Source organism: Bufo gargarizans, chromosome 1, assembly GCF_014858855.1.
Source record: "Bufo gargarizans isolate SCDJY-AF-19 chromosome 1, ASM1485885v1, whole genome shotgun sequence".
NCBI lineage: Eukaryota > Metazoa > Chordata > Amphibia > Anura > Bufonidae > Bufo > Bufo gargarizans.
Genome location: NC_058080.1, coordinates 481,781,736 through 481,921,366, shown reverse-complemented (window position 1 = coordinate 481,921,366; position 139,631 = coordinate 481,781,736). Strand labels below are relative to the sequence as shown.

General features: G+C 45.0%; 4 protein-coding genes across 6 annotated transcripts; 2 read left to right on the top strand and 2 right to left on the bottom strand.

Moving 5' to 3' along the window:
• Window positions 1-18,733: 18,733 nt before the first annotated feature.
• KIF27 (kinesin family member 27) lies at window positions 18,734-78,793 on the bottom strand. The gene is made up of 18 exons (XM_044287703.1): window positions 78,660-78,793; window positions 74,438-74,798; window positions 73,052-73,252; window positions 69,364-70,313; window positions 63,857-64,000; window positions 62,678-62,878; window positions 61,327-61,517; window positions 57,672-57,772; window positions 57,426-57,581; window positions 53,271-53,476; window positions 52,845-53,042; window positions 45,844-45,957; window positions 42,641-42,817; window positions 41,511-41,726; window positions 38,544-38,750; window positions 33,430-33,628; window positions 22,952-23,107; window positions 18,734-19,851 (listed from the first exon to the last, which is right to left on the bottom strand). The coding sequence occupies exons 2-18, from the start codon at window positions 74,733-74,735 to the stop codon at window positions 19,409-19,411; spliced, it is 4,158 nt and encodes a 1,385-aa protein (XP_044143638.1). The 5' UTR covers window positions 74,736-74,798; window positions 78,660-78,793; the 3' UTR covers window positions 18,734-19,408.
• A 21,256-nt stretch (window positions 78,794-100,049) lies between these two features.
• Window positions 100,050-111,045, bottom strand: HNRNPK (heterogeneous nuclear ribonucleoprotein K). 2 transcript variants are annotated; one of them, XM_044273720.1, is made up of 15 exons: window positions 110,907-111,045; window positions 107,013-107,097; window positions 106,808-106,905; window positions 106,655-106,711; window positions 105,742-105,785; window positions 104,888-104,960; window positions 104,699-104,812; window positions 104,377-104,505; window positions 103,991-104,298; window positions 103,811-103,847; window positions 103,445-103,460; window positions 103,270-103,334; window positions 102,988-103,157; window positions 102,202-102,280; window positions 100,050-100,898 (listed from the first exon to the last, which is right to left on the bottom strand). In XM_044273720.1, the coding sequence occupies exons 2-14, from the start codon at window positions 107,065-107,067 to the stop codon at window positions 102,241-102,243; spliced, it is 1,206 nt and encodes a 401-aa protein (XP_044129655.1). In that variant the 5' UTR covers window positions 107,068-107,097; window positions 110,907-111,045; the 3' UTR covers window positions 100,050-100,898; window positions 102,202-102,240. The 2 variants fall into 2 exon arrangements, with proteins under 2 accessions (XP_044129655.1, XP_044129663.1); XM_044273728.1 differs by lacking the exons at window positions 100,050-100,898; window positions 102,202-102,280 and adding an exon at window positions 102,047-102,179.
• On the top strand, window positions 110,914-123,855 carry LOC122922958. Its single transcript, XM_044273740.1, has 3 exons — window positions 110,914-111,048; window positions 121,770-122,087; window positions 122,886-123,855. The coding sequence occupies exons 2-3, from the start codon at window positions 121,771-121,773 to the stop codon at window positions 123,766-123,768; spliced, it is 1,200 nt and encodes a 399-aa protein (XP_044129675.1). The 5' UTR covers window positions 110,914-111,048; window position 121,770; the 3' UTR covers window positions 123,769-123,855.
• RMI1 (RecQ mediated genome instability 1) lies at window positions 111,318-139,124 on the top strand. Of its 2 annotated transcripts, none has more exons than XM_044273699.1 (2): window positions 111,318-111,494; window positions 136,630-139,124. In XM_044273699.1, exon 2 carries the CDS (start codon window positions 136,638-136,640, stop codon window positions 138,177-138,179), a length of 1,542 nt encoding a protein of 513 aa, XP_044129634.1. In that variant the 5' UTR covers window positions 111,318-111,494; window positions 136,630-136,637; the 3' UTR covers window positions 138,180-139,124. The 2 variants fall into 2 exon arrangements, with proteins under 2 accessions (XP_044129634.1, XP_044129642.1); XM_044273707.1 differs by having other exon boundaries at window positions 111,318-111,515.
• The last annotated feature ends 507 nt before the right edge of the window (window positions 139,125-139,631 follow it).

The window sequence follows — 139,631 nt, the reverse complement described above, 5'->3', positions numbered from 1 at the left end:
CCTCAGGAATGGTCATCAATAGCAGGTCAGTGGGGGTCCCCCACCAATCAGCTGTTAGAAGAGGTTGGGGCTCTGTGACATCAGCGTTCGTCGGTCACATGGGCTACTTGCAGCTCAGCCCCATTGAAGTGAATAGGGATGAGATGCAATACCAAGCACTGCGACTGTACTATGTATGGCGCTGTGCTTGGGGAGCTGGCGGCTCTTTGGAAGAGCTGATCGGCGGGGGTGCCGTGACGTAATAATGATGAGCTAACCTGAGGATAGGTCCTCATTATTATTTACCGGATGACCCCTTTAAGACTACATCCACACGTGCTTGAAAATTCAGCTGAAAAGTTCGCTGCGGTGCCACAGAAATCCCAGTGGCTTTCACCCTCTCCACTGGAATCTGTGGTGAACAGCCACAGCGTAAATGGACATGCCGTAGATTTCAGATTTCTGCTGCGGTTTTTGTACAAAGCGTGCGGACAACATTTCTAAAAATACTGTACCATGCATTTCAGTCACGTGTGGACATAGCCTAGGGCAGTGATGGCGAACCTTTTAGAGACCGAGTGCCCAAACCGCAACCCCAAAACCCCCTTATTTATCGCAAAGTGCCAACGTGGCAAGTTAACCTGAATCCCACAGTCCAATATAGTATATCTTCCATGTACTTTATCATGTAGTAGCTATAATAGCCTGCCTACATTCAGTGCGCTGCCTGTGCTGTTCATAGTGCGTCCTGCGCTGATGAATGGCAGGAAAGGTCTAAGGCATATTGGTACACTCAGACTTTTTCCAGGGTGTGGGTGCCCACAGAGAGGGCTCCGAGTGTCGCCTCTGGCACCCGTGCCATAGGTTCGCCACCACTGGCCTAGGGCAGTGGACGGCAAAACAGTAAACATAACAGGAGATACAGCACATGACTGACAGGACGGGGTGAACATACTCCATGGATTACAATACAGTCTGTTCAGTTTCCACTCAGATTCAGGTTATTTTTGTGGCAGGGACATAGCTAAAGGCTCATGGGCCCTGGTGCAGGGGTTCAACTTGAGACCCCCCACTCCTAGTGTTGAGCGAACGTGTGGTTTCAAGTCCGGTGTACAAGGTTCAGGGTTATCTAAGAACTCCGTTATGGATTTCGCTACCGTGGACCATAACTTATAGTCCGTGGTAGTGCAATCCATAACGGAATTCTTAACCCTGTACGCCGAACCTAAAACCACAAGTTCGCCCAACACAACCCCCCTCTCTCAGTGCTTTGTGGCAAGGGGCAGGGGTGCACCTAGCCCTTCTACTGCTTGCTGCACTAAGTGGGCTTCTGAATAAGTGGAGTTTAAAGAACCGGAGTTTAAGACAAGGAGCAAGAAACTAAGGTTGTATAGATTTTCCTTGTGTGTTGTTGGCTTGATTCTAGCTAGTCCTCCAACTACAGCAGACAGGGTCTAATTCTAGCTCATATTTACTGTTTTCTTTCTTTACTGTTCATCCCCATTAAACATGTGCTCCCATGTGCAGGGATTTTTGCCAACACAAGCGAAGCCACATTTTGGTGCCCCCCCCCCCCCCCTCGCAATCTCACCTGGTTCTGGTCCCGTCTGCAGCAGCTGGCTTCTCCTCTCTGTGGTCCTGGTATCTTTTCTCTGCTTCAGACAATCGCTGGTTTAAGGACCATATTTTTCGCCCTCTAAGACGCACCTAGGTTTTAGAGGAGGATAATAAGAAAAAAATATTTTCCATTACACCTCAGGTCAGACCAGCAATCAGACCCCCAATGTTAATCAGACCTCAGCTCACAGCCCCAATCAGATCCCCAATGTTATCAGACCTCAGATCAGAGCCCCATGTCAGACATCAGCCCCCATGTCAGCCATCATGCCGCCATGTCAGCCATTAGCCCCCCATGTCAGCCATCAGCCCCCATCCATCATGTTCCCATGTAAGCCATCAGCCCCCCATGTCACATTTCTCCCCCTCCATGTCAAATCACCCCCCTATGTCACATCAGCCCTCCATGTCACATTTCTCCTCCTCCATGTCACATTTTTCCGCCCTCCCCCAGGGTGCGCCCTAAGGCAGCCGCTTGGTCTGCCTTATGGTAGCACCGGCCCTGGCTCCATGGGCAATACCACTAAGTGTGTGTTCTGTGCAACGTATGCTTGCCTTGACGAGCCATTCGAGGGCCAATACATTTGCACTAGATGCAATCATGTTGCATATTTGGAAGCCCAGATCTTAGATCTAAATAAGGGCTCTTTCACACTTGCATTGTCCGGATCCGGCGTGTACTCCACTTGCCGGAATTACACGCCGGATCCGGAAAAACGCAAGTGAACTGAAAGCATTTGAAGACGGATCAGTCTTCAAAATGCGTTCAGTGTTACCATGGCAGCCAGGACGCTATTAAAGTCCTGTTTGCAATAGTAGTAGTGGGGAGCGGGGGAGCGGTATACTTACAGTCCGTGCGGCTCCCGGGGCGCTCCAGAGTGACGTCAGAGCGCCCCATGTGCATGGATGACGTGCCATGCGATCACGTCATCCATGCGCGTGGGGCGACCTGACGTCACTCTGAAGCGCCCCGGGAGCCGCACGGATGGTAAGTATACTGCTCCCTCGCTCCCCACTACATTTTACCATGGCAAACAGGACTTTAGCGTCCTGGCAGCCATGGTAACCATTCAGAAAAAGCTAAACGTCGGATCCGGTAATGCGCCGAAACGACGTTTAGCTTAAGGCTGGATCCAGATTAATGCCTTTCAATGGGCATTAATTCCAGGTCTGGCCTTGCGGCAAGTGTTCAGAATTTTTGGCCGGAGCAAAAAGCACAGCATGCTGCGGTATTTTCTCCGGGCAAAAAAATTTTCCGGTCCGGAACTGAAGACATCCTGATGCATCCTGAACGGATTTCTCTCCATTCAGAATGCATTAGGATAATCCTGATCAGGATTCTTCCGGCATAGAGCCCCGACGACGGAACTCTATGCCGGAAGAAAAGAACAACGCAAGTGTGAAAGAGCCCTAAGCAGCTTGAAATACTTAGGGGCATTGCAGACCTGGAGAGAGGCTTATACCTCACTGTGCAGGCGCTGACTGGGGTCAGTGAAATGGAGGTGGAAGGAGGAGAGCAAGATCAGGAATATCAGGTGAGCAGTTGGGTTAATGTATGAAGAAGGTGTAGAGGGAAAAGTGCCAGGGAGGCTAGTCCTGAGCTGGAACGCCCTGGAATGTCTGTTTGGCTGATATTAGGGATGAAAGCCCAGGGCCAGCAACACTGCAGCAGGGTGTTTCCCCTAGCAACCAGGAGGATGACCACTGCAGGAAGGATGGGAAAAGGAGTGCAGCAAAGGTCAGACAGATGCTGGTGGTAGGGGACTTGTTAGGAGGACAGACAGGGTCATCTGTCGCCGAGACCGTGGATGCCGAACAGTTTGTTGTCTTCCTGGTGCTCAGGTTTGGCATATTTCGGATCGGATTGACAGATTGCTGGGTGGGGCTAGGGAAGACCCGGCGGTCATGGTACATATTGGCACCAATGACAAATTCAGGGGGAGATGGAAGGTCCTTAAAAACGGTTTTAGGTAACTAGGAGAGAAGCTCAAGTCCAGGACCTCCAAGGTAGTGTTTTCAGAAATACTACTAGTGCCACGAGCGTCACCAGAGTGACAACGGGAGCTTAGGGAGTTAAATAAATGGCTCAGAAGCTGGTGCAGGAAGGAGGGGTTTGGGTTCATGGAGAACTGGGCCGACTTCTCTGTCGGTTACAGACTCTACAGTAGGGACGAGCTGTACCTTAATGGGAAGGGTGCAACTGCTCTGGGGGAAAAAATGGTTAGACTACTGGAGGAGCTTTTAAAGTGGGATCTGGGGGGTCATACTAATAAGGGGTAGATAGTGTAGATAAAGAGTGGGCTATAGGAGGGGGCAGTGGGGATTTAGTGGGGGCTGGGGTTAGTGAGGAAAGTAGGGAGAAGACTGGGCAGAACTATTGCAGTACGCAGACCTGCAGGGTATTGCGATGTGAGGTCACGGTTAATGGGCAAGCAAGGGTTACTCACAGTTTGTAGGAAAACCCTGGGCAGCCGTACAGCAGTGATGGAGAGGCTGGCATAGGGGTCCTCTGGGGCACTCTCTGTATTTAGGGACCAGGCCTGATGGTGGATAAGGTGCCCTGGATGTTGCAGGTGTTTAATGTGCCTAGGGCAAGGTCCCTTTAAGGTTTGTGACACCAGTGCCTGTAATGGTGGCACACCGATTTAGGGTCCATTCACACGTCCTGTTTTTTTTCATCCTGAAAAACGGTCCTTTTTTTTGCGGATCCGTTGTTCCTGAAAATGTTTCCGTATGTCATCCGTTTTTTGCGGATCCGCAAAAAAACGGAAACATGTATACATTTCAATAATCAAATAAAGTTGTTTGGATTTCTTTGAAAAAAAATTGAAAAAAATAAAATAAAATAAATTTGTTATGTGTTTCCAGGAACGGAATCCGCAAAAAACGGATGACATACGGAATGACATCCGAATGTCATCCGTTTTTTGCGGATCCATTGACTTTGTATTGTACCAGGATCCGATTTTTCAGGACAAGAATAGGACATGTTTTATATTTAAACGGACATGCGGAACGGAACAACGGAAACGGACAGCACACATTGTGCTGTCCGATTTTTTCCAGGACCCATTGAAAATGAATGGGTCCAGATCTGGTCCTGATCTGTTCCTGAAAAAACGGAACAGATCAGGAAAGAAAAAACGGACGTGTGAATGGACCCTTATAGTTGTAATAAGTGAGGAACACGGTGGTATGGTGAACCAAACTTTTCTTTACTGGAAAACAGTCCAACTTTATACAGTTTTGCATTCAATTCACCTTGCAGCAGTAATCAACAGCAGGCTTTACATCAATGGCAGGTAATGTTCTTTGCAAGATACTCAGAGGGTAAAATCAACACTCACAGACCAGGCTGCACTATTCCTCAGATATCCTGGCTGTCTGTATGCCCAAGGCCCGTATGCCCTAATGCTGGCTTTTATCCTTGGTAACAATCTTCCTCAGGTATATATCCCTTGCTTCAGGTTAATGATCCTTCTGCCCTTCAGCTTATTTGTCTAGCTGGAAACGATGGCTCTGCTCTGGTTAGGGAACTGGAGGTTCTCCCAGGAGGTAAACTCTTCTCTTGGGGTGAATCTTCTGAGCTAACTGAGGCTCAGGACCCCCCATTAGACCCCCCATTAGACCCCCATATCAGACCAGACCCCCAATAGACCTCTTAGACTCCCATTAGTCCTCTCAGACCCCCATATCAGACCCCATTAGACCTCTCAGATGCCCCATATCAGACTTTAAAATAAAGTATATATAATAAATAATTAACTTATCTCTCCTACTCCGCTGCCAAGCAGAAAGGAGGGGTAAGTACAGCTCTCGCTGCGCTTCACTCCTCCGCCTCCTGCATACTAGCGAGTGCTTCCACAATGAAAGCGCTCACTAGTATTCCCTATATAGGATGCACTGCATCTTATAAAGGAAAATATACAGATCCACTGGCAAGGGGGGCCCTGTGGGCTCCCCTTGCTTAGGGACCCGGTCGCAACTGCAGCTACACCACTGTTTTGTGGTAATTCTTATTATTTCACAGTTTCCATTGAACCCCTTCACAACATCCATTTCATACAGCAGACACCCGCAGCTAATGTCCGCTATCGGCAGTTAAAGGAATTTTCTGGTTTGCATCAACAATCTTTTTAAATAATCACATATGTATCCTGTGATGTCACATCCATGCAGGGGCAGACTGGCTATAAAACCTACAGGAAGCTTCTCTGTGGGCCGATGCCCATGGGGCTGCCTGAGCCCTCTTCAGGGCCGTCAGCTAGAGAATTACTGCTCTAAAGCTCCTACAGTTAATTAACCCTGGGGACTCAAGCACTTATGTATTTGGCTGGCAGCCACAGGTGCCTGTAATGGGGTGCCAAAGGCGCACTTGGTCTCCCATCAGCCGCAGACCTGCTGCTTAGCTTTAGGAGCGAGGATCTGTGTTTGGCCTCTTTCTCAGGGCAGCTTTGCTAGCTGGGAGGCTCCCTGCTCCTAGGTCTGCCTTGAGCACCAAGCTGATCACTCAGTGCTCGACTTGCCTGTCTGTAGGTCATGTGACGCTGGCCACGTCACATGACCCTCACTCCCCACTATAAATACAGGCAGCCTGCTGGCCACAGGTTGCCTGTGATTTTGGTCCCTTAGACTGTGTAGTAGTAGTATTATAATTATTATTATTATTATTATTATTAGCTTACCTTTGGATTTGACCCTTGATCTGCTTCCTGACACCTCTTCTGCCTGCTCCCTGAACCTTGATGCTACCTCTCGGATTTTGATGTCGGCTTGCTTTTGGATTTTGGTTTTGTCTCTTCCCTCGTACTGATGTGACCTCCTGGACTGACCCCGGCTAGTTGACTCTCCTCGCCCCTTCCGTTTTTGGTGGTACCTTGCTTTTTCCATGTCTCTGTCTGCTCGAGTGCTACCTCTCATTGGCTGTCCGCTTCCCTTCTGTCTCTATCTCTCTGCTTGCACTTACTCAGGTCAGGGACTGTCACCCAGTTGTGCCCCGTCACCAAGGGCGGGTGGTGCAAGTAGGCAGGGACAGGGGACTGGGTGGCAGCTCAGGGGGTGCACCTCCGCTCTATTTTTATACCTGTGACGCTATCCCGTGACAGGTGCCCTCTTAATTCCTGAATTAAACTGTACTATTATTTTGAGGCAACTGGAGGATGAGGATGGAATGTGACAGCTGGCGCTGGGCACCACAGATGGGCAGCTTCTGAAGAGGTATTTCGTGCTGCACTGTCGTATTTTTCCATGCTGGGGTGGTACTTTGTGCTGCAATGTGGTATCGCTGGCCCCACTTGCTTGTGTTAGCCCTGCCTAACTTACTTGGACCCACCTACATCATGGGGCCACTTTTATTTTTTTATTTTTTTACAGGGCCACTTTAAGTTGATGTGCTTACATGGTAGAAAAGAAGCTGGGGAGTCCAAACTGAAACAAAGCATGGAGAAGATGTACATGAGGTAAGGTACAACATGAGCAGTAATGTCAGAAAACCTCTTTAAAGAGTTTTACAAGGATATGATTATCATACAGCCCGCACCCGGCCGCACTGACAGGGAGCAGCGATCGCGCCACCCCTGTCATTTGGCCCCTCAGGTGCCGCGATCAATGCTGATCACGGCACCTGTGAGTGAAGGCGAAGGGGTGCGGCTCCCTCTGCCTTCCGATCAGAGCCCCGCAGTTAAACCGTGGGTCTCCGATCGGTTGCCACGGCAACAAGGACGCTGCTGAAGCGACCCAGGCCTGCCATGGCATTTTCCATACTGAGCTATGCACGGGGCACAGCTCAAAATAGAGATCTATTAGGGTGAATAGGATTTCTATAGTCTCCATTAGGGTGACAAGGAGAGGGGATCAAAAGATCCCAGGTTCTAGCCCTTTAAGGGGGCTAAATTGTTAAAAAAATAAAGTTTAAAAATAACATTAAAATATTAAGTCTAAATCACCCCCTTTCCCAATTTTACATATAAAAACATATATGCAATAAAAAATAAACATATTAGGTATCGCCATGTCCGAAAATGTCTGAACTATTAAACATTTTATTTTTATTTTTTATTCCTGTCTGGTAAACACTGTAACAGAAAAAATATGAAAAACACACAATTCACCATTTTTTTGTCACCCCCCCCCCCCCCCAAAACAAATTATTTGAATAACGGTGATCAAAAAGTCGTATATACTGCAAAAATGGTACCAATAAAAAAATTGTAGTTCGTTTTGCCAAAAACAAGCCCTCACACAGCTCTGTAAACCAAAATATAAAAAAGTTTTGGTGATGTCACAAGCTGGGACTGTGGCGGATGGAGAGCATCTTCAGGACATTTTGTGGGGGGAGGGCATGAGGTTATGGGGGTTTCTGTATTGTCGAACGTGTAAAATATTAATAAAAAAGACTCAATTTTATGGCTGTCAGAAAACAAAACAAAAACCTGCACAAGTTTGGCATCACTGGATTCGTACTGAGCTGCAGAATAAGAACGTTGTGTCATTTTTAGCGTACTGTGAACGCTGTGATGGTAAAACCCGAAAAACCTTGGTGGAATTGTGTTTGTTTTTTTTTCAATTTAACCCCACAATTTTTATTTTTTTCTGTTTTCCAATAACAAAAATGGCAAATTAAATAGTGCCGTTAAAAATGCATCTTGTCTCGCAAAAAATAAGCTCTCATATGGCGATGTGAATGAAAAAATAAAAAGTTAGCGCTATTGGAACGTGGGGAGGAAAAACAAAAATGCAAAACCAAAAATGGTATTCAACTGGATTGACACAGCCTTGTATAATCACAAGGGTGTACCTCCTTAATCTATAAATCAACAAAAGAGAACTGGTACCATGGAATACCCAATAAAATGTATTTTTATTTAACATAAAAAAGATAAATATATCTTTTTATAGACAAAAATACATATACATAGAGACCATACAGGGTGCCAACAGAGAATGGTCCACAATAGCTGTTATATTATTATAAACTAGTCATGTAGTATTATATATTTGAAGTGTGAGATATCGCTGGTAATTCGTATCAAGATCAGCATACCATATCTAAGCTGTCTCTAAACATCAATGCCGCTGTCTCTCACTTTGGAGAGATTAGATTGTAACTCGTCTTTATGCTTAGTGCAGTTGTCTGTATTATGTATGTGCACCCCTTATCATATGTACAGCGCTATGGAATGAATGGCGCTTTAATAAGAAATAATAATAATCCCAACCCTAATACTGTGACCTCCATTCAGGCTCGGACTGGCCCAGCACGGAGCCGGTGAAATCCTCGGTGGGCTCCTTGCCTGTCTGCTTATACTAGTCAGCGGCAACCCCAGCTGCCTGCTGACAAGCGCTTTTGTAATAAACAGCGCAGCATTTACCATAGGCACAGTGTGTATGTAGCAAGCAGCCAGATGATCTGGACTGTCATCCAGCTGCTTGTCCTCCTGTATAGCTGCGGAGCCGATCTTACTCAACTGTGGGCCCCGTCTCCTGACCTCTGCATCCGCCACCCAGCTGTCACTGCATGTAGAGAAGGGCGCTCTCCTGGCGCCCACCCGTGTTCCAGAGCTGAGCAGAGTGCAGAAGTTCTGTGTGGGAGAATGTGATGACAGGGCAGGAGAAGAGAAGCAGGAGGCTCTTTTTCAAATAAAGCTATAAAAGTGTGCTCAGCCAGGCCAGTCCCCAAAATAATGAAAGAAAAGGTATTTACTGATAATAAAAAAATGCTCATATTTTTACTGTTCCCCTCCCTGAAAATTACAACTCCCAGCATGCCCTGTCAGATGCAGACCTTCGGGACCTGCTGAGAGTTGTAGTTTTCCTCACTGCAAAATGCCATACTCCTAGTCCTATTCACACCATGTATACCATGATAGAAGCTGCTGGCTGTGGCTTCTGCTGCTATATACACTGCATTGAATGGAGCTAAGCCATGAAAGGACAATGCATCAAAGTGCACGTCTCTTCTTGGGACAGTTGCGGGTTTAACCCCTTCAGGACAGGGCCATTTTCCATTTTTTTTTCATTAGTTTTTTTACTCCCAGCCCTCCCAGAGCCCAAACTTTTTTAGTTTCCATTCACATAGCTATATGAAGGCTTGTTTTTTGCGGGACAAGTTGTACTTTTTAATGGCACCATTTACGGTTGCATACAATGTAGTGGGGAAACGGGCAAAAAAAATTAAATGGCGTAGAATTATAAAAAAAAGTTTTGTTTTTACATAATTTTCCCCCCTCGCCTATGACAGCACCCATGGATAGCATCCGCCCCCTTCCTCAGGACAGGAAACAGGAAGCACAGCCTCTTCAAAAGGGAGGTACAACCCCCATCATCAGGGGCGTAGCTAGAAATTACTGGGCCCCATAGCAAAAGAATTTATGGGCCCCCATCCCAGATCTCCCACCCCCACATACCTCTCAGAGCTCCCACCCCTTCCAGAGCTCCCACCCAAACACCCCTCCAGTACCTCCCACCCCAGGATCCCCACACTCCTCCAAGACCTCCCACCCCCACACCCATCCTAAATCTCCCACTGCCAGTCCCCAGATATAATGGTCCAGACATCAAGTGTCCTGCTCCCCCCCACAATTTAATGGTTTAGACCTTGGAGATCCTGCGGCTCCTCCCTCAATAAATTGGTCTAGACCTCCAGGGTCTTGCTTCCCCCTAAATATAATCGTCCAGACCTCCAGGGTCCCCTCCTCCCAAGATATAATGGTCCAGTGTCGTGTTCCCCCCCTATATAATGGCCCAGACCATACCTCCAGGTCCTGCTCCCCCCTTCTCCTTAAATGTACTGGTCCAGACCTCCAGGGTCCTGCTCCCCCCTCCTCCCTAGATATAATGGTCCAGGACTCCAGAGTAAATTTTACCAGTCCCAGAGTCAGCCAGCCCTCACCTCACAGCCACTTGAATATCTGCGCGCCCACACTCCAGCAGTGCTGCCAGGCCCAGCAGCACGCAGCTTCGCTGTACGCTCCGCCTCTTTCACTTCCCGCCAGTGGGACTGCCGCCCAGACTGGGAGCGGGACCACTCCCTCTCCTCACTGCAGGTACACCTCTCTGCCTTCAGCCAACACCTATCGCACCGCCCACAGCCTACAGGCCCTGCAGATAGCGCTTTCTCTGTCTGTCCTGGAGGGGCCTGCGACCCCTGTAGCTATACCACATGAATTTAAAAAAATTATAATAATCCTCAGCAGGCAGCCTGGGCCCCCAGTGGCGTAGGGCCCCATAGCCATTGCTATGGCTGCTATGGTGATCCCTACGCCCATGCCCATCATGCCAGTTCTGTTTCCTGTCCTAAGGGACAGGGTGGAGTGCACAGCATCAAGAGACGGAGCTGCGGGAGCCCCTTGGTTTTTTCCCCGTGGGAGGAGGGCCTACCCGTGCGGCGTAAGCCTTCCTTGGAAGCCGCTGCTAAAGCCTGGACCTCTGGACTCCCCCTCGTTCCGGTCACTCCCCCGTCGGGGCTGCCCTGGTATCCCCAGCACGGCGAACCTCTGCGGCCGTGCCGTATGTTCGGCTGCTGTCTGGCGTTCGCGCGGGCACGCAACGCCGTCACTTCCAGGTAGGTCAGGCTGGCGCTGACGTCATTAGTCGGCGCCGGAACCTGGCCTCCGGATTCAGCAGTGGGAGGGGGCGTGGCTTTGGGCCGGAAGAGGAGGGTGCCGGTGGGTGCCCGGCAAGTTTAAATCCAGCCAGTTCTCACTGCAGGCCGGTGTTTTGGCCTGCAGTGTCCTCCATAGACGAAAGCCAGTGGCAGGAAATGGAGCCCACACTGGGTGCAGAACCCACTGAAACCACCAACGAATCCTTGGTACCGGTGGGGGTAAGAGGGGTGAATGCCCTGCCTTTTCCATTTATTACAGTATCCTGATGGGAGTCTTTGTTTATTTTGTGTGTTTAGACTTCCAAAGAGAGAAGGGGGTCAAGGTCCAAGGAGCGGGGCTGTGCTATTTGCAAAAGAAAGCTACCGTCCGGTTGGGGTAAACCTGCCTGCCAGACCTGCGTGGGCAAATTATTGGAGGATGAGGCCCCTTCTCTCTTATCAAGCCTAAAAAAGATTATCAAGGATGAGGTCAAAGAATCAGTGAAGGCGTCCTTGAGTAATCTGCTTGAAGATCACCCTTGCACTTCCGCTGCTGTCTCTATTCCCGCTTCAAGTGATCAGGAGTTGTTATCGGGATTACAGGAGGAGGGAGAACTTCCATCCTCGGATCACTCCCAGGATGAGCAACTGGCAGGGAGACCTCTGTTCCTTCCAGAGAACATTAATTCCCTAGTCGGGATCGTCAGGGCAACTATGGGGCTTGATGATCAGGCAGAACCCCAGTCCATGAGGGATTCCATGTTTGAGGGCTTAGGTCCTAGAGGGCTGAAGTGTTTTGATGTACATGAAAACATAACTTCGGTAATTAAGAATGAATGGAGTAGGCCGGATAGAAATTGTTTTGTGCCTTCTGCCCTAAAAAGGAAGTATCCCTTCGAAGACAAAGCCTCAGCTGATTGGGATAGAGCCCCGAAACTAGATGCTCCGGTAGCGAAAATCTCTAAGAGAGCAGCCCTCCCGTTTGAAGACTCTGGATCTCTTAAAGATCCAATGGACAGAAGAGCCGAGGTCTATTTAAAAAAGAACTGGGAGGCGACGGCTGGCTCATTCAGGCCCGCTATAGCCGCCACTTCTGTTGCCAGGTCTTTAAAGGTCTGGATGAAAGAGATGGAAGAGCAAATAAAGAAGGGAGCGCCCGTGGAACAATTGCTCTCGTCATTTCCAACTCTGTATAGTGCCATTGATTTTTTTAGCAGATGCCTCAGTGGACTCCCTGAGGATGTCAGCGAGAGCCGCAGCTCTTTCAAATTCCGCCCGCAGAGCGATTTGGCTAAAGGATTGGAAAGGAGATGCAGGTTCAAAGGCGAAATTGTGTGCTATTCCCTGTCAGGGGGAATTTCTCTTTGGGCCCACGTTAGACGATCTGCTGGAAAAGGCTTCTGTCAGAAAAAAGGGTTTCCCTTCTATACATCAGCAGCCTCGTAAGAAGCCCTTTCGCTCTCAGACATCCAGATTTAACTTCAAGAGAAGAGAAACTCCCAGACAGTCCGGTAATGCGGCCAGAAGGAACAAAGGATTTCTTTTTTCAGGTGGAGAGGCCTCTAAAAAGCCTCCGCAATGACGCCAGATCCCCGGTTGGAGGTCGTCTCTCCCTCTTCGCAGAGCAATGGCGGAAGATCTCGAACAGCCCCTGGATTCTTTCAATAATTTCAGAGGGCTATTGCCTGAACTTCCTAAGAACTCCTCCAGAAAGGTTCGTTTTGACGGACTATCGCTCCAGCCCAGAGAAGCTAGAAGCATTACGTCTGGAGATTTCGGATTTGCTGAAGAAAAGGGTCCTGCAGGAGGTTCCAGCTCAAGAGAGGGAGACGGGCTATTATTCAACGCTTTTTCTTGTAAAGAAGCCGAATGGCACCATCCGTACTATAATAAATCTGAAGCTGCTCAACAAATACCTGGTGTACGAGAGATTTCGTATGGAGACTATCAGTTCCATAATCCCAAATTTATTCCCGGGCTGCTACATGGCGACCCTGGATCTCAGGGACGCTTATTACCACGTTCCAATCCATCCCAGTCACCAGATGTACCTAAGAGTAGCAGTTCAATTCCCGGACAGACTCCTACATGTACAGTTCCGGGCCCTGCCGTTTGGGTTGTCTCAGGTACCCAGGCTTTTCACAAAGATTGTAGCGGAGATGATGGCTCATCTGAGGGAGAGGGATCTGATTGTCATTCCCTATCTAGACGATTTCCTCCTTCTCTCGTGGGAACCGGGCCAGTTAATCGATCGGATTTCCTGGTTCAGGGAGGTGCTGGTGAAGTTGGGTTGGGAGTTAAATCTCCAAAAATCCAATCTTGTGCCAAGCCAGATATGCACCTTTCTGGGGCTACTCCTGGACTCCCAGAAACAAATGTGTTTTCTTCCAACAGAAAAAATATCTCTGCCAGTCTCCAGGGTTCAAGACATTGTAGCTCGCCACTCCATCTCTATAAGAGAAGCTATGTCAGTTCTAGGCCTAATGACGGCCACAATCCCGGGGGTGGAATGAGCCCACTTCCACTCAAGGTCCCTTCAGTTGCAGATTCTGGGGGTTTGGGACAAAGATCCCCAATCCTTGGATTCTCTCTTTTCCCTTTCAACTCAAACGTTAAAAGATCTAGAATGGTGGACGGTACCTTCCAACCTTCAAAAAGGAGTCCCTTGGTCAAGGAAGGATCCCCTTACTCTGACTACAGACGCAAGCCCTTGGGGTTGGGGAGCTCACACAGATTCTACTTCTGCAGGGACAGTGGAATCAGGAGATAGTTCCCAAATCTCACAACTTCAAGGAACTTCTAGCGATCCTCATGGCCTTGAAGAGGAGCATCCACCTCTTAAAAGGCAGAAATATTTTGATCTACTCAGACAACATGACAACATGACTGCAGTAGCTCATATCAATATCGAGCTAGCAGAAGGTTTCCTTCCATCGATCAGGGCAGTACACTTAAAGGGAAAGGAGAATGTGACGGCAGATTTTCTGAGCAGACATTGTGTTCGGCAGGGGGAATGGTCCCTGGATCAACAGATCTTCAACGACATTGTGGCTCTTTGGGGTCTCCCGGTGGTAGATCTCTTTGCCACAAGGGAAAACAGAAAAATGAAAAAATTCTTCTACCTATCCCCATTAGAGCAGCCCACGGCGGTGGACGCATTGGCCCAATCATGGAGAGTAGGCCTCCTGTACGCCTTCCCTCCTATAAAGCTACTCCCGAGAGTCCTGAAGAAGATTCGGGAGGAGAAGGCCCTAGTAATTACTATAGCCCCCTTTTGGCCCAGGAGGGTCTGGTTTTCCTGGCTAAGGAGGATTTCAGTAGCAGATCCCTGGGTACTTCCTGTCTTCCCAGGGCTACTAGTGCAGGGGCCAATACTTCATCCACAGTTACAGAGCCTGCACTTGACAGCTTGGCTGTTGAGAGGCAGATCCTAGAAATGAAGGGTCTTTCTGGGGAAGTGATAAACACCCTTTCTTCCAGTAGGAAGGCTGTTACTTCTAAGATCTATTTGAGGGTTTGGAGGGCCTTCCTTAGATTTGCAAATAAGCCAGTTAATGTCTTGGAACCCCTGGAGTTGCCTCTAGTCCTTAGCTTCCTCCAGGAGGGCTGGAATAAGAAACTGAGGCCTAGTACTTTAAAGGTCCATATTTCTGCCTTAAGTGCTCTCTTTGAGTATAAGTTAGCCGACCACCCCTGGATTAAAAGATTTGTCGTTGCAATTTCTAAACTTGCTCCCGTCCAGAAGTCCAGAGTTCCCCCCTGGGATTTAAATCTAATCCTGTCTGCTTTAACCGGAGGTCCCTTTGAGCCCATTGAGGATATCCCAATAAAAATCTTAACCTACAAATTAGTTTTTTTGCTAGCCATTACTTCAGCTAGAAGAGTGAGCGAGATATCGGCCTTCTCAATCGAGAGACCGTATCTTAATATTTTAGAAGATGGGGTTATTTTATCTCCTGACCCTGCCTTCCTTCTAAAGGTTTCATCATCCTTTCACCGGTCTCAGGATGTAGTTTTACCTTCCTTCTGTCCCTCACCCAAGAATCAGAAGGAAAGGGAATTCCATTGCCTCGATGTTAGAAGGTGTCTAATTCAATACCTTTCTGCCACTCAGGACTGGAGGTCGTCCTCTAAGCTTGTGGTTTCCTTTCAGGGACAGAAGAAGGGCTCCCCTGCTTCCTCTCAGTCCATTGCCAGATATATTAAACAAGCCATTTATCTTGCATATTCCTCTAAAGGGGTTCCTCCTCCTGCCGGGTTTGGAGCACACTCAACGAGAGCGGTGTCTACATCCTGGGCAGAAAGAGCTTCCGCTTCTATTGACCAGATTTGCAGAGCTGCTTCGTGGAGTTCTTCTCATACCTTCTTTAAGCACTATAGACTGCAGCTTCCTTCACAGGAGGGTTTAGGGTTCGGGCGTAAAGTCCTCCAAGCAGTTGTCCCACCCTAGATAATCTCGCCTAGATATCCATGGGTGCTGTCATAGGCGAGGGGGGAAATATGGGATTACACTTACCGGTAATCGGTTTTCCTTGAGCCTATGACAGCACCCGCCTTATACCCTCCCCCCCAAAAAAAAAAAAAAATTATATTATAGATATATATATAGAGATATACGTGTGTGTTTGTATGTACTTCTATATACACACGGATATAAGCGTTTGTTCCGTTGTAGATTTGTTGTGGTGTAGTCTGGTTTTTGTCTCCTTAGTTCTTGGAATAGGACTGGCATGATGGAGGTTGTACCTCCCTTTTTGAAGAGGCTGTGCTTCCTGTTTCCTGTCCTGAGGAAGGGGGCGGATGCTATCCATGGGTGCTGTCATAGGCTCAAGGAAAAACGATTACCGGTAAGTGTAATCCCATATTTCTTTGCAGTAAAACTGACTTGTTTTTATGTCTATGGAGCTTTGTTAGGGCACATTTTTTACTGGACAATCTAGTTTTTATTGATACCATATTGATATGTTGGAGTGTGTACGGTTGTTTGCTCAATTTTTATAAAAACGTTTTTGGTTTATTTTTTACACTTTTTAATAATTCCCCGAGGGAACTTGAACAAGAAATTATTAGATTGCTTCTGATATAGACTCCAATTCATTAGCATTGGAGTCTATCAGAGTTTCAGGCAGGGTCTTCATAGGAACATAGCTGCTGCATCCTCGGATCATTCAGAAGGACCGAGCATTATCTGGGTACCCCGATCCCCACTAGGTTTTTGAGCTCCCTGATGTTGTAGTCACATTTGACCATGGCATCTGAGGAGTTAAATGTGTGTGACTGACGTTATTGTCAATTGCATACATTAGCCCTCGGTGTCTGCTGTTTAAAACAGCAATCACTTAGCAGCTATAGCGCCGGCTGCGCTTGCGAGTGGGCACCATCTTTAAATATCCGACTCGCAACGTATATTTAAAGGGGTTTTCTGAGACATTATAACTGATGACCTATCCTGTGGATAGATCATCAGTATCTGATCGGTGGGGGTCTGACACCCAGGACCTCTGCCGATCAGCTGTTTGAGAAGGCACCGGCGCTCCTGTGAGCCCTTCCCTGTGATTTTTCTAAGCCAGTGACAACACATTGATTGATCAAGTGGCCTAGGTGCAGCTCGGCCCCATAGAAGTCAATGGGGCTGAGCTGCGATACCAAGCACAGCCGCTATACAATGTACGGCGCTGTGCTTGGTGAGCTGGGAGGAGGCCGTGGCGCTACTGGGATCACTGCTACTGCTGATTAGCGGGGGTCCCGGGTGTCATATGCCCACCAATCAGATACTGATGACCTATCAACAGGATAAGTCATCAGTAGTAAAATGTTGGAAAAACCTTAAGTTTATTGGAGTGATAAAGACCCTATAGCAGTGATGGTGAACCTTTTAGAGACCAAGTGCCCAAACTGCACCCCAAAATCCACTTATTTATCGCAAAGTGCCAACACAGCAATTTACCTTGAATACTACAGTCGAATATAGTATATCTTCCATGTACTTTATGATTTAGCTATAATAGCCTGTGTACATTCCATGTGCTGCCTGTGCAGTTCATAGCGCTCCTTGCGCTGCATTTTCCGGAGTTCCGGTCACATACCAGGCTCTCCATGGGGCTGCCAGGAACCCTGTGACGTCACTGGCACTGATAGGCAGAGTTTAGCGCTGCCCTAACCTGTAAATCGGCTAGGGCAGCACTAAAGCTTGCCCATCAGAGCCGGTGACGTCACTGAACACACTGCCGGGCGGTAGCTTCCGCCTGGCAGTGTGTTATGGTAAACAAAAGAGCCCTTGCCCTGAGCGATCTAGCACAGGGCAAGGGAGCGCATTGGAGCATGAGATGCTCCAATGCTAACATCAGGGGTGCTGCCTGGGGGAAATTATGGGTATGTCCGGGTTCAGCTTTGAACTCAGACAACCCCTTTAACTGAGTGACAGGCTAGTATTATTCCCATTTACGACATTTATAGCATATTGATAGGGCATGCCATAAATGTTTGATAGATACAGGTTGCACCCCTGGGGCCCCTGGCACCTGCCTCTATCTCCAGAATGGGGCCTCGAAGTGAACGGAGAGCAAGCAACGCATGCATGGCCATCCTCCATTTACCGCTTTGGGACTTCCAAAAATAGCCGAGCGCTGGTTTGCTTGAAGGCTTTTAAAGGTGTGGATGTATGGGTGAATATAGGATTTGACAGTTATGGAGCTTTAAAAAAGCATCTTCATTAAAGAGGACATTCAACCTTCTGTCTTATGATTTGGTTAACAGAGGTTTGTAATGAACATACGTATAAAGAGACAGTCACAGCCAGATGTTATTATGTAATGGTGTAGAAGAGTTACCACTATTACAATTTAAATAGCATACAGTAATGGTACACATTGTGACATCACATCTGTCGATACCAATTGTATTTTGTTAGAAGTGTCATGTAATCTAAAGGAAGTCAATGTTCTGTAAAACTTTTGGGCCCTTTCTTGTTAAAGATCCAAGATTTAAAAACAGAAGTGAACCACATGGAAGTGGGAGTGAAGTGATATTGATACCTCCTACCCGGACCATCTACTATAAAAGTCTTATTACAGTTTTCAGATAAGTGTATCAGTGAAATTATAATAAAACAGTGTAAAATGTTTGCGATTGTTGGGGAATCATTTCCTTATATATTTATATAAATTGCTGAGTAACATGTTTTTTCTGTTTCCAAATGTACTCTATAGTGCAGGGGTAGGCAACCTCCGTCACTGCAGCTGTTGTGAAACCACAACTCCCAAATTACAAATCGTAGGGTTCAGCAGCTCATACATCTTTAAGAAAAAGGATAATATTGCAACAGTCATCACATTAGCTTTAGATATCCCTCCAGTTTTACCATATTCATCAATATCTGTAAAGAATAAATCAAGGCAACTGGACTTACTGTAGATTTCTTGAAAACGTTTCACTCGTTCTTCCAATGAGCTTTCTCAATTCTGAGTGAATGTTTCTCAGAATTGAGAAAGCTCGTTGGAAGAACGAGTGAAACGTTTTCAAGAAATCTACAGTACGTCCAGTTACCTTGATTTATTCTTTACAGATATACCATGACCTGGATAAATGAGAACCTTCACAGACATATTCATCAATGTCCACCATGTCCCGGTTCTGATACCTTTCCACATACAGATGTAGCAGACTTAACTGGCATACTACACTGTTAACAGAGTGTTAGTGCATTATGCACTTAGTATTAGCATGCCACAGTGCTCCACACTATTTGTGTAGTGCACATTCTATGTTAATAAAGTAATGCCCTGGCTTAGATGATAGCTGCTCCATCTGTATCTCTTTCACATCTTCACCTATTGACGGGAGGGGTTCGATAAGGATGGGGTCAACAGTGTCTCCACTGTTGTAACAAGGCTGAGCCGCCAGATATTGTTGGAACAGCACTCACTCTCCTTGCAGTCTGGGCTTTCCGCTAACCCCTTTTTTAAGTTACAGTACCACACGCCTAAAAGTGGACGGCACCATGGATAATAAATACAGCCACTCTGGAAAGTTTTTTTTAAAATTTACAAGTAATAAATATCCAGTTATGGCATTAAGATGTATCATTTGTACTATACAGTGTGATGGTAGTCTCATCTAGAGTGCTGGGGTTTCGTGAATAAGGTCTGTGCTACAGCTCAGAAATGTCTGGTCTGTACATATTCACAGCGAGACAAGTGCCACATTTTCTAACTACCCCAAACACTTTATCTAGAATTTAAAGTCTGATGATTTCCGCGTTATTTCAATGGAATCAGCAAGAATGGAACCAACACTGGATCGTCGTGTTGAAAGCTCTGACACAGAGATCTGCCGCACCTCTCGGCGGGACAGTTTCACTGGATTTACCACAATTGCTGCTTTATTAGTCTCTTGGCTTTGAGGTTTGAAAGTATGCAATTCATCTGTATCTTCTGTGTCATCTCCACTAGAAAAGTGCCTTCTGATTTGTTTGCCGGGCTGCGGCATGTGACCTCCAGCTCCTGAATTATCCCCAATAAGTCTATAAGTATTCTGCTTCAATCTGGAGTTTGAAGGGTCTTTGGACTTTCTGATTGATTTTCCATTTTCAACCTTTGACACCCATTTCTGCTCTTTGGAGGTCACTGCTCTTAATTCATCCTGGTTCGGTGGTGCATCTCCAAAGCCACCATCTAAGAAAAACAAAATAAAAACAATGCTATTAAAGGGGTTGTCCATGTGTTTAATACTGATGGCCTATATAATCAGTGGGGGTCTGACTCCCAGCACCTCCCAAGATCAGCTTTCAAAGCATGGCACGGTCCATTGAACAGCGGTTGTGCTTGGTATTAAAGCTCAGCCCCATTCACTGGCCATATGACCGATCAATGTGACGTCACAGGACGATGAAGAGGCCAGGGCGCTAAACAGAGGTACTGTATGGATCAACAGTGGTAGGAGTAATAATATGTACTAAAGCTAATTAATACAAAATAAAATAGTCGTTTCCAAATCCCCAATGTTAATGGCGTTGTCCGAGTGTTTAATAATGATGACCTATCTTCAGGATAAGTCATTATTATTAAACACTCGGACAACGCCATTAACATTGGGGATTTGAAAACCAAAACGTATTTGGTATTGATTCGCTTTAGTACATATTATTACTACTACTGCTTCATTTTTGCGCGTGTTCATCCTTACAGTACCTCTGTTTATTGCAACTCTGCATAAGTCATTATAAAGTGTGTGTATACGTGTACGCATGGTTACAGCTTACAAATTTCACGTCATTTACCCCCTCCTTTTTTCTAATGTCTATTCTGAACATTAGCAACTAGGGCACAGATGGAAAAAGTAGAGGGTTTGTTAGTAGTCCTGTTACCATAGGGACACTTAGGCCTGCATAGCAGCTGTAGGCACAAAACAGTCAGACACTTTTAATCAAGACTATTTTCATAGTTGCATCAATTTTTTTCGGATCAGTTTGATAAGAATTTAGCTTCACTGAGTCTTGATGAGCCGTCAGGAGTTCAGAAATGTCTATAGCCTTTAAAATGAAACTACCTGTCTTAAAGTGTTCTTCCATATATGATTATCATTTCATGTTTTTAGTTTCAAAATGATATGCCTATTAACTTTACATTACATTTGTGTTTAAAGCTCCGCATTACGTTACTTTACAGGTACGTTACTATCCCCTTAAGGACCAGGCTCATTTTCACCTTAAAGACCAGGCCATTTTTTGCAAATCTGACCAGTGTCACTTTATGTGTGAATAACTTTAAAACGCTTTTACTTATCCAGGCTATTCTGAGATTGTTTTTTCGTCAGATATTGTACTTCACGACACTGGTAAAATGGAGTCAAATTTTTTAAAAAATACTAAATTTACAATTTTTTTTAAAAATTTGCACATTTCCAAGTTTCAATTTCTCTACTTCTATAATACATAGTAATACCTAATAGTTATTAATTTACATTCCCCATATGTCTAATTCATGTTTGGATCATTTTGTGAATGCCATTTTATTTTTTGGGGACGTTACAAGGCTTAGAAGTTTAGAAGCAAATCTTGAAATTTTTCCGAAAATTTCTAAAAACCACTTTATCAGGACCTGTTCAGGTCTGAAGTCACTTTGTGAGGCTTACATAATAGAAACCACCCAAAAATGACCCCATTCTAGAAACTACACCCCTCAAGGTATTCAAAACTGATTTTACTAACTATGTTAACCCTTTAGGTGTTCCACAAGAATTAATGGAAAATAGAGATACAATTAAAAATTTCACTTTTTTGGCAGATTTTCCATTTTAATAATTTTTTTCCAGTTACAAAGCAAGGGTTAACAGCTAAACAAAACTCAATATTTATGGCTCTAATTCTGAAGTTTACAGAAACACCCCATATGCTGGTCGTAAACTGCTGTACGGGCACACGGCAGGGCGCAGAAGGAAAGGAACTCCATATGAGTTTTTGGAAGGCAGATTTTGTTGGACTGGTTTTTTGACACCATGTCCCATTTTAATTCCCCCTGATGCACCCCTAGAGTTGAAACTCCAAAGAAGTGACCCCATTTTAGAAACTACGGGATAGGGTGGCAGTTTTGTTGGTACTATTTTAGGGTACATATGATTTTTGGTTGCTCTATATTACACTTTTTGTGAGGCAAGGAAACAAGAAATAGCTGTTTTGGCACCGTTTTTATTTTTTGTTATTTACAACATTTATCTGGTTAGATCATGTGGTATTTTTATAGAGCAGGTTGTCACGGACGCGACAATACCAAATATGACTACCTTTTTGTTGTGGTTTGTTTCAGTTTTACATAACAAAGCATTTAAAAAAAATAAAAAATGATTCTTTAGTGTCTCCACATTCTGAAAGCCATAGTTTTATTTATTTATTTTTTGGGCGACTGTCCTATGTAGGGGCTCATTTTTTGCGGGATGAGATGACGGTTAGATTGGTACTATTTTGGGGGGCATATGCCTTTTTGATCTCTTGGTGTTGCACTTTTAGTGATACAAGTTGACAAAAATGCCTTTTTTTATTTATACACAGTTTTTTTTTATGGTGTCTATCGGACGGGGTGGATCATGTGATATATTTATAGAGCCGTTCGTTACGGACGCAGCGATACCTAATATGTGTGGTTTTTCTTTTTTTTATAATAAAAAAAAAATCAGGGGAAAGGGGCGTGTTTTTTTTTAAATTTTTTTACTTGAAACGTTATTTATTTTTAGTCAAAACATTTTTTTTGACTTTTTTTTTTTTTTAAACTTTATTTCTGTACCACTCTGGGACTTCAACTTTTGGGGGTCTGATCCCCCTTGCAATGCATTACAATGCATTTGTATTGTAATGCATTGCCTGTTCGTGTACTACAGTGAGTAGTACACAAACAGGTTGCCTAGGAGACCCAGCCTGAAACCCGTAGAAGTGGCTGCCTTGTCACGCATCAGGTCCCCGCCACAGCAGCGCGGGGACTCGATGCGCTGCTTCACCTGCCGCAAACCACTTCTATGTCGCGGTCAGCGCGGACCGTGGCATAGAAGGGGTCAATTCGCTGAAGGATACAGCAGGGGCCCGGCTACCTGGGACTGCCAGACCCCTGCAGTGATTGGGCGCATACCGCTCCGGTGCCCGCCCGATCATCCCGCCGTGCATGTACGGCGGAATGCATTCTGGCAATGCATCCCCCGCCGTACATGTACGGAGTTCTGCATTAAGGGGCTATACTAGTCTGTGTGTATGTTTATGCATTGGAAGCATTTGTAACCAACACTTACAATTAGGAAATGTCACATTTACTTCTCCAACCAGATCCCTTAGCTTCTTCCTTAATTCTCGGCTAGTTGTTTTGTAGAAATAAAGCTCCTTTTCAAGTTCCTCTATTTTTGTTTCATATGCATTAATGTTTTCTGCAGGAATACCTCTGTCATTATCTAGATTGGAAAAAGACAGGTTAAAAGGACATAACGAATATCCAAAGACAGACACCCCGAAGCCTCTTCTAATTGCTGTCCAGACTATGGACATGTTATTCATCTCTCCCCATCTATATTTCCTTTCCCTCTTAATCGAGAGCTCTTGGGGCTCTGTCTGAAAACACCTCTGATAACCATCCTCAGTGGCATACAGGTTGGACCCATGATATCACATGATAACGTATGAGAAATTACAACTCTAACACTGGATGCTGCTGGGAATAATTACCAGCACTATATTCAGTCAGAGCCCTGGGATCTTGTGATCACTGTCTGCCCCCTTTTCCCATTTATCATATAGAAAAATAAAAAGAACAACAAAGAAACAACAACTGGTATTGCCACGTTTGGAAATGTCCAAACTAGTAAAATAATATAAAAACTAAATAAATTTACTGTGATTTTTTTTACCTCCCCAAAAAGGGAATATAAAACTATAGCTTGTTCGACAAAAAAACCAAGCCCTTACACAGTAACGTTGAAGGAAAAATAAAAAAAGTTATGGAGAAAACTAATTTTTTTATTTATTTTTTAAAGTAGTAAAACAATATAAATCTGGTATCTCCATAATCATATAATGTAACTACCCATAAACTGCGCCAATTTGGTGCCTCAAATTTTTTTTAAAATCTATTGCACCTAGCTCAGCATTGGGTTATGGCTTAACAGAAAGGGTGTGTGGCTTAGTATAAATTGGATTTTTGTACTTGCCGTAAAATCTGTTTCTCGTTCAATGCATTGGGGGACACAGCACCATGGGTATATGCCCAGCTACCACTAGGAGGCACTAGATATCAAAAAAGGTTAGCTCCCCCCAGGTTGGCTATACCCTCTCCACAGCACTAAGCTATTCAGTTTGTACCAATAGCAGTAGGAGAGAGAAACAAAAGCGAAGAACCAACATGTCCTGGACCGGGAAAGGAAAAGAGAACAGCAGCCCGGTGACAGGGAGAGTAAGTAAAAACAGAGGGTGGGATCTGTGTCCCCCAATGCATTAAATCAGAAACAAATTTTACGGTAAGTACAAAAATCCAATTTTCTTGTTAATGGCATTGGGGGGACACAGCACCATGGGACATCCTAAAGCAGTCCTCGAGGGTGGGATTGAAATCTCATGCAAAAAAGAAGGGTGCAGAGGAACCATGTGACCCCACGGGACCAGGAGAGACCCTAGCATGAAATGGTTCCAAAGAAAAAAAATGGGAGACCGTCAGGATCCCAAGGCCAGGTGCCTGGGAAACAAGGCCTGCAAGAAGGAACAAAGGGAAACACCCAGCTCCACCCAAGGTGGGAAAAAAATAAAGCGCTAGAGGATAAGGGACAGGACCAGATGTCCTGTGTGAGAATCAAGAGTTGACCAAGAGTGCACTAGAGAGCCCGAGGAAGGATCTAGAAGAACCAGGGCTCCCCCTGAGGAAACAAGAGAGTAGCACAGCAGCGTCTGTTGTTAACGACCTAGCGCTCTGCATATGGAAGGACTTAAAGGGACACTGACAGCCCCAATTAGCATATTTAGGTATATATATATACACACGTGAGTACAGGTCTTATAAAGTCTATTAAAATGATCTAAGTATCCCCCCTGTCCACCTAATAAGTACCAAAATATAAAGTTATATAACCTGCTTGTCCGGTCACCAATCTGCCCAAGGGGCGGCGTTTCATCACAAAATGCGCCCAGCCAGCCGCTCCTAACTGCCGTTCTGAAGCCCCGCCCAGCTCATCAATATTCACTTAGCTGGGCGGCGGCTACAACTCTCCCGACTCGTGCTGCAGCCTCTGCTTTATGCGCCGGCCACTTGAGTCAGGAGAGTTGTAGCCGCCGCCCAGCTAAGTGAATATTGATGAGCTGGGCGGGGCTTCAGAACGGCAGTTAGGAGCGGCTGGCTGGGCGCATTTTGTGATGAAACGCCGCCCCTTGGGCAGATTGGTGACCGGACAAGCAGGTTATATAACTTTATATTTTGGTACTTATAAGGTGGACAGGGGGGATACTTAGATCATTTTAATAGACTTTATAAGACCTGTACTCACGTATATATACCTAAATATGCTAATTGGGGCTGTCAGTGTCCCTTTAAGTTGGAAACAACCTAGCGCTCTTCATAGATAAGGAAGCTCCAGGAGGAGAAGCCCTAAGAGGACAGACCCAACAAGACAAAATAGACTATGAGGGTGCCTGGCAGGAGATAAAATGCCTGGAAAAAGGACGGAAGCAGTCCTCAACCAAAGACTAAAACTTTAAGTTGTCTCAGACCTCTCCGTGGCCAACCACATGTAAAGGCCAGGGTAGAGAGGAAACAACGAAGCACTGGAGGCTAAATGCTTGAGAGAAATCATAACAAAGACTCACAAGGGAAGGGAGCGAGCCTCCTTTCACAGCAAGGAAGGGGGGAAAGAGAAACACCCTATGAAAAGGTGCAAACCTCTTCCTGTCAGAGAAAACAGCCGACCCCTGGGGGAGGGGAGTCTAGGTAATGGTCAGGAGAGAAGGGAACTTAAAGACCTGCTTCCAATACAGAGGAGGCGAGGAACAAGCCTCTGAAAGACATAATATCGCTGTGAAATGTAAGACCAGAGAAATCCCTGGCCACATAAAGTCACAAGGAAAAAAGGAACCAGTCGCAGGCCCTTGTAATACAAGCGGAGACCAACTGGTCTGAGAGATATTGGAGTAGAAGGAGAGGACTCCAAACAGCCTAAAGAGGAACAGTTCTCCAAACGAGGGAAAGCTCCTTTCCCAAAAGTGACCAATACGATGTAAACTGCAAACCATAGCACTAAACAACTAGGTACCAGGTACTTGACCTGGGGGGATGGGAAGAGAGGTTAGAATCTCAAGAAGGCAACAACCTGAGGACCCATGAGGGAAAAAGGACCAAACTGGGCCCAAAGAAGCAGCTGTCATACAGAGCGGCCAGCTAGATGGTCTAAGAAAGGGATTCTGGACAGGGGCTCAAGAAGGGTCCAAAGAACCGGACCACCTAAGGACAACAATAGCCAGAAAACCAAGGAAATAACATCGGCCATGAGTGACCAACCATCCCAAGTGTAGTGACCAGCCAACTGTATAACACTGTCCCAGAAGGGGCAAATACAGCAGCCTGGATTTGGTAAAAGAATCGCCAAACATCCATATGTCAGAAAGGATGCAGGATGCAGAAGTCAGCAGGGGAAGCTGGGAGAGACTACACTGACATGTAGAAACCAGCTACCAGCAGAGCACAATGAAACCCCCAGGGAAGGAACTGACAGGTGCAGACAACGGCAAGGCCCAAGGGAACGGCCCTTCCGTCATGCAGCACAACTAAACAAAGAACATAAGGGAGTACCAAGAACACCCGGACCATAGAAGAGGTACGGGACCATGTCCGATACGAGAGCAAGCCGCGGAAAAGTCCACCCACCGGCAGGAGTGTGGCACTCACTAGTCCTGTCACAGCCATATCAGAGAGGACATCCAGCGAAGACGCATGTCATTAACCACCCAGAAGGATTCTGTATGGTGGAGGACATCAGCGATGACCCAAAACTGCAGTAGCGTCTGGTTCTCACAACGCTGCGTACTCTTGCAGGAAAGAACATCCAGTGGTGATCCCTGTACTCTGCCAGGACTGTGCCATATAACTGTGTAAAGCAGAGGAGCAGTAATAGTACTTCATCATGAAATGTGGTAACGCGGCTGTGCAGCATGCAGTAGTACTTTACAGGGTTGACAAAGAACAATCCTAGCATGCCAGCCAACAACCTGCCCACGGGGGGGAGAGCAGTTGTCTGGTCTGGGAAGTCTGGTTAAATAGTGCATCAGGCAATGAAGTAAAAATTATTCCTAGTACAGAGGCAAAGAGAAGACTAGAGGGCCTGGTTGAGGAGGAACTGCACCTGGAGTCAGATCTGAAGAGGCCAGCCATCTACTGAAACTAACAAGGCAACGCTACTCCGTCCAGGAAGGGGGGAGACATATGGATACCAGGTATGCTAGAAGCAGAAAAGAGTGATGAATACAGCATCAGGAGATGGAAACATCACTCCACGTGAATGAGGGGGGGAGGGGGGGGGGGGGGGGGGGCACATGATTGCCTATAACAGATCAGAGCCAGGGAAGGGAGGGAAACGCCCAGTAATGCAGGAGCCGTAGAGGCCACAGATTGTACCAATAGGGCATAGCTCTTGCAGATACTGCAAATACTCCGCCAATAATAGGAGTAATGTGGCTGCATTAAGCTCATTATAAATGAGAGTGGAACATAGCTACAGCATTTGGAAATGCTACAGTATATGGAGGCTGTACAGGTACTCTACTTAATAAGGGAGACATACGGCTGTGTAGTGCAGACTTAAAACCACACAGGTGTAATGGGTACAGCATCTAGAGATGGCACAGGAACTCCACGTCAGAGGGGAGCAATGCCTGCGTGGTACGCACTAGAACCAAAGATGGTGTAACGGCTACAGCAAATCTGGAGATGGTACAGGAACTCTACCTCTAAAGGGAGAAATGTGGCTGCTTGGTACACAGTAGAACCAGGCATAAGAAATGGCTATAGCCTCTGCAGATGGAGCACAAGAGAGCCAAACAGGTGTAATGGCTACAGTGTTTGAAGATGGTACAAGTACTCTACCTATGAAGGGAGCAACGTGGCTGCTTGGTGCACATTAGAACAAGTGTAATGGCTACAGCCCCTGGAGATGGAGCACCATAGAACTAGACAGGTGTAATGACTACAGCATCTGGAGATGGTACAGGTACTCTACCTATGACGGGAGTAATGTAGCTGCTCGGATATGGCGGCATAGGGTACTGTAATGGCTACAGGCACTCACTCTGGTGAACCAGGGCTCCCTCTGTATATATGGTTGTGTGTCGCACGCTAGCACCAGAATGGCTGTTTTGGCTACAGCGCCTGGCAGGAACACTCTCCGATTAGGAGGGTGTGTAGAATACAGCCCCTGGTACAGAGAAATAGCTGCAGTGCTGGGTACAGCATTTGGCAGTGGTACAAGTACCCCCCCCTGTTAAGGGGAAGGCGTACGTACCTGGGACACCACGTAGGTGTACCGGCATGCTAACCATGTGGCGGGGTAACTTACCCTCTGCAGCCAGGGGAGCACCATCTGAAAGTCCACTAGAGGGGATACCAACCCTGGAGAGGAGAGATTCCTCAGGGAATCTGTCTGGTGGAAGACCGCCTGATGCTACTGAGAGAGAATCGGAGCAGAGGTGTCCCCCAAGGCAGCGGATGGAATGGCAGGGAAGGGTTTGGCACCAGCCTCAGACTTGTCCTGAGAGTGACCTGAGGATGCCGAGGAGGAGCGGGACATGGTTGTGACAACCAGAGGTAGTCTGTGAGACGTAGCAGAGTTTGCCCCATCCACGGAAGGGTCCCTGGGAGGGCAGAGGTGGCTGCAATTTTTGGACAGGCAGTTGGTGCAGCGACTCTGCCATAGACTAGGAAAGTTGGACAGGATTCCCTATGGCTTGGGACAGGGAAGAGGCCCAGTCAAGAGAGACCAACGGAGAAGTAGGTCAGGGCGCCATGAGAGGGCCCGGGAGCTACTGCGCACAAACAGGGACAGGCTGACCGTGTGGCAACCCTTTATTGCCCCGGGTGCACCCAAATACATGAGACCCCCGAGGGGGGCTGGGAATGGGAGTCCTCAGAAAGAGGACATGAGGCCTGAGAGGGAGCCTGAAAAAGAAAGCAGCCAGCCAAAGGCTGTCTACTGGATCCCAGGGGCCGAGTCCCCAAAGAGGTGCTGCAGCAGATGCAGAATCTCAGAGAGAAAGGACCCCCCTGCTGGATGCTATTTCTTCTAGAAAACAGCATCCACAGGGTTAAAGCCCGCGCTTGGCTGGTATAGGAGGAGGAACCCCTCCAGAACCTGACAGAAGCGGGGAGGGGCCAGCAAAAGCCCGGGAAACAAGGGAAGGGGGCGGGAGAGAATGCGGTCTAGGTGTGGAGGAAGCCGGGGCCTCGATTAATGGAGGTAGCCGGAAAAGGTGCGCCGTTGGCGGGACGGAACCGCGGGAGGCTGGGGGCCCACCGGAATGAAAAAAAAATGTTGAGGGGGGCTCCTGAGGGGGAGCGACACTCAGGCAGAGGGAAAAGCATGCCAAAAGGAGCACCAGGGGCCCGGGGGCGGGCCGGACAAATCGCGGCCTAGTCCCGGCAGAAGCCGGGGACTAAAGTAGATGGGAGGCCGGGGAGTGGACTAAGGGGGGGAAAATACCTCCCCGCCTGGGGGAGAGGGGGTTAAATAAGGGGGAGTAGAACCCCAGACTCCCGACAAAGTGGATGCCATCCGCAGCCACAACAGGGGACCTAACCCGGGACCCTCACTAACTCTGGGACAGGGACGCAGGGGAAATACTCACCATCCAATGTCTTCGGGCGCCGCAGAGTCACCCCATCGGCAGACTCAACACGGGGACCGGGGGAAAGCTGGCATGCCACTGCGGATGCAGTAAAGGGGGACTGGGTGACTGGCGAGGCACCTGAGTACGTGCCCGCAGGGGGTGCAACTAAAGTGGCAGCCCACGATGGAGCACCCGTCTGCAGCAAGTGAAAACCTGCAGAAGAGAGAAAATAAATATATATATATATATATATATATATATATATTAAAATAGCAGCAAGACCTGCAGGAAAAAAGCAGGTCAGGTCTGCCTCCTACGGACACTAGACTAAAACTGAATAGCCTAGTGCTGTGGAGAGGGTATAGCCCACCTGGGCGGAGCCAACCTTTTTTGATATCTAGTGATTCCAAGTGGTAGCTGGGCATATACCCATGGTGCTGTCCCCCCCAATGCATTAACGAGAAAAAGGAGATGCAACATTTTGCACCAAAATTGTGACACAATTCTGGCGTAAAATTCTGTCACAAGCTAACCTACAGTTAGTAAGAAGCTAGACAAAAAGACATTCCAAACCAGTCCCAAGTATGGGCAAGAAAACTAAAGAACTGCCACATTTAGAAACTTGCACCCAAGTGAGGCATCTGTGGATGCAAAGGTGTGCACTCTATAAAGTTGTGCGCAGGTGTGTAAGAATGCCCAGGTTGCGGCCTTAAACACTTGGAATGCTCATGACCAAAAAGGGCCTACTGACCGAGTCGAATGGGCAGTGATCAGGAATGGTGGTTCATGGTCTTTAGCATGATGTGCCTCCACAAAAGCCAAAAGAATCCATTGAGGGTAGGTGGCATTTAATGCTGCCAGTCCCTTTTTAGGACTGTGTGGGACAAGAAAAAGAGAGAGTCCAACCTGAGAGAAACAAGTACGAATTGCCCAAACTAAATAAGGAGTGTGCAGATATAATTTCTTGGGGCGAGATAGAGAGGGGCAAAAGGAAGGCAAAACTATATCGTCATTGAGATCAAAGGAAGTCACCACTTTTGGTAAAAAAGAAAGCATTGAGCGGTGTACTCCCTTATCATGATGGAACACCAAAGGGGAGATTGACAGGAAAAAGCCATTGGTTCCAAAACCCTACTAATAGAAGTGATTGGCACCAAAAAGGCTACTTTGTAGGAGAGTTAAATGAAGACTTGTTGCAATGGTTCAAAGACGAGGACTGGAGTGCTTCGAGCACCAAATGCCAGAGGCTGACCATAAGGTGGAATAGAATTGGCAACCCCCTGCAGGAAAGTGCGAACCGTGAAAATGGACACCAGGTTATGCTGAAATAAACCAGAAAGTTCCGAAACTCAGACCAAGGCCCATTTCCAGACCCGGCTAAAGGAAAGACAATAGTTTGGGAAGCAAAAAGACAGATGTCTGTCCTCACACCAACGAAAAAAGGATTTCCACATCCTCTGATAAATCCTGGAAAAGGATGGATTTCCTGTTGTGGATCATTGTTTTTTTTGGACTCTGTTATCCAAACAGAGTTCTTGGAATGGCAGGTTCAATAGCCATGCCATTAAATGCAGTGAAGGTAAACTCAGGCGAAAGAGAGGGTCTTAGGATAAAAGATCTTTCCGAAGCGGCAGACGCCAGCTTTCACTGGCGAGAAGGGTGACTACAGAGGACTACCACATTTGACGTGGCCAATCCGGAGCCACTAGCTCCACTGGCAGACACTCTGCTTTGATGTTCAGAAGGACCCGAGGGAGAAGTGGTGACCCATGAAAAGTAGTCCGCCTCCAGCGATAGTATGACAAGATGAACGAGCAAGTGGATTGCTTTTTTTTTTACTCACAAAAGATGCTGAAAGTGGTCCCCATTCACGTCTATGCATTATTGGGCACGTCGGATTAGGGTGGGTTCACATCTCGCCTTTTCCCATCCGTTTATCGTATACAAAAAAGTATATGTTAAACGGATGCCATACAGTAGCATCCGTTCACCATAGAGTTCCATTGTAAAAAAAATAAAAACATTTTTTTACAGGACAGATAGAACTTGGCGTGCTGCATTTTTGTATCCTTTTTTTTTTTTATAACGCATACGTCAAATGGAGGCATAAAATGTGATGAGAACCCAGCCTTCCCCAAAGTGGGGGAAAAAATGTCCCTGCGTCTTATCGGGTGAATACTAATGAGCGTTTCCATTAATACCGGAGGACCGGGAAGCTGTCGGCTGTGTTGTGGCTGTGGACATCCTGAGGGCGCTCTGTGACCTCATGCTGTGTGCGTCAGGTCACAGCACGGCCGACGGCAGGAGGAAGAAGATTGCGCTGGCTGTGAGGAGCGGCGGTGTCCGGAGCAGGAGAGGTAAGTGTTTTTTTTTAAAATGTAATCTGAGACTGGGGCCTGGTGAGAGACATAGGGGCTAAAATGTGGGCTAATGAGGCATATGGGTGCTGATAGGAGGCATGGGGCTCTTATCTGAGGTCTGATTGGGGGGGGTCATTCACATTGGGGTCTGAGCTGAGGTCTAATCTGAGGTCTTATTGGGGTCTTATTAACATTGGGGCTATCAGCTGAGGTCTGATTAACATTGGGGGTCTGATTGGGGGTCTGACCAGAGGTCTAAAAATATTTTTTTCTTATTGTTCTCCTCTAAAACCTAGATGTGTCTTATGGGCCGATGCGTCTTATAGGGCGAAAAATACACTATATAGGGCATACACAACCTGTAACCCACCTCATGCAGTAACAGTGACAACTCTATGACGGCAGCCAGGACCCACTCAGCTGACAGGGTCATGCACTGCAAGTAGTCGCCAGCCCTAAGCAAGACACTCTTTAAGTCAGCAGGCTGGTGAGAGCTGCTCTCACAGGAGTTGTACATAAGAGAAACGCTGGGATTGGCCGGGTGCAGCTGCTTGAGGAATTGTCTATGTAGTTTACATACTGGTGTGGAGAGTGCCGGGCTCCCGCGGTGATCTGGAGCGGTGCATCAGTTCCTGCTGCCTGCACCTGGATTAATGCTGCGGGTGGCAGGGGCTGAACAAACATGCTGCGATGATACAGCATTCCAGTAAAAAAGTCTAATGTGTAGAGATACGCATGAAACCTTTTTTCATTAACATTGTCTGTACAGGCGCCTATGACTCTTGTACAGGCGTTACTGCGACCTCTCCTTGCGGGTAATGGCAGATTTGTGATTTACTATCCTTCTTTGCTTTCCAGAAGTAGGGAACGAGCAACAGACTTAGTGACACGTTGGTTTCCCTCTTCGTGTGTGGGGTGACAAGTGTTTGAGACCACCTGTAGGCCCAGAAAGTAACAGAAAAAATATTAGGTAAAAACAGGTTTAGCTTAGTCCCTGTAGGAAGGGTATAGCTGGTGGGAGGAGTTCACTCTTTTTACTTAGTGTCTCCATCCTAGTGGCAGCAGCTATACCCATGGTCTTGCCTGTGGTCCCCAACGACAAATGACAAAAGCAATCTCAGAAGACTGCTTGAAAATATACTACTCTTGTATCCCAGACTTTAAAGGGCTTCTGTCACCCCTATTGTGCAATTTTCATGTCCTACCTTTGTCTGTGGCTTATTTCTTGTAAAAATACTACTTTTATCATATGCAAAATTTCTTGACTACCAGCAAGTTGGGCGTGTACTTGCTGGTAGCCGCCGCATCTGCCGCTTCTAGACACGCCCCATCTCCTCTTGATAGACAGGGCCAGCGTGTGCTCTCCTCCTCCCGTTGGCCTCGTCTGCTGCTGAATTCCCGCGCCTGCGCCGTAACGTTCCTCGATTGGCACAGGCGTACTGAGTGAAGGATGCGCGCTTGCCAGCTCCTTCCTCAGTGCGCCTGTGCTGATTACGTCACACTACACCCGGAAGAGAAGACTGCCGATTATCGCTATCACTCTCCATCAGCAACCGCCTTACCTTTAACCTGCTGTAACAGAAGCTGCGTCTTTTGTTCATGTTCCCTTTGTTGTTGCATTAAGCGTCTGTCATTTTGCAAGGTAAGATGCTCTAAGGCCGACTCCAGCTCTCTCACCAAGTTCTCCTGCTCTGACACCTTCATGGCCAATTCTTCTGCATGTATCTGCAATTTCCGTTCTGTTTCTCGTAGGTTTACCACCTAAAACAAATACACACAGCAAATTACTGTAAATTTACAGAATATGCTGACAGTCATAATTCTTCTTTTGGGGTTTTCCAAGTTATTTTGCCATTTGTGGAGGGATTGGCTACAGTGATGTACAGGATATCACTGCTGCAGCCAAAATGAGGTCACTAGCAGTCTGGGGAAGAGAACAGTGCTGGAACGAAAGGGGTTGGAAAGATGAGATTGTTCCTTATTTTATCAGGCTCCCAGAAGTTTAAAGAAATACAAAAACACCTTGGACAACCCCTTTAAAATGGCCACAGAGAAGAGTTCTCCTGTGAGATGACACTACCATTAACAGGCGTGTTTGACCTGGGAAAACAGACAAGATATTTACCAGGGACAGACAGACCTCGGCTTATCTCCAGGAGAAGCAAAGCAATAAAAAAAAAAAAAATTCTGGACTTAAATATTGACGACTTATCCTCAGGACATGTCATCAATATCAGCTTGGTGGAGGTCCAAGACACCTCAAAACCAGCGTTTCAGGCAGCCGTTGGAAATGTACGAGTTCCTCCCCGGGGATAAGGATTGTTATTGGGTCCTTTCATCAGACCCCACTAATGAATTTACAAGAGAATTAAAAGACCTGTTGTCTCAAACTTTGTCACAGACTCATCTAAGTGGAGGAATTTGATTTCTTATACCCTCAACATCCAGCAGTGGCCACTTTCTACAGTCTACTCGAAGGGGTAGATATATAGTATCAGGAGATGGCAGCATAAGTCAGAATCTCAGTATCTACACTGCATGTATCCAGGCCCCCTTTGTTGCTGCATTACCCCCAAGGACAGTATGGATTTATTGGGTATTAGTGGGGAGGAATCATGGCTAGCCAGCACTGATGTCAAGGCTTTATAGTCATTTGTTTGGGGAGAATTTGTTGGAGGGCATAGAATTTGCCACAATGGGGGACAGATATATAGATGACATTTTCGTCATTTGGAATTCGTAAAAGCACTTAACAACAATCTCATAGGTCTCAGGTTTACATATGAGAGCAATCACCATGCCCTCTATTTCCTAGACATATAAATCTAAAGGATATCATCTCTCTCTTACGTTAGCAAAGCAGTTACCCATTGCTTTTTAGCAGGGGTATACAGCATATTGGACATCGCTAGCCAGTGACCGTACACAGTTACTGACCAAAAACCAGGCACGTGCAAGAATGTCAAATTTGTATAATCACTGCCTACGATGGGGTAGCAGATAGAGCCAGACTGATAGTTGCTAAACAAATGGATAAGGACATCAGCACTGTCATAGGGGACCAACCACAGATCACATACAGGCGAAGCAGCTTGGTTCATAGCCACTACGCACCTACACCACCAAGTACATGGCTGGATAGACAAAAAGGGTTGCTTCAGTCTTCATCGCCTGTAAACCATGGGGTGGTCTATAAGACTATCTGCACCTTCAAGATGGAATACGTTGGAAAAAACTATTTGTGAGTTTTGACGCACTAGCGAACATTTGGGTGACAATGATACCAAAGTGATACCCGCATAACATAGTGTTCATGGGAGTGACCATTATTGTCTTAAATTTGTGGGCATGGAATTAGTCAAACCTCCGGCGTGTGGCCGGTAATTGGGACCACACCATTTTACAGAGGGAGGCTTGTTGGATTTTTAGGTTAAGGATGCTATCAACAGGTAGCTTAAATAAACTGTTTTATACAATATCCATTGCTGTGGCAGGATAAACGCGAGGTTGACAGCCATGACTCTCGCACGTCTTATTTCATTATATCTAATATATATAATGCACACATAGATTCTTACCAGCTACTCTCTGTTATCAGCCTGCCAGAGAAAATATCTGCCGTCTTTAACCCTCCTTGACGCCTTGTAGATGGGCCCGACACAAATTTGATCAAATATGTGCACAAAGAGCTTCTATTCTTTTAATGTATAGTAGGTATAATACCACTTTAATTCAGAATAATCCCTATTCCCCAGTTTTCTTGTTTGTATGTGCGATGTTGTGCTGCCATACCTTTTTTTGTTTGCTTCCTGCATGCTAGCTTTATGGATGTGCACCTGCGACTATGAATGTGCTTGTCTAAATTTTCTTGTAGTTTAACCCTCCTTGGGCACTAGGGTGTAACACTTCTCAAATAATTAATCACGTCTGAATTGCAGCTGTTGCCCAATTTAGGTGAATTAAGCATGAATCCAACCAGGATGCTATCCATTGTGTCCACTCTGAACTGTCTGTAAAGGGTAACTGTCATATATTTTTTTATTTGCTAGTTTATTGCAGCTAGGCATGTATACCTGAGTTAGTCTGTCAATGATTGTCAAAAGATCTGTAATTACCTTATAATAAGAGCTTTCATTAATGTCCCCTGTCCCTTTCCACTGCTCCCTTAAAAGACAGTTGCTATGGCATGTCTGTCTCCGGCTAGGAAGACAGAGGGGCGGTACTTCACACTGCATGCCTGCATTAGGCTTCAGAGTGAGGAGGCGTGTCTCAGTAATCCAATCTGATTGGCTGGCAGGGAGCTGCTGGCTACAGAAAGTGTCTATGGGAAGTGAGGGAAAGCAGTTTTGGCCTCAGAGAACTGGCAGAGGAGCCATCTTGAGAAGATGTTTAAACAGCGGTAACTAAGGGAAAAACTCAAGGAAAACAGTGGTAAGTGAAGAAACTAAAGACTGCTTTATGCATAATGCTGCCGCAGCAGTAACATATGCTAAAATTGATTTTTTTGATGAACACGACAGTTATCCTTTAATTAAAAAGTAACTAAACCTTTACACTAACTTTTAATATGTTGCCCCTAGAAAATCTTTTAGTAATATACTTTATTTATTCATTTTGTATTTTACTGTACTTTTTCATCCCTAAAGCACACCATTCACTGGTGCGCTAAAACTCAGTTCTCCCTACACTGCTGAGCCGTCAGCGGTGTACGGAGTACTCATATTATGAATGGGGCCGCAGCAGCGCAGGGAGTACGGGCAGGAGTGCATATTGCTGCTCCTGCCCATGCTCCCTGGACTATTACTAACTGCTGGCATAGCACATGGGTATGCTGTACCCATCTACTATGCCAGGATTAGCAGCGCGGGCTCCTGCTTCTGCTTGCTCCGCTCAGCTAAGAGAACGCATGTCAGCTTACAACCTCTCCTCCCACTGTCTCACAAGACCTGGTGTTATGATGTCACTGCAGCTTGCCATGCGGGAAGCTGACACAATGGGGAGTGCTGCCAGCACACAAAAAGTGCCTGCTGCCACTTATGTCATGTCACTAGTGTAACTTGTAGCTCTGCTGTTAGATAAGTTATCACCATCAGCAGAAAGTGACTACAAGGTGCATCATGGTAGTTTGCATCTATCCACCCCATTATTTTCAGTATTGCCCTCTAAGGCTAGTTTCACACTAGCGCTTGAGACTTCGGGCAAACTGTTCCCTGCCGGAGGTCTCTGAATCCAGCATTGCTAGAAGCTGCCTGAATGCCCACCAGCCCCATTAATTATAATGGGGACTGGTGGAGATGCGCTCAGCGGTATTTTTCAGCCAATTATTGGCATATTTGCCAGGTTGTGGCTGTATCTCTGCCTGTCCCCATTACAGTTAATGGGGCCGGCGGGCATTCAGGCAGCTTCCGGCAATGCCAGATCCCTAGAGCTCTGGCAGGCTGTTCCCTGCCATGCTAGTGTGAAACTAGCCTAAGCTATTCTATACACCCTAAGGAGCAAGTGTGAAACATGCATTTAGGGATGATAGGCTAGAGCAACATAGGGCAATCCTTAACTACGGTCAAGCTCCATACAGGGTTGCCCATTTCAGGGTGGGTGCTCTGTGGTTAGGTAAAACAGAGCCAGCATAGTACCCCCTGATAGGGCTTAATATGGGCTGTTATTATCCCGTTATTAGCTTGTATTGTTCTATTTACAGCAGCTCCCATCTGGCTCTGATAGACATCCCATCAAAACAGTGGACACAGTAGGACTTTAGGGTTATTTTCCTACTTTGCAAGCTGGGTGGGAATCGCCTATTTTGTATAATTTTGGATGACTATGGAATGGTATAGCTCGCATTTGAAGATATTCAGCAAAAACTTTTGGATTTTAGTTATAGTTGATTAAAAGTTAAATAGTTCACCTCCTTTTGTTGCTTCTGGGACTACCATTGGGAGAGTGTCAGGGATCAGTCTGTTCACTTGAACGGAAGCTGAGCTATAGTACCCTGGCAGAGTTGCTACAAAGAAGACAGAACCTTGTGCTTCCGATTCCATCCACTGTATAGTCTCTGTTGGCGGTGGCTCCCCGAAACAGTTTATCAGTGGGGATACTGGGTGTAGGACCTCCACCAATCTGATATTGATGACCTATCCTGAGAATAGGCCATCACTATCTTAGTATCGGAAACCATTTTAAGGCCTCATGCACACGGCCGTTCTGTGCATTGGGGACCGCAATTTGTGGTGCCCAATGCACAGGCACCATCCGTGCGGCAGCCGCGATGGATCCAGATCCATTCAACTTGAATGGGTCCGTGATCCGTCCCACTGTAAAAAAATAGAACAAGTTCTATTTTTTTGGGGTGCAGAGGCACGGACATAAATACCACGGAAGCACTCCGTAGTTCTTCCGTGCCTCCGTTCCGCAGCTCTGGATTGTGGACCTATTCAAGTGAATGGGTCCGCATTCGTGATGCAAAGAGCACACGGCCGATGCCCACATATTGCGGACCCGCTGTTTACGGGGCGCAATACAGGCCATGGCCGGCAACGGCCGTGTCCATGAGGCATAGGAAATAACTGTATATGTGTTTATTACCATGTACAGATCTATATAGATTCTATATTATATTGGGACCCTAAGACCAACTCTCTTAGTAACATAATAGGAACTGTGCCACAGAATTACACACCTTATTAAAGTATTTGATGAGGACAGATCTGGTCTCTGAAGCAGAGAGTGAACTGAACTTCTCAACGACGTTTGCTTCACTTTGTGAGAGAATCTGAGAGGAGTCCTTTAAGGCTTGTTGTCGACTCTGAATGCACTCGTTCTTGTACTCAATAGCGGCTTCCAAAGCTTCGATTCCCTCCTCTAGCTGGAACAAGAAGTGCTCTTCCTGAGGAATCAAGTATCTGAAAATCTCAGAACACATGTCTCAAGCATTTGTCCTAAGTGCTGATATACGGTTAACAGTGGGAGACACAAACATGTATATTCCCGAAGCCTCAATTATATGAGGAGGCAGAAAAATATCCTCATTAATTAATAGGAATCTGCTCAATATATCTTTGATGTATAACAAAAAATACTTCACATGTACATTAGACTAGCCAGTGGTAGAACCCAGCCAGCTATACATCCTAATTCTGCTTAGTGGCCATGAGAACCCTAAAGACAACCTGTCATCTGGTACTTGTAGTCCCAATGAAATAACAAAAAACTATTTCCCTATACCTCTTTGTTGTGTTGTTCCGCCTATAAAGGTATAAATACATTGACAACTGTAGGTTACTATTCTCCTTGTCTAAGGGGTGTTTCCTTACAGTCTGGCACTATAAACAGTGACAGGACAAGGGACGCACCTCCAGTTGGCGAAACCCAGTTGTTAATGTATTAATACATTTCTAGATGGAATGGTACAACACAGAATGAATAGCAAGAGAAAATGTCCCCATGAAAATGCAATGTAATTGGCATGCAGCATGTTATAGAGCAGCAGGAGCTGCGCAGATTTATATGGATGAAAAGACTCAGTATAGATTTGATATCATTCAATTCCTGCTCATTCTGGGCTTTGAAGTCCAGGAAACGGTCCTATCAGTGACTGACAGCCATCTCTGTATACACAGTCATAGAGGGCAGCCTGTCAGTCACTGATAGGACCGTCTCCTTGTCTTCAGTCAGTGACTGACAGCTATCTCTGTATACAGTCATAGAGGGCAGCCTGTCAGTCACTGATAGGACCGTCTCCTTGTCTTCAGTCAGTGACTGACAGCTATCTCTGTATACAGTCATAGAGGGAAGGCTGTCAGTCACTGATAGGACCATCTCCTTGTCTTCAGTCAGTGACTGACAGCTATCTCTGTATACACAGTCATAGAGGGCAGGCTGTCATCACTGATAGGACCGTCTCCTTGTCTTCAGTCAGTGACTGATAGCCATCTCTGTATACACAGTCATAGAGGGCAGCCTGTCAGTCACTGATAGGACCGTCTCCTTGTCTTCAGTCAGTGACTGACAGCTATCTCTGTATACACAGTCATAGAGGGCAGCCTGTCAGTCACTGATAGGACCGTCTCCTTGTCTTCAGTCAGTGACTGACAGCCATCTCTGTATACACAGTCATAGAGGGCAGGCTGTCAGTCACTGATAGGACCGTCTCCTTGTCTTCAGTCAGTGACTGACAGCTATCTCTGTATACACAGTCATAGAGGACAGCCTGTCAGTCACTGATAGGACCGTCTCCTTGTCTTCAGTCAGTGACTGACAGCTATCTCTGTATACACAGTCATAGAGGACAGCCTGTCAGTCACTGATAGGACCGTCTCCTTGTCTTCAGTCAGTGACTGACAGCTATCTCTGTATACACAGTCATAGAGGGCAGGCTGTCGATCACTGATAGGACCGTCTCCTTGTCTTCAGTCAGTGACTGACAGCTATCTCTGTATACACAGTCATAGAGGGAAGGCTGTCAGTCACTGATAGGACCATCTCCTTGTCTTCAGTCAGTGACTGACAGCTATCTCTGTATACACAGTCATAGAGGGCAGCCTGTCAATCACTGATAGGACCGTCTCCTTGTCTTCAGTCAGTGACTGACAGCTATCTCTGTATACACAGTCATATAGGGAAGGCTGTCATCACTGATAGGACCGTCTCCTTGTCTTCAGTCAGTGACTGACAGCTATCTCTGTATACACAGTCATAGAGGGAAGGCTGTCAGTCACTGATAGGACCGTCTCCTTGTCTTCAGTCAGTGACTGACAGCTATCTCTGTATACACAGTCATAGAGGACAGCCTGCCATCACTGATAGGACCGCCTCCTTGTCTTCAGTCAGTGACTGACAGCTATCTCTGTATGTACAGTCATAGAGGGCAGCCTGCCATCACTGATAGGACCGTCTCCTTGTCTTCAGTCAGTGACTGACAGCTATCTCTGTATACACAGTCATAGAGGGAAGGCTGTCAGTCACTGATAGGACCATCTCCTTGTCTTCAGTCAGTGACTGACAGCTATCTCTGTATACACAGTCATAGAGGGCAGGCTGTCAGTCACTGATAGGACCGTCTCCTTGTCTTCAGTCAGTGACTGACAGCTATCTCTGTATACACAGTCATAGAGGGAAGGCTGTCATCACTGATAGGACCGTCTCCTTGTCTTCAGTCAGTGACTGACAGCTATCTCTGTATACACAGTCATAGAGGGAAGGCTGTCATCACTGATAGGACCGTCTCCTTGTCTTCAGTCAGTGACTGACAGCTATCTCTGTATACACAGTCATAGAGGACAGGCTGTCAATCACTGATAGGACCGTCTCCTTGTCTTCAGTCAGTGACTGACAGCTATCTCTGTATACACAGTCATAGAGGACAGGCTGTCAGTCACTGATAGGACCGTCTCCTGGACTTCAAAGCCCAGAATACGCAGCAATATAAATGAATACATTATAAGTTATACTGAATCATTTACTATAAAACTATTTATCAATCTGCTCAGCTTCTCCTGCTCTATAACATGCTGCCTTCAGACCACACTGCGTCTTCTTTTGACAGGTTCTCTAGAAGTATTTACTAAAACCGACAAGTTAGGAGAGCTGACAGGTTCTCTCCCCAAACGCAAGCTGGTTTACTAGAGAAGACACAGTACAAGCCTACCTCTGGAGACAGCACAGTGCCATTTTTTAGTTTTTCATCTAGACTGTCTCTTTTCTGTAGGAGGTGGTCCCGCTCCTTCTGCAGAACTTTAACCTCCTCAGACACTTTCTTCTGCTCCTCGCTGTTACCGCTATGAAGTTTCTCACTTTTGTCTGTAAGCTCATTCTCTAATGCATGAAGCCGAGTTGACAATTTCAATATGTCACTGTTCAAAGCCTAAGAAAACAGCAGAAAATTCATTTGTCAGCGGATATAATCCACAACGTGTTATATAATATTTGGGTAATCGTAAAATATGGCTGAAAGTGATCTTGATTACATCACAAAGTACATTGGTGGATTAGGGGTGGTGGATACCACATTTGTCTATCTGAGCAGGTCCAAATAAGGCTGGGTTGTGAAACCCTAGGGCAAGTGGTCATCGACTTGTGGCTCTCAAGGTTCTGCAAAACTACCACTCCTAAGCAAGCACTGCCAATCACAAGCGGTCATGTTATGCTGGAAGTTGTGGTTGGAGATCACTTCTCTAGGTCTAGGTTTCACTTTAGAATGAATTATATGTTTCTGTGAAAACCAGAACAATCCAACAGTCTTCTTGTGTGTGCTCTATATTTTCTGAATCAGAAGTCAAAGCAATGCTACCTGCAATATGCATGGAGCGCAGTGCATGCAAGAAGACCTGTGATCATATATTATCCATTACAGACAAATATACACCACTATAAACTATCTCTCAGTGGCAGGGAAGTACATTGGGACAGATTTACTAAGTCGGTAGATGGTGTCTAGACCTGCACCAGACTTATCAAATGGGCTCAGACTGGATGATAAATGTGGTGCAGGGATAGACACTTCTCTCTAACTCTATGTCAAGTACTGGTTGGCTTATTTTGTGGCACAATTTTGGTGCAAAATGTTGCATCTAAGGCCATGTCTCTTTCCCATTAAGCTACGCTCTGTTTTTGACTAGAAGATGACATTTTCTCTAATCCTAGATACACAGAATTGCACCTTTTTTGGGGCGCAATATATACACTCACATTAGTAAATGTGGGCCGTTGCTTACAAGCTCCCTAGTGGATGCACAGCAAGACTGAATTACATTGATGAAGGTAATCAATAAACCATACCTGACTTGATCGCAATTTTTTGATCTCCAGGTGGCCCTTTTCTTTAAGCATGCCTTCTAACTTAGCAACGCTCTCTTCTCTTTTCTTTAAATCCTCTTCCAGCTCACTCAGTGCTTGACGCTCCTTCAAGACCTTCTCCACCTCTTCATCAAGCCACTTCTTCTGTTCTTCTAATTTCTGAATGAAAGATGTTACAAAATATATTCGATGCAAAAAGGTTTGATTATGAGGGAACATATTGTTTCAGAAATCTATGTATACAGCGCAAACATAGCATACAGAGAACATTGCAGGATGCATTACGCAGCATCTAAATAAATCTATGGGTGTCTTTCTAATGTATTGGTGCCAAAGGTCTGCTTGGCTAACAGAGGGCAGTCCTAATCAGTGATAACCCTTGGCCTTTATTTAAAGGGGTTGTCCAACCCCATAGCAATTTTATTACGGCCATGTAAGTGCTCAGCCTAAGGATAAAACATCACTTAACTATTCACCGATGCGCTGTTCATCGGTCACCTGTGGACCAGCAAGACACGTCACCGCTGAAGCCAGTGAATCAATGGGACATCACACTTCTGTTCCACAGGGAACCGTGAGCAGCAGAAACAGGACCCACAGTGCTGGAACCTAGCACTAGTGAATAGGTGTTTACCAACCTTTCAACAAACTGCATAAATCAACAGTATATGGTGCCTCTGAGTGAGTGTAAGAGAGTTAGGAATCAGAATCTCCTGTTTTCTCCATGTTCTGTGTATGGGAGACATAAGTGCAACTAGTCTCCACACACTAGCTCAGTGAAAACTCAGAATTAGTGATTGGGTTTGCAGGGGAAAAACTGCTTATAAATGCCAGATAAATCTTATATAATGGCCAGATATAGTGTTATTCCTCATGTGCACACACAAAAGCTTATCATGTCAAGTCACCTGCAATTGTAGGTACACTTGAACGACTATGAATACCTTTGAATATATTTTTTATTATTGATTTTCATGTATTTTTGGCATAAGAAAGCATTTTTTGTAAATCGGTTTTAATTAGAAATGTTGCTTCATTTAGCTTCTGGAGCTACTAAGTTTCAGAGTACATAGCCAGATGTAGAAAACTGTTCTCTGCTAAATCTGTCAGACTGCCTGTCTGACAGCTTCGTCTCTAGCCCCTCTCTCTCCTAAGCTTTAAAGATAGTTGAGGGTTGGAAAGCGAGGTTGGAAAGCGAGAGGCTGTAGAAAGAGAGGTCAGTATAATGGATTTATCACAGAACATCATTCTGCAGCTCGCTGTGTACTTGCAACAATCTCTGCTCCAGAAGGCAGGCAAAGAGACAGGAGCATATGTCTATGAAAATGAGAGTCAGGAAAGGGCTTGGCTTGAGAGCCAATCAGTGAGATCTCTGCTGTATTTAATTATATATTATATTATATTCTGCTGCCGAGATTGCTCAATGCCAATTACTGTACTTTCAACCTGGTTCCTGTGTGTGCTAGATTACTCTGTGCATTTTGTGAATATTCTTGTTCTTGACTTGGCTTGTTTTCCTGATTACTCCCTTCTCCTTGCTTGCTACTGTGTTTAACCTTGGACTGTTAAATGACTGTTCTTCTGCCTGTGCATCTCTATACCCTTTTCTCTCTTGGTTCTGACTTGGCTTATTTCAGTTTTTGCTATTAGATATGGTTTTGGCTTTGATGTTTGACTGCTCTGTTTTTGACCCCGGCTAGTACAACTACTTGACATGTCCGCTCCACCTGCTGACAGCTATCCAGTGAACCAAGGTAAGATTCCTTACCACCAGCAGGGACAGCTTAAGGTTAACTAGTTAGGTCTCTGAGTGGGATCACCCCTTTTGGGATAGCTAATCTGCTGTAGCCTGAGCCCCTGTAGTGATAGAGGTGTTGCAGGGCAAGTTTGCCAGTTCTTGTTGAACTGGGCTGCTGTGAGCCTGGCAATAGGTATGCAATTTGCTGGACAGGTTACCAGTATTTCATCACTACTTTGAAGCATGGCAGTTGCAGAAGCCAAAGGAGGCAAAATTTTAACTGAAAACCTTTTACAAAAATGTTTTTGTTAAGTCCAAAATACATGTAAATCAATAATCAAAAAAGGCTGGCCATAGCCTTAAATGGGTTAAAGGAGTTATCCGAGACTGAGAACCTCTTTTTCTTTGTTTAGGCTGGATACAAGGCTCGGATTCCAATTCCAGTGCCAAGCTCCATTCTCCTCTTACGGTCCCCGCTAGACCAGAAATACAACAGCCAATTAGTGGCCTCAGCAGTGGCAGCAGTTACTGTATGTTCTGTATCTGGTATCTGCACACGTCACCACTGAGGACACGGATTGGCTGTCAGACTTCCGGTATAGCAAGGAACTGAAGCAGAGGATAGGTGAGCCCAGTGCTGGAATCAGACCGCCAGTGACAGGCGAGTCTTTATTTTTTTTATATTAACCTGTAAGGCTACTTTTACACTTGCGTTCGGGGTTCTGCTTGTGAGTTCCGTTTGAAGGCTCTCACAAGCGGCCCCGAACGGATCTGTGCATCCCCAATGCATTCTAAGTGGATAAGGATCCGCTCAGAATGCATCAGTATGGCTCCGTTTCGCCTCCGTTCCGCTCAGGAGGAGGACACCCTAAAGCTGCTTGCAGCGTTTTAGTGTCCGCCTGGCCGTGCGGAGCCAAACGGATCCGTCCAGACTTACAATGTAAGGCTACTTTCACACTAGCGTTCGATCGGATCCGTTCTGAACGGATCCGCTCATATTAATGCAGACGGTGGCTCCGTTCAGAACGGATCCGTCTGCATTAGAACTTAGAAAAATTTTCTAAGTGTGAAAGTAGCCTGAGCGGATCCGTTCAGACTTTACATTGAAAGTCAATGGGGGACGGATCCGCTTGAAGATTGAGCCATATGGTGTCATCTTCAAGCGGATCCGTCCCCATTGACTTACATTGTAAGTCGGAACGGATCCGCCCGCCTCCGCACGGCCAGGCGGACACCCGAACGCTGCTTGCACGCACTGTTGTGCAGGCTCCATGCCTGTGTACACGGCCCTAAGTTGAATTTTTTCAGCAATATATTACTTTCATCCAACATCTACCGTTTTCCAAGTTCAACACTTTTAGCAAGCACATACAGTTGGTCTTGAATTTGCTCCCATCCCTGTCCATTAAATATAAAGCATTATACAGTATGTTATAGAAGCCCTCACTAGCTGAAGCTGGTCTGGAATACTTGGGGTACTCTTCCGCCGTCTAATGGCTGCAATCTCTTCGTTTTTTAGTTTCAGCATCTTCTGTTGTTGCTCATTCTTCAACTGAAGCTCCTGAACATAGAAAAAAAGCAATATTATTATTTTTTTGTAACAGGTACAAATGTAGCTTGACTGTAAAACTGAAATGTACCTAGAATTAACCACTTCAACCCCGCTAGCTAAAACCCCCTTAATGACCAGGCCACTTTTTACACTTCTGCACTACACTATTTTCACCGTTTATCGCTCGGTCATGCAACTTACCACCCAAATGAATTTTACCTCCTTTTCTTCTCACTAATAGAGCTTTCATTTGGTGGTATTTCATTGCTGCTGACATTTTAACTTTTTTTGTTATTAATCAAAATTTAACGATTTTTTTAACGACATCCATATATAATTTTTTCGCTAAATTTATTGTTCTACATGTCTTTGATAAAAAAATGTTTGGGTAAAAAACAAATGGTTTGGGTAAAAGTTATAGCATTTACAAACTATGGTACAAAAATGTGAATTTCCGCTTTTTGAAGCAGCTCTGACTTTCTGAGCACCTGTCATGTTTCCTGAGGTTCTACAATGCCCAGACAGTAGAAAACCCCCACAAATGACCCCATTTCGGAAAGTAGACACCCTAAGGTATTCACTGATGGGCATAGTGAGTTCATAGAACTTTTTATTTTTTGTCACAAGTTAGCGGAAAATGATGATTTTTTTTTTTTTTTTTTTTTCCTTACAAAATCTCATATTCCACTAACTTGTGACAAAAAATAAAAACTTCCATGAACTCACTATGCCCATCACAAAATACCTTGGGGTGTCTTCTTTCCAAAATGGGGTCACTTGTGGGGTACTTATTCTGCCCTGGCATTCTAGGGGCCCAGATGTGTGAGAAGAAGTTTGCAATCAAAATCTGTAAAAAATGACCGGTGAAATCCGAAAGGTGCACTTTGGAATGTGTGCCCCTTTGCCCACCTAGGCTGCAAAAAAATGTCACACATCTGGTATCGCCGTACTCAGGAGAAGTTGGGGAATGTGTTTTGGGGTGTCATTTTACATATACCCATGCTGGGTGAGATAAATATCTTGGTCAAATGCCAACTTTGTATAAAAAAAATGGGAAAAGTTGTCTTTTGCCGAGATATTTCTCTCACCCAGCATGGGTATATGTAAAATGACACCCCAAAACACATTCCCCAACTTCTCCTGAGTACGGCGATACCAGATGTGTGACACTTTTTTGCAGCCAAGGTGGGCAAAGGGGCACATATTCCAAAGTGCACCTTTCGGATTTCGCAGGCCATTTTTTACACATTTTGATTGCAAGGTACTTCTCACGCATTTGGGCCCCTAGAATGCCAGGGCAGTATAACTACGCCACAAGTGACCCCATTTTGGAAAGAAGACACCCCAAGGTATTCCGTGAGGGGCATGGCGAATTCCTAGAATTTTTTATTTTTTGTCACAAGTTAGCGGAAAATGATGATTTTTATTTTTTTTATTTTTTCTTACAAAGTCTCATATTCCACTAACTTGTGACAAAAAATAAAAACTTCCATGAACTCACTATGCCCATCACAAAATACCTTGGGGTGTCTTCTTTCCAAAATGGGGTCACTTGTGGGGTAGTTATACTGCCCTGGCAATTTAGGGGCCCTAATGCGTGCGAAGTAGTTTGCAATCAAAATCTGTAAAAAATGGCCTGTGAAATCCTAAAGGTGCACTTTGAAATGTGGGTCCCTTTGCCCACCTAGGCTGCAAAAAAGTGTCACACATCTGGTATCGCCGTACTCAGGAGAAGTTGGGGAATGTGTTTTGGGGTGTCATTTTACATATACCCATGCTGGGTGAGAGAAATATCTTGGCAAAAGATTTTTTTATACAAAGTTGGCATTTGACCAAGATATTTATCTCACCCAGCATGGGTATATGTAAAATGACACCCCAAAACACATTCCCCAACTTCTCCTGAGTACGGCGATACCAGATGTGTGACACTTTTTTGCAGACTAGATGCGCAAAGCGGCCCAAATTCCTTTTAGGAGGGCATTTTTAGACATTTGGATCCCAGACTTCTTCTCACGCTTTAGGGCCCCTAAAAAGCCAGGGCAGTATAAATACCCCACATGTGACCCCATTTTGGAAAGAAGACACCCCAAGGTATTCAATGAGGGGCATGGCGAGTTCATAGAAATTTTTTTTTTTTTGCCTAAGTTAGCGGAAATTGATTTTTTTTTTTTTTTTTTTCTCAAAGTCTCACTTTCCGCTAACTTGGGACAAAAATTTCAATCTTTCATGAACTCAATATGCCCCTCACGGAATACCTTGGGGTGTCCTTTCCGAAATGGGGTCACATGTGGGGTATTTATACTGCCCTGGCTTTTTAGGGGCCCTAAAGCGTGAGAAGTCTGGAATATAAATGTCTAAAAATTTTACGCATTTGGATTCCGTGAGGGGTATGGTGAGTTCATGTGAGATTTTATTTTTTGACACAAGTTAGTGGAATATGAGACTTTGTAAGAAAAAACAAACAAAAAATATATATATATTTCCGCTAACTTGGGCCAAAAAAATGTCTGAATAGAGCCTTACAGGGGGGGTGATCAATGACAGGGGGGTGATCACCCATATAGACTCCCTGATCACCCCCCTGTCATTGATCACCCCCCTGGTAAGGCTCCATTCAGACGTCCGTATGATTTTTACGGATCCACGGATACATGGATCGGATCCGCAAAACACATGCGGACGTCTGAATGGAGCCTTACAGGGGGGTGATCAATGACAGGGGGGTGATCAGGGAGTGTATATGGGTGATGACCCCTCTGTCATTGATCACCCCCCTGTAAGGCTCCATTCAGACGTCCGCATGTGTTTTGCGGATCCGATCCATGTATCCATGGATCCGTAAAAATCATACGGACGTCTGAATGGAGCCTTACAGGGGGGTGATCAATGACAGGGGGTGATCAGGGAGTGTATATGGGTGATCACCCCCCTGTCATTGAACACCCCCCTGTAAGGCTCCATTCAGACGTCCGCATGTGTTTTGCGGATCCGATCCATGGATCCGTAAAAATCATACGGACGTCTGAATGGAGCCTTACAGGGGGGTGATCAATGACAAGGGGTGATCAGGGAGTGTATATGGGTGATCACCCCCCTGTCATTGATCACCCCCCTGTAAGGCTCCATTCAGACGTCCGTATGATTTTTACGGATCCATGGATACATGGATCGGATCCGCAAAACACATGCGGACGTCTGAATGGAGCCTTACAGGGGGGTGATCAATGACAGGGGGGTGATCAATGACAGGGGGTGATCAGGGAGTGTATATGGGTGATCACCCCCCTGTCATTGATCACCCCCCTGTAAGGCTCCATTCAGACGTCCGTATGATTTTTACGGATCCATGGATACATGGATCGGATCCGCAAAACACATGCGGACGTCTGAATGGAGCCTTACAGGGGGGTGATCAATGACAGGGGGGTGATCAGGGAGTGTATATGGGTGATCACCCCCCTGTAAGGCTCCATTCAGAAGTCCGTATGATTTTTACTGATCCATGGATACATGGATCGGATCCGCAAAACACATGCGGACGTCTGAATGGAGCCTTACAGGGGGGTGATCAATGACAGGGGGTGATCAGGGAGTGTATATGGGTGATCACCCCCCTGTCATTGATCACCCCCCTGTAAGGCTCCATTCAGACGTCCGTATGATTTTTACGGATCCATGGATCGGATCCGCAAAACACATGCGGACGTCTGAATGGAGCCTTACAGGGGGGTGATCAATGACAGGGGGGTGATCAGGGAGTGTATATGGGTGATCACCCCCCTGTAAGGCTCCATTCAGAAGTCCGTATGATTTTTACTGATCCATGGATACATGGATCGGATCCGCAAAACACATGCGGACGTCTGAATGGAGCCTTACAGGGGGGTGATCAATGACAGGGGGTGATCAGGGAGTGTATATGGGTGATCACCCCCCTGTCATTGATCACCCCCCTGTAAGGCTCCATTCAGACGTCCGTATGATTTTTACGGATCCATGGATACATGGATCGGATCCGCAAAACACATGCGGACGTCTGAATGGAGCCTTACAGGGGGGTGATCAATGACAGGGGGTGATCAGGGAGTGTATATGGGTGATCACCCCCCTGTCATTGATCACCCCCCTGTAAGGCTCCATTCAGACGTCCGTATGATTTTTACGGATCCATGGATACATGGATCGGATCCGCAAAACACATGCGGACGTCTGAATGGAGCCTTACAGGGGGGTGATCAATGACAGGGGGTGATCAGGGAGTGTATATGGGTGATCACCCCCCTGTCATTGATCACCCCCCTGTAAGGCTCCATTCAGACGTCCGTATGATTTTTACGGATCCATGGATACATGGATCGGATCCGCAAAACACATGCGGACGTCTGAATGGAGCCTTACAGGGGGGTGATCAATGACAGGGGGTGATCAGGGAGTGTATATGGGTGATCACCCCCCTGTCATTGATCACCCCCCTGTAAGGCTCCATTCAGACGTCCGTATGATTTTTACGGATCCATGGATCGGATCCGCAAAACACATGCGGACGTCTGAATGGAGCCTTACAGGGGGGTGATCAATGACAGGGGGTGATCAGGGAGTGTATATGGGTGATCACCCCCCTGTCATTGATCACCCCCCTGTAAGGCTCCATTCAGACGTCCGTATGATTTTTACGGATCCATGGATACATGGATCGGATCCGCAAAACACATACGGACGTCTGAATGGAGCCTTACAGGGGGGTAATCAATGACAGGGGGGGTGATCAATGACAGGGAAGTGATCAGGAAGTCTATATGCGTGATCACCCCCCTGTCATTGTTCACCCCCCTGTAAGGCTCCATTCAGACGTCCGCATGTGTTTTGCGGATCCGATCCATGTATCCGTGGATCCGTAAAAATCATACGGACGTCTGAATGGAGCCTTACAGGGGGGTGATCAATGACAGGGGGGTGATCAGGGAGTCTGTATGGGGTGATCAGTGGTTCATAAAGGGTTAATAAGTGACAGGGGGGAGGTGTAGTGTAGTGGTGTTTGGTGCTACTTTACTGAGCTGCCTGAGTCCTCTGGTGGTCGATCCAAACAAAAGGGACCACCAGAGGACCAGGTAGCAGGTATATTAGACGCTGTTATCAAAACAGCGTCTAATATACCTGTTAGGGGTTAAAAAAAATCACATCTCCAGCCTGCCAGCGAGCGATCGCCGCTGGCAGGCTGGAGATCCACTCGCTTACCTTCCGTTCCTGTGAGCGCGCGCGCCTGTGTGCGCGCGTTCACAGGAAATCTCGGCTCTCGCGGGAGGACGCGTATATGCGTCCACCCAGAAGAGCAGGGCCGCCGCCAGGACGCAATCCTGCGTACGGCGGTCCTGAGGTGGTTAAAGGGGACCTGTCACCAGGAAATTCTCTGTTAAACCAGGCACAGTGCCTTGTAGGGCTAGCTCAGCTAAATGTAATGATATCTTTCGCTTAGTGAGAAGTTCCTTCATTCTGAAAAAAAAGTACTTTTAATGCATATGCAAATGAGCAGTTAAGTGCACCAAGGATGGGCCCAAGTTGCTCTGTGCACCCTTGCTCCTCCAGCTTCTTCTGCCAGTCTCTCCCTCTACTTCTTGATTGACAGGTCTAAGAAGAAGGGGGGTGGCAGAAGAAGCAGAAAGAGCAAGGGTGCACAGAGTGGCTTGGGCCCACCATTGAGGCACTTAAAGAGGACCTTTCACCTCTCCCGACATGCCTGCTTAATAGCTTCATGCATGTAATAACAATCCTGGAGCAGCTATTCTTATGGCTCTGTGTTGTGCGATTCCTTTATTATTTCTACTAGAAGTTATGAATCAATTGCTATTAGCCTTCAGTAAGGGTACAGAGGGGAGGTAACCAGTTGAGGGGGGGTGTACCTGCACAGATGACTCTATCCAATCAGTGCTGCCGTTGTCAGACTGTGCAGGTACACCCCCCCCCCCCCCCCCAACTGGTTACCTCCCCTCTGTACCCTTACTGCAGACTGCTAGCAATTCAGTTATAACTTCTAGTAGACATAATAAAGGAATGGCACAACACAGAGCCATAAGAATAGCTGCTCCAGGATTGTTATTACATGGGGAATGCATGAAGCTAATAAAATAGGTAGGTCAGGAGGGGTGACAGGTCCTCTTTAACTGCTCATCTGCATATTGATTAAAAGTACTTTTACCCCAGAATGAAGCAGGCCAATTACAGTATGTCATCAGAAGCCACCTCAAACTGCATACCGCACATGCGCACTGGCCTCAGCTTTATCTGTACACTGCATATGTGCCAGATGCCGCTAGAGGTGACTTGTGACAATGTCCCCAGCCTTCAAGACGTCAAACAAGCCATGAGGGGTACCAGCCAGCGTGACTCTTAAGGAGAGTGACTCCACCCACATTACTTCTTACACGCACTGGAATACAGCATTTCGACTGTTTTTCTGCATTATGCCAAATTGCTAAGAAAATATCATCAAATCATCTTCGAGAAGCTGCCATTGTCCTGGGTAACAGGTTAGTGGCAGATTGGGGACCTAAATCCTGATTTCCTGTTAAAAATATAAAGAAATCAGGGTAATTTTACAAAACCTTGACAATTTATTTAAAGGCCACATACTAAATTTCTTTTGTTATGCTCCTTTTTAGTAGCAGAACAGTAAAAATAACAGAAACATCGGACCTGTCACATGACGGACACATGCCAGTCAGATCCCAGTGACAATAATGGAATAGTTTGCAGTCATTTTACTGCACAAAACAGGGACACACAATGTGGCTTTCTGTCCATCCATTTTGATGGAATCTGCAGTGAAGGCCCTTAATGCAAATTTCGACAATGATGTAATTTACAGACAAATATGGAAAATAGGAGTTTTTACTTACCTTGATTTGTTGCTGGTCCTTTTGCACGGCCAACTCCAGCTTCTTCTTTATATCACTTTCCTCTTTTAGCTTTTTCTGAAGCTGCGCCTGTTGTTGTCGCATGTTTTGTATGTTTTGCTCCAGATCAGATGCGCACTTCTCATTCTGAGCCGATATGTTTACAAGCCTCTTTGTATCTTGCTGCTTTTTCTGTAATGCCTGGTGAGAAATGTATCAAAAACACACAGGGGAATTTACTAAGCAAGATGCACAGGAATTCTGTTCAAATCTGCACCAAAGTATAAAAACATGGAACTTGCTAAAGGGTTTTTGGGATTCCATTTATTCTATGTAAATGTACTCTATAGAGAGGCACACATGAATATATTGATATGATGCCTTTTCTATAATAAGACATTTTTCTGAATTATTCCAACAACATCATACCTGCATTTTAAGTTTTGCAGCCTCCATTTTCTTACGGAAATCTTTCTGTAATTTGGCTTTCTGTGCCTGGTCCCGCAGTTCTTTGTTTTCCAGCTCTTGCAACTGTTTCTGAGCTTCAGCCAATTCAGTTTTAGCCTGCTCGGATTCCTGTTCTAGCTGTGTGATCTTTAGTGAATACTGTTTGTTCACACATTGAGCATCACTGCCTAAAATTCAAGATGAGATGATAAGAGAACAGTGACAGTATCCCACTATCTTATTAGTTATATGTATGGTTTATTATTTAAGTATCCAGTTTTCTGACTCTTAAAGTGTACCTACAATTATAAACAATTTTCCAATTCCAATTTTCCACAAATAGTAGAAGCAAAGATCCAAAAGTTTGTAGCATACATCTAATTAGACAAAAATGCCTCTTTGTCCACTTATCAGGTTCCTTTGCTTATCCCCCGCCTCCTTAAAATGTTCACTCACTTCACTGATCAAATCTGTCTCCAGATAGGCAGAGTTTCACTTTCACTGAAATATCAGGTTACAGTTGCCAATAAAAGTCTATGGAGATAGTAGGAGGTGGCAGGAGCAGGATACTAGCTGCTAGGATACCTCCTCTACAAGGCACACAGACAAAAGAGATGATCTTTCTCCCCTACCTCTCCTTAGAACAATGTCAGCAGCAGGAGCAGTATGGAGAACACAGCACAGAAGTACTTAGCAGTGTAGCTGTGAATCCAGCACTGGGGTGAGAAAGAAAACCTTCAGCAGTGTCTTTTCAGCACATAACCTGATTTGTTAGTGAAGATGAAGAGCAGCCTCCTCTGTGGGAGTTGATTGGTGAATTCAGAGTAAGTGAACATCTAAAGGAGTTTTTCAGCAGAAGAAAATTATAACCAAATCCACCCAGTATGATGTAACATAGGGAGTACCAAAAACTAAAGAGAAAAAAAAAAATAACTCCCTACCCAATAAAACAATATCTTTATTTAAAAAAAAAGAAAAAGAAAAAAGAAAACACCTACAGAAATCACACTACAAAAATTAATCAAATAAATGGGTAACAAATACAGGGTACTTTTGGACGGGACTAACAGCAGTCCTTCTTACTCACGGTTAGATGATGGAATGATTCGGATGCTGGTAGTGTTGTATTGATAAATCAAGAACACCCAGTTCTTTCCTTGTGATGCCCCTATGACTACCCTGCCTACAGGCAGAGCACCCGCCCCAAAAGGCGAGACCCCCACCTCTCAGTGGCTAAGCTCTTTCTGAGTCCTGTATTCACTCTAATAAACAATGGATGTCCAAAACAATGGGGGTCCCGATGCTGCATTTCCCCAACACTCGGTTGGTTCGTCAGGGGACAAAATCATCAAACAATATGAGCAATAAAGAAGATGTAATCACCCATATTCACCCTATAGATGAAAGGTGCAAGGAAGCTAGGCCCAGGTATAAGCTAATAAGACGCCTTACATCTTATAAGCTCATTGTTTTGGACATCCATCGTTTATTAGGGTGAATACAGGACTCAGAAAGGGCTTAGCCACGAGAGGTGGGGTCGGGTACTCTGCCTGTAGGCAGAGTAGTCATAGGGGCATCACTGGGAAAGAACTGGATGTTCCTGATTTATCAATACAACACCAGCATCCGAATAATTCCATCATCTAACCATGAGTAAGAAGGACTGCTGTTAGTCCCGTCCGAAGGTACCCTGTATTTGTTACCCATATATTTGATTAATTTTTGTATAGTGATTTCTGTAGGGGTTTTATTGGGTACAGAAGAAAATTATACTTAAAAATGCTAATAGTGTTGTTTAAAAATAAGGCAGTATTATTTTATATGATGATCCACTGCTCCGTTGTAGCGCTGTGCTCCCGCCCACTCTGTTTTGGCGCCCTGTATGCTAATCAATAGCATCGGTACAGGGAGGAGAAGACGGCAGCTTTTCTCAGGGGGCGCCTCCTTCTGCCCAGCTGTGAGCTGTCAAATCGCAGCGAACCTCGGCACAGCCAGGGAGAAATAAAAAGCTCATCTATTCCCAGGCTGTGACATGGTCCGCTGTGATTGGACAGCTCACAGCTCGGGAGAAGGAGGCGCTCCCAGAGAAAAGCTGCCGTCTTCTCCTCCCTGTACAAATGCTATTGATTAGCATACAGGGCGCCAAAACAGAGCGTGGGAAGGCACAGCGTTGCAACGGAGGAGTGGATCATCATATAAAATACTAAGGTGACATCTGCTAATCATAAGCTACAGACTGAGGTATTGATTTCATAAAGTATAAAGTAGTGAAAGGTCCTTTTTAAGAACAGCTCAGGCAAGATGGCGACCCACATAATAATGTGCAGGAGACAGAATAAAAAAAATAAAAAAATCTACAATCAGAAAATAAAAACAGATTAGTAAAAAAGGAGATGTGTTACCATTTGGTTTTAAATGGCAGATAAAAATCTCGGTGACACATTTAAAGCACAGTTCCTGACAAGTTTTAGTATTCTTTCCCTTCTAGAAGTCCTAAGAAGAACTAAAGTGGTTGGTAAGACATGTGCAGTCATTTTATGCTCTCATCTGAACGGAAATCAAGTGCATGACACTTTAAATGATCGGTGTTCTAATCATTGTGGAAAACGGAGAAGTGATGAAGCTACGGTATCTTCAATGCCTTTGATGTAAGTATTTAGGTGACCATCTGGATGGAAGAGTGACGTCTTCATTTATCTACAAGCACCTACAATTACATTATTATAAATGTGAGAGCTCAAGGGTTCTTATGAGGAATGGCATCACTGAAGGACTTCCACTCGAATGTGTGCAGAGGTTAAACTAGTTATGTTTAAGGAAAAGCTTTAGAGGCCTCCAGTTAGCGAGAATATTCATTGCACACCTGGCACAGAGCCAGACACGTAGCAGCAAATATAGTAGTGGTTTATGCCAGTGGATGTTCCTCATCAAAATATACTAACCCTTAGATGACCGCCGCGGTACATGTACAGCAGAAGTAGTCTGTTTAAATAAGGAGCCAGCTAATAAGAGGTCACCGTAGCCGCTGGGTTTCTGCAGTTTTGAACAGCAGAGGCCTGGGGCCAATGTCTACACTTCTGGGCCTTGACTGACTCTCCCTAGCGGTGATCGGTGACAACGTTCATTTCCTGTGACAGCCCCGGTCCTCCTGAATGATCCAAAGCTGCCAGAGCTATGTTCCTGTGGAGATGGTGCCTAAGCTCTTTTGGAGGCGGGTACTATGCAAAGTAGCAAAGTAAATGCCTCCAAAAGAGCCTATGGCATCGCTATACACCGCCCATCTGTGCAGATGACGTCACTGGCTCACTGCTAGGCAGAAGCCTCCGCCTAGCATAGTGTTGTGAAGCCCGGTACGCCACTGACTCACAAAAAATCCCAGTTCGTGCTGCGATGCAGTCATGCAAAGGGGAGCAAAGAAATACTCTGATGGTCCTCTCATACATACTAAGTGAATACAGAAGAGGTGATTTTCTTGCAACTGCTGCAGTGATCCCATTCATTTCTATGGGATTACTGCTGCTCAGCGATCCTGGGAGCGAGCAGTGTTGCCTTGTAGCCCTAGGCCAAAGCTAAAGACATATCAGACATTTTGATCAGAAGGCGTATGAGACCAAATACCCCCACTAATCGGCAGAATGAGGAGAGAGAAGAAGAGGAAGCAAGATGGACTCAATTAAAAGCCTATGGGTGCTGCTGGTCTCAGCACTCAGACTGATCAAAACCCAACCCCACCGATCAAAACCTTTGATATGTCCCTACAACATATCAAAGATTTTTAGAAAACTCAGTGAAGCTTTAATGATACCATGCAGTAAATACCTCCTATGAGCTGCTATTGGCTTGTATTACGCTACTTTCTCTACTCGCAGCTAGAAAAACGGTGTAAAATAGGGAGTCAGAAAGGAGACACAGAATCCGTCCAACAGCATCCTTGTGCATGGATATCAGCACAGATCTTCAAATGTTGCCTTCATATGCTCCTCTTCCTTTCTATTAAAGCTTCTGCACCCAATATCCCCCTATCTAAAGGAGGATGTTAATTTTGGGGTTATATAATTTTATATGATTTAATTCAGTATTTTTATGTAAAAAGCTGTTTAATTATAAGCATGCTTGAATGAGGACCATGGCCCTTACTTGTCTTGGCTAGTTCCTTTATGAGCTCTTTTTTCATATTAATGTTTAAGGTCAGCTCCCTCAACTTCTGTCTTGCCTCGGCTAGCCGAAGTTCTGTGGTCTTTAGCTTCTTTAGATTAAGACTTTGACTTTCTTGAACAGCTTCCATGGCAGTTTCTGGAACATAAGCAGCAATATGAGGTTGTGTACATGTTCCTCAGAAATACTTTGGATTGTACTTATGATTTAAAATCAATTGGACGTTACCAGACACATCCTCCCTGTTGGTAGATGATTGTTTTGCGCCATTATTCAAAGCTCCAGCGTCCGGTACATGCCTACGTGTCCATGTCCGATTGATGGAACATCTACGGGAAAATTACTCAACTTAATTTATGTAAACACAAACATTTCATTGGTGAGACATTTTGCGACAGAATTCTCTGGAGAGTGATTAACGTTAAAATATTCCAGGCAAACCGGATACACTGTGTCATGTCTAGTGCATGGCATTGGACACCACCCCTTCAGGGTTACAGCACAGTTTATCACAATTGCTTGCAAAGTTCCTATAAGACTTGATGATGGGTAGGGCCAACGTCCGGCAGAGCAACTGGAAAAATGATTTTAGCTCAAAATTAGTAGAATGCAATAATACAAGAAATGCCACCAACAGTGTCCATCTCCTTTAAGGCTAGGTTTGCACATTGCAGTAGTGTGCTGCGTGGCCAAAAACTGTGCAACAAAACTGCACGTATTTTATGGTGGTTTTGCAATTCTATTGGCTATGTCATTTTTACATGTGAACCGTTATAAAATGCGCTTCACAAACAAAAACTGCTGGCCAATAACCACACAAACTATTTGCAATGAACTATGTACGGTATTACTTTACAGTTTTTGACCAAGACCAATATCACAATGTATAAATCCAGCCTAAAATAAGAAGCTTCATGCCATCACCTTCTCAGAAAAAGATTACATGCAGCTTTTTCTCCAGTAAAGTAGGTAACCAGGGGCGGACTGGGAACTTGAAGTGGCCCTGGAAAAAAAAAAAATACTAAAAGTGGCCCTGTTTTGTAGTCGCATCCAAATTGATCGAAGGCAGGGCCAGCAATACCATATTTCGGCACATTATACCACCAATACCACAGTCCATCATAAAAAACATCCCCAAAATCTTCCACTGGCGGCCATGAGGAGGGCCCAGGCGGCCCCCATACTACAATGGGGAATCTAGGGGGTCCATCAGGTTCCTCAGCCCCCTGCAATCCCTTGGAGAGTCAAACTTCAGAGGAGGCTTTTGGCAGACATCTGGGTTGGCCACCTGTGCTCGACCCTTGCCGAGCCTTCTGGTTTGGAATTGGGTTATGAGGGTCCTTTTCTTACTGAGAAGGCTTGCGACAGAACGGAACCTTGTACAATTTTTTGTGCGGCATGCTACACTTTTCTTTTACTTGGGTGAAGAAAGTCACAATCTCAGGCTTTTAAATTAAAAAAAAAAAAAAAAAAAAAAAAAAAAGGGGAATAGCATTTATTCTATATTGGAAGTGCCTGACTCTGAAAGCTTCTAACAGCACTTGCTTTTCAATTGGAACATAAAAATGATCATTGCTCACTAAAAGCCCAGTGCTCTGTTCTGTTAAGCGATACCCTCCGTATGCTTTTGGACAACTGGGTAAATTAAAGGGAATAAGAAAATGACCCAGTGCTTTAATCAACTTTCATATTAAACATTTTTTTTTTTTTTTACTTTTTTTCTTTTTTTACACATCACTATATTTTAAGAAACTGCAAAATACTGCAGTTTTTTCACTGGGCACTAACCCTAATAATAGACGCCATTTCCTGGACTGTACAGATTATTTTCAGCAGTCATCTCTTTATCATCACAGGCAGGGTTAAATGACAAATAGATATCACCTCTGTAGAGCTAAAAGTATTCCTCATTCACAATAAGCGCTGATCACAGCTTATCTAAACCCCTCCCTGCACAATGACCTCTGCAGAGGTCACAAAGCATGTCTAGAAAACTGTCCTGTGTCTATGGCCCATGGTGGCTGCTAGAGATGAGCGAATCGAAGTTGACGAAGTGGAATTCGATCCGAATTTCATGAAAAATTCGATTCGCACCGAATCCAAATTTCCTTGCACTTTGTGGTAACGAATCAAATTTTTCCCTAAAATGGCTGCTGCACGTGTGAGGACATGGAGCAAGGAACTCTGGGAAGGCGGGATCACCCATAATGCCATGTATGCAGCCAATCAGCAGCCAGCGAGCCCTGTGATGTCACAGCCCTATAAATAGCGTCAGCCATCTTAGATTCTGCCATTTACCAGTGCACTTAGTGCAGAAAAAAACGATTTACAAGTGCAGGGGAAGATTATTAAAGGTGTAGGGATAGGATAGGGAAGAAGCATTCCACAGCATTTATGTAGAACAGGGTTCAGTAGGGGAGTTTACAGCCTGGGTAATGGGAACAATCCTATTACACCTTGCTGCACTGACTGGGGATCCAAATTGCCAGTTATACAGCTCTGTAATTCCAGCAAACCGTTCTTGTTATTGGGGTACAAGGCATTAACAGGGTTTATTACAAGGAAATATTTATATGTCTTATTAGTCCCTTGTGAGGTTCAGTTATATGTTCTAAAGCATTTTTTGGCTTGTATTAGTGGGAAATAAAAGGGCTTATTAGCCGTTGTGTGGTGAAGGGCAAAAATTACAGCCCTTTTTGTCGTGTATTAGTGGCAAAAGTAAAATATATTTGCCGTTCAGCGATGCAGTTCTATGTTCTAAAGCCCTTTTTGGCGTGTATAAGTGGCAAAATAAAAATATACACAAACTTACTGCTGACACCCTCTCCACTCTGTCGGGGGCTCTACTTGTATAAGCGTTTAATAGAACAGGTTCTGTAGACATCTATGAAGAAATCAGCTGGCGACGGTGTAAAAGGAGTGCGCTTCATCTTGAATCTAACATTGACCTTTTAAGGCTACTTGAGTTATTTGGTCAGTTTTAGCCCTGTAACTGCCCTAATAAGTGAAGTGTGCAGTGATTCTAAGAGCGACGCCTGTCATCTGCGTGTCATACTGACTCACAGTATTATTTCACTACCACAGCAGACTCCCTATGCGTGTTACTGCAAGGCACAGTGTTCTACACCCCTATAAAGGCTCTCTGCAGCCAGGAAATAGCTGTTTTTTAACGCGATTCGCTGCAAATAAATTCGGATCGAAACCAAATTTTTTAGAAAAATTTGCTCATCTCTAGTGGCTGCTGCAAAGCATATATCTAAATGAGGTTAACAACTGATCAGGCAAGATGGTTGCCTCTATAATCATGTACAGAAAAAATTTACATTCAGAAGATAAAAACAGATTAGTATAAAAGCATAAAATAAATTAAAATAAAATAAAATAATGGAATAAAAACTATTGTTAAAATCTCATCTACTGTGCTGATTTCCTATGCGCAAATCTGCACAGGAAGATCTGGAATCTTTCCTGACATGACGGTTTTAGTAGCTACCTGCATTTCCAGTGACTTAACAATTGTAGATCATCATTCCTCTTAATGACTTAACAATGTTGTGTCATTCCTCTTTTATTCCACCTAGAAGTTTCTGAATGTATTGCCAACAGTCTTCAATAGCTGAGTGTGTGTCCCTGCAGTCTGACACTGGCAGTGATGATTGGATGGTGTCAGACCGCAGGGACACACTGCTAGCACCCAGTACACCCTTTATTCAGACGGTTAGCAATTCAGTCAACAAGGAGGACTGGCACAACATAGAGTTAGAAGAGTGTAGATAATGAAACAGACATGTCAGGAGAGCTTAAAGGTCCTCTTTACAGAATGTTACATTTCATTACTGTCATTCAAATGTGATAAAATTAGAATTTCGAGTCAGTTCCTCACCTAAATGAAGATTTTGGAGAATTATTCTTAATGTTTCTATCTTGCTTCTCTAACTCCTCATCACTGCAGTCCGAAAACTTTTCATGTAAAACTTCGTCTTGTTCTTCAATTAAATCTAAAAGCATCTGGCTACGCGTCCTAAAGCCAGCTACCACTCGTTCCAGGGAGTATGAAGGAGGACTGGTGCGCACCTAGGATGGAAAAAAAGGTATTGGTTCAGCTTGGTGTTCTCCAGGAATTATTTAAAATGGCCACCAGCAACCTGTCCTAGAATGTGAGAAGGACTGGTTGCTTCCACTTGCCTAGGGTAAAGTGACAGGGACTCAGTGCACAGTACGCTGCTCTACAATAGATGGTTATAATGTGACCCTGCCTACGATATGCCATCATGGCTGAGCAGCCTGACAGGAAAACTCAGCAATATGTAGCATATACAAGTGCCAGAGTGTAGTCAGGCCCTGTCCCCTTACCATCTCCCAAGGCAGCTCTGCAAGTGGTGCCAACCAGTTCTGCTCACCTTCTAGGACAGGTTACTGGCGGCCAATTCAAATCATTCCTGGAGACCCCCTTTAATTGCTAGCATACTGTGCTTTTATAGCATGACATTACTGTAGGCATCCAACACAAAAATCTGCCATTGTCTCCAAATGTTACAGTCAACACATCAGGGAAATTCTACTGTTTGTAATAAAGCTCTCAAGAATATTCAACGTTTCGCATCGACAACCGCGTTGGAGGTTCCATCACGTTTGACGCATGTAGAGCTTTATTTATTGGCAAAATAATGGACACCTTTGGTGGGACTCACATGACCCAGTTATAAGTCAATGTGGTTAGTTGGGTGTCTGTTGTGTGATGGATCTGGCACTACAATATGGTTTCTATTATAAATGGAAACCATGCGAGATGTGAACAGAGTCTTACTGGTGCTTATCTATAGGTGTTGACAAATATACAACACAGCTTAGGACCCTGACATGCTGACCAACCAAATACTGAGCCCAAAGGCTAGAAGGATGCGTCTACAAGCCCTTTCAGATCACACAGATCTCCCAATACCCAACGACCCCCCCCCCCCCCCTCCCCAGCTTGCTTCCTTGATCAGTAGATGAGAAAACATTCTATCTTGTATTAATGACTATACATAACATTCCTGGAAAATCTGTTTTCATCTGTATGACTGAATAAGAACCGGGGGTTACATTCCCCTTGTCAAGGATGCTTATCTCTACACAGTCTGGTACCGTCAGCACTAATTTACATTTCTAGCAGGAGTATGTTGGGAGATCCTCTTTAACACCATAACCACCCAGGAATATGACTGAACGTATGTGTATGTGGTTTTCCTCACCTTCCTTGGTTCTGACTGGTTACTAGACTGCCTAAAGCTTGAAGACAGCCTCTGCAGTTGGTGGCTCAATGGAACGCTGTGAGGTCTCTTAGAAACTAATTCTTGCTCCTTTACCAGACCCCGCGGCGACTGCTCATTTAATTCTTCAACCTTGTACTTCAGCTCATCAATAAGGATCTGTTGTTCCACAACCTTCTCCGTCTAAAAAGAAATGGAAAGGATATAAAATGTCTGCATGCGACAACTTAAAGATGAATCAAGAAAAGGAGCCAACATACATAGAGGGGCACATTTATTAAGACCGGCGTTTTAGACAAAGAGGGACAAAGTCGCAGATAACGGAGCAACTAACTGTTGCGCCGTTATCTGCACCTGAAATACACCTAATTTACATGTATTTCAGTATAGTAAATGACCCTCAGAGTGACTGGAAATGACTGTATATTAGAAGCACTCATGGTGTTATGTTACCCACATCCATTTTCCTTCCTTCATAACCAGCGGCTTCAAAAGAAAAAACACCTTTTAGTTTGGTTATTTAAATCTTTTTTGCATCTTTCTTCGGTGATATATGGGGCTTTATTTTTATGTCAAAATGTATCATAGTATTTTTTGTTTGTGTTTTACATACCCAGGAAAATGTACTTTATTTTCCAAATTTTTCTTCAATGGCACAAAGTGACATTGTAATACTATTTTTTAAATCGGGCTAGTGGCAGCATTTTTTTTTAGTTTTTATTTTATACATTGTGCCCTGAATAAAGTCATACAAGACAGTTGGGAGGTATTTTAACAATCTGGGTCTGCTAAGACCAGCAGCTCCTACAGTTACCTGACAACTAGCAATCACGTGATCGCTGGGATGTGAGCAGGAAGAATCATGGCTGCTTCCTGATCTGTATACACAGCACTAATTGAGCATTGTGTATACAGTGATGGGGAAGGCAGGGACAGTAATAAACAGGTTCTGCCCTCTCCATGGGGAGATACTGATAATTGGCAATCTCTGGATACAGGAGCAGAGGTTAGTTCTCGGTAGCAGCTGGTCTCTTCATAGAGAACTTCCTTGCAGAGGTAAATGCAGACCCACCAGACGTTTACATCATACAGCAGTCTAGAAGTGGTTAACTGCAGCAGTTTTACTGAAAGATCATGTTCAAGAAGGTGCAAGTGCTGTACCTGTAGACTCTTGCTGTGCTCAGCCTCTTCTAAAGACTTCTGATAATGCTGATTTTCTTGTAGCAAAGACTGAATGTTCTCTTGTAACTCCTTTAGCTCCATCTCCTTCTGGACAAATACCTCTTCATCCGCTGCAAGAGCATCCTTGAATAAATTGTGCTTAAACAGTAAGCCAGCCATGCTTGTCCCATTAGTCAAACATCATTGCAAGAAAGTTACACGCAGTTTATGCATAAGTCAATATTCTATGTTCATGGTACTACTTAAAGGGGTTGTCTGGATTCAGAGTTGAACCCGGACATATACCTGTTTTCACCCAGGCAGCCTCTCTGATATGAGCATCGGAGGATTTGCAAAGGAGAGCATTTAAGCATAAGATGCTCTAGTGCTCATCTCAGAGGGGCTGCCTGGATGAAAAAGGGTATATGTCCGGGTTCAGCTCTGAACCTGGACAAGCCCTTTAAAGGCTATGTACACCTTTGGGGAGTTGACAGGCTCCTTATCTCTGCTCACAGACATTATAAACACCCATTATAGCTCAGTTCTTATCTCACTGATAAGAATGTAGCCTAAATAAGTGTTTAAGGCTTCTTGGTGATTTAGAGATAAGGGTTATTAGATGACCGGCAGAAAGTGAAAGTACCAGTCACACAGTTAGAAAAACAGTTAAACCTTTGAGAGAGAAGAGCTCAATATTTTAAATAAAGGCCAACTGAAAATATGATTTTAAAGGGAACCTGTCATCTGGATTTTGTGTATAGAGCTGAGGACATGGGTTGCTAGATGGCCGCTAGCACATCCGCAATACCCAGTCCCCATAGCTCTGTGTGCTTTTATTGTGTAAAAAATAAACAATTAACCCGAGAAGAGTCCTGTCCCTGACTCATTTCACATACAGGACTCATCTTAGGTTAATTTGCATATGTATCAAATAGTTTTTTTTTTTTACACAATAAAAGCACACAGAGCTATAGGGACTGGGTATTGCGGATGTGCTAGCGCCCATCTAGCAACCCATGTCCTCAGCTCTATACACAAAATCCTGGTGACAGGTTCCCTTTAAGTAAAAAAAAAAATAGTAAAATGCACTTATAAACAAAAATTGTACATAGCCTTTAAAGGAACCTGTCAGCAGGGCTGTGGAGTCGGTAAGCCAAAGCCCCGACTCCTCAGTTTCCTCTAACTCCGACTGCCACTCCCTCATACAAGGCACATGTTTAAGCGATAATTATAGGTAAAGCCATGCTTCTCAGTCCTCACCTTTTGCAGGTAATCTTGCTAAACCTTATAAGTTCCCTCAGAGCTCAGTCCCATCATTCCGTGGGGGTGAGGGCACTCCTGCTCTAGGCTAATCAGGTCTGCAGGTTACCATAGAAAACTGTGTGCAGTGAGAGACCTGCTGAACTGACCAGACTCTATAGTTAGAAAATGTCTTCTTTTAACTGTCGCTTTATGTTGAAAGCTAATCTCTTTAATCCTGTTTTCTCTAGATTAAATAAACTGTCAGATGACATGCAGAATGTAAAAATAAATTCCCCATTAAAAGTGTCTTGTCTGACCCAGGAAGAAGTACAGCGGCATCTAAAAAAGATTAAAATAGACAAATCGCCAGAACCAGATGGCATACACCCCCGTATCCTAAGGGAATTAAGTAATGTCATAGTCAGACCCTCATTTCTGATATTTGCGGACTCTATACTGACAGGGAATGTCCCACAGGATTGGCGCATAGCCAATGTGGTGCTAATATTCAAAAAGGGTCCAAAAACAGAGCCTGGAAACTATAGGCCGGTAAGTTTAATATTTGTTGTGGGTAAACCGTTTGAAGGTTTTCTGAGAGATGCTATGTTAGAGCATCTCAACGGAAATAAGGCCATATCAGCATGGCTTCGTGAGGGATCGGTCATGCCAAACTAATTTAATCAGTTTCTATGAGGAGGCAAGTTCTAGACTTGACAGCGGCGAATCAATGGATGTTGTATATCTGGACTTCTCCAAACCATTTGACACTGTACCACATAAAAGGTTAGTATATAAAATGAGAATGCTTGGACTGGGAGAAAATGTCTGTAAGTGGGTAAGTAACTGGCTCAATGATAGACAACAGAGGGTGGCTATTAACGGTACACACTCAGATTGGGTCACTATCACTAGTGGGGTACCTCAGGGGTCAGTATTGGGCCCTATTCTCTTCAATATATTTATTAATGATCTTGTAGAAGGCTTGCATAGTAAAATATCAATTTTCGCAGACGACACTAAACTGTGTAAAGTAATTACCACTGAAGAGGACAGTATACTACTACAGAGCGATCTGGATAGATTGGAGGCTTGGGCAGATGAGTGGCAGATGAGGTTTAACATTGACAAATGTAAAGTTATGCACATGGGAAGGAATAATGCAAGTCACCCGTACATACTAAATGGTAAAACACTTGGTAACACTGACATGGAAAAGGATCTAGGAATTTTAATAAACAGCAAACTAAGCTGCAAAAACCAGTGTCAGGCAGCTGCTGCCAAGGCCAATAAGATAATGGGTTGCATTAAAAGAAAAGAGGTATAGATGCCCGTGATGAGAACATAGTCCTACCACTTTACAAATCATTAGTCAGACCACACATGGAGTACTGTGTACAGTTCTGGGCTCCTGTGAACAAGGCAGACATAGAGCTGGAGAGGGTCCAGAGGAGGGCAACTAAAGTAATAACTGGAATGGGGCAACTACAGTACCCTGAAAGATGATCAACATTAGGGTTATTCACTTTAGAAAAAAGACGACTGAGGTGAGATCTAATTACTATGTATAAATATATCAGGGGTCAGTACAGAGATCTCTTCCATCATCTATTTATCCCCAGGACGGTGACTGTGATGAGGGGACATCCTCTGCGTCTGGAGGAAAGAAGGTTTGTACACAAACATAGAAGAGGATTCTTTACGGTGAGAGCAGTGAGACTATGGAACTCTCTGCCTGAGGAGGTGGTGATGGTGAGTACAATAAAGGAATTCAAGAGGGGCCTGGATGTATTTCTGGAGCGTAATAATATTACAGGCTATAGCTACTAGAGAGGGGTCGTTGTTCCAGGGTGTTATCCGATTGCGTCATTGGAGTCGGGAGGGAATTTTTTATTCCCCTAAAGTGGGGAAAATTGGCTTCTACCTCAGTTTTTTTTTTTTTTTTTTGCCTTCCTCTGGATCAACTTGCAGGATAACAGGCCGGACTGGATGGACAGATGTCTTTTTCGGCCTTATCTTACTATGTTACTAGATCTAAGATGAGTGCAGCCATTCCTTCCCAGTGCCTTTTCCTCTGATCTGACGCGGAGGAGCTGCACTACTGAGCATCTACATAAAGGGCAGCACACAAATCATCTCAACTAAAAGCCTAGATCCTTAGGTCAGGAATAGAACAGACATTTATAGGACATTTCATCATTTTCCCAAATTCTTATGAAAATATATTCAGCACATACTGCATTGAACTAACTGTACCAATTTATTATATATTTTTGGAGTTGGAGTCGGTCCATTTTATAACGACTCCACTAAAATGGACACCGACTCCGAGTACACAGCCCTGCCTGTCAGCATAGTGTAGTGACAGACCTGCTGTCCCAGTCCTCCCTGTCTCCGGATGATGAGTATGCATCCTCAGGACACAGGAAGGGCGGCGAGTCTCATCGGACTCATGTCCCTCTCAGCGCTGGAGCGTGCTGTGGGGTTTGGCATGTCAGTGGTATAAGAACTGCCAGCTCAGACGTGACAGACTGCTGAAATGATGGGGTCTGCAACTACACTATGCTGCCCTCAGTGAGACCAGCGCAGTATAGCCGGCAGGCTCCCTTTACATTATATAATAGTGAAGTGGAACACCGGCCAGCCACGCCGCCTGGATCTCCCTGCTCCCGGCAGGCATGAGCATCAGAAAGCTCAAATGTCTCCCCACTCTGCCTTTACACCCGTTTTGATAAATTCCCCTAAATTATTTACATTTATGGCCAACTGTAGTATTTTTATCACAATTTTTGAAGTGTTTGTCAAATCATAAGGGAAATAGAGATGAAGTAGAAAATATGAAGCAACTATAATGCAGTTACTTCACCAGTGCTCACCAAGTTCACAACTAGTGAAGGGGTTGCCCAGAATATTGATGGCCTATCCTCAGGACAGGTCATCAATATCTGATTGGTGGGGGTTCAACTCCAAGGACCTCCACCAATCAGCTGTTTGAAGAGGCTGCGGCGCTCCGGTGAGCTCTGTGACCTCTTCCTAGGCCAGTGGTCAGTTAATCAGTCACATGGGCCTAGGTGCAGCCCAGTAGCATTCAAATGAATGGGCCTGAGCTGTAATACCAAGCACAGCCGCTACAAAATGTACAGCACGTGCTTGGCATGCTGTGAGGAGGTGGTAATGCTCACCTCTGTTCGATGACTTAGGGCTCATGCACACGGCTGTTGGTCGGCCGTTCCGTTCACTGGAGACCGCAATTTGCTCACTTAGGACTAAGATTGGCATACTAAACACTGGCCTTAGTAAATTCTCTCCTACCCCACAGGTTAACGGCTATGTACACCTTTGGGAGCAATTTTTATTATTATTTTATTTATTTTGAGTTAAAAATCTTTTTTTCAATTGGTCTTTATTAAAAATATGGAATCTTTTTTTCTGTACATAGCTGAGATGCTCTAGTAGCGGCCTCTGGATTTTCTTTCTTTTCCGTCATATGGGTAGCAGACGTGCTCCTTAACTCTGCTCTCTGACATTATAAAAACTCATTATAGCTCAATTCTTAGGCTACTTTCACACTCGCTTTTGGTGCGGATCCATCATGGATCTGCACAGATGGATCCGTTCAAATACAAAAGTCTGCATCCATTCAGAACGGATCCGTTAGCATTATCTTTAACATAGCCAAGACGGATCCGTCTTGAACACCATTGAAAGTCAATGGAGGACGGATCCGTCCTTGGTCCCATGCAAGCAGTGTTTTGGTCTCCGCCTCCAAAGCGGAATGGAGACGGAACGGAGGCAAACTGATGCATTCTGAGCGGATCCTTACGTGTAACTTACTGAATGTGGCTTAAATAAGTGTTTATGACCTCTCAGTAATTTAGAGATAAGGTTTATTAGATGACCTGCACAAAGTGAAAGTAGCAGTCACACAGCTAGAAAAAAAGTTAACCCATTGTGACAGAATGGCTCAATATTTTTTAATAAAGGCCAATTGGAAATTCTATTTTTAGCCAAAAATGAGTAAAATGCAATCATAAACTAAAATTGCCTCCGAAGGTGTACATAGCCTTTAAGCTGCTGGTCCATGTTAATGGAATAGTACGGGAAGTAGACCTTTTGCCCAAGCCCAGAGACCTGAAGCTCAGGTAAGGTAAGAAGGATAGTTCCCATAAGGGAGAGTCCATCTATAATTCACTCATTGTATTAGTTATCTTCTGGTGACTTATCATGACATGAAATTAAGGCATGATCATAGGAAGTTGTATCCATACCTGGCATTTCTTTAGCTCCCTTTTCAGCTGTAGTATGGTGATGTGATGTGGCTCCTCTCCCACGGAAACTGCACTGTCAGTTCCAGACACAGCCTTCACATCACTTCTTAGTTCCTCAGCCACAGCCAGCCAACTCTGAAGCCTATTCTTTATAGATTTTGTAAGGCCAGTCATATCTTTAAGTTCATACAACAGCTCCAAAGCTTCTTCTGTACAATGTCGATGGTTAAAGCATTCCAGCTGATACTGTGCAAGCTGCTCTTCCAGAGCCCGCATTTTGTTCCTTTCTTGGCTCCAGTCTTGAGACACCTGGCTTGTCCGACTCACCCTACTGCTTTGCTGGTTGTGCAAAGCCTCGCGGAGTGCCTTTATTTCCAGCTCCATTTCATCAATTCTGTCCCAGTCAGGGTTATAATTTACAATTGGCTTGTTTTTGATATTCCTGGCTCGGTTGGAGTATTTAAGAGAATTCAAAGATTCATCAAAGTCTGAAGTAGAAGGACTTATGCATGAAATCATGACTGTTTTGGCATTTCCACCTAAGGAATCTTTAAGAATACGAGTAATCTTAGAATCTCTGTAAGGAACATGTGCGCTTTTTCTCTTTGGATCAGCAAGTGCGCTTATTACATTCCCCAGAGCAAGCAAACCGCTGTTAATTTGGATGGACTCTTTAAATCTCTCTCCGGTGTTCCCAGTTTTGGTCACTCTTTCTGACCCCGCCAAGTCTACAAAGTGAAATTTTGAAGAGATCATCTGGACAGACTTAATGGGTCCATTTTCTGTAACGTCCCTTTGTTGCGATATACTTATGGTGAAGACTGCATGAGAGCGGCTGGAGCGCTCATTCATTTGAGTTGTGCTAGTGTGGCGGACTGCACTGCCAGCTTCTAGAAGACTCATAACCTCATCTGCACTTTCAACTTGGCATTCCTTGGCACCAACAATCACTGGAGAGACCAGGGCAAAACAATTGCATCACTTATAAAGAAATCATACACACGAATGAACAATTGCAAAGCAAAATATTTCATTTATATCAGGGAAACTTTACACCTATCAGAAATGTATGCCAAAAAATTCTTAAAAACCTCAACTGAAAGCTGTAGTCTAGATTAAAGGGGTTTCCAGGACATAGGATAGGTCATCAATATGAGATCAGTTGGGATCCAACGTTCCGGATACTGATCAGCTGTTCAGGTTCCGGAAGTAAACAGCTAAAACACCACAGCTCCATACACTGTGTAGTGGCCGTTCTGAGTACTGCAGCTCAGCTCCTGTTCACTTGAATAGGATCATAAGTCCTGGTCATGTGATGATCACACTGGTGGATAGCTCCACAGTTAGGACACTTTCAGTCCATGGTATATGTTTTACAGTAGGCACATTATTTCATAGAGAGCAAAAAATATACTAACTTGTACTGGCGAAGAAGGCCAAAAGTATTCAAATCCTGTCAATCCCTATGCATATTTTCCTAACATGGTAACACGCCTTCAATTGGCCACAGATCACTGGCTAAATTTGGTGTGAACTGCTGACAAATCTGGTGTCTATGGTGATCACACAAAATGAACATCAGATGCTACTAAAAGAATCTAGATCTGCCAATGATCTGCAGCTACATGACTCATGTCTATAAGCAGCCTGTGCCATGTCAAGCTGCTCCTTTAGGCTCTAAGGGTGGGTGGCCTCATTGTAGTAACTTACCCGATCCTGAAGAAGATCCTTTTCTCAACATAGAAAGGGGTCTATAGCTTCCAGCAGACATATCTAACAAATATATGTAGAAGCTTGCTGCTTATAATTTTTTGCTGGTTATTTTTTGGAGTTAAAGAAGCACTCTCATCATTTTTTATTCTCTGGTACATGATATAAACTGTAGTGAAGGTAATCTTACCAGAGTCTGTATTTGTGAGTTATTCCCTCCCTTCTGATCCTCAGCTGTGTCATGTGCCCAACACTGTTGACTTTTCAACTGACATAGCGTCTTATGTGTGGGCAGGAAGTCAGTTTCTCTATGTATATATCAAGGGGAAAAAATCCGAACTGGATCGCACACCCACAATGCTATGCTTAGATCTAATTGACCTCGCTTCTCAGCGCCATATTGGAGCTCCTCCATACTTCATGCTGTACAAGAGGCATTAGTGTACATTTTGATCGAAAGGCATAAGCCCACTCACCACGCCAAGGTCGTCTCTTTGAGTGGGACCTACTCTGGCAAAAAGGCGCAGCACAATGCGGTGACAAAGCGACACTGCCCTAGTAGGCGGCAGGACCCAGGAGTCAAACAGCAACCCTGCTGTCCGACAATGCCACCCATGGCACTGGGCCCCACCAACCCACCAGCACAGCGCCACAAAAACAAAGGCCACCATGCAGTACTGCACCATGTGAACAGTTCAAATCTGCTGACAGACGCCCTATAAAGTGGTTCTCCGGGTCTTTAATTTTGAAGACCTATCCTCAGGATAGGTCATCAATATCAGATCAGGGGGTCCGACACCCGGCACCCCCGTCAATCAGCTGTATGAAGGGAAGGCGCACACTGTGCACGTGTGCCCGTCTCCCTTCTGTCTTCCTGCCCACTGCTGCTATGTCCGTGGCAAAGCAGGAAGAGAGAAGGGAGATGGCACGCGCACACCTTCCCTCCATACAACTCATGGAGGTTGGCGGACCCCCGCCGATCTGATTTTGAGGACCTATCCTGAGGATAGGTCATCGGTATTAAAAGCCTGAAGAACCGCTTTTACAACTACACTATGGTCCGCAGCTGTGTCATGTGACCGACAATGACTATCCCAGTGACACAGCATCTGATGTGTGAACAGGAAGTCCGTTTCTCTTTTCATTCTTATGCGATTGACATTGAGGCTCTTCTAGGAATACATAGACGGCACCCCCGTCGATGAGCTGCATGGGGGGGGGGGGGGAAGGTGCACGCAGTGCGCGCGTGCCGTCTCCCTTCTCTCTTCCTGCTTGGCCACGGACATAGCAGCAGTGAGCAGGAAGACAGAAGGGAGACTGGCACACGTGCACAGTGTGCGCCTTCCCTTCATACAGCTGATTGACGGGGGTGTCGGACCCCCTGATCTGATATTGATGACCTATCCTGAGGATAGGTCATCAATATCAAAGACCCAGAGAACCACTTTAAAGGGCGTCCGTCAGCAGATTTGAACGTATGAAACTGGCTGTTACATGTGCCCTTGGTCCCATGTTCATATGTGCCCGCATTGCCGTTACACCTAGAGGCTCAGCTCTCGGCAACTGCCGCATCCTCTCTAGACCTGTCAACCGAAGTGCAGAGGGCAGGGCAGTTGCAGAGAAAGTAGAACCTCCAGGTGTAAAGGCAACACCCTCAATGCTCCTGGAGGCTCATTGGCATATATTAAAACTTCCTTTTTCTCAGTAATGTGCGCTCATATGAACACGTGACCAAAAAGTCAGCCAGTTTCATATGTACTAATAAGACTTTAATTCACAAATACAGTCATCGGTAAAAAAATAAAATACCTTCAATACAATTTACATCTTTGTAAGGGGCCAGATAATAAAATAAATTTGTGGGAGTGCTACTTTAACATTTTGGGGGCTTCTGAACTGATTACTACAAGGAAATATTATTGTACGTATAATTGCTAACATCATGTACTGCATTTATAGTTGGTAACAGTGTCGGCACCTGTGTTCCCCTTCTCATCCTCCCGGATGTGTATATCTTTTACGTTTGTTTCCAGTTCCAGGAGGTCCCTCAGATCTTCCTTGTACACTTCTATGTAGGACACTTTGACAGTGAAGTCAATGTTGTGATTTTCAGAGATTGTCTGGAAAAGTTCCTGTATGGCACGTGGTATAATCCCCTTTTCTTCTTCAGCACATGAGGCTAGAAATACAATACAACCCGTGTTACTTTCTAAAGGGCCGTCACACATAAAACATGATATAAAGCTTTTATACGTTTCATCTACCAAGGCTAGGTGACAATACATCAGCAATGTCACTTATAACAAAACCCAACGTGACAAAGTAATTACAAAAATGACATACACGGCCTATCACTGCTGTGAAAGGCGTAGGGAGAAGTGTTGAGCGAACTTGTGTTTTAAGTTCGGCGTCTAAAGTTCGGGTTCTCGAAGAATCGCGTTATGGATTCCGCTACTACGGACCATAACGGAGTTTAGAATCCATAACGCAATTCTTCGATAACCCGAACTTTAGACGCCGAGCTTAAAACACAAGTTCGCTCAACACTAGTAGGGAGGACTACCCTCATGAATACAGTGGGCTCATAATGCTATATTCACACTGTGTACGGCTGAGTTGCTTCATAAGGTGAAGTAATAATATAATTGCATTGTCTAAACATTTACTAAAAATATATATATGAAAAAAAAAAGAGAAAAAGAACAAAAGCATCATAAAAATGATACTTTTATCAGCTATATTTGTCACTTTCAGGTCATTTTTAAACTTGCCTCATGATGGGGCCCCTGTGCTCCGAAAGCTAGCAAATATAATTTTCCTGATTAGCCGATAAAAGGTATCACTTTTGACACAAAAAAAGACCAACTCTGTGACAGATGGCCCTAATATCACGTATCTTCACTCAGTACCAGAGAAGAGAAACAATACGGGCTGACACAAAAAGCCAAGGCCTCACTGACACCACAGGGCACACATGAAGGCCTAGGGCGACACCGTGAAACACGAAGCCTGGCATCACTTTTCAGTGTGGATGTAAAGCATTCGGCTCCAGCACTTTCAGCATCGAGCAGGTAATAAGAATGAAGGAGACTTACCACACTGTACAAAACCTGTGGCCATGTCTAAACATAAGCATGTGCCTTGCCTCTAAACGTGCACCAAACATGGACACAAAAGATCGGGCGCTTATACCTTGTGCCTGCAACGGCAGTATAAGCCAGGGTGCCCACCCAAACATTTTGAAACATTGAGAAACACCAGAGGAAATATAACCTGGACCGCACACAAGCTCTGAACACTTTTTGGTTTCTGGCGTAGACAAGTCAACCCTAACTGACCCAGACAACAATTCTTTTTAACATACCAACATGGCCTCCACCAATGGTATATGTCTTGCCAGACCCGGTCTGTCCATAGGCAAAAACAGTGGCATTGTATCCTTCAATTAAAGACACCAAAAGTGGTTCAATGCAGGAGCTGTAGACGTCATCTTGGGTGGAACTTTTCCCAAAGACATGGTCGAAGGTGAAGACTCTGTCCTTCCCAATGATGATCTGTTGGGTGTTCGGTACAAGTCTCACACATACTTGATGATTATGAAGAATCTCTTTGGATGAGAGAGGACGGATTCTCACAGCCACCTTCACCGGGATTTCCTCCATGGTGTTTACTGCAGAACTGTTTTCAGCGGGGCCAAATTCGTTCCTTACAATTTATGACATTGTCTGAAATAACAAGGAGAACAAACTGTGATAACCTTGGATGGGTTTTATACTTTGTAACAAAGAAATGTACTAAGACCTTCACAAGTAACTGTCTATGAAGTCTTTACTTACAAATTTTCTTTAATCCCTTTTATCAGGGGTGTCATTTAACCCCTTCCCAATATTGGACGTAACTGTGTGAAATTATGGTTTATGGAGTGGCCCTACGGGCTGCACTCCTTCAGTACACTGCTTGCGTTATGTGTTGACCTATGTGATACAGTGAGCAGGGTCAAAGATAACTCCAATCCTGGATATTTAACCGCTCAGATGGCACGCTCAATAGCACCTGCGGCATCTGGGCAGTTAGTGGGAGGGAGGGGGTTCACCTGCCCTGCGATCAGCACCCCCACAAAGCAAATTGCGGGGAGCCGAATGGTCATCAAGTGAAGGCTCCTAATCCTGCCACCGTAATCTTCTACTAAGCTGTGCCTATGGCAGAGTTTAATAGAAAGATGTCACAATTACCAGAGACTGCAATGGTAAACAATTATAGTCTATGGTATAAGCTATGAAATGACTATGTTCTTGTCCACTAGGGCAGCTCCTCTTAAACTATGAGGAGTGACTTACTGGTGAGGAGTAGCTCCAGTCAGCCTCCTGAATTAAATTGCTAAGCTATGCCCCCATTGCCTTACAGGTGCGTGTCCCACCGCTGGGACCTGCACCTATATCAAGAATGGAGCAGGGAAGGTGGTGGCTGGAGGACTTCGGTCCGGCCACCATCCAATCACTCTCCCCATAGAAGCAAATGGGAGCGCACCGTGCATGACCGGCCACCGCTCCCATTCACTTCTATGGGCCCGACAGAAATAGCTATTTTTAGCTGCCCCATAGAAATGAATGGAGGGCGTATGCGCAAGCGCGGTACACCCTCCACCACTTTTGGGGCTTTGTTCTCGATATAGGTGCGGGTTCCAGCGGTGGGACCTGCACCTATCAGACAATGGGATCATATCCTAGCAATATGCCCCCATTGTCTGAGATAAGACAACCCCTTTAATTGTATCGCCATCCTTAGGACATCCACCGGCCACTGGGCCTGAAGCCTATGAAAGAATGTATTAACAACATCATGATTGCACCGTGACACGGGCACCTCAGGCCACAGGCTGGTGGCCTGCACCACATGGGAAATAGCAGCATTGAACAGGAGTCAAGTGAATATTTTTCTTTCCTATCATTGTCTCTACTTGGGCCACTTTGCGGGAGCATTACCTAGGGGGCATTATTATTGCTACTGGAGGCACTATAAGGGGCATTATTACTGGGGCCACTATTACTACTGAAGTCACTCTGGTAGAGCATATTGCCATGGGGTGTTTTTCTTTGTTACTACTGGAGGTGCTATAGGGGCACTGTGACTTTAGGGGGACATTCAAGGGGAAATTTGTGTTACTACCTGGGACATTTTTTTTGACTGGGGACACTCTTGGGGGGCTAATTATTTTGTTTTTACCACTGGGGGCTTTATTACTTATAGAGCCACTCTGGGGGAGCATATTATTACTGGGCCCACTGAATGGAAGTATTATTACTAGGGGCACTATAAGGAAGCCCAAAAACTGTTGAGGACGGCTTAGTACAATTATTTTGGTGATGCTGGGTGAGAATTACTACTGTCACAGGCACAATCAGCTTGACACAATTATATTTGGAAGACAATGTTTGTGGCACTATGACTGAGGAGTTGGGCACAGTTATTTTTTAGGGCACTGTGTGGCAATATATATTGTGGCCGCTGGGGCTATCTCTGACAGCACCATAGACTTTGAATGAAGCGGCAGTGCACACGCTCATCTTCCATTCCATTCAAACTGAGGACTTGAGACCCTTGTACTTATGATTACTGGGGGGCACCAACAGTTGGACCCTGTGGATAGGTGATTCTCAGGTAGTGTGAGATTCTAGATTGCAGCCATAGAATGAGACCATTCTGATGGCGGTGATATGGCTCTGCATAGAAGCCATATATTTAGAGACAATAATGGGATCTCAAAGCAGAGAAACCTTTCTCATAGGATGCAGTGCTGGTCTTGGCACTGAAAGCTAATACATTCAGAATCCTAGTAGACAATATATTGTCACTGATCATAGCTGCGTCCCAATGGACCAAACCTAAAAAGCAACAAATGATGAAAAACACATAACCGGTAAGAATTCCCCATAGGTACAGACTTACAAATAATTTTTTTAAAGGTTGTGCGTATTCCAGACCAGAGCCTGAGATCCCTGTACTGCATTAGAACAATGATTATATATTCTTATATGACATCTGGTGAAAGGCGAGCCAGACGGTCAGAACTGATGGCAGATGAGAAGGCCGAGGGTCATTATATATCAGCTGCCCCTGCTTCGGAGTGTCCTCTGTGGCACTGCAAGTCCCAGCTTAGCCAGATGGAGCACAGGCACTAATAGCAGTGCTCTGTGAGAGCCTCACACATGGCACATATGTAGAAAGTTGTGGCTGTCACAAAATAAGTGCCAAGGGGCACATTTATTAGGACCTGCATTTTAGCCGCCAGTATTAATAAAGCTCCATAGCTGGCAGTGGATCACCGACGTTATGAAGACCCAAAACAGCCATAGAAAATGATGAATAAGACGGATCCGTTCAGATAATACAACCTCCTGTATCCGTTCAGAACGGATCCGTTTGTATTATCTTTAACATAGCCCAGACGGATCTGTCTTGAACACCATTGAAAGTCGATGGGGAACGGATCAGTTTTCTATTGTGCCAGATTGTGTCAGTGAAAACGGATCCTTCCCCATTGACTTACATTGTGTGCCAGGACGGCTCCGTTTGGCTCAGTTTCATCAGACGGACACCAAAACGCTGCAGGCAGTATTTTGGTGTCCGCCTCCAGAGCGGAATGGAGACTGAACTGATGCATTCTGAGCGGATCCTTTTCCATTCAGAATGCATTAGGGCAAAACGGATCCGTTTTGGACTGCTTGTGAGAACCCTGGATGGATCTCTCAAACGGAAAGCCAAAACGCCAGTGTGAAAGTAGCCTAAGACTGACATGCCGCCTTGTCTCCTTCCCGACAGTTGCGCTGCCATCTGCGTCTGAAATAATGCCCAATTTACGTATTTCAGAATAATAAATGAATCTTTAAGTCTTTCTTTCTTGCAAGCTAGTGATGACGGAGTGCAGACAATCTCCAGCCTACAGCTGCTGCCTGTGAGATCACAGTCTATCAAGCCCTTATCGATAAAGGAACATATACACCTAACACCCGTGTGCTGCCTTTTTTTTTTTTTTTTTTTTTTGCAAACCCATAGAAATAAATAGGTCTGAGTGCAATCTAAAATAAAAAATAAAAATCAGACAGATACAAAATATGGTGGTGTGCATGAGGCCCAATACACATGGGTCACCGGAGAGCCCACATGTGGGGGGCTGTGCGTGCTCATCTCTGAGGTGCTGCGCTTTCCAATAGTTCTTCTTTACAAATGTGTCATGCATTTGGGGGCTAATTCAGTGCGAGGCCTGCAAAAGAGCCACGGGTGCCACGATTTAGAGGTATCCAAAAGAAATGGGTTTCTCCTGACACCCTACTACTATGTACTGACGTATCTTGTGGCTCCCTGATCCTGTGAAATATATACTGTATACACATCCTGCCATGTCATCTGATTACAGGGATATGGGGGGTGGGGTGCTCCAGTCCTCACAATGCTGTGCCCGACGTCATATACCATGATATAATACAGGCTGCAGCTGAGCGGACCTAATGGGCATGACAATACCACTAACACGCAGATCATAATCCGGTCATATTGGTTCACACTGCAGATACAAGCCGCACACTTACCGCACCCGCTGTCATACATTCGCCGCTCAGTGCTGGCTATCAGGGCTGTTTTCCGTCTCTGCTGCTCTGTTTTCACTCGTTGTCTTGGAAACGAAGAAGAACGTTACGAACCGCCCGCTCCGCCGCCTGCCTACGGGTGCCTCAACTAATCAAAAGTAGAAGGGGGAATTCCTGCTCACAGCGCCCCTAGCGGCCAGGTTTGGGTGATGCAACCAGAGGGACCTTCTAACACGTGCTGCTGAGGCCGGGAATCAACAGGGTGAACTAAGCTTTTCTGGAGTCTGAAGGAGGTGTTTATGGCATTTGAACCTTATATATGGCATAAATGCACGGATTCTGTTCAAATGCAGTGTGAACACACCCTCAGGCCTCTTTTAAACATCCTGCAGGTCCAGTTCCAGTCGCAGCAGTCACATATTATTCACTGTTCTTGTGACCGCTGCAGCCAATCACTGGCCGTAACAGTCACGTGTACGATGCATGACCACCGCAGGCCCAGCAGAACATTTAAAAGATAAGTCTTTTTAAATCTTGGAAAACCTTTCCTGAATGTCCTCTGGCAGCACAGCATGGGCTAAGGGCTTGTCCTAGATTTTGATATTGATGGCCTATCCTCAGAATTAGTGTTGAGCGAACTGGTGGTGGTCCTACTCCCTAGCCCTGCCAATCAGCTGTTTGAAGCCTCCTCCAAGACCAGCGACCTCATGGTTATCGCTCACATGGCCTAGGCGCAGATCAGTCCCATTCAAGTGAAAGGGCCTGGGCTGCAATATCAAGCGTAGCCGTTCTACTACGTATGACGCTATACTTGGTAAGTTGTGAAGATGACGCAGCCCTTTCAAACAGCTGATTGGCAGGGTTCCTGGAGTCGGACCCATCTTCAGGATAGGCCATCAATATCAAAATCTTCCTCTAGATAGAGCAGAAGAGGTATGAAAGGTGCTGCCACATCTGGAACATTTATGGACAGGATATGCCATAGATGTCCAATAAATACAGGTACCATCTCTGCGACCTGCCCCTATCTCAAGAACTAGGTCAGCTGTAAATGGAGACCACCCTCTCTGTTCACTGCTATGGGACTAATGAAATTAGATGAGCGAGCACTCTTTGCTATATTTGGAAGTCCCAACACAGTGAATGGGGAGCAAGCCATGCATGCACAGCTACCCCTCAGTTCATTGCTATACGACTTCCAAAAATAGCCAGACCGCACATGCCCACCTTGCTCTCCATTCTTTTTGGGGCCCCATTCTTGAGATGGGGGCAGGTTCCAGAGTTGGGACTGCATCAAGATCCTGAGGAGCTGGAGCGGAGGATGGTTGTGGTAATGGCTCTGGCTGCATAAAGTCTAGCACAATAGGTAGCTGTAAGGTAGCTGTAATACGCTACTGCGGTGTACAGATTCAGGGAAACGAACGACCAGGTCGTGTCTAAGGCTACTTTCACACTTGCGTTCAGAGCGGATCCGTCTGAGACGGATCCGCTCATATAATGCAGACGATGGATCCGTTCAGAACGGATCCGTCTGCATTATATTGTAAAAAAAATTCTAAGTGTGAAAGTAGCCTCAGACGGATCTGTCCAGACTTTACATTGAAAGTCAATGGGAGACGGATCCGTTTGCCTCTGCACGGCCAGGCGGACACCCGAACGCTGCAAGCAGCATTCTGGTGTCCGCCTCCAGAGCGGAGGACAAACGGTGCCAGACTGATGCATTCTGAGCGGATCCGCATCCACTCAGAATGCATTAGGGCTGGACGGATCCGTTCAGGGCCGCTTGTGAGAGCCTACAAACTGAACTCACAAGCGGAGCCCCGAACGCTAGTGTGAAAGTAGCCTAAAGTGTGGATGGTGTCTTAGCAGTATTCTACTCAGAACTAGGGTGGCCACTTGGTTCACCCCTGATCCTTTTGGTCCTCATTCTCACTCGAATCAACCTGCCCAACTCAGAATGCATACTTCTTCAGTAAGAAATATACTTTTTGGACACACTTCATTTGACTGCCTGTAGAACTAAAAAATATGCCAAAAAAAAGCTTGTTGGAAGAAGTACTTTAGACCTTGTTTGCAACTAGGAGGGCTAGTACTAGAAGAACCTACTCATGAATTTAGAGAATTGTTCATTCTAGAATGTTTTCCTTTCCCAGTCTGTACTCTGTGGAGGAGATTTATCATCTTCCTTGCCCAGAAAAGGGTTTTTAAAAAGTCGCAAAAGGGATGTGGCCAACAGGTGAGGCCAGTTTTCTGGTGCAAATGAAGCCAGAAATCTACGGCAGCTCAGAGCTTTTGTAGATCTCGGTTTAGATGCACAGACTGCTGGAGGATGTGCCGAATTTAGAAGGCCTCATCAATAAATTGGGAGCATCCTCTAGCAGCGCAGGAGATATCAAGGCCTACACAGAAAGTTCTCAAAATATCCACCAGCCGGTGCCTTCTTGGACTTACTAATACACCCTCTCTGAAGAAGATTTGAAATTCCTCTCCTGGAAAACCATGTGGTTTGAGGCCTGTTCCTTGCTGGCACTTCCCTTGTCTGCCTATAGGGCATGCACACACGCTTCCTCTGGTTCTTAAGGGGCCAGTATGCACATATCTTGATTTTCCCCAGTGAATGGCTGGTCACCCGAGGGTACTTAAAGGGACACTGACAGGCCCAAAAAGCATATTATGGGTTATATATGACAGTATAGGTCTTATCAAGGGTATTAGAATCATCTAAGTATCCCCCCTGTCCACCTCATAAATACAATAATATGAAGTTTTAAACCTGCTTTCCTCTTGTTCAATCTGCCCAAGGGGCGGTGCTTCATATCAACTTGCGCCCAGCCAGCCTCGCCACAACTGCCGTTTGAAGCGCTTCAGAGTAGCCGCCCAGCTCAGTGAATATTGATGAGCTGGGCGGCGCTTTAAACGGCAGTTGTGGCGAGGCTGGCTGGGCGCAAGTTGATATGAAGCACCGCCCCTTGGGCAGATTGAACAAGAGGAAAGCAGGTTATAAAACTTCATATTATTGTATTTATGAGGTGGACAGGGGGGATACTTAGATGATTCTAATACCCTTTATAAGACCTATACTGTCATATATAACCCATAATATGCTTTTTGGGCCTGTCAGTGTCCCTTTAACCACTTCAGCCCCGCTAGCTGAAACCCCCTTCATGACCAGGCCACTTTTTACACTTCGGCACTACACTCCTTTCACCGTTTATCGCTCGGTCATGCAACTTACCACCCAAATGAATTTTACCTCCTTTTCTTCTCACTAATGGAGCTTTCATTTGGTGGTATTTTATTGCTGCTGACATTTTTACTTTTTTTGTTATTAATCAAAATGTAACGATTTTTTTGCAAAAAAATGACATTTTTCACTTTCAGCTGTAAAATTTTGCAAAAAAAACGACATCCATATATAAATTTTTCGCCAAATTTATTGTTCTACATGTCTTTGATAAAAAAAAAATGTTTGGGCAAAAAAAAAAATGGTTTGGGTAAAAGTTATAGCGTTTACAACTATGGTACAAAAATGTGAATTTCCGCTTTTTGAAACAGCTCTGATTTTCTGAGCACCTGTCGTGTTTCCTGAGGTTCTACAATGCCCAAACAGTAGAAAAACCCCACAAATGACCCCATTTCGGAAAGTAGACACCCTAAGGTATTCGCTGATGGGCATAGTGAGTTCATAGAACTTTTTATTTTTTGTCACAAGTTAGCGGAAAATGATGATGATTTTTTTTTTTTTTTTTTTCTTACAAAGTCTCATATTCCACTAACTTGCGACAAAAAATAAAAAATTCTAGGAACTCACCATGCCCCTCACAGAATACCTTGGGGTGTCTTCTTTCCAAAATGGGGTCACTTGTGGGGTAGTTATACTGCCCTGGCAATTTAGGGGCCCAAATGTGTGAGAAGAACTTTGCAATCAAAATGTGTAAAAAATGACCGGTGAAATCCGAAAGGTGCACTTTGGAATATGTGCCCCTTTGCCCACCTTGGCAGCAAAAAAGTGTGACACATCTGGTATCGCCGTACTCAGGAGAAGTTGGGGAATGTGTTTTGGGGTGCCATTTTACATATACCCATGCTGGGTGAGAGAAATATCTTGGCAAAAGACAACTTTTCCCATTTTTTTTATACAAAGTTGGCATTTGACCAAGATATTTTTCTCACCCAGCATGGGTATATGTAAAATGACACCCCAAAACACATTCCCCAACTTCTCCTGAGTACGGCGATACCAGATGTGTGACACTTTATTGCAGCCTAGGTGGGCAAAGGGGCACATATTCCAAAGTGCACCTTTCGGGTTTCGCCGGTCATTTTTTACACATTTTGATTGCAAAGTACTTCTCACACATTTGGGCCCCTAAATTGCCAGGGCAGTATAACTACGCCACAAGTGACCCCATTTTGGAAAGAAGACACCCCAAGGTATTCCGTGAGGGGCACTGCGAGTTCCTAGAATTTTTATTTTTTTGTCACAAGTTAGCGGAAAATGATGATTTATTTATTTTTCTCTTTTTTCCTTACAAAGTCTCATATTCCACTAACTTGCGACAAAAAATAAAAAATTCTAGGAACTCGCCATGACCCTCACGGAATACCTTGGGGTGTCTTCTTTCCAAAATGGGGTCACTTGTGGCATAGTTATACTGCCCTGGCAATTTAGGGGCCCATATGTGTGAGAAGTACTTTGCAATCAAAATGTGTAAAAAATGGCCTGCAAAATCCGAAAGGTGCACTTTGGAATATGTGCCCCTTTGCCCACCTTGGCATCAAAAAAGTGTCACACATCTGGTATCACCGTACTCAGGAGAAGTTGGGGAATGTGTTTTGGGGTGTCATTTTACATATACCCATGCTGGGTGAGAGAAATATCTTGGCAAAAGACAACTTTTCCCATTTTTTTATACAAAGTTGGCATTTGACCAAGATATTTATCTCACCCAGCATGGGTATATGTAAAATGACACCCCAAAACACATTCCCCAACTTCTCCTGAGTACGGCGATACCAGATGTGTGACACTTTTTTGCAGCCTAGATGCGCAAAGGTGCCCAAATTCCTTTTAGGAGGGCATTTTTAGACATTTGGATCCCAGACTTCTTCTCACGCTTTAGGGCCCCTAAAAAGCCAGGGCAGTATAAATACCCCACATGTGACCCCACTTTGGAAAGAAGACACCCCAAGGTATCCAATGAGGGGCCTGGCAAGTTCATATCATTTTTTTTTTTTCGCATAAGTTAGCGGAAATTGATTTTTTTTTGTTTTTTCTCACAAAGTCTCACTTTCCGCTAACTTAGGACAAAAATTTCAATCTTTCATGGACTCAATATGCCCCTCAGCAAATACCTTGGGGTGTCTTCTTTCCAAAATGGGGTCAGTTGTGGGGTGTTCGTACTGCCCTGGCATTTGAGGGTCTCCGCAATCATTACATGTATGGCCAGCATTAGGAGTTTCTGCTATTCTCCTTATATTGAGCATACAGGTAATGAGATTTTTTTTTCCGTTCAGCCTCTGGGCTGAAAGAAAAAAATGAACGGCACAGATTTCTTCATTCGCATCGATCAATGTGGATGAAAAAATCTCTGCCAAAAAAAAAAAATGGAGGGGAAAGGCGTCTGCCAGGACATAGGAGCTCCGCCCAACATCCATACCCACTTAGCTCGTATGCCCTGGCAAACCAGATTTCTCCATTCGCATCAATCGATGTGGATGAATAAATCATTGCCGGGATTTATTTATTTATTTTTTATATATATATACAAAGTGTTTGCCAAAGCATAGGAACGCCGCCTCCTCCTCAGCTCGTATGCCTCGGCAAACGTATCTGTCACTGCAGAGGAGAAAATCCCGTCTTGCAGCGCCGCATACACCGACTTGCGTGTAATCTGACAGCAGCGCAATGCTTCTGTCAGAATGCACATCGGTGCTGCAGCTAGTAGATCGGTTGGTCCACCTGGAAGGTAAAAAAAACAAAAAAAAAACAGGCCACAACGCAATAATTTTATTAACTTTGGAACAGAACATGTAAACTTTAACTTTTTGAACTAAACATTAACGTGTTTGCTTACTGGTGTTTTTTTTTTTTTTTTTTTTTTTACCTTTATAGAACAAACCTCCCCTTCCCCATGGGTCAATGTGCAAAGCGCAAAGCGCCCAAAGATGTGGCGAAGTGCGTTATGCACTTTGTCCCATGTGAAAGGAGACATTTGCAGCAGCTGTGAGTGAATGGGCCCTAATAGCCCTGTGTGCCTATCCTGGTGAGATGATCCCTATGCTAGGTGTACCTGTGTGTGGTACTTTCGGAAACACTCCCCTAAGCATAGGGCAGGGTGGTCAGGACAGTCAGGACAGAAATAGCGGGTGTCACGCCTTATTCCACTCCTGCTACAGACACGACATCTTTTTCGGGGTGACGGGTGGGTTGAGGTACCAGCAACGACATTGGGGAAATGTCGCTCGTGTAGACGGCTAACTACACTGGTGGATGGGGCCACGGAACCTCCTGGATACAGGAGGTTCTCGATGATCTCTTCCTGAAATTTGAGGAAGGATCCAGTTCTCCCAGCCTTACTGTAGAGAACAAAACTATTGTACAGAGCCAATTGAATTAAATATACAGACACCTTCTTATACCAGCGTCTGGTTCTGCGGGAAACTAAATACGGAGACAACATCTGGTCATTGAAGTCCACCCCTCCCATGTGAAGGTTATAGTCGTGGACTGAGAGGGGCTTTTCAATGACACGGGTTGCTCGCTCAATTAGTATTGTCGTGTCTGCGTGAATGGAGGAGAGCATGTAAACGTCACGCTTGTCTCTCCATTTCACCGCGAGCAGTTCTTCGTTACACAGTGCGGCCCTCTGCCCCCTTGCAAGACGGGTGCTAACGAGCCGTTGGGGGAAGCCCGCGCGACTAGTTCGCGCGGTACCACAGGCGCCAATCCGTTCTAGAAACAAATGCCTAAAGAGGGCCACACTTGTGTAGGAATTGTCCACATAAAGATGGTACCCCTTGCCGAATAAGGGTGACACCAAGTCCCAGACTATCTTCCCACTGCTCGCCAGGTAGTCAGGGCAACCGACCGGCTCCAGGGTCTGATCTTTTCCCTCATAGACACGAAATTTGTGGGTATAGCCTGTGGCCCTTTCACAGAGCTTATACAATTTGACCCCATACCGGGCGCGCTTGCTTGGGATGTATTGTTTGAAGCCAAGGCGCCCGGTAAAATGTATAAGGGACTCGTCTACGCAGATGTTTTGCTCTGGGGTATACATATCTGCAAATTTCAGGTTGAAATGGTCTATGAGGGGCCGAATTTTGTGGAGCCGGTCAAAAGCAGGGTGGCCTCTGGGACGGGAGGTGCTGTTATCACTAAAGTGCAGGAAACGCAGGATGGTCTCAAATCGTGTCCTGGACATAGCAGCAGAGAACATGGGCATGTGATGAATCGGGTTCGTGGACCAATATGACCGCAATTCATGCTTTTTTGTCAGGCCCATGTTGAGGAGGAGGCTCAGAAAAGTTTTAATTTTGGAAACTTGGACTGGTTTCCACCGGAAAGGCTGGGCATAAAAGCTTCCCGGGTTAGCGGTCATAAATTGTGTGGCATACCGGTTTGTCTCTGCCACAACTAAGTCTAAGAGCTCCGCAGTCAAGAACAGCTCAAAAAATCCCAGGGCCGAACCGATCTGAGCTGTCTCAACCCGAACTCCAGACTGGGCAGTGAAAGGGAAAACTACAGGTGCGGCTGAAGTTGGGGACTGCCAATCAGGGTTTGCCAGCACCTCTGGGATTCTAGGGGCTCTACGGGCACGTCTTTGCGGTGGCTGCGACGGGGTCACTACTGCACGTGCCACCGTACCAGCTTCAACTGCCCTTCTGGTGCTCGCTACTTCACCATGTTCTACGGCAGTGCTGGTACTAGGTCCAGGAAGGGCTGGGCTGCTGGTGTATGCCTCACCACGTAATCCGACAGCACCAGCCCCACTCTGCTGCTCTTGAAGCGGATCCTGTGCAACCTGCGGTCTAGCGACACGGGGCCGGGTACGCCTGCTGCTATCAGGGACCTCAGCCTCCTCGTCCGAACTTTGGGTCAGAGAGCCACTGCTTTCTACAGGTTCGTATTCTGACCCGCTGGATTCATCAGATGAGGGTTCCCACTCCTCATCCGACTGGGTCAGAAGCCTGTAGGCCTCTTCAGAGGAATACCCCCTGTTAGACATGTGGGCAACTAAATTTAGGGGTATTCCCTGAGACTACCCAAGAAAAAAAAAGCAAGCCTGTCTTACAAAGGGGAGGCTAGCGAAGTACCGTAGGCTGCTGCGGTTGATAAAAAATATCAAAACTGATTTTTTTTTATCGCCGCAGTGCGTGTAAAGTGAATGTGCAGCGATCAAAAAAAAATATTTTTTTTGTCACTGCGGTGGGGCGGGCGTGGGCGAACGCACGTGTGGGCGACCGATCAGGCCTGATCAGGCAAACACTGCGTTTTGGGTGGAGGGAGAACTAAAGTGACACTAGTACTATTATAGATCTGACCGTGATCAGTTTTGATCACTTCCAGATACTATAAAAGTACAAATGCTGATTAGCGATACGCTAATCAGCGAATAACGGACTGTGGTGCGGTGGGCTGGGCGCTAACCGATCCCTAAACTACCTAACCAAGGGGCCTAAACTATACTGAAACCTAACGGTCAATACCAGTGAAAAAAAAAAGTGACAGTTTGCACTGATCACTTTTTTCCTTTCACTAGTGATTGACAGGGGCGATCAAAGGGGTGATCAAAGGGTTAATTGGGGTGATCTGGGGGCTAAGTGTGGTGTAGTGGGTACTCACAGTGATGTGTGCTCCTCTGCTGGAACCAACCGACCAAAAGAAGGAGCAGAGGAGCACAGCAGCCATATAACCCCATCATATTTACTAATATGTGGGGTTAAATGGCTGCTAATTGGATTTTTTAAAAATCAGCAACCTGCCAGCCAATGATCGTGGCCGGCAGGCTGCTGACGAAATACTGTGCTGCGAAAAGCCGGTCTCGCGAGAAGACGCGCCGATGCGTCCAGGAGGAACAAATCAACCACCTCCCGGACGCATCGGTGCGTCAGGCGGTCGGGAGGTGGTTAAGGCACCTTCTCCTATGGGAAGAAGACTGAGCAATAGGTTCCAGTACACAAGTTCCTGCAAAGGTATTCTTTTTACTCTTGTTTGCTCATATACAGACTCCTGCCTGTTTCCTGGATTTTGACCCTTTGCTGCCTGCCTTACTTCTGCCTAAGCTCCATACTGATCCTAAGCTGCCTGCTCTGACTACAGTTTTGTCTGATTCCTTTGTGTTCCCTTGACCTTTGTGCAGGGCCGGATTAACATAGGGAAGGATGGATCTGCAGCTCCATGCCCCTGCGTGAAAATAGGCCCAGCAGGCAGCAGCCTGCAATTGCCCCCCTCCCTGAGCTGGCGGCGCGGCCCTGGACCCGGTCCCTGCTGAAAACTTAGGGGGCAGCGTGCCGGCACAAGGAGATGAGAGCGATACAGATGGCTGTGCTGCGGCAGGGCAGGGGAGAAGCGTGTCCCTCCCCTGTGTCTCTGATAGGCTGCCGGCCTAGTGCCTGCAGCCTATCAGAGGCCAGCGCAGGCAGCACGATGACATCACAGGCCGGAAGAGGCCCGCATCGCTGACATGAAGGTAAGTATAAGTGTTTTTTTTTAATAGAAGTATTACAATACTTTTAGGAAAAGTCTTTTACTGGCACATTATGGGGGGGCACCTCTTTTTACTGGCACATGATGGGGCATGGGGGGGGGCCCTCTTTTTACTCTTTCTCATTAGGATAAAACACATCAGCTCCACCGAGACCCCCAGCCAAAGTGTTTTCATGTGAAATATGTTTGTTATACACATATAGCAGGCATCCTCAAACTGCGGCCCTCCAGCTGTTGCAAAATTACAACTCGAACAGCCTACAGCAGGGGCATTGTGGGAGTTGTAGTTTTACAACAGCTGGAGAGCCGCAGTTTGAGGATGCCTGACATATTGCCTACACTGTGCCACACAATATACAGTATACCTCTACACTGTGTAGTTCTATAAGCACCATTGTTTTGTGGCGGCAGACAGAAAATAATGTGGAAGTGCCCCTCCCGAGACCAGGCTCTGGATCTGCCTCGGCCTCGCTGGAGTCACCGGGCGGCCCCCCTGCTACCCAGTTAGAAGGACCGGGCCGACTGGCAGATGATGACTGGGCTGGCGCCGCAAGGAGTAATCTCCCAGGCCAGCCCTTTACAGAATGAACCAGGACAGTGACAGGTCAGACTTATCCCCTGGGTCCTGCCGTAAAGTGGAAGACCGTGGAGTGCGTTTTTATTTTCTATAAAAAAGGTCCATTAAAATCTTCAGCACCAGGCCCCTCATGCTCTTAATCCGGCCCTGCCTCTGTGGGTCAGCAGTCACTTAAACAGAGACCACTGAAAGGTAACAGCCTGGTGGTTCCCCTGCAGCAAAGTCTCTGTATAGGGGTTAAAGGATGAATACCAGGAGGGCACTTAGATAATGGCCTTGAGAGTAGCCCCAAGCTAAATCTGTTCAAGTGCCACACTGGGTCCTCACCCACTGCATAGCACCATTTCAAGTGTTATTCCCATAGTGGCCTCCTCAGTTAATCAGAACCAGGAGATTTTCTTACTCTTCATCTGCTTGATGTTAGATGGGATGTGCTGATTTATGTAGGTTGTTGCAAGTCTGTATGCATTTTAGAACAGTTGTTCCTTCATTTATTTGGGAAAAATAAATGGGTCCATGCAAGTAAGCCCTTTCTCTTGTGATGGCATGAATGGGGTTATTCAACTTTTTTTCTTGAGTAACTAATCACGTTTCTACATTTGGCAGTCTGATGGACTAGTCTGTGTTTAGTAAATTCCAGAAGAATGTCACTTGCCTGATTGCATTGTGCAAACGGTAAAGTTTGGTGGAGGAGGAATAATATTTTTAGGCTTTGACCGAGAGCCCTTACTTCCAGTGAAGGAAAATTTTAATGCTTGAGCATACCAACATATTTAGGACAATTGTATTCCAGCTTTGTGAGAATAGTTTGGGGAAGACCTATTTCTGTTCCAGTATGACTGTGCAAAGCACGGTCCATAAAGACATGGATGGGTAAGCTTGGTGTGGAAAAACTTGACTGGCTCATACAGAGCTCTGATCTCAACCATAACAAACACCCTAGGGTGAGCTAGAACAGAGATCGCAAGCCAGGCCCTCTCAATCAACATCAGTGCTTGACCTCACAAATGCTCGTCTTGAAAAATGGGAAAAAAATCCCACAGACACAGTCCAAAATCTTGTAGAAAGGCTGCTGAGAAGAATAGAAGCTGTTTTAGCTGCAAAGGGAGGGATAACTACATACAGGTCCTTCTAGAAAAATTAGCATATTGTGATAAAGTTCATTATTTTCTGTAATGTACTGATAAACATTAGACTTTCATATATTTTAGATTCATTACACACCAACTGAAGTAGTTCAAGCCTTTTATTGTTTTAATATTGATGATTTTGGCATACAGCTCATGAAAACCCCAAATTCCTATCTAAAAAAATTAGCATATTTCATCCGACCAATAAAAGAAAAGTGTTTTTAATACGAAAAAAGGCAACCTTCAAATAATTATGTTCAGTTATGCACTCAATACTTGGTCGGGAATCCTTTTGCAGAAATGACTGCTTCAATGCGGCGTGGCATGGAGGCAATCAGCCTGTGGCACTGCTGAGGTGTTATGGAGGCCCAGGATGCTTCGATAGCAGCCTTAAGCTCATCCAGAGTGTTGGGTCTTGCGTCTCTCAACTTTCTCTTCCCAATATCCCACAGATTCTCTATGGGGTTCAGGTCAGGAGAGTTGGCAGGCCAATTGAGCACAGTAATACCATGGTCAGTAAACCATTTACCAGTGGTTTGGGCACTGTGAGCAGGTGCCAGGTCATGCTGAAAAATGAAATCTTCATCTCCATAAAGCTTTTCAGCAGATGGAAGAATGAAGTGCTCCAAAATCTCCTGATAGCTAGCTGCATTGACCCTGCCCTTGATAAAACACAGTAGACCAACACCAGCAGCTGACATGGCACCCCAGACCATCACTGACTGTGGGTACTTGACACTGGACTTCAGGCATTTTGGCATTTTTCAGGCATTTTCCCCAGTCTTCCTCCAGACTCTGGCACCTTGATTTCCGACTTTGGACCACTGAGCAACAGTCCAGTGCTGCTTCTCTGTAGCCCAGGTCAGGCGCTTCTGCCGCTGTTTCTGGTTGAAAAGTGGCTTGACCTGGGGAATGCGGCACCTGTAGCCCATTTCCTGCACACGCCTGTACACGGTGGCTCTGGATGTTTCTACTCCAGACTCAGTCCACTGCTTCCGCAGGTCCCCCAAGGTCTGGAATCGGTCCTTCTCCACAATCTTCCTCAGGGTCCGGTCACCTCTTCTCGTTGTGCAGCGTTTTCTGCCACACTTTTTCCTTCCCACAGACTTCCCACTGAGGTGCCTTGATACAGCACTCTGGGAACAGCCTATTCGTTCAGAAATTTCTTTCTGTGTCTTACCCTCTTGCTTGAGGGCGTCAATGATGGCCTTCTGGACAGCAGTCAGGTTGGCAGTCTTACCCATGATTGCGGTTTTGAGTAATGAACCAGGCTGGGAGTTTTTAAAAGCCTCAGGAATCTTTTGCAGGTGTTTAGAGTTAATTAGTTGATTCAGATGATTAGGTTAATAGCTCGTTCAGAGAACCTTTTCATGATATGCAAATTTTTTTAGATAGGAATTTTGGGTTTTCATGAGTTGTATGCCAAAATCATCAATATTAAAACAATAAAAGGCTTGAACTACTTCAGTTGTGTGTAATGAATCTAAAATATATGAAAGTCTAATGTTTATCAGTACATTACAGAAAATAATGAACTTTATCACAATATGCAAATTTTTTTAGAAGGACCTGTATTAATGCCTATTGATGTACAAAGGAATGTCATAGAAGCTCCCGCAGGTGTTCTAATACATTTATCCATATGTACAGTATATTTTTTTTACCATCAAGAAAATGCCAGGATAATTTAGGCAGTTTTTGACCACCTGCACTATTTGTGTTTTGTTTTTTAAACATTGGGGCCGGGTTTCATTTACAAATGGCATTAAGCCAGTTTTTGGCTTAAAATAATTTTAAAATTTCAAAGTTGTATTGCCTTTTTGCTCAGTATTGCTAAGCTTATTTTTTGAGTTCTTTACCATGTTTGACATGTGTATATATATACCACTCACAAAAAGTTAGGGATATTTGGCTTGTGGGTGAAATTTCAGGATGAACCTAAAATGCACTCTAAGGCTACTTTCACACTAGCGTTCAGAACGGATCCGTCTGCATTATATTGTAAAAATATTTCTAAGTGTGAAAATAGCCTCAGACGGATCCGTCCAGACTTTCAATGTAAAGTCAATGGGGGACGGATCCGTTTGAAGATTGAGCCATAGTGTGTCATCTTCAAACGGATCCGTCCCCATTGACTTACATTGTAAGTCTGGACGGATCCGCACGGCCAGGCGGACACCCGAACGCTGCAAGCAGCGTTCAAGTGTCCGCCTGCTGAGCAGAGCGGAGGCTGAACGCTGCCAGACTGATGCATTCTGAGCGGATCCGCGTCCACTCAGAATGCATTAGTGCTGGACGGAAGCGTTCGGGTCCGCTTGTGAGCCCCTTCAAACGGAGCTCACAAGCGGACAGCCGAACGCTAGTGTGAAAGTAGCCTAACCTTTACAAGTAAACTTAATGTGACCTTTTCTTAACTTTTGAATGTACATGTCCAACTGTTCAGTGTTTAAGTACTTTTTGCACAACTTGCTGTTCTCTAACAGGGAGCTTAACGGCAAAATTCACAACAGATGTTTGATCCATGAATTGCCCAATAAATTTCCGGGTTTAATTACGATTGGTAAACAGTCCTCCTAATCATGCTGTTCACATTTTGACATCATGAGACCAAGACGACATCTAACAATTGATCAACAGTACTTCGCCATTGTGAGGTTTCAAGCAGGATGTTCTCAGACGGAAGTGGCCACTGAGCTTAGAGTGTCATCAGCAGTTTGCAACAGAGATACTGGAAGAGTCACAGAAAGGCATAGAAGTGGACGTCCTTTGGCTACATCCTATACTGATGACCACTTAATTGTAAACAATGTCCTGTGGAACCAGATGATGAACACCACACAACCCCATGCACATTTAAGGGAGGTGAGAGGAAGTGAAGTGTCGTCAGACCATTTGAATCCATTTACATCAGTGTGGTCTGTAAGCATACCGGACCACACCACCAGGCACAGATGTCATCATCTTACTAGGGCCAGGGAGCACCTATGCTGGATGAGGGATCAGTGGGCCTCAGTGCTGCTGAAAGTCTGTTCACGCTGAGCAGAAATGATGGCCACCAACGATGTTTGAGACTTTAAGGTGATCGTTATGCATCAGCCACTGTTTGCCTTTGGTGGTGGAGGTGTTGGGTAGGTATGTCTAGTCAATATAGAAATGCCCTACACTTTGTGAATGGTACAGTGACAAGCCCATACTACTTGAATAACATTAATCCAGTCATTGTGCCTCTGCATGAAAAACACAGGTCTAATTTCATCTTCATGGACGACAATGCGTCAGCTCATTGAGGTCGTATCATTAGGGAACGGCTGCTGGAGACTGGGGTACCTCAAATGAAGTGGCCTGCACTTTCTCCAGACCCGAATCCCATTGAAAACCTATGGGATCAGCTGAGTCGCCGTGTAAAGATTTGTAACTCTATACCCCAGAACTTCAATGACCCGAGGGCCGCCCTTCAAGAAGAATGGGATGCCATGCCTCAGCAGACAAGAAGTAGACTTGTGAACAGCATGAGACATCATTGTCGTGCTGTAATTGCTGCTCAGGGCCACATAACAAGTTATTGATACTGTCATTTTTTGTGGGGCAGGACATATTTTTTATGGGGCAGGCGGTGCATGACTGAGGGAGATGCCGGTCTGCGCCGTCTTAATGCTATACTTACGGTACTACAGTAAGTACCGAACAGAGTGTATACATTTAGATATCAAATTGAATGTATTTAACAGTTGCGGGGCCCGGTGTATTAGAGTAGAGTCACTGCACCGGGCCCCGCCATGAGTGTCCCCGCCTCCTCCCTCCACACTGATACTTCGCTGGCCGCGCTGTGCAGCATAGCAGCCAGCGAAGTATCCACTTTTTTAAGACGCACAGCCATTTCCCCCCCACCACTGCGTCTTATAAAGCGAAAAATATGGTAAATGCCCTACTTTCATAATATAATATCACTGTAGCGTGAACTTTTTCAGTTTTCTATAAATTTCACTCGAAAGCCAAATATCTCAAACTTTTTGTGAGTAGTGTATACTATAGTAATACAACATTCTGTGATGGTAGAGTCTCCACCTTATTTGACCCTGAGCTGCTGTCTCTTTTAGCACAACCAGTTTCTAGGTGTCTTAGAGCCTTTCTATTTGGAGTGATTTTTTGTCACATGCTTTATTTCTTAAAGCTACCTTCTTCTATGCCATACTTTGTAGGTCGTGAAGTGTTTTGTAATAACTTTATTGTTTTATTTCCTCAAATGTCCTCTGCAGGATTGGAGAAAGGGGCATAAAATCGACAATTGAGAGTTGGAGTGAACCCTCTAGATCTCAGTACAAAGATAGGCACTCTCAAAGAGGTGGTAGGCGTAATCAGGACAAACCCCCCAAAAAGTCAGTTTTTTTTTTTTTCACGCCACTCTTCCAGTAGCCTTAGACCTTCCCGTGGTGGGTGTTTGTTTTCCTTCATGTCTGCAAAGAAATTATCACAGACATATAGGTTCTGAATATTGTTCAGTCTATGATAAAAATTCCACCTCTCTTCCACCGCACATTGCCATTATAGAACAGAGACTTTATAGTGTCCCTTAATCTAAAACATGCCTGCTTGTATTTTCCTATTTATGCTGCCGAAAAATTAAATTCTAATGAAAAACTGTTTTTGGAAAGAGCTCGGACATCTGCATTTCCCTTTGGATTGTCCTCAGCCCCCTATACAGTCACAAAGCTGGTTGCTGCTCCATAATTTGATGACTGACTAATAAAGGCTTCATCCAGACAGCGGTTGCAGTCTCATCTCCAGACTACAATCAACTTTCTTCAGTACCTTGGTAGGTTGATAAATTGGGAGATATCCAACAAAATTTCTGCCAACAGGATCCAATCCCTTAGATTTGTCATAGACTCCGAGTCCATGGTTTTGCTGCTACCCCCCTCGAGGCGAGTGAGTTTCATATCAGTTCCCCGTATAGTTACCACCAGAACTTTTTTGTACAAATCTTACTGTTTACAGCCATGGCGGCATGCACATGTACATTGGGATGTGCTGACTGACCCCCTTTTTTGCAGTTGTAACCTTTTATGTGGTACAGTATCAAATGCTTTGGAGAAGGCAAGATATATGACATCCATTGGTTCGCCACGATCAAGTCTAGAACTTACCTCCTCATAGAAACTGATTAAATTAGTTTGACATGACTGATCCCTCATGAAGCCAATGCGGATATGGCGTTATAGTGGTACTCCAAGATAGCATCTCTTAGAAAACCTTCCGTTTACCCACAACAGATGTTAACCTTACCGCCCTATAGTTTCCGGGCTCTGTTTTTGACCCCTTTTTAAATACTGCCACCACATTTGCTAGGCGCCAATTCTGTGTAACACTCCCTGTCAATATAGAGTCCTAAAATAAGCGTCTGGCTATGACATTACTTCCTTCTCTAAGGATACAGGGGTGTATGCCATCTGGTCCTGGCAATTTGTCTCTATTTTAATCTTTTTAAGACACCGCTGCACATCTTCCTGGGTCAGACAGGGCACTTTTAGACCTCTTCCACACGACCATTTTTTTCTTCTCCCGTTTACGGGCCATTTTTTGCATTCCGTATACGGAACCATTCATTTCAATGGTTCCACCAAAAAAAACTGAATGTACTCCATATGCATTCTGTATTTCTGTTGAATGATAGAACATGTCCTATTATTGCCCACAAATCATGTTCCGTGGCTCCATTCAAGTCAATGGGTCTGCAAAAAAAACAGAACACATCCGTATGTCTTCTGTATCCGTTCCGTTTTTGCAGAACCATCTATTGAAAATGTTATGCCCAGCCCAATTTCTTCTATGTAATTACTGTATACGCCATACGGAGAAACGGAAACACAATGGAACAAAAAAACAGAACAGATCTGTGAAAAATGGACCGCAAAACACTGAAAAAGCCATACGGCCGTGTGAAAGAGGCCCTAATGGGGAATTTACTTTTACACTCTGAATTTCATCTGACAGTTTATTTTCCTCAGTGAAGATATTTAATAGCTTTCCTTTTGTCCATCACTCTCTGCAACTCCCCTCTCATCACTCTGTAAAGGGCTGACACCTTTAGATTTATCGCGGAAAAGGCTGGTATCCATGTTTTGCAGATCTGCAGTTTGTGGACCCTAAATCAGATACAGTTGTCTGAATGAGCCCTTATTATATTTTTATTCTGAAAAATGAACACCGTGAAATCCAGCATTGAAGTAGAGGATCTGGCAAATGTCTGTGTCGAACAGCCTGCTGGATCCACAAACGTAGATGTGAACAAGGCCTTCCACTGGCATGTAAGTCAGGAGAATTAGCTGACGCCTAATCAGTAAGCAAGGGGTTAATCCAGGAACAAGCCAATTTTTAATACAGATGAATGTACAACAGAAATGCAGCACTGTACTGCATGCACAGAAAAAACAGGATCTAGGGAAAAAAAAGGCAGGCATCAGAAAGAAGGGGAACAGCACTCCAAGCAGTCAGTGATTATTCTGGGTGCCCACGGCTACAAGGTTTGTTCCAACTCACCCGACAGAATATAATCAGAAAGTGCCTGACTTAAATCCCCCACCTAGCTCTAGTCCAGACTCAGCTGGGACTTGGCTGGTCAGCATGGCAACCTTCCTGGAACAGTCATGCACAGAAATATGGCAAAGTTCCTGACAATGATGTTGATTACCACAGGTAAAGTGCTCTAGGGCTTAGATTGTAGGTCACAGATAATGGTAGGGTGAGTCAGGTAAACTCTTCAGAGCTGGATACAATTGTGGTGACCCTTGTTATCTGCTATGAAACAAAAATCATTACTACAGTCCTTCAGGGTAAATATAGGTCATCCAAGTTTGGAACATATTCCCCTAGTTCCTGAAGTCAATATCAAAGCAGACAGGGGCCCAGAGAGGCTGAGCAAGAGCCCCTAAAGCCCTAACAAGTTCAGTTGGGATGGCTGTGCAGTCTAGACTGAGCTAAGGTGGTCCTACTCCAGAAAGAACATTAAAATCGTATTACCCTGTAATTTTGGTTCCTAAGACTTCAGGCATAAAGAATATGTATCAACCTCAGTTTCTTCAAAAAGATATCCAGAGTGGAGACAATTAGATTTCACTTTATAGGTTAGATAAGATGGTGTCTGCTATAGTTGCCTCTTTAAGGAACATGGGATATAACTTTGATTCCATACCTAATTGATTAGCCAGTAAACACCATCTTGAAACTGCGATCAAGGTTTTCCAATGTTTTGGTTGGACATTAGAATGGAACATGGTATAGGTCATTCTATCTAGTATAAGCTGCACCCAGAACTATCACTTTGAATAGAGCCAGAATCACAGCTGGAGTTGGGCTGCAGTAACTAGGCATGGCCACTACATTTTGAATAGAGCTGTGCCTCCACAGCACCTGCAAGGAACAGCTGATCAGTGGGAACGTAGGACTCCCAATTGACCAGATATTAATGATCTATGCTGACTAGTTTGTGACGATGTCCTTCCACACAAAAAAGTTTCAATTCCCTATATAAATCTTATAAACTCAATTGTCTTTTATGTCCAATATGTAAGACATTATTTAGAACACACAATTCCCATCTTCCAGACCGTGCTAATGTTCAGATTTGTTGCGTTTTCTCCAAAGTGACATTGCCATAAAGTGCTACTAGCACTTTATTGCGTCTTCGTTCAGCTTCACCTTAAATCTTAGTTATGTCTTTAATATGATACCAAATGCCTTGGCAACCACTTCAACATACATCTGAATGTGCCATAGTATTTCCATCTATTTGTGTCAACTTTTACATAAAAGAAGTATTCCAGTATTTGCATATTGATGACCTAGCCTCACGATAGATCATTGAGATAGACGGGAATGCAAGATCAGTTGTTTGAGGAGGCCACTTGAATGGAGCAGAGCTGCACCTGGACCACGTGACTCATGAAAGTGGCATAACATGGCCAAGAGGCCTAAATGTTCACGGTGCACTTCATAGAGCCGGACCCCAGTCGCTCATAAAGACGAGTCATCAATAAGCAAATCCCAGAAAACCCCTTTAACAAATTGAAAACATCCAAGCCAATCTCTTTAGAGCACTTGTTGTGTGACAAGCATCATGCTGCTTCTTCCGTGTTCAGAGGACAATCTTGGGAGCTTTACCAGTAATCTTGGGGGGGGGGGGGGGGGGTACAGAGCAAATATTTTACTCCTTTAGATATATCCAACATCAATTTTAAAGAGGCTGTCCAGAATTTTACTAATAATGTCCTATCCTCAGGCAGACCATCAATATCTGATTGGAGGTGCAAGTTATCTGACACCCCCCCCATCAGTTTTGCAGGAGTTCCATCCATAGTGCGGTGGATGGAAACTTACTGAACAAATGGGATATGCTCCCATTGTCTTATAGGTGCGGGTCCCAGCACCTATATAGAGAACGGAGCCCTGCTAGGTGGTGGCTGGAGGACTCTGGTCTGGCCATCACCAAGCCGGCTCCCCATAGAAGGCCCCCACTCCCATTCATTTCTATGGGGCTTATGGAAATAGCCAAGACAGCGCTCTGCTACTTTCGCCAGCCCCATAGAAAATGAATGGAGGGCAGCTGCACATGCACCCTCCTTTACTTGCAGGGCTCCGTTCTCAATATAGGTGCGAGTCCAAGCAGTGAGAGACACATCTATAAGACAGTGGGGGCACATCCTAGCGATATGAGCACTTTCTTCCCAATGGCCGTCAGACTGCTGAACGTGCCCTGCCCCATCACCCGCTCATAGCCCCCTCATGTGCCCATCGCAGAACCTTACCACCCTCCCCCAATGTTCCCCACCGCCTCTTGTCAACCACTAGTACTATGCCTGTACCTAACCCAATTCCGGGCACGATCAATGGTGTTGTGTTTGGCGAATAAAGCTGATTCTGATATGCTGAGATTGTACGATGATGTATGATGAGACAACCCCTTTAAAAAAAAAAAAAAAAAAGTACCATTCCTGAGTTTTGCCTTGTTCACAAATCTGTGATTTTGGGCCAAAACCAGGTTATACCTTATATATCTGTGTACCCTCCACTCCTGGTTTTGGCAGGTACTGATTGAAAGCACTGACATGTGAATGAGCCCTTTAAACTTTTTCTCTATGCAAATTAGGCACAGTGCAATTACTGCATCACAAGTGTTACTGTTGCACCCAAACTTCACTTCTTGTGTCCATTTCTGGAAACTGAAAATAAGATCAACCAAAAGAAAACTTAAGCACGTGACCCATAGCTATATGTCTATGCTAGGAAGGTCCCTAGTGACATTCCCTTAATTGAGAGACCAAACATTTTCCCTCCATTACTTAATACCACTATTAGTGGTTTCCATTGATAGGTTATATCTAAATAATGCAGTTCTGCAGCAGTGAAATATATGTTACACAAAGAAATCCAAAAGATAATAGGTTACTTCCCCTAGAAACTTAGTATGTAAAACTACAGATTCCCCAAACTGTAGTTCCTATTGATTCTTGCATTCTGTGCACTGTGGGTAAATGTGTTTATACCTTCACAAGATTTTAAATCTGCATTGTGTCAATTTATGCATTTTGCAATGCAAAATCTGCATGCATCTCACGCAGGCTTATCACAGATTTCTCTATTCATAGCATAAATCTGATTAAGATCCTGAATGGAGAGGGCTTCCATCTAACAGAATTATCTTAAAATATCTGAAGTGCAGCCATGGTTTAATAGGAGCTGCCAAACAAGCTTTAAAGAACACGCTTAAAAACAAGCAGATTTGTCTTACTAAATTGTGCACATTAATTGAAACAAAATGTAAATTGTGGGACAAAAATAGAAGTCAGCACATGACAAACATCTACTGTGCTAAACATGAGTGCCCCAGATTATGCAAGCAATTGTTTACTGAAGGTTTTTGTTTTGTTTTTAAAGACATTTTCTGCATCTTTTTTTTGTAGCCACCATGCAAAGATTGGTACAGATGCAAAAACTTTTATTTGCATACCAAATAAATGGGAACTTAGCAGGTTAGAGTAGAGTAAACTATCAAGCACCCAAGTTTTAGAGAACAAAAATATGTAAATTCCCCTAGCCTACATGACATTTCCAACTCTAACAAAAAGCAAAAGACAATGGCTACTTTAAATGCCGTTTTGTTCCGTCACAAAGTACTCACTGCTCAATTGGCTACATCTAAGGAATAAAAAAAATCCTTTAAACTTTAATTATAGTAATAAAAACTGAGCGCACAGCTGGTCATATCTACACTACACAGGTGACTAATTTCAGTTACAACATACCAATGTAAAAGTGATTAAAAACAGCAATGTGTACAGTCTGCACATTGTTACAGCGAACACAATCCCCCAATTCTAAACAGACAAAGCAGGTAAAGAAAACAGGTCTTGGAATTAGTACATTAAAGGGGGAAAAAAAAAAAAGAAAAAAAAACTTATCAGCTGCTCAAATATTAACAGTTATCCCAGTAAGATTTGCACAGAAATGCTTCAGTGGAGTTTTATTCTCCATGTAATAACTGAATTGAAAACAAAAGACAAAAAAACAAAACAAAAAAAAACACAATAAATCTTTAACATAAAGCAGATATATTCATTCAGCTCTAATTCTGTACAATTCTCTTTGAGGTGGAGCATTCTCCGCTGTTTGTGGATTCTTAGCGCTGCTGGTTACTACTAACGCATCCGGTGATCCAGATCTTGGTTTGTAATCCAAAAGCAACGAAAGAGGGGAAGGGGAAGAAAGCATTCCAGGTTTTTTTTTCATTGGAGCTGTTCTAAACAAAATATTTTGGAATCCACTTATGCCTGAAAAAGAAATTCATATTTTGTTCCTGATATATAATACATTTAAAACATATCAGACGGGTGAACCCAAGACCATTGAATGAAAATGTGAAGTCACTGAAAATCTACTACCAATTAGGCTAGCCGTCTAAAGTGTAACATTATTACACTGCTGTTCATGCAGATTGCCAGAAACACCTTGCAGGTAAGTGCAACCTCTAATGCTAGATCTGAAGTCTCAGCAGAAACCCACATCCAAGCTAAACGAATAACTAAAACTAGCTATATTATAACCTTTCAATGGAAGAGATCATATCATTTCCACTACTCTGTATGAGGCACACTGTCCAAAGAAGAAAGTTGTACACGGGCAGTGGAAAAATAAGCGCTACTTGCACTTGTCCAGCTTTTTTTCAAATCCAAATGGGGAGATAAAATATTACGCATTTTGGATTGTGATCAATAGACATAATCAAGTCCGAAAAAAAAAAAAATATATTTACAGCATAACGATAAAAAAATCCAATGGGAATAAAAAAAAAAAAAGTCTGCATACAAAATTATCTTTTGAGATCAATTGCTAAATACCCATTTAGATTTGAAAACCGTTTGATAAAACACACCATGGAACTTTGTTTCCTTAAAACTGTTTTATTGTGAGAATAGAAATAATAGTAAAAAGAGAACAAGTGCAAAGGAGAACTACATTTTCGTCACTGCTCACTGTACACTTTCCTCGTCTTCATTAATGTGGTCTGTTAGAGTCCTGTAAAAGAGAAACCAGAGAGTGTGTACTTCATGCAAATTAACACTAAAAACTTTCATGTTCAAGAACAAAGTGGGGAGACCCTGTATAAGGGCATCAGACAGTGAAAGCAATTCTAGAACAAACCCCACAGTTCACTAAATTTAAAAGTAGTTAAAATTACATACAAAACCGCTATTGCCACTGCTCAGTGGATAGGGATTACCAATTGCTCCTCCTTAATATATACAGTAAGTAAACCATCCATATCTTCAGGCTGATAAATAGAAATTGCTTTCAAATGCACCCCACTCATGCTGCATCTGATCCCAGACTGCACTGCTATAAGACATTCTCTCATGCCGAAGAGCTAGATTATATATCAACCACCACTTTCTACATCTGAAATGTATTACACCTAGGAAGCAGAGGAATGTTTTTATTATTAATTATTTCTTTTTTTTTATATCAGAAGCGAAGATAAAGAAAAACAAAAGATGCAGGATTCCTTCATTCTTCACTAGTCTTAGAAAAACTTGCCAGAATACTGCTTCACACTATAAAAAAAGAGAATCTTACATTAGAACCCTTGAGCATGTGCCTCTCAATGTTTAGAAGTCAAAACCCATAAGAATAATCTTCAGAATACTGCTTCACACTATAAAAAAAAGAAAATCTTGCATTAGAACCTGTAAGAACACAAAACCTTACAAAAAGAAAAAAGAAAAACACCCCCCCCCCCCCACAAAAAAAAGCCAACACGCAAGTTAATAAAAGCACAATTAATATGCATGATAAGTTAGTGAGAATTACAAGGCATAACCCAAAACACGCTATAGTATTAGGCCAATTCAAGTAAAAATTAAAGTAGTGGTTAGTAAATAGAAAGATGTGAAACGCTGCATTACTGCATCCAATCAAAACGACTGTAACTTGTCCTGTAGAGGCATGGTCTGTGCCATATGGCAGACCGTGATTTGTTGTCAATGCTGTTAACTAAAAACAACAAAATCACTAGTCTTCCACACAGAACTAAACCAACATCCACTGATTTCTTCTAATATTTATCTACAGGCACATTAATATAGTGTTCATTTAACAAATCTTTAGCAGTCGTTTCACGGCAGAAAGTTGAGCTGTTAATTTCATGAAGCAGAATTAGTTTAAAGGCACCCTTGATTTTTAGTAATATAAAAAAAAAAAAAAAAAAAAAAAAAAAAAGGACAGATATAAAAAAAAAAAGGAGAAGAAAGGCAGAAAATCTGAAAAGGGACAAAAGGAGTTAGAGTCGTACACAGCTATTAGACACCATTGACCTAACAGTTATGTCTCAGAACCATGCAGGATGAGAAGTCCACAACTTGCCTGTTCTGAAGCAGATATTGTGCATTCTGTATCTGGTCTTGGGTGCCTATAATTGTGATGATTCTGTCATCTGATCCTTCCAATGGTTCATCAATTTTGATAGATGCACCAGATTCGTGGCGAATTTGTTTGATCCTTTGACCTCCCTTTCCAATGATAGAGCCTGCCAGCTTTATAAAAAACAAAATAAGAAAAGTGTATTTAAACAAACAATTAAGGAACAGTGACCTGGTGTAGATATTATAAAGGTTTACAAGAATATTAAACATAGGGAGCACTTACATCTTTTGGAATAGTTACTTGAGTGGTTATGACAGGGCCACCTATATCCCCGTAGGATCCCCGACCTAAAAACAAAAATACAGAAAATTAAAAAATGGCAGTGGAACAAAGTGACACAAACAAGTGTACCCTCAAGAAAGGTTTGCAAAAGTAAATAAAATAAATGTTCACTTACCATAGCCAGAGCCACCCTGGAAACAAGAACAGAAACAATGTTACTCACAAACCTAACACCAGCCATATAAATTAATGCAGTTTCTCACACAGATCACGTGTAATCAAAACATGCCTGGCTACACCAACCATTTAAGATTACATGTTTGGCTATATGCAATGAGCAGCCAGGTGGCAGGGCAATTGTAAGCTTACTGCATTACAGAAATTTACTTTATTTGGGCTGTGTGAACAAAATAAGAACTGGGGAGGGGTTATATATTACTCTACAAAATATTGGGAACAGAAAAAAAAAAAACAAAAAAAAAAAAACAGTGGAAGCCCAATGGGAACCTGCAACCGAGTTACACAAAGTAGCAACACTTACCATTCCATCATAATGGTCAGGTCTCCCTCTCCTGTCACTAGAAAAAACAAAAGTCTTAAGTATAACCAAAGCATTTAGCAAGCAAACACATCAAAATAGGAACATAAATACAAACAAACACTGCTTAACTATGCAATTTTTTTTTGTAAACCCTGCGTTTATAAGCAATCACATTCTTACCCTCCTCTTGGTGGTGGGGGTGGTGGAAGTGGAAGATTGCGAGCTCTACTGCCACCTCTGCCTCCACGACCCGGAGGAGGTGGGAGGGGCCCCCGCCTTGGGCTCATATCATCATAATCTCTTCTCGACTGTGGCATTGGTCTACCACCTGGTCCTGGAGGCATTCGATCAAAACCACCTCTAGCATGCATAGGGAACCCCATAGGACGTCCTCGTCGGTCATCAAACATCATTGTAAAACCACCATAATCGTATGTTTCATCATAGAAGTTGGGGTCATACGGCTGTGCTCTTCCTTTGATTGGAGACTGAAACAGAACAGTAAATTAGACAAAAACCCAAAGAGGATTTCCTTAAGCACACAAAGGCAAACAAGCTATGCTTACCTCAGATATGAGGTCAAGGATTACTTTGATGCACTCCACCACTCTATCTGGTTTTCCTCCAATGAGCACAACACGATCTGTAGAATGGGGGCAACACTCCTGGAAGAGTTTAATTGTAGTTTGTGTGTTCTAGAAAGGAAAAAAAAAGGGCAACAGGTAAAGTCAGTTTGGTGATAAGCATACCGAAAACTAATACAATCCTAGTACAATCTGTAGTCGATACATCAAGGCATATGCACACTTCATTTTCAGAAAGCACACAAATAGAGATAGAGAGATATATAGATATATATATCTCACTGTGCACAATTTCCATACATACCTCTCGAAGTTCCTTGATCTTTGCGCCTTTGACACCAATGATGCCTCCTGCAAGAGACTGGTGGATTAGCAGCCTCAGCTCGCAGTCAAAGTCATTTCCCTTATAGTGCTGGTACTGCAAAGACAGGTAACGTCAATCAAGTTCCTAAATATAAGACCAATGTATTAAAAACTAAAAAGGCACACATACCTCTTCTAATGTTGGAATGATTTTCTTCAGGATTTCTCCAATCGTTTCAATGTCTGCACTGATACTTAATATACTGCACAACACACACGACATAAGAAAAAAAAACATGTTACCAAAGCTTTCACATCTGTAGTGATAAGGATCTTAATATATATATATATAACTAATGTACACATGCACATGTGCTTTCTTGCATTTTTTTCCTTCAGTTGAACGTGACTGGGCAGTAAACGTTTAGATGCTGGTGAGGGAAAGGGATTCTGGAAGGATTTAGATAAAAGCGGGCATAAAGAGGCACAGAACTGGAAACAAGTGAATGATCACATTCCCCGTCACCACTAATTCAGGACACCCTCGCTATCTGAATGAAACTGGAGCACTACAGGGAGAGCTGGAAAATGCAATTGGTGGATACTGTATGGATGAAACACCTTCAGATACTGGAAATATCAATGAGCGTTGAAGAGAAGAAAATTAAAATGACAATAAGCAACAAATGTGAAGTGAGAGTGATTAAGAGTTAGCACCTAATTAGGAGAGGAGTAATAGACAATGAGACAGGCAATGCTGCAGGAATCAGGCGGGCCACGAAGACAGAAACCACTCAAAATAAATGTACAGTGGAAATATGCAACGTTTGCTTCCCTCATATCGAAATTAGTGGGTCCAAAGACTAACTTATGTAAAGATCAGTGAGGAAAGAAGAAAAAAAAAAGAAAGAAAAGAAAGAAAATTCAATGGGAAAACAAGACAGAAAATATCACTATGTAGGGGAAACTAATCATATTAAAAGGCAGGTTATAATACATTTCTCTTTCTAATCAGGCAGTGAGGCATAAACTGTTGGGACATACCGCTCGGGGCCACTGCTGTCTGGGACTGAAACACTGGCATTGTACTGCATTGGTCATTGGCGTTCGTGGATGTTGGCATTGGGCATGGGCATTCAATCAGAAGATGGCAGGAATAGTGCCCGTTGGGCAACGAGCACATTTTTGGGCATAGCCAACCAGGGTTTTCACATGGGCGTTCAGGGGTAGATGGGCCATCATGATGGGCAACGCAGGGGTAAGACGATCCAGTACATGGGCAACGGAGATATGTGGCCAAAAAAACAAGGAGAGGGAAAAGGGGGGGAAAAGCAATACATTTTAATTTAATACAAAACTAGACTCAATTTTCAATTAACGTAATGTTATTAAGGCACAGTGAAATCACACAATTTGGAACTTTAAGCTGACTGCAGTTTAACTCTATAGTAGGCAATCTGATATACAGCTCTAGCAGGCTGGCTCGTGGGTGTAGACACATTCCCTCATTTACATGTAGAATAGGAAGGATCTGACAAGATTAGAACAGATCTCAGATGGAGACTGAAAGCACACACTATTCCTCTTGGAATTTCACTTAAAAGATGAGGCAAATGCGATACTGAAAGAACGGGCAAGTACAAAATAAAAATGCTAAAGATTGTGAATGGCACACAGTGCCATGTCAGAGGTATTATGCAAGTGTCACCACGAGTCAGCCCACTTAAGCATGATGCTAAACTGTACTGTAACTAGCCATTCATTCCATTAAAGTTATTCTAGCTAAAGAAAGTATTTACATTAACCTATTCTATCCTTATAGCAAACTAGAAGCTGTAGTCACAGAACAAATCTAGCTAAGTGTAATGTGGTCCTACAATGCACTGTCTGGACAGTGTGGATACACTACTGACTAAAAAGCAAAACCCGGAGCCAGGATTTGTTTGGAAACACTCACGTCTGTCCGAAGTGCTTTTATATTTTTTCCCCCTTTCCCGATAACTGCACCGGCATTCTGAAGAGACAGAAAATAGCACATAAGTTACTGCTACTAGTGAACACAAGGGGACCGATGTACATCCGGCAGGTCAGGAACACATCTGGAACGTACTTTGCTCTGGAGCAGAATGCGCAATTCAACCATCATATCTGTGTTTCTGGATCTCTTGAAAGCCTGTTCCTCCTCCATGTCTTCTGCTGGACGTTTTCCTATAGAAAGTTAACCGCATTAAAATCAGTACGAATGGAGATCTGCATCTGGCACATACAAAGAGTCAAGACAGCAAGTGGCTAAATGGTGCCGGGTGGCATCTCACCGTTGGTCTCTGTGTTAGTGAATTCAACCTCTTCCTGCTCTGTCTCCATCTTCATTAAATGAACCGATAAGGTGGTGGCAGCTATCTGTGTAGAGACAAGAGGTCATCACCAAGGTCCTCTCCAGTACAGACATATTGCTGATCAAAGAGAAAAGACTGACAGACCCTAAACAGGCCATCCAGGTTATAAGACAGGCACAGCAGGGGGTGGGGCAAAGTCATGACTCCTCCCCCAGCTCACTGACCTATGAGAACCTGCCTAGATCTACCACTCATTTGCAATCCGGATGGTTCCAGCCACTCACAGGTACGTGACCATGGAGATACAAGCACAACGATGAACTAGACGCAGACTCCCCCTCACACAAATTTACAATTACAGTTTTTGGTGTGGATTTGATGCCAATCCCTTCATTTTAAAAGGGAACCTGTCACCTGGATTTTGGTTATAGAGCTGAGGACATGGGTTGCTAGATGGCCGCTAGCACATCTGCAATACCCAGTCCCCATAGCTCTGTGTGCTTTTATTGTGTAAAAAAAAAAACTGATTTGATACATATGCAAATTAACCTGAGATGAGTTCTGTCCCTGAGATGAGTCAGGGACAGGACTCATCTCACGGTAATTTACATATGTATCAAATCGTTTTTTTTTTTACACAATAAAAGCACACAGAGCTATGGGGACTGGATATTGCGGATGTGCTAGCGGCCATCTAGCAACCCATGTCCTCAGCTCTATACCCAAAATCCCGGTGACCGGTTCCCTTTAAAGGGCAAAACTCACAGCTAAAAGGGCAAACATAGTTGAAATGCTGTGGATTTGGAAATCTGCTGAGCAGGTCAATTTACAGCAAAAAGCAGTAAGGTGTACGAGTGCTCTGCTGGGAATCAGCACAGAAATGGGGAACATAATCCGTACCCTAAAGCCCTAGTCACATGGTCAGTGTGCGATTGTGAGAAAACCTCCGCTTAATACAGTACCAGCAACATGAAGGAGATGCAAAATACCTGGAGCTGAAATCGCCCTGCAGCACAGGCTATGAAATCAGCAACATCTGTTTGCACTCATATCGGGGGTTGGCGGTACCGCATCAAAACGTTAGAAGAGAAAACCGCCGGAAAATTCTGTTGGACAACCTGCCCTAGTTTGTAGGTACTCTAAGAGTAAGTGGACCGAAATCCACAGGTGTTCAGAGGGAAATCGGTGCGGTCATTCCGCATCAGTTGGTGCAGATTTACATGCGCATTTGATGTGGATTTTACTCTCCCTATTGAAGTGAATAGTATAATGCGGTCAGGTAAAATGTAAATTGACATGCTGCAGATTTTAAAATCCACACCGCAGGTCAAAAGCCGGACTGAAAAAAAAATCTGCATTGTGTGCAAGAGAACTCCAAATTCTCATAGAATACAATGTACATGACCTATCCTGACCGTGCGCTTTGTGGTCCACAAAACATGGATGGCATCCGTGTGCGTTCTGCAATTTGCGGAACGTCACGCACAGCCATTAATATAACTGCCTATTGTCCGCAAAACAGACAAGAATAGGACAGGTTATTTTTGGGCGGACCACGGAACCGAGCAACGAATGTGGACAGCACACGGAGTGCTGTCCGCATCTTTTGCGGGCCCATTGAAGTGAATGGGTCTGCACCCGAGCCGCAAAAACTGCAGCTCGGATGCGGACCAGAACAACGGAAGCGTGCATGAGGCCTAAAAATCATGGGCATCCTGAGAGTTCCCCCCAAAATCATCCCAGTTTTTTTTTTTTTTTTTTTTTTTTTTTTTAACACCTCCAAGTACTTTCACACTCACGTTTTGGCTTTGTTTGCGAGATCCGTTTTGGACCGCTTTTGAAAGCCCTGAACAGATCAGTTTGCATTCTGAATGGATAAGGATCCGCTCAGAATGCATCAGTTCAGTCTCCATTCCGCTTTGGAGACAGACACCAAAACGCTGCCCGCAGTGTCTGTGCGCCATGTGGTGCGGAGCAAGACTGATCCATCCTGACACACACCGCAAGTCAATGGGGACGGATCAGTTTTCCCCGACATTAGAAAACAAATCCGTCCTCCATTGACTTTCAATGGAGTTCATGACGGATCCATCTAGGCCAGTGATGGCTAACCTCCGGCACTCCAGCTGTGGTGAAACTACGACTCCCAGCATGCTTAATTCATATCTATGGAGCTCTGAGAACAGCCAAGCAAGTGTCCATCTTGGGAATTGTAGTTTTACCACAGCTGGGGTGCCGGAGGTTAGCCATCACTGATCTAGGCTACGTTGAAGACAGAAAAAGAGATATCCAGTTCACCCGTAGTTGTCCTGTGATAGGCGCACTGAATGACCCATGTAAGTCCAAATGTTAAAGATAATACAAACAGATCTGTTCTGAACTGATGCATGTGGTTATATTAGCCGAACGGGTCCGTTTTTTGCAGAGCCATAGACTATAATGGGGTCCGTTAGGTTTCCGCTCAGAAGACGATTTTGGAGCAGACACAAAAGTTGTGCGCGCAGGACTTTAGTCTCCACGCCAAAATCATCTTCTGAGCGGACACCAAACGGACCCCATTATAGTCTATGGGGTCCTTAGGTTCTGTTTGGCTCAGTTATGTGCCAAATCAGTCCTCCTGCACCTATAACGGAGTAGAAGAAAGGAAAGGTTGCACGCAAATGTGAACGACGCCTAAAGGTGTATGTACATATATGGAGGGAACATTTTAGGTTTTCCTCTGAACCGATAGTTCATTCAGAATTGATTGTAATATTATTAATGTGTTAAAAAAAGGATTGATAGAAAAGTGAGTGTATAAATGACAGGTTTCCTTTAAAGGGCTGAAAACAGGGGGGGGGGGGGGGGATATACATGTATTCCGCTGCACCGCTAATACAGAATTCATTTTCATACTGTAGTGTTATCTGGGATCCAGATCCCAGATGAACAATGTAAAGTAGGTGGCATAAGGGGCCGTGGTAAAAGCCCCGGTGGCATAAGGGGCCGTGGTAAAAGCCCCGGTGGCATAAGGGGCCGTGGTAAAAGCCCCGGTGGCATAAGGGGCCGTGGTAAAAGCCCCGGTGGCATAAGGGGCCGTGGTAAAAGCCCCGGTGGCATAAGGGGCCGTGGTAAAAGCCCCGGTGGCATAAGGGGCCGTGGTAAAAGCCCCGGTGGCATAAGGGGCCGTGGTAAAAGCCCCGGTGGCATAAGGGGCCGTGGTAAAAGCCCCGGTGGCATAAGGGGCCGTGGTAAAAGCCCCGGTGGCATAAGGGGCCGTGGTAAAAGCCCCGGTGGCATAAGGGGCCGTGGTAAAAGCCATAAGGGATAGCAGCTGTTGCACGGACACGAGGACAATAGGTCGCCCGCAGCACACACTGCGCTCCTTCCTTTGTCTGCGCGCTCGCAGACTACCGGCCATGCCGCCCCGCCCCTCAGCCGCAAGCTTCCGCCACCAGCCATTTTGTGACTGAGAGAAGACGGGGAGACAGCATGGCGGCTGCGAGACGTACAAAGCCCGCCTAATAACCCGGCCTCATTTCGCCACATAACTCTTAGCCGTGCAAACCGGGAGATAAACGGTTACCCACAATGCACCGGTCCCGCCCTTCACGGCTACATTGGGGGTAACCGAACACCTGGTAAACTGAGGTAATGGAAAGACGGCATAAGGCGGGCTGGGATACGCCCGGTAACGGCCCCCGCTCTCCCCGGCGTCACCACAGCCCTGCCGAGAGACGCTGTCCGCTCCTTCGCCGATAAACGTACACGGCTGAACACGAGCTCTACGTCAGGCTTCTCTCGGCCACACCAGGTGCTGACTGTGACGCACACACCGCACAAGCCTCCAGACCCCCGCACAAAACCCCGTCTCTACACCGCACCTTTCCTTACCTCGCTCCCGAGCTCCCTCCACTAGCGCGGCCGAAGCACAAGACGAAAGCACAGGATGCAACCTACAGAACTGATAAGCGTACAGCTCTCTTCTCCAACTGCGATTGGATGGTCACTAAGAGGGCTGACTGGATTGGCAGAGGTAGAAGCCAATCAATGTTAACCACGCCCACCTCTTCCAACAGGGCAATGTACTGCGCAAGCTTGGTTGAATGGAAATCCTGGCAAAGCGAAGGAAATGAAAGCAGCCCTAAGTAACGTGGGGCACGTACACACTCAGGCGCTTATCAGACGTGCAAAAGGCACCGACTGTAACGAATAATAAGACGTTATGTGACAAAGCAAACAAAGGAAGGGGGCTTCTCGGTTACCTATGCGCAATACCTCAGTGTAGGAACAACACAGACTAGGTCTCCATAGGTTTTCAAGAACAGTCCCTCCGGCTGGTTGCCTAGACAATAGGTGGGGGGGAGGGGAAGGGAACGGGGTAAAATCTCGCGATCTGTGGCGAATTCCCGCGCTGCCTGCGGCCGTTTAGTCCAATCCGCGGACTGCAGTAGTGTGCTGGCGCCTCGTGTGAGCCAGCGGGTGAGTGTGCCATAAAGCGGGGTAGGTCCAGGCGACCAATATTTGTTTTGATCCGACCTCATGGCCGGTAACGCAACAGAATCGCTGAAGATGTGAACAGTCCTCCATAGAGAATGGAGGGTTGGCACCTTGCTGCTGTGCCTGCAGTTACCATTCATAAGGGTCACTTCACACTGTGCAGATTTGTTTCTGCGACTGAAAATCAGCCCTCCCCTCAGATCTGAGTGTTCCCACGTCAAGCCTATGGTTTAGGGCTCATGCACACGAACGCGTGACCGCAGATTGTGGTCTGCAACGCACAGACACTGACCATAGGGCCGCCATATGCAGACGCATGACCCATTCCCTCTGTAGTGAGTGATGAGCCCTGACCGTAAGTAGATGGACGTGACCGCCACAGAATTCTGCCCTGTGTGAATGAACCCTTAAAGGGGCTGTGCTAAGTACTAAAGTTAACCCCTGTACACAGGGTAGGGGACGACTGACTGCTGGGACCCCCACTGATCCCAAGAACGGGGGGCACCATGTTCCCAGCCGAGCATGCGCCTGATCAGTCTCCATGGGACTGCTGGAAATAGCTGCGCGCTGTACGCAATGGTTTCTGGCATTTCCATAGAGAATGGATGAAGTGGCAGGACATATCAGTCTGGGGACACGGTACCCCTTCTCTGGATCGGTGGGGTCCCAGCTGTCCGGTTGGCTGATTTCAGTAGGACCGGCCGACCATCTTATGTGCATGCCTTCTGACTTATGTCGGGATTGGGCAGTTGGGTCTTAGCTGCCCTATCCTTTTGTTCTCGGGGTGGTAAGCTCTTCTCATTCAGGAACCATGCATGCTTGGCTGATCACGTATGGGGCTTCAGGAGAGAGAGCTGTCCACTAAACAAGCCTTGGGCCGATAACTAATGGCCAGCCTAAAGGGCTAGTCCCATCTCTGATACTGATGGCTAGAGGTGAGCGAAGCGAGTTTCGGAAGCGTAATCTGAAATTGCTTTGTTCAAAACTTTGGAATAATACTGTACGGAGATTTGTCTCTGTACAGTATTAAAATGTATGGGCTCTGATGAGTCAAAGTGATTTATGAAGTCGCGCGTGACTTTGTTGAATAACCTCAGTAGTTGACCACACGAGTTACTAGTCAGAACCGAAGCAGAGTTCGGTTTCAAAGTGGTTTTCCACTTTAAAAATCAATGTGCGACTTCGTGAGCAACATACTTCGGCTCATTGGAGCCCATACATTCTAATACTGTAGGGAGACGCATCTCCGTACAGTATTATTCTGAAGTTTTGAACAAAGCGAATTTGGATTAAGCATCTGAAGCTCACTTTGCCCAACCCTGCTGATGGCATATCTCCAGAACGTGGCCTCCTAAATGAACTGGAAGCGTGCAGTGTTCGCTCCATTCTTCACTATATGAGTTTTGAAAACCGTGAAGTGAGCGCGCTCAGCTGCTTTGGAAGGCCATTGGCCGTGAATAGAGAGCGTACCACGCAAGCCCAGCCACCCCCTCCATTCACCGGTGTGGAGACGGTTTTCGTCTATTTTCAGAAGTCGCATAGTGGGGAATGGAGTGTGACCACCATGAGCGGTAGCTCTCCGTTCACTCAGGACTCGTGTTTGGAGACAGGCGCAGGTCCCAGAGGTGGAACCCGCTCCATATGATATTGATAGCATATTCTAGTGATATGCCATCAATATCTGACATGGGCCAACTCCTCTAAGGGTACTTTCACACTAGCGTTATTCTTTTCCGGTATTGAGTTCCGTCCTAGGGGCTCAATACCGGAAAATAACTGATCAGTTTTATCTCCATGCATTCTGAATGGAGAGCAATCCGTTCAGGATGTCTTCAGTTCAGCCCCTCTTGCGGTATTTGGCCGGAGAAAATACTGCAACATGCTGCGGTATTTTCCCAGTCCAAAATTCCAGAACACTTGCCGGAATGCCAGATCCGGCATTATTTTGCATTGGAATGCATTAATGCCACATCCGGCACCAAGCGCAGACCTGTAAAAATGCAAAAAAAATATACCAGATCCGTTTTTCCGGATGACACCGGAGAGACGGATCCGGTGTTTCAATGCATTTGTTAGACAGATCCGGATCAGTCTACAAATGCTATCCGTTTGCACACGGATTTCCGGGGATGACATGCAGTTTCGGCGACGGAACTGTCTGCCGGATCTTCACAACGCAAGTGTGAAAGTACCCTAAGACCCTAATTACATGCGTCGATTCTCTGGCAATTATAGGGAACAATCACTATGCAGAGTGGGCAAGCTGCATTTACATGCAGTAATCATCTCTTCAGTATAGGGATGAACGATCTCTACTGGGATCATTCATCCCCATACATAATCGTTGTTTGTGGGCAGTACAGGCCTGTTGGCGATTTGCTGTCTAGAAGTGATGATTTTGGGTGCTAAACAAAAGACAGGATCACTAAATGATGACGTGGGTGATGGGCAGCACCTTTACATGGGACAGTTGTTAGGAACCAGCTTTTCTACGTACACTTATCCCTGATCATTGCGCTGACGAGCAGTCCACGTGAAGGAGGGTATGACCACATGGTGCGGTGGTATCATTGTTGTGACCTGCAGGCTTATGGGCCACAAATGGCTGTTGTTAACCATTGAGGAACGCACTCTTCAGTTGGTCTACATTGTTATTGGATGTGCCACATAAGCAAATGACATTTATCATGTAGAGAAAGTTAATACTTGGCACTTACTAATGTATTGTGATTGTCCATATATTGCTGACTGGATTCATTTTTCCATCACATTATACACTGCTTGTTTCCATGGTTACGACCACCCTGCAATCCAGCAGTAGTGGCCGTGCTTATACACTATAGGAAAAAGTGGTCAAGGGAGTGTCTTTAGGCTGATTCTTTTTTCTGTAGCGTGCAAGCATGGCCATCGCTGCTGCATTGCAGGGTGGTCGTAACCATGGTGACGAGCAGTGTATAATGTGATGGAAAAAATGAATCCAGCCAGCAAAGAGGCAATATGGACAATCACAATACATTAGTAAGTGCCTTGTATTAACTTTATCTACATGATAAATGCTATTGGCTGAAGTGAAACAACCCCTTTAATGGCTGCACTGGTATTAACAATGCAGACCAAGGAAACAAGTGCACGCCTCATTGGTATAACAAGAGCCAGCTACGGCCCGTAGTCCACGTGTTGCTGGACTGCGCCGTCTGGTCATACCCTTAGACATTCGAGGGTCAGTGCTCCAGACTAAAAAAAATACCTAGTAGCCATTGGCTCCTGAACTGAAAAATTTAGGAGCCAAATCAAATTTGTAGTCGCCAAATCGAAACCGAATCAAAATTTTGGTATCGTGACAACGCTACGCCGATCAGATCGGCATAGGGTTGTTTTGATACCAAAATTTTGATTCGCTTTCGTCACCATAAAAAAGTATTGCGATACTCAATACCGCGCAAAAAAAAAACACCAAAAAAAGCCACGTGCATTTCGCATTTTATGAAACATTCGGCCCATAATAGAACAGTCCTATCCTATTTTTTGGGGTGACAAGGTGACTAAAAAATGGCGAATGCTCACCGCATAGGAGACATTTTTTAATAATTTAATAGTTTGGACAGCGCTATGTAATATGTTTATTTATTTATTGTTTAAATATTTTATATGTAAAATTGGGAAAGGGGGGATTTAAACTTAATATTTTAGAGTACTTTCACATTAGTGTTTTTCTTTTCCGGCATAGAGTTCCGTCACAGGGGCTCTATACTGGAAAAGAACTGATCAGGCATATCCCCATGCATTCTGAATAGAGAGCAATCCGTTCAGGTTGCATCAGGATGTCTTCAGTTCAGTCATTTTGACTGATCAGGCAAAAGATAAAACTGCAGCATGCTACGGTTTTATCTCAGACGAAAAAAACTGAAGATTTGCCTGAATGCCGGATCCAGCATTTTTTCCCATAGGAATGTATTAGTGCCGGATCTGGCATTCAAAATACCGTAATGCACCCGCACTAAATCCGGACCCATTCACTCCTATGGGGCTGTGCACATGAGCGGTGATTTTCACACATCACTTGTGCGTTGCGTGAAAATCGCAGCATGTTCTATGTTGTGCGTTTTTCACGCAACGCAGGCCCCATAGAAGTGAATGGGGCTGCGTGAAAATCGCAAGCATCCGCAAGCAAGTACGGATGCGGTGCGATTTTTCACTCATGGTTGCTAGGATGAAAGTCTATTCACTGTATTATTTTTTCTTATAACATGATTATAAGGGAAAATAATAGCATTCTTTAATACAGAATGCATAGTAGAAGGTCAATATAATAAACATTGGTGGCGCAGTGCCGCTCCCCCAACACCCCAGTATGATAAACATTGGTGGCGCAGTGTGCCTTCCTAATATAATAAACATTGGTGGCGCAGTGTGCCCCCCTCAATATAATAAACATTGGTGGCGCAGTGTGCCCCCCCTCAATATAATGAACATTGGTGGCGCAGTGGGGAGTGCCAATGAGGGTTAAAAAATAAAAATGAACTTACCTCCACCAATTGATCATCTCCTGTTCTTTCTTCAGGACCTGTCAACTGGAGGAGGTGAGTTAATTTTTTTAAAGTTATTTTTTAACCCTCATTGGCACTTCCCACTGAGCCACCAATGTTTCTTATACTGTGGGGGGGAGGGCACACTGTGCCACCAATGTTTCTCATACTGGGGTGTTGGGGGGGCACACTGTGCCACCAATGTTTCTTATACTGGGGTGTTGGGGGGGGGGCACACTGCCACCAATGTTTCTTATACTGGGGTGTTGGGGGGGGCACACTGTGCCACCAATGTTTCTTATACTGGGGTGTTGGGGGGGGCACACTGTGCCACCAATGTTTCTTATACTGGGGTGTTGGGGGGGGGGGGCACACTGTGCCACCAATGTTTCTTATACTGGGGTGTTGGGGGGGGGGGGGGCACACTGTGCCACCAATGTTTCTTATACTGGGGTGTTGGGGGGGGGGGCACACTGTGCCACCAATGTTTCTTAGGCTACTTTCACACTAGCGTTCGGGCGGTTCCGTTCTGAACGGATCCGCTCATATTAATGCAGACGGAGGCTCCGTTCAGTACGGATCCGTCTGCATTAATAACTTTAAAAAAATTCGCAAGTGCGCAAGTAGCCTGCGCGGATCCGTTCAGACTTTCAATGTAAAGTCAATGGGGGACGGATCCGCTTGAAGATTGAGTCAATTGATGACATCTTCAAGCGGATCCGTTCCCATTGACTTGCATTGTAAGTCTGAACGGATCCGCACGCCTCCAGCTGTCCGCCTGTCCGTGCGGAGGCGAGCGGAGCGGAGGCTGAACGCCGCCAGACTGATGCAGCGGATCCATTCCAGGGCACGAGCGGACCGACGAACGCTAGTGTGAAAGTAGCCTTATACTGGGGTGTTGGGGGCACACTGTGCCACCAATGTTTCGTATACTGGGGTGTTGGGGGGGGGGGGGCACACTGTACAGGGAGTCTAAGAAAGAATCGAATGAGTCACAAGTCGGATCTTTAGTTCTTTTCACCTGTGACTCATTCGATTCTTTCTCCCTGTACTTGTCAGTGACTCAGAGCTGCTAGTGCTTGCCTTGCCTCAGCTCTGATTGGTTGGTGGGCGGGGAGGGGAGGGGCTGGCAGAAGCAGCTTCCACTCTAGGATCAGATTACACTCCTCCCAGCCCCTCCCCTCCCTGCTGCCAGCGGCTCTGCTGTTGTGTGCTGTGACCGAGCTGACTGAGACTGAGAAGAACATCGGCGGCGGCCGGGGCAGAGAACTATCGGCTCCTGTGCCCGTCGCTGTTCTACTGCAGAGCTGCCGCGGAGGGTCTAGTCGCAAATGGCGACAAGACTAAAAAGTCTTGTCGCCATTTGTAAATTCTTAGTCGCATTGGCGACCATTTTGGTCGCCATCTGGAGCCCTGAGGGTGTGTGCTAACTGTGCCGTAGATAATGATAACCTGTGCAGTCACGTGATCACTTTTCTTCTATTACAGAACAGACTGTGGTGGCCATTGGCCATTGGAAACAGGCTCTTACTAAGGCTACATTCACACCTGCATTTTTCCTTTCCGGCATTGAGATCCGTCATGTATTATCCTAACAGAAGCGTTTTTGCTGATCCATGATGGATCCAGCAAAAACGCAGATGTGAAAGTAGTCTAAGCTCTTACTGTCCTCAGGATAGGCCACTACTAGCTGATCGGTGGGGTCTGACACCCTACATGCCTGCCGATCAGCTGTCTGACTGTGTCATCACTGTAGCACTGCTCCCATTTACTTGGCCGCACAGTAAAGACCCCATCAAAAACCGTTTTGCTGAGGTTTTGAGATGCGGTTTTTAGACCGTACAGGTGAAGCACAATGAAATTGTAAGCTACTCCTGTGCAAGCCATGCTCCAAACGCGTGAAAAGTAAAACTTTTTGCCATGCAGTAAAAAAAAAACATACGCCTAACTTCTGGGAAAGCCACAGAGGCTTGAAATATAGGAGCTCTAGTGAAGTACAAAGTGCCATTTTTTCCTCCCCATAGTCCCTCTCCCGGCCTTGTCTGCGTGCAGCATTATATTTCCTGTCAAAAGGGCAGACAACTCAGGAACTGGACTAAAACCATCATAAGCCAGTGGGGGCTGCTGGTGTCCATCAGCTTCACTATGCAGAATGTGAACAGACTCTTAAAGGGGTTCCCGGGAATTATTTTAAATGGCCGCCAGCAACCTGTCCTAGAATGTGAGCAAGACTGGGTACTGCCACTTGCACAGCTGAGGTGAGGGATGGGGCATCACTGCACACTACATCCTGGCACTTGTATATCTAATATATAAAGCTGAGTGTATGTGTGTGTATATGTATGTCCACTAAAGGAATCTGCACCGTCGCATTTACAATCACGAAATTTGGCACACAGGTACATCAGGTGTCCGGGAAGGTTTTAGATCAGGTCTCAGCTCTCTAGGACGTACCGTTCCTGAGATATTCCCCAAAAAATGCATTAGCCAATAGAAGCGTGGTCACATGACCCTTATCAGCCAATAGAAGCTCGGTCCTCCAGTCTCCAAATACACAGTTTTACTCCAGGTTTCCATAACAACCCAGCCATTTATCTTCAGTGCTGTAGGAGAGCTTTAAGGAAATCTGTCACCAGGATAATCGCTATTGAAGTAAAGCCATGGGCTAATAGCACTTAGTATCTTATTTTCAGATGTGCCTTTGTTCCAGCAATAGATGTTTTTATCTACAGTCAAACACGGCCGTGTACATGAGCCCTTATAGTGGACAGTGTTGATATCTTTTAACGACACACACATTAAATAAAATAGATGAAATATACCCAAGCGAAGCTAGGTCCTTCAGCTAGTACTACATATTGCTGAGTTTTCCTGTCAGGCTGCTCAGCCATGATGGCATATCGTAGGCAGGGTCACATTATAACCATCTATTGTAGAGCAGTGTAGTGAGGCCCTGCCACCTCACTACTGTAGACATCTCTGCATCCAGTCCTGCTCACATTCTAGAGCAGGTTGCTGGTGGCCATTTTTAAATCATTCCAGGAGAACCCCATAAACACAAGGTAAAAATCAGCTATACCCATACCGCGCCCTGTTGTAATAAACGTGTGTGTGTGTGTGTGTACGGTGGAATAGAGTTGGTCTGTGTATGACTAGCTTCAGGTTTCTGTTAGTGGATGTCATGTGTGATGGGTATGGCCTGCCTGTGATGTGATGTCATTTACAATAGCTTTTTGTCATCAAAAGTTGCAAAATTTTGGACATTTTGCAACTTTGTATGTTTTCCACCACTTTTTAAATGTGCGGGCGGTGCTTACCAGAAGGAGGAGGACCACCACAGCCCAACACATTTACAGTATTTTACGCCAGAAAACTTCTCCTAGCTGGATAGCAGATGGTGTGACAAATACATTCCGGGGCCTGCTCCCCTTAAAGGGTTTCTACCACTTCGGTGTCACATATTTAGCTGTCAGACACTAGCGATCCGCTAGTGTCTGCTCTGCCCAACCTCCTAATATAATTGCTTTTGGGGCAGCCGTTTTGCTAAAAAAAGAACTTTTATTAATATGCTAATGAGCCTCTAGGTGCTATGGGGGCGTCATTAGCACCTAGAGGCTCCGTCTACCTTCAGAAACTGCCGCCGCCCAGCGCGTCCCTCCAGCCCGCCCATCTCTTCCTGAATGCGATCCTCCTTGTGAGCGCCTGTATTTGGCGCATGTGCAGTGAATGTCTGACAGCTTCCCTGCTCAGACATCTCCACTGCGCCTGTTCCTCGGAGCACTATGGCGTCATCGCGCAGGCGCAGTGGAGATGTCTGAGCAAGGAAGCGGTCAGACATTCACTGCGCATGCGCAGAATACATACGCTCACAAGGAGGATCGCATTCAGGAAGAGATGGGCGGGCTGGAGGGACGCGCTCGGCGGCGGCAGTTTCTGAAGGTAGACGGAGCCTCTAGGTGCTAATGACGCCCCCATAGCACCTAGAGGCTCATTAGCATATTAATAAAAGTTCTTTTTTTTAGCAAAACGGCTGCCCCAAAAGCAATTATATTAGGATGGTTGGGCAGAGCAGACACTAGCGGATCGCTAGTGTCTGACAGCTAAATATGTGACACCGAAGTGGTAGAAACCCTTTAATAAATTGGTCGTATTTTCCTCCAGGGGGCTGTTTACCAAGTCTGGCACGGGAAAGGCTAGTTTTTGGTACATGAGCCTCAATGGCCCATTTTTTTTATTTTAATTCAGTTTACACCTGGTTTTGTCGAAGATTTTGAAGGTTATAAAGTTGCATCTGTGAAATGTGTCTTTTCGATCTAAAAATGTAATCTGATGCGCCTCAATTTTTTTTTTTTTTTGGGGGGGGGGGGGACTTTTATGGTACATCCACATGTGATCCATGGCAAGACTCTCCATGAATCCACGTTGAAGTAATTTGCATTGTAAATTTACGCAGTGTGTGGATGAGATTTGTTTGAATACCATCCTTTTACCATTCCTGTAAAAGGGTTTCCTCCAGCAATTTTGCGGCAAATGTTTTTATACAGGAAAACCTTTTTGAATAGCGTTTTTGTTTTTTGCCTAACAGAAGTATTCACCTGTCCTCACACATACAGGTGAAACTCGAAAAATTAGAATATTGTGCAAAAGTCCATTTATTTCAGTAATGCAAAGTAAAAGGAATTGCAGTAATGCAGCTTAAAATTAGAATTTTGTGAAAAGGTTCAATATTCTGGGCTCAAAGTGTCCCACTCTAGTCAGCTAATTAATCCATACCCCCTGAGCAAAGGGTACCTCAAAATTGTGACTTTGGGGTTTCATAAGCTGTAAGCCATAATCATCCAAATTATACCAAATAAAGGCTTGAAATATCTCGCTTTGCATGTAATGAGTCTATCTCAGTTGCATTACTGAAATAACTGAACTTTGCACGATATTCAAATTTTTCAAGTTTCACCTGTATTTAAAGTGAGTCTGTCGCCACCCTGGACTGTAAGGGTAAGGCTACATGCCACTGCTGGTCGTGGCCAGGATACCAGAGCAGCGGTGATCCACAGAAATGAATGAGACTGCAAAAAATGACAGCAGTGCCGCCTTTTACCGTAACAGTTTGTGTGGCACTGCAGCTCCTGGCATTTTTATATATACCTTTCTGTCCTAATCATTCTTTTGTAGAGCCGCCCCGCCCCGCCCCCAAAACAGGTTTTTATAGTTATGCTAATGAGGTATAAAGCGCCCAAGAGACAGTACTTCATCAACTGAACTGTGCGAGCGCCAGTAGTATTCGTTTCATCTGTTGAAGCCACTTTCGGAAGCAGGTGCACCTGTAAAGGAGAGGTCTGTTTGTGCGAGATTTGCAGCGGCCTCATGATGACATCGCCTAGCCTAGATGGTGGAGGGGCAGGAGCGGGGCTCCGTTCTGATGGGTACTGCTGGCCTCCAGTACCGATAAGTACTGCCTCTTGGGCGCTTTACTCCTCATTAGCATAACTGTAAAGCTGTTTTTGGGGGTCTAGAAAACTGTGATTAGGACAGAGAGCTCCGGTGACTTACAAAAGGTCCAGGGCAAGGACAGACTCCCTTCAAAATATGCATAATAAAATACTTCCACAACACAGCGATGTGGACGTCCTATCCCAGCACCTCCTTACTGTTCAGTATCTCTGCCATTGGAGGTGCCATTGGAGTTCTCATTGCTGTCCAGGTGCCTACAGCAGTTGCCTTTTTATTGCAGGATGGCTTTGTCTATGTCACCCACCCATAGGGTGCTCCTGGCATGGCTTCTTAGTAGAATGTTAAGGAGACAGCGAGCCATTGAGGAGGAGCCGAGGACCCCCAGACTTCAGGTGTATCCTAATGTGTCCCCGAGGGGTCACCTTGCTACCCTCTACCAGGACCTCAGACGACATCCTGAGAAGTTCTCCCAATTCTGTAGGGTTTCGATCCAAACGTTTGACAAGCTTCTGGAGGAGTTGCGCTCAGGTCTGACCATGCAGGATACGAATTCTAGGCATAGCATACTGCCTGAGGAGCTGCTGTTGGTCACCCTGCGGTAAGCACATTTTATAACTGATATTTGAGATTGGCTAATACTACAGGAGTTTTCAAGAGGAATCATTTAATTTAAGAACAGGGTTGGAATGAGTTAAAATATTAATAAACGCTTCACTCTCCGATCCCCACCACTGCTTTTACACTGCGCCCCTCCTTTACTCCACTTCATGTTCTCGGGCTTGAAATGCAAGAAATTGGCTGAGTAATCAATACAAGCAATCGCTGACCATGGCAGTGCCCGGTGTCAGCTGGTGATCGATTGATCCACCAAGAAGTGGTAATTTTTTTTTGACTGATTTTATTTTTTATTTTTATTTTTTTTAACTCATTCCAGCTATTTTTTTTTTTTTATTAAATGACTCCTCTGGAAAAACCCTTTAAGGCCTCATGTACTTGACCATATGAATTCTTCAGTCCCCAAGCTCCGGTTATCAGCCGCGTTTTCCTAATCGAACTGCCTATTGTTATGCGCAATATGGAGCCATAGAAATGATTGGGTCCACAAAAAAACGCAGATCGGATGTGGACCCAAAATACAGTCTGTGCATGAGACCTCAAAGAGGTTTTCTGGTGTCCTGATAACCTGGGGGTGTCTGACACCCTCACCGCTAAGCTGATTGGTGGGAGTAATAAGTGTCAGACCCCCAGGATTTGATATTGATGGCCTCATCAATATTTAAATACTGGAAAACTCCTTTAAGTTGAGCTTTATTTTTTATTTATTAATTTTTTAAAGCTTTTTCGTGAAAATGTAAACATTTACTATATATGTTTTTTTTTTTTTTTTTTCCTTCAGATTCCTGGCGACCGGCAATTCTTTTGAGTCACTTCATGTAGAATTTTTACTTAGCAAATTCACCATTGCGGGAATAGTTAGAGCAACATGCGACCTCATTTGGGAGAGACTGCGACCCACCGTAATGCCCACCCCTACTGCGGAGACTTGGCTGGACATCGCTTCCCATTTTGAAGTAACCACGCAATTTCCTAACTGTGTGGGGGCCTTAGGCGGGAAGCACATTCGGGTCAGGATGCCGCCAAAAAAAGGGTCCAGGCCCTACAGCCTTAAGAAATACTTTTCGGTGGTATTGCTGGCATTGGCCGACAGTCGATACCATTTTGTAGCTGTACATACCGTGGCTGATGCGAGCAAAGCAGACCCTAGGGTCTTAAGAGCAACTCGAGCGGGACAACAGATTCTGACATCTCAGTTGTCCCTGCCTAACCCTAGACCTCTTCCTGGATCCACAGGATCTCCGCTGCCCTTTGTCATTGTGGCAGATGAGGCTTTTGCAGTGACCACCAATGTGCTGAAGCCATTCCCTAAGCGAGGACTGGACGCCAGGAGACGTATCTACAATAATAGACTCTCCCGGGCACAACACTATGTTCAGTGTGCGTTTGGCATCCTCGGCAGCAAGTGGAGGGTGCTCCTGAGGGCATTACAGCTGGATGTTGACCTGGTAGAATCGCTCATAAAGGCATGCTGTATTCTACATAATTATCTGCATGTCCACGAGGCTGCCGATGTTGAGAGCACGCCCGTCATAGAGAGAGCCAGAGACTGTTTTCCTGAAATGCCTGATGTGTCTGCGCCCCAGGTCAGGGACATGTTTGCCGATTACTTCATGTCGCCTGAGGGCACCGTTCCCTGGCAGCTTTCATCCGGTGGGCAGTGAACTGGGGGTGTTACGGATTTAACTTCTGTGTTGTGATCTGTGTGTTTTTTATTTAAAAAAAAAGTTCTTAATTTAAGTTGTGTTGAATAAAATATGGTTGCACATCACGTTCGGAAGGACTGCATGGTTTCTTTGTTATTTTACTCACCTACGTGTTCTTTAACTAGATAAAATATTTAAAATGTAGTGTTATTTCCTGTTTGGGTTTTGCAGGTGGAAAATGTGCAGCGTATTACCATAACAGCAAAGCAGATGAGTAAAATAATCTGCAGTGTGGTTTATGGAGGGGCCTAGTTTAGGCCGAGTTCACACTTGAGTTATTTCCATCAGTTATTGTGAGCCAAAACCCGTGTGGGTCAGGTGGAAATCTTTCCATCATACCGGATCTCTGACTAGGCTTCACTCCTGGTTTTGGCTCACAATAACTGATGGAAATAACTCAAGTGTGAACTCGGCCTTACTTCCCTAATGCATGACTAGTACAGCTCAGCCATTTGTATCTATATACACCCTTATTGCCCCCCCTGTGCGCTTGCCGACCGGTCATGTGATACCTAAAGAGGACTCCTAAGTGTGCGCTCACAATGGAAAGGAGTCTTCTACGCATAAGGCCTCATGCACACGACCGTTGTGTGCACCCGTGGCCGTTGTGCCGTTTTCCATTATTTTCTGCGGCTCCATTGACTTTCAATGGGGCCGTTGAAAACTCGGCTTGTGCACCGTTTTTACACCGCGCCCGTGACCCGTGTTTCTAGGCCGTGAAAAAAATAGGACCTGTCCTATTTTTTTCACGGCCAACGGTTCACAGGCCCATTCAAGTCAATGGGTCCGTGAAAATCACGGATGCACCCAAGATTGTCATCCGTGTCCGTGATCCGTGTCCGTTTTTTCCTATCATTTCAATGGCAAACTTGACTTGAATTTTATTTCATTTTTCATGTCCGTGGATCCTCCAAAAATCACGGCAGACCCACGGAAGAAAAAACGGGCACGGATCACGGTACAACGGAACCACGTTTTGCGGGACGTTAAAAAATACGGTCGTGTGCATGAGGCCTAAGGCTACTTTGGTTGCGTCCCCATCACGGACAGAATAACGCTGCAAGTAGAATTTTTCTGTCCGTGATGTGGTTCTCTGACTCAATAGAAAGCTTATCCGTCCCCCATTGACTTTCAATGGTGTTCAAGACTGATCCGTCATGGCTATAGAAGACATAATACAACCGGATCCGTTCATGACTGATGCATGCGGTTGTATTATTGTAACGTGAGGGTCTTTGCAGATCCATGACGGATCCGCAAAGACCGCTGGTGTGAAAGTAGCCTTACATTACTGGTTCACGGGCACACAGCAGGGAAATGGGAGTGCGCTTGGTGTCGGCTCTACCACTAATACAGCGGTGTAATTCGCAGCACGTCAGTTTATGTTGCAGATTTGTACTGCAAGTTTCACCTTTTGCAAAGCGTAGATTGAAACCCTTGGGCAGTGTAACACGATTTAGCCACAGATTTATTGGGTATTTTTTTCCTTTTAATATCCTTAAAAATCTAACATTTCTAAAAAGCTAAAATAGCAAATAGTTTCATTCCCAAGTTCGACTCTGTTCACACTTGAGTTTGGGGATTTCCATTAAACATGCAGTAATATTTAGTGTAAATAGTGTAGTCTAGAGCATAATCGTATATTCTTGTCGTAAAAATGGTTAATATGTCCACAAGTGTTTGGATCTGTTGGAAAATGGATCCATCAGAGGTCATGAGGAATAAAAAAAGCTAGGTCTATTGTGATTAAACCTGAAGATAATCGTTCACATTATGGCTAACGAGCATTCGTGTGAACGCTCGTTAGTGATGGTTTGGCAGGTTTTAAAATCCTCGTTGGCCGTGTAATCGCACTCTGCTGTGATTCAGTATGGGGGCGAGTGATGGCATTAGCGATCACTCCTCCCCATACTGAGGAGGAGATCACTGCATGTAATAGCAGCGGTCTCCTCCTCTAGCTAGCAGGGGATTGTTGGGGCCTCAAAAGATGCGGACAGCACTCGGTGTGTGGCCGCGCTAAAAAAATATAACCTGTCCTATTCTTGTCCGCAAGAATAGGCATATATTGAAGGCTGTTCGTGCCGTTCCGCAAATTGCGGACCGCAAAACAGACCACGGTCGTGTGCATGAGGCCAATCACTGATGGAAATCACTGACGTGTGAATGAGGCTTTTGGGATGATGACAGAAAGTAGTGGACAACCCTGGAATTTTGAGATGTAGCAGCGGGAATTTGCCTAAGGCCCTATTCACATGGCTGTGTTTTTGCCCCGCATCTGATCTGCATTTTTTTGCAAATCGGATGCGGACCCATTCATTTCTATGGGGCTGCAAAAAATGCAGACGGCACAACACAACGTATACTGTCTGCACATGTCCTATTGTCCATTTTGCAGACAGGAGTAGGCATTGTCACAAAGGATCCGCAAAAAACCCACAGGCCTTGTTTCCTTTGTGACAGACTTATCTGATAGTAACCTGTTATTTTCTGATTGTAGATTTATTTATTCTGTTTCCTGAACATTATTATACAGGCGGCCATCTTGCCGAAGCTGTTCTTAGCATTTAGGCCTCCTGCACACAAGCGTTTTTTTCTTCTGTTTACGAGCCGTTTTTTGCAGTCCGTATACCGTCCGTATACGGAACCATTCATTTCAATGGTTCCACAAAAAAACGTAATGTACTCCGTATGTCTTCCGTATCCGTTCCGTTTTTGTGGAACCATCTATTGAAAATGTTATGCCCAGCTCAATTTTTTCTATGTAATTACTATACTGTATATGCCATATGGAAAAACTGACCGGAACAACGGATCCATGAAAAACTGACTTAAAAAAACACTGAAAAAGCCATACGGTCGTGTGCAGGAGGCCTTAGAGAGATGTTTTACAGCAGCCACCATGGGCTATAGACACAATAGGCAGGAGAGAACTCACTGACATCTATGGGAGAGTTTTCTGGGCATGCTCTGTGACCTGTGCAGAGGTCAGGAGGGAGAAGATAAGCTGTGACATCACCTGTTGTGAATGGTGGATCCTGTCCTATCTATACACAGGTGATATCTGTCATTGTAATCCTGCCTGTGATGATAACTGCAGTAAAGTGATCTGTACAGACTAAGAAGTGGTGCCTATTATTAGGCTTAGTGGACAGTGTGAAAACTGCAGGATTTTACGTTTTTTGTTTTTTTTTCTAAATATAGATATTGAAATGGGAAACTAAAAATGTCACCAAAATTTCTATAAAAATATGTTAAACATAACAATGTGACACGTTTCCTTTTAAAGGGGTTGTGTCAAGATTTAAACTGTCCAAAATGTAGTGTCTATCCAGAGGATAGAAGCTTATTGGTTGGGAGCCTCTCTAATACTTACGATGGGAGTCCTATATCACCCGTATGGATGGAAGAGGGGATCATTCAAGCTGCTCCTCCATTCGTGCGGACTTGTAGGGCACTGCTGATCGGTTATCTAAATTTCTCCTGTATGTGTTTATTGTATGGACTACTGTGTCTAGAGCAGAGTCCCTTTAATAAGGTCGCCTGTCCTATTCCTTCGTAACGCTCGGCAAGTAGTGAATGAGTGCAGATAGGTAGCATGTGTCCCCTACTCGTAGCTGTATGAGGCCATCTTGCACCTGTGTGCCCTGTCAACAGATTACAGCTGCTGATCAAATAATGTCCCCGTAATGCTGTGACCTTAATCATCGCCATCTAGTAGCTTCGGCGAGAAACGGCTGCCCTCCTCCCTCTGCCTGGCATTTTGCTCTGGTTGCCATTGCAACAAGGATGCAGAACATGAATGGGTTGAGGACTGCAGCAGTAGCCTTGGCTCTGGAACACATGAAGAAACGCCCCTAACAAATGTCACCAAGAAGGGTTTCCGACATGATGGAGAGATGATGACATCTCATCATGTAGTAAGAACAGAATAGATCTTTATTACGCCTCCCACGCACAGGTACTGTATAATCTCTGGTTCGTAGAAGCCGCAGACTATGTGCAAAACGCACCCATGAACAGATGGTAGGAAAGCAGTGCTTGTTCATGTTAAATATATTTTTGTTTCTTTAAAGGGGTTCTCCGGCAATGATTTAAAATGTCTGCCAGCAGTCTGCCTTAGGCCGAGGTCACACGTGACCAATTAGCTGCGGATTTACGTGCCGCAGATCCACAACGTTGTACAGCACCAGCAAAGTGGATGAGAATTTCAGAATTCTCATCCACACACAGTGAAAAAAAAAGCTGCAATATTGCGGATTTGAAATCCGCAACATGTCAATTTACGCAGCAGATTTCACCCTTCTCAATGCAGAAGTGAAATCTGCTGGCTTTTCCATAGCAAAACCTGCATATATTTAGTGCCGTTTTGTTGCGTTTTTTTTTTTCTTGCGGTTTAGGCTGCATGCATACGGCCGTTCCGTGCATTGGGGACCACAATTGTGGTCCCCAATGCACGGCAGCATCCGTGCAGCGGGCCGGACCCATATTTATTTGCGGTGCAACGGAAAGAAACACCACGGAAGCACTCCGTAGTGTTTCCGGTGTTCCGTTCTGTGACTCCGTTACGCATCTCCGGAATTGCGGACCTATTCAAGTGAATGGGTCCACATCCGTGATGCGGGGTGCACATGCCGGCGACCGTGGATTGCCGACCCGCTGTTTGCGGGCCACCCAACGGCCGTGTGCATGAGGCCTTATGCTGTTGAAATGCAGCAAAACATGCAACGGATTTTTCCGTCACGTGTGACTCCAGCCTTAGGATATCAGCACGACTGGTTGTCTCCCCTTGCAGAGCTACCAAGGGGAAATGCTCTTGACCAACACTCTATTTAAAAGCAGCAAAAAATTTGAAGCGCGCTAAATATTGCATGTCTCTTGCAGAAATGCTTCTGATTTGATGCCGATTTCAGTCTTTCCGTTGAAAAAGGGAGAAATCTGCAATGTGAATCCGCAGCATAAATTGACACTCTGCATATTTCAAATCCACCCTGCAGGTCAGTTTTTGCTGTGTATTTTCTCTGCAGAGCATGGATGAGGTTTACGGCCTCATGCACGCGACCATATGTGTTTGCGGTCGGCAGATCTACACAAAACACGGATACCGGCTATGTGCCTTCTGCTCTATTGTAAAAATATTCTTGTCCGCAAAATGGACAAGAATGGAACATGTTGTATCTTTATAGCGAGACGGATGTCGTCTGTGTGCAGCCTCACGGAAATGAATGTGTCTATGTTTGATCCGTAAAAAAAAAATGTGGATTGCAAATGGATTGAATATATGTTTGTGTGCGTGATCCCTAAGTAAAATCTCATTCACTTTGCTGGCATTGTAAAGCGGAGTGGACTTTCCACACACAATTTAGCCACAGAAAATAAAGTACTCTAAGGGCTCATGCACACGAGCGTGTATGCTCCGTGCCCGTAGGGCAGACCGCAAACGGAGGTCCGCAATGCACGGGCATCGGCCATGTGGCCACCATTTGCGGATGTGGACACATTCATAAAATTCAGTCCGCACTGTAAAAAAATAGAACTCTTTTTTTTTTTTTTTTTTTTGTGGTGCGGAGGCACAGATCACAATCCCACGGAAGTGCTCCATAGTGCTTCCGTTCTGTGACTCCACGCCGAATCTTGCGGATTGCGCACCCATTCAAGTGAATTTTAATGGAGAGACCGTACTGTCTGTGTATAAGCTTCAGTGGTCATGGCCACGTTTGTTGTTGATTTTCAGTGCAAATTCCGCCTTGAAAATCCACCACACAATTACAATGCCAGTGAATGGGTTCTCAACGCCTCATTCATATGCAACTGAAAAATTTGGAATGCAGGGAGGCAAATCCTCCGGGTGACAAAGTCCACATGTCTGAACACACCCTTAAAGGGAATGTGTCATCAGAAAATGACCTGTTGTTTAAATTACATTTACATGTTTAACATATTTTTCCACGTCGATACCTATATTTGAACAAAAAAAAAAAATCCTGGAGTTTTTGCACTGGCCATTAAGGCTACTTTCACACTGGCGTTTTGGTTTCCGTTTGTGAGATCGGTTCAGGACTCTCACAAGCGGTCCAAAACGGATCAGTTTTGCCCTAATACATTCTGAATGGAAAAGGATCCGCTCAGAATGCATCAGTTTGCCTCCGATCAGTCTCCATTCCGCTCTGGATGCGGACACCAAAATGCTGCTTGTAGCGTTTTGGTGTCCGTCTGACTAAACTGAGCCAAACGTTTTCTATGGCACAATCTGGCACAATAGAAAAAGGATCCGTCCTCCATTGACTTTCAACGGTGTTTAAGGCTACTTTCACACTAGCGTTCGTCGGTCCGCTCGTGAGCTCCGTTTGAAGGAGCTCACGAGCGGACCCGAACGCAGCCGTCCAGCCCTGATGCAGTCTGAAGTGGAGCGGATCCGCTCAGACTGCATCAGTCTGGCGGCGTTCAGCCTCCGCTCCGCTCGCCTCCGCACGGACAGGCGGACAGCTGAACGCTGCTTGCAGCGTTCGGGTGTCCGCCTGGCCGTGCGGAGGCGTGCGGATCCGTCCAGACTTACAATGGAAGTCAATGGGGACGGATCCGTTTGAAGATGCCACAATATGGCTCAATCTTCAGGCGGATCCGTCCCCCATTGACTTTACATTGAAAGTCTGGACGGATCCGTACGAGGCTATTTTCACACTTAGCTGTTATATGCTAAAATAATGCAGACGGATCTAGGGCTGCAACGATTAATCGATGTAATCGATTATATTCGATAACTGGATTCGTTGTCGACGAATCCAGTTATCGAATAATCGCCGATTCGTTGCTATTCGGGCGGGCGGTCGCTGCATCTTTATTTTACCTTTTTACAATGACGCTCCCGCTCCTGTAACAGCCAGGCAGAGCGGACGGCGGCGTAACGTCACTCACTCACGTGACACACCTGCTCCGCCTCCTTCATTCATGAAGTGGGCGGAGCAGGCGCGTCACGTGATTGAGTGACGTTACGCCGCCGTCCGCTCTGCCTGGCTGTTACAGGAGCGGGAGCGTCATTGTAAAAAGGTAAAATAAAGATGCAAGCATCGGGGCCGGGGCTGTTAGGGGGAAGGGGGAGGGGGGATCTGTCTATGGCACTGCTATGGGAAGGAGGGGTCTGTGTATAGCACTGCTATGGGGAGGATCTGTCTATGGCACTGCTATGGGGAGGATCTGTCTATGGCACTGCTATGGGGAGGGGGGTCTGTGCACTGTTATGAGGAAAGGGATCTGTGCACTGTTATGCCCATAACAGATCCCCCATAATAGTGTCGTCCACAGATCCCCCATAATAGTGTCGTCCACAGATCCCCCATAATAGTGTCGTCCACAGATCCCCCATAATAGTGTCGTCCACAGATCCCCCATAATAGTGTCGTCCACAGATCCCCCATAATAGTGTCGTCCACAGATCCCCCATAATAGTGTCGTCCACAGATCCCCCATAAGTGTCGTCCACAGATCCCCCATAAGTGTCGTCCACAGATCCCCCATAAGTGTCGTCCACAGATCCCCCATAAGTGTCGTCCACAGATCCCCCATAAGTGTCGTCCACAGATCCCCCATAAGTGTCGTCCACAGATCCCCCATAAGTGTCGTCCACAGATCCCCCATAAGTGTCGTCCACAGATCCCCCATAAGTGTCGTCCACAGATCCCCCATAAGTGTCGTCCACAGATCCCCCATAAGTGTCGTCCACAGATCCCCCATAAGTGTCGTCCACAGATCCCCCATAAGTGTCGTCCACAGATCCCCCATAAGTGTCGTCCACAGATCCCCCATAAGTGTCGTCCACAGATCCCCCATAAGTGTCGTCCACAGATCCCCATAAGTGTCGTCCACAGATCCCCCATAAGTGTCGTCCACAGATCCCCCATATAGTGTCGTCCACAGATCCCCCATAAGTGTCGTCCACAGATCCCCCATAAGTGTCGTCCACAGATCCCCCATAATAGTGTCGTCCACAGATCCCCCATAATAGTGTCGTCCACAGATCCCCCATAATAGTGTCGTCCACAGATCCCCCATAATAGTGTCGTCCACAATTTGTTTTAATATGGCCTTTGAACATAATTTTTCAAGTAAGATCATATAAACCTCTCTGTTTTGTAATTTTGTCGTTTTTTCCGATTAATCGATTAATCGTAGTAATTAATCGGCAACTAATCGATTATTCAAATAATCGTTAGCTGCAGCCCTAGACGGATCCGTTCTGAACGGAGCCTCCGTCTGCATTATTATGATCGGATCCGTTCAGAACGGATCCGATCGAACGCTAGTGTGAAAGTAGCCTAAGACGGATCCGTCTTGACTATGTTAAAGATAATAGAAACGGATCCGCTCTGAACGGATGCAGGAGGTTGTATTATCTGAACGGATCAGTCTGTGCAGATCCATGACGGATCCGTACCAAACGCAAGTGTGAAAGTAGCCTAAGCCTGATAGGCACCACTGATAGGCAGCTTTAGAATAATATGTAACTGCAGTAATGATAAGACAGATGTGTACAGACAATAGGTGATAGTCAAAGCTTATCTATTCACAGAAGGCCCAGAACACTCCCGTGGAGGTCAATGAGGTCCCCTCCTGACCAGTGTCTACAGCAGTTGTTTTTAATGCTGTGTAAATGCTGTTAAGAACAGCTCAGACAAGATGGTGGCCTCCATAATAATGTTCAGGAAATAAAATAAAAGAAATCTACCATAAGAAAATAAAAACTGTTTAGATGTCACTATCTGGTTTTAACTGGGAGATGCAATTTCTGGTGACACATTTCCTTTAGGCCTCTTTCACGCGACTGTATGCATTCCTTTTCCATTCCGTTGAAAGATAGAACATGTCCTATTATTGCCCGCAAATCACGTTCCATGGCTCCATTCAAGTCAGGGGGGCCGCAAAAAAAAAACTGAACACATACGGTAACGCATCGGTATGTCTTCCGTATCCGCTCCGTTTTTGCGGAACTATCCATTGAAAATTTTATGCCCAGCCCAAATTATTCTATGTAATTACTGTATACGCCTCATGGAAACACAACGGATCCGTGAAAAATGGACCTCAAAATACTGAAAAAGCCATACGGTCATGTGAAAGAGGCCTTAAAGTAACGCATCAGTCCGTTCCCTATGGAACTGGATCACCAAATTTTTGTTGGGAAATGAGCTTGTATATGAAGGTCTGTGGCGTCCGTCGTGGAGTGGGGGTTGAAGCTAGGTTTGGGTGGAGTCGGTAGAAATGTACTTATTACGACTACAGCTTATTTATATTGTGTCATTAATTGACTTTTATATACATATTTAGAAAAGTTTAGAAATGTTAATCATCAGTATTTTTATTGATGACCTATACTCAGGATTGATCATCAGTATCAGATCAGCGGGGGTCCAACACCCGCTGTTCAGCTGTTGGAGAGAAGGTGTGCGCCATGCGAGTGCTGCCTTCTCTCATTGATTACCTGCTCGCCCTCGCAACCGCAGCGGTGAGCTGGTATCCGAACTTTCCCAACACCACGGCCCCGTGTACATGTATTAATTGTAATGATGTAAGTTCTCGCCCTGAAAAATTTACGGACATTTACGGCAGGCGTAAATGTTGGTGAAAGACTTAGGGGAGTGGAGTGCTTTTTCTCTGCTATAGATGCCCCTAATTTATGACGAGGTGCAGAGGGGAATCTTAAGACCACCATAAAAAGCCTTAGTAAATGACACCCATTGACTTGAATGGAGCAGTCCCGCATGAAAAACGGATGAATGTAAAACAAGCTGCGATTTATTTATTTATTTTTTCCCTGAACGGACAGATGGTCAGTGAAAAACAATGCTCATGTGCATATACCCATTAAAATGAATGGTCCAGGGTTCAGTCTAGATGCTGTCTGATTGCAAAAATGCTTGTGTGAAATTGGCTTTAGTGCAAGCTTTTTTTTATCTAGGGTCTCTGTTTATTGAAGACCTTGCACAGCCGGTATCGCTTGCTCTGTTACTTAGGTTTGCATTTAGAGGGTTTGCCTATTCATATTGAAGGCAGCAGGCAACAATGGTTCTCCTAGGTGTAAACGTGTCTTTGTGTAGTCAAATGTATGTAGATATCTTCTGCTTTAGGAATGCATCTGCTGGGGGTGGGGTAAAGGAGCCTTGACTAAATGGTGCAGATAACTAAATCTTGTCCTGTTTAAGGCCGGGTTCACACATAAGCGTACCCGATAAGCGCTGTTTACAAGCGTGCTTATCGGGCGTTTACATACGTGCAAGGAAACAAGCACACACAACCATTGTCGCGCGTCCCCGCTCGGCCTATGTGCGGGAACGCGCGACAATGCGCCCTAAAGAAGCTACTTCACTTCTTGGGGCGTAGGGCGTTTTACAGCGCGTTCGTACGCGCTGTAAAACGCTCAGGTGAGAACCATGCCCATAGGGAAGCATTGGTTTTTGCCTGTTGAGCATTTTACAGCGCGTAGGAACGCGCTGTAAAACGCTCAGGTGTGAACCCAGCCTAACCATAATAACCGTTATCGAACATTGCTATGGAGCCACTTCTTTAGGGTTCATTGACACAACTGTGATCCACAAAATACAGACACCGGCCTTGTGCTTCCCGCACTGAAGTCAGTGGGTCTGCTCCACATGTGGCGGTCAAAGATAGGACATGCCCTGTCTGTTGCGTCATGGACCCGGAGGCACATGGAAATAGAAACCTATCTCAAGGGGATTCTCATCTCGGACATTTTTGAGGTATTCACAGGATATGACACGGATAAGTATGGTTCCCAGATGTGAGACTGCACACCTATCTTTAGAATGACCCTGTCCCGCTGACCACCATATCCAGCTGAACTCGCTGTGCTATGCTTTTCTCCTAAATCCTATAGACGTGAACGAGAGTTGCAGAATTACTGTAGCACAGTTACGAGAACAGTGTAGCTTAGTGAGCTCAACCGTGTCCGTAAATCCAGGCACCTCTCGCCGCCGGGATGTGATGTGGGGCATCCTCGTTCTAGAGACAGGTGCAGGTCCCAGAGGTGAGGAGGTGAGACCTGCATCTGTTAGACATTTATCATATACAGTGACATGCAAAACTTTGGGCACCCCTAGTCTAAATTACTGTGAACAGTTCAGCAAGTTAAAGATGAAATGATCTCTTAAAGGCATGAAGTTAAAGGGGTTATCCAACCCCTGAAATGCTCCCCCATATGCCCAGGCCACTCACACACAATGTATCTACCTCGCTCCCCAGCATCCGCGCCGCTTCTTCTCCCCTAGCATTGCAGGTGACGCTAGGGAGGCTTGTTCCCGTCACTGCCTGTTATTTGCTGTCCCAACGCTACCACCCCGCCGATGCCAGATATTTTCATCTGCGCAACAGGGGAGATGCAGTGATAGTAGGGCTGCACTAAGGGTACTTTCACACTTGCGTTTTTCTTTTCCGGCATAGAGTTCCGTCACAGGGGGGTCTATACCGGAAAAGAACTGATTAGGCATATCCCCATGCATTCTGAATGGAGAGTAATCTGTTCAGGATGCATCAGGATGTCTTCAGTTCAGTCATTTTGACTGATCCGGCAAAAGAGAAAACCGTAGCATGCTACGGTTTTATCTCCGGCGGAAAAAAACTTAAGACATTCATTTTTTCCCATAGGAATGTATTAGTGCCGGATCCGGAATTCAAAATGCCGGATCCGTCCTTCCGACCTGCACATGCGCAGACCAGTAAAAATGTGAAAAAAGATACAAGACGGATCCATCTGTCCGCATGACAAGCGGAGAGACGGATCCGTCCTTGCAATGCATTTGTGAGATGGATCCGCATCCAGATCCATCTCACAAATGCTTTCAGTCAGCGGCGGATCCGGCGGGCAGTTCCGACGACGGAACTGCCCGCCGGATCACACTGCCGCAAGTGTGAAAGTAGCCTAAACTATTATTTCAGTAATCGAGTATTCTATAGATTTATTTTTTACGATTAATCGAGTAATCTAATAAGAAAAAATGAATGAAACTCAAACCCCCTGCCATCAGTCCCCAACACCCTTCGTTCTCCTCTGTGCGATCAGCCCAAGTGCATCAGTTCCCCCAGTGCCATCAGCTCCACTATCCCCCACTGCCATCAGCTCTTCCCCACCCCAGTGCCTTCAGATCCACTGCATGTCCCCCAGTGCCACCGGATCAGCCCCTCCAGGTCCCCCAGTGCCACCGGATCAGCCCCTCCAGGTCCCCCAGTGCCACCGGATCAGCCCCTCCAGGTCCCCCAGTGCCACCGGATCAGCCCCTCCAGGTCCCCCAGTGCCACCGGATCAGCCCCTCCAGGTCCCCCAGTGCCACCGGATCAGCCCCTCCATGTCATCCATTGCCGGCTGTCCCCCTTCAGTGCCATGTCCCTAGCACCAGTGAAATAAAATACCTTACCTGTAGGGTCGGCGATCCACAGCTCCTTCCTCTTCTTCTCCGCGCTCTGCACTGGATCCTGACGTCACACAGGGGTACTTACGGAGCAGTAAGTAATAGCAAGCGCTTCACTGCCGCTCCGTGGTCACATAACACAAACGAATCCTCGATGCAAAAAATTTGCATCAATGATTTTTTTGTGTCGAATTACTCTATTCAATCGAGTAATCAGAAGCGATGCAGGTGCCGGGGAGCGAGGTAAGTGCATTCTGTGTGAAGGGCCCAGGGATATGGGGGGCATCTCAGGGGTTGGATAACCCCTTTAAAGATTAAGCACACTTTTCAATACTTTAAGCAATATCAGTGTATTATTTTGGTTGTGTACAATTTGTGAAAAAAGCTTCTTTTATTTTCTCCTTAGGTTTCAAAATGAGTACATGCGCTATCAGAGTGAAGACATGGTTGTCGTCAACATGGCATATTACAGTTCCAGATCCCTGGTTAGAAGCTTGCATTAACTGGATTCAAGAAGAAAATGGGGGTTCGTCTCTCTCCCAGGCTGAAGTAAATAAACAGGTTTTCGAGCAATGGCTTCTTACTGATTTAAGAGACTTGGCATTTCCAGTTCTACCAGCAGGTGTCTTGGATTCTCTAAAATTTGAACTAAGTGGGTTCTTTGCAATACAGATGGATTCCCTAGTGGACGTTAGCTTACCTGCATATTCCCAACTGCAGAAACTGAAAGGAAGGGAAAATGCTAATGACCAGGTTACAGCTACGACACAAGCAACACAGCATTCATGGGAATCGAAACCATCTCGAATGCTCATGCTACAGTTAACGGATGGAGTTCAAAACATTCAGGGAATGGAATACCAAACTGTACCAGTGCTTCATGCTGGACTTCCACCAGGAACAAAGATACTGTTACAGGGTACCATATTTTGTCGTCTAGGTGTACTTCTCCTTAAACCAGAAAACGTAAAAGTTCTTGGAGGCGAAGTGGAAGCTCTGGTGGCAGAATATACACAAGGTAAAGTTCTTTCAAGGTTGATTGGCGTGGAAGAAGAGTCTTTGCCACAGCGAACACCGGTGCAAAATCAAGTTACAGCACGTCCACAAGAGACAATTGCGCAAGCTATAGACTTATCAGATGAAGATCTACTGGCTAGTCTTAATGAGAATGAAGAGTTCACAATCAACAATAATACAGTTCCTGAAAGTGGCTACTACAGTAGAAGTGAGAGTTCAGATCACAGTTCTGCTCTCTCATACATGGAACACCAACAAACACAATTTTCAAATATTAGACACGCACCGATCATAGCCTCCAGCGAAACTGTCCAAGCAAGTAATGCAGAAGAAATTTATGATTTAGATGACGATTTATTTTTAGAAGAAGAAATTCAGAGAGAATTAGAAGAGATGGCGGTGGTACAGCCCAGGATCACCAACAATTCATCTGCAAGAACAGTTAATTCTACGGCCATTACTACCAATTCTCCATCTTCTTATCAAACATCGGTGTCTGAAGTAGCGTTTGGTCAACTAAATCGTCCCCCATTTACCTACTTGTCAACTGTATTGACTTGCCTAAATACTGAAGTCAAATGCGTGAAGTTAAAGTCCTTTATTGTGACTTTAAATGGAAATCTTACCAGTAGTAGTGGCATCTGGAGCATCAAAGCCAAGATATCTGATGGCACAGGATACCTAGATGTTGACTTCAGTAATGAAGTCCTCACAAAACTTATAGGGTTTTCGGTGAGTGAAATGAAAAGGCTTAAAAAGGATCCTAGCCAGCAGAATAAACTTTTAGATGGTCTTCAGAAGTGTCAGAGGATGCTGACCGATTTCTGTGGGATAATGACTGTTTCATACAACCCTACAACATCCGAAGCCAATGTGCTTGAATTACAAGATGTCAGCGAAGAAATTAGTGTAAGTTTAAGGAGACACCTGAATCAGTAAGACGTATTGACTGCATCTTAACCATTTAATTGGCCGTTCGTATGGCTAAGTGTGCCTCTTTGTAAAACAAATGTAAAAATAAGTTGTAAAGAATGTTGCGTTGAATATGTTGGAAATTACTATTCGATGCAGACCTATTAATGAGTACATGGATGTCTTCCATTACTTTTGTATCAAAATAGCCTTGTCTTACAAGTTCTTGCAAGATCATTGGTAAGAGAGCCCTTGGAGTGAGATTGAGGCTGAATTTTTATTTACTGCTTCCCCCCAGGTGGCAAAATGCGATTTTTACTGTGTTATTTTATAACTGATGTGCACTTAGGGCTCATGCACGCGGCCGTAACCATTTTTGTGGTCCGCAATTTGCAGATTTTCAAAACAAGGATACCAGTCCTGTGCGTTCCGCATTTTGTGGAATGGACTGTCCGGCCCATAATAGAATAGTCCTATCCTTGTCCGCAAAAATAGGACTGTCCACATCTTTTGCAGCCCTATTAAAGTAAATGGGTCCACATTTGACCCGCCAATAATTGGGTGCGGATAAAAAAATATTTTTGTGTGCATGGACCCTTAGTGCTTGTTTTAATGACCGTATGTGTAGAGTTGTCCCATGGGCTATGGCTAATTACCTACTTGAAAAGTACACAGTGATCTTGTCTCTTTTGAAATCAAGAAGCCTAACGGATTTGACATATGGAATGTTCTCAATCATTTAAAAGAACAATGGATATGAAAGAACAATACACATTAAGCTAATAGAAAATGTCATCCGCTTGTAATATGCCCAGGCTAAATCTGGTTTGTGCTCCGCCTATTTGTTATTCATGTATGTATTATATATTATTCAAATTCCTATGGTTTGCTAGATTTAGAATGTCTACGTTTATGTTTTGCCCTTTTTGTGTCTTCGTGTTTGACTGATTAAAGTATTTTTATATCACGTTCTCAAGTTTGTATCTGTCAGACTCTTCAACCTCTTAATAACTGGCCTGTTTTGGACCTTACTTATTATTTATTAATTTTTTTTTTTTTTTGCTTTTTTTCATTGACATTCCAAGAGCTATTATTATTTTTCTGTTAATGTAGGGCTTCTTTTTTTGTAGGACAAGTTGCAGTTTTTTACGGCACTATTTTTGGGATACACATAGCTCATTGATTAACAGTAATAGCACTTTTGCATTTTACAATTTGTGATCTTCGTTTTGCAGCATAAATAACTGCAAAAATGTTATTCTCTTGGTCAATACAGTTAAAGGGGTTGACCCCCTATATGCCAGGCCCCCCAACTAAATATACTTACCTGGCTCCCTGCGCTGCCGCTGCTGCTTCTCCACGTGCGCAGATGAAAACATGGCAGGCGGTGACGGGGACAAGCCTTCCTAGAATCGCGGTGACGCTAGGGAGGCTTGTCCCCGCCTGCCATTGGCTAACCCCCCTCCTTCGACACCGGAT

Coding starts and splice junctions, on each gene's coding strand:
- LOC122922958 (XM_044273740.1), top strand. CDS start 121,771: ATGGCTTTGTCTATGTCACCCACCCATAGGGTGCTCCTGGCATGGCTT. Junction 122,088..122,885: donor CTGCTGTTGGTCACCCTGCG/GTAAGCACATTT, acceptor TTTTTCCTTCAG/ATTCCTGGCGACCGGCAATT.
- HNRNPK (XM_044273720.1), bottom strand. CDS start 107,067: ATGAAGATGGAGACAGAGCAGGAAGAGGTTGAATTCACTAACACAGAG. Junction 104,961..105,741: donor GACAGCAGTGGCCCCGAGCG/GTATGTCCCAAC, acceptor TGTGTTGTGCAG/TATATTAAGTATCAGTGCAG. Junction 104,506..104,698: donor AGATCAAGGAACTTCGAGAG/GTATGTATGGAA, acceptor TTTCCTTTCTAG/AACACACAAACTACAATTAA.
- RMI1 (XM_044273699.1), top strand. CDS start 136,638: ATGAGTACATGCGCTATCAGAGTGAAGACATGGTTGTCGTCAACATGG.
- KIF27 (XM_044287703.1), bottom strand. CDS start 74,735: ATGGAGGAAATCCCGGTGAAGGTGGCTGTGAGAATCCGTCCTCTCTCA. Junction 57,773..61,326: donor TCTCCAAAATCTTCATTTAG/GTGAGGAACTGA, acceptor ATTTTCCCGTAG/ATGTTCCATCAATCGGACAT. Junction 41,727..42,640: donor AAAAATTGCGATCAAGTCAG/GTATGGTTTATT, acceptor CTGTTTTCTTAG/GCTTTGAACAGTGACATATT.